The following is a 144,179-nucleotide window of genomic DNA, read 5'->3' as shown; positions in this document are numbered from 1 at the left end:
ACAGAGAACTGTAAATTAAATTTGGGTCGAGAATGTTTCGGATCTGCAGACATGAAGACATGAAAAGTTAGATGGAACACAGCAAACATACTAGTGAAACACTGTCTGCACATTTCTGCCCCTCTCATCACAAACCACTTCCACTTCTCCTGCAGTTTGAACCCACTTAAGCCAAAAGTCAACATTAGAAGCCTTCAAAGAGCCATAGTATGTTCTGTATATAGAGGACTTTCCTCCCAATCAGCGTGTGTGACAGCGTTGCTGCTGGCAGTAATTGGCACTGGAAGGCAAATGAAAAACAGAGGCACTGCCGGAGGGTTGATCAAAAGGTGGAGAAGCAAAGCTCAAAGTCTTAAGTGTTTTATTGCTACACTACATTTGTTATTGATATTGGCAGTGAATATAAGAGGCCACCCCCCTGAGATGGAGACAATAAATTGAATAATAATGGGGAGCCCGTGAAAAATAGGAGCAGAAGAGTGAATGTTAGGTCATGCGCCCGCACACACACACACACACACACACACACACACACACACACATATACACACATACACACATAAGGGAATTAGGAGAGAGGAAAAAGAGGAAATGGGATGTTGCTATTCACTGAAATGATTGACAGGTGAAATTTCCAAGGTGTGGGGTAGCTGGCCGGCAGTGTGAACATCTGGACCTAAAGACTGCATTGACCACCCACTGGGTTCGTGCATGTGTGTGTGTAGGTGGGTGCGTGTGCGAGTTCAAGCAGGCAAAGACAACGGCGGTGAAATGCATTGCTCTGGTTTCAGCATACATTGGCTCCATAAGGAGTTCGACTTCTACATAGTAGGTTGTTGGAGGAAGGGTGTGAACATCCGCAGACATACACACCCCTTTAAAATATCTGCCTGTGTGTCATTTTGATCTGTCTAGTTCAAGTTATGAGAACAGGTCTGCAACAGAACACTAAAACAACATATTGACGTTTTCTTAAGTTAAAAACACCAATGTACCAACTTATCCACACATTTGATTGAATTTCTTTCTTTAAATACCGTGAAGACAAAATGAGAATTTTCTTTACCTTGATCAACTTCATCAGCTGCAGCTGAAACATAAATCATACAGTATTTTTTCCAAACACAAGTGCAACCTAAAGAGCTTTACAGGGAGAAAGATGAAGTACAAATAGCAAAAGACAAGAGGCCGATATAACGTCAAGACCAGAGGACAGCTAACTGTGATGCTGGACGCGTTAAAACAGTCAAGATGAAAACTCAGCCAAATATGGAGGTGTGAATCAAATGTTGGACACCGTGGCCGTTAAAAACAATCCCTAAATCCAGCGTAATCCTGTTACCCAGAAAATGTTTGATTTTGTGAATTATGGTGGAAGGAAACTGCCACTGAGGCTCTTTTATTAATGATGGCAGACTTACAGTAAGTCAGGGCATATCACAAGGTTTGTAAATGGACTTTTCACAGACGTTTTTGTGAGCTGTGACGTGCAAATATCTATTTTAAGTGTTGTGTGTGTGTGTGTGTGTGTGTGTGTGTGTGTGTGTGTGTGTGTGTGTGTGTGTGTGTGTGTGTGTGTGTGTGTGTGTGTGTGTGTGTGTGTGTGTGTGTGTGTGTGTGTGTTTTGGACGACTGGAGCACCAACATAACTGCAGGCCAGTTTCAGGATGTTTTCCACCATCTCATGGTCGATTGCAGTGTTTTCAGGCAAAGTAGCAGCACAGAGAGTTTCTCTGTTATCACCACCGGAATCAGGAGATTAAATCCCATAAAATGTGGTTTACATCTTTTGGGTTGTCTGTGGCCTACCTACCAACCCACTTTGGGTGCCTTGCAGATAAGACACAGCAGATACTGCCCTTGTGTACATCTATTCAACCGATTAAAGTCTTGCTCACACTGAAAAACAAAAACACTTTTACTTCTGGATGAAAAAGAAGATACTGCTCTAGCCGCAATGTAGCAAGATCTTGGATTAGGTGGAGTTAGACGCCCTGGGGGTGACTAGTGCTGCCCTAGAGCTTGCTCTTCCAACTGAATGGCATATTTTCCAAAAACTTGTGTTACCCTAAAGTTTTGGAGTGACAGATCTCATTAGACGCCCAAAAATATTAAAACAAACACAGAAGTTATGGATTTTCACTTTCTTATAATACATCCTGTTAAAGTCCCCAAAGATTTCACATTTTTCTTGAAAATGTTGGTGCAACGCTTTGTTGCATGCTAAAATTCAAATGAAACTTGTGGAGGTCATGTGTTTCTGGTCTACACTGGACATCCACTTCCTCGCAGTTTGCAGCCAAACCAAGTTCTACCATTTCTTTTGTTCAAATGCCCCCCCTACAGGTGTGGAAGTTCAATTGCTTACAAACAGTTAGTACTGTACGTTTACATGCACTAACAGAAATTCGATTTGTTGCCTTAACCCGATCGATATCGGGTTAAGGCTTGTATACACCTTCCGGAAGTGACGAGCTGCGGGAATAATAACAGTCATGGCATCACAACAGCATCGTAACAGAAGAAGAAGGGGGAGACTTTAGACTTAGATGTGCATTAATCGCACTGACTGACTCTTGTTTGGTCCCACTCTTGTTTTCTCTTCCATCATTTCTTGAATCGCTTTTGCCATGATATCCACTGTAGCTCTGTGGGCTGGCCTCGGTTTCATTGTTGTTGTCATGTCTGGAAAGCCATATGCAGGTGTATTAACAGACGAGCAGGATATGCGTCCAAAGATATCTTGCCAGTAGTCTGGATCGGAGACTGCCAGAGCCAGATATCACTTGTGTTTCTCTAAGGTTTAAGAATGCAGTTTTTTTTGGAAAAACCTTTACAGCCACCCTGGATGTAAGCAGTAGCTAACATTCATGCTTGTAAAAACCAGCGATCAGTCACACCACTGCATTTGACTACAGAGCACACAGGTTCAGCCAAAAATGTTCCCAAAGGAATGCAACGGAAGTTGAAAAATAAAGACTGAATGGACCTTTGTGCATTTTCACCCATTTTCCCCTGAGCCACTTAAACATTCCTCATCAAATTAATTTTACAGGTTTCTATTTTAGTAATGGATATTTTTCAGTGCGGCATGTGCTGCTGGGCTGAGCTGGCATTTGTCCTTTGTGCAGTCTACAGGCTGAGAATCTACCCTCACTGAAAACCATGTAAGAAGTTATTAAATACAAGTCACAATGGCAAATCTTCAACGTAGAATATTTCATGCTTCTATTCTAACTCATTCAGGGTAAATTTGTATAACAAGGACTGACCGGGGTAAAAATGTTAATCACGAGATATAATTATGTTTTGCGTGAAAATCCTGATGCCCAAGTCCTGCGTAACAAGCCAAAATAATCACCGATGCTGGACAGTTAGAGGTGTTCAAGTTTGCTGATGATCAGTTAATCAAATGCATTTGACTGACATCAGGCTGCTACTTAGGCTCTTCATCCTTCCTTTAGAATGGTTTGAATGTATCTATTATACTGCGGAGAAAAAAACTAATTAAGCTTCAGAAATGGTACTTTGAAGTAAAAAGATTTCTAAATGAAAAATAAAGTAATTTCAAACAATTATCTAGTAGATTTAGTTATGAATGGGCTGACATTGTCAGCAGATAAGCAATACACAAATACCTGAAAGGAATGCGCTGAAAGTTGAATTAGCATTAGCATCCTAAAGAGTCCATATGGTTGTGAAACATGTTAAGGTGAAATGCTATTTGGATATTGAATATCTTTCCCGTTTGGAAGGATTGTTTTCTTAGAAACTGTTAACACAATCAGTATAGGATGTTCAAGTTTCCGAGGGACATTAACTGATGAAAGATCTCCCAGCAGAAAAACAGACAGGGAGGTTGGAATGCTGCAACCCACAACTCAGGATCACGAATGCATGATCCTTGTCCAGCAAGACTGAGTGGGTGGGCAGAGCCAGAAAACATGGAAATAATCAACCAGCTGCAGTTAACAGAGGCGTTAAGACACCGTTGAAAAGTTAGGTCTTTTGTATTGTATCTCTGTATCACTTTGGCTTCAGATATTTTAGTAGCCGTCAATGGTGCTAACAGACAAAGAATAGCTCTTGCTAAATTTATTTTGTAAAAATTAAAACTTCAGCACACAAAGTGAAGCTTCCTGTAACCTACAAAGTTTGACAGGAACAGACAAAGTTTAGTAAATGACATGGCATTTCGACGACAGTCTGGATGTTTTTAGCATCCTTTACCCATAGCATCTGTTAGGTGCCATGCTAATGGAAAAGAACAGCTAGTTGACCAAATTTGCTTCGTAAAACTTAAAACTACGCAAGACAAAGTGAAACTGACTTGGCATAGCCTGCATATGAATTGATGCTAAAAACACCAGTTCCAGTATGACACTAGTATTTGGTACATGTCACGCTAAAACATCAGAGCACATATAAGAGTGACTGTGATATTGCATCTTTGTGAGACTATGGCAAAACTGTGAAAAGAGCTGACATGTTTTGGCACATCAAACAATAAATCTAAGTAACAGTTCAGAGTTAGCCAGCTGCCGAAAATAAGACATGACTTAGTAGTCCAGAAGTAGTCTTCTTGCTCTTTCACATGTTTTTTTTTCTTCTCACTTCCTGTTATGGTCCTCTTTGGTATTTTTGGCACCTGTGGCATAAAAAACGTACAATACTGAGAATAGTAGTTAATATAAGTAAATGAAAGTAAATGAAACATCAGTAGGATTTTGAAGCAATAATTGTGAGGTGATTGCTTTAAGGTAACTTATCAATGGAGTACAATTCCAGTACTTATCAACAACAGGTGGTGTAGGACATGGCTATTGTGAAACATCAACTCTACAGCCCTGATATTTAACTGTTGGCTGTATGTTTTTGTCCATATTATCAGCAGAGGGAATTCATCACTGTTATTTTAACAGCAGTGTGCAACCGGCCACCAGCTGCTGCAGATGCCACCATCAGCTCAGTTGTAGCTAAGCTACTAACACAACCCCCATTGGATTTGGGGCAGTATCTGGGGATTTCAACCATGCCTCTCTCTCTCTCTCTCTCTCTCTCTCTCTCTCTCTCTCTGCACGCCCTGCTCTCTGGGAAGTGGATCATAATTTGGTTTCTTTCTGCTCCCTATGTGAAGCAATCTGTGTCCACAATAACTGTAAGAAACTGGGATGCACTTGGTGAGCCATGTGGAGATGCCATGACTGAGTTTGTTACTGATTATATAAACATCTTTTGGGACAACATAGTCCCAGGAAAAGTGAAGTGCTTCCCCAGTAACCAGCCCTGGATTACCAGTGACCTGAAAGAGGTTAGAAAAAAGGAAAAAGAAAAAAAATGTCTTCAAGGGGAACAGGAAATAATTCAGAACCTAGGGAGAGAAAGTTCCAGCATAAGAATGTATGGCATGAGTGGTCCATGATGAAGAAGATCACAGGCTTCAAGCAGAAGTAGGACGAGATGGATGGATGTCTGGACAGAGCCAGTGAACTGTACATGACTTTAATATGTAGATTCAGTTCAGAGAAAAATCCCAGCATCCTCCTCTCCTGCCCCCAGCCAAACAGACCTCCCATCCTCCCTTGACCCACAGCTTCCCTGTCACATTTCAGCTGTCTCATCTTCCATCTCAGGCATCTTAGAGCTGCTCCACCATGGTCTCCCACCACATCAAGAGACGTTGGTGCCCCCTCTGCCTCCCCCTCTCAACTGTCTCTAGCAGTCAGGAGAAGAAGCAGCTGGAGAGACTGAACAAGAACAACGTTGCAGGTCCAGATGGTCCAGAGTCCTGATATGTGCAGACCAGATACGTGGGGTTCCACAGCACTTCTTCAACATTAACCTGTCTCAGGAAAGAGAAGTTGCCAGGAACGTAGAAGACATTCCTGCCATGTTCCAGGACCAATGAAAAAGACAACTAAAGATATGTTGCTCTAACATAACACACCTTGCCCTGCTTGAGTAAGCAAACAGGATCCTCTCTAGGTCTACTGGAGTTTTCTTATTATCATCGGGCTTGAGTTGAACAACACATCCACTATCATCCGAACCAATCAGACAGTACAGTGAGGATCATGTTCTTCAAGTTATACTGTCCATATAACACCATCCAGCGGGTTTCACTGTGTATGAAACTCCAGATAACACAGGTGGACCTGGATTACTGACTACCTGAGAAACAGACCACAGTTTGTGAGAATGAATAGTTGTGTGTCTGATCGGGAGGCCAGTAGGAGCACCACAGGGGACTGTTCTCTCACCACTCCTCTTCACGCTGTAAACCTTAGACTGTCAGCACAAATCTGAGTTGTGTCTTCTGCAGGCTGCCCAGAAATGTGCTCCACAGTGCAGATGTATCAATTGTCGGTAAAGACAAATATTTCATGAACAAAAACTAAGCCATAAAGGAAAGTTTTTTTTCTTCCACAGGAAAATAAAAAAAAATAATAATTTTAAATGTATTTTTTGTACGAGGAATGACTAAAATACTCTTCTGTCACCTGAGGACACAGGTTTCTTTCTGCTCGACTCTAGCAGATTTAATGAAGAATAAATGCAGTCTAATATGTCAGGGCTACTTCCGTAATCGCTGCTACTTAACGGCACACAGGGACTTTACTCTTGTTTTTATAATATCTCTAAACGCCGGAGCACCAATTCATCTAGTGTCTCCAATTGCCTAGAAAATGTACATTACATACGATAAACTGTTTTCACAGTGACCTTCCCTCCTTTGCCTTAATTATGTTATGATATATTTTTTCAACCTTAGTCGAATCAGGACTTTTGTGTGTTTATTGTTTTAAGTCTTTGCTGCCGAGACGTCATCAGACTAGAAAAACCTTTAGGTGACTTCTTTAGTGTCAAGCCCCACACGGCTGGTCTTTTTCCCATGTGGCATCACACCCTCTAACAGGACAGTGAGGGAAATATGAGCTCTCAAATAGAGATTTTCTTCACAGCACCCCTGTTCCCATAAGTCTCTGACATAATGTTATTTTAGTCCTTGTTGAATCCCAGCCATAACCCGGGAACTCTAAATACAACTTCACTGGATTCTCTCACAGCTTGAGTGCCTCAGTTTTGGTCATAAAATTTTGTGTTTATCTTCTAAGTAACAGAAAATGACAACGGGGGTCTTTAGGGGTGACGGATCGCCACAAAAAAAATCATTAATTCTGCTTCAGTTCACATAGGGACGGTGTCATCAATCAGGGAGCTTGGCTAACAGACAATTGTGTGTGATTTATATTTGGGTCCAACTAGTTTGCACAGAAAACCTACCACAGTTGTAAAACATATCAGCAACATGTTTTCACAGGATGTTCCTTGACAACCTGCCTTACCTGAGGTACTTCTGGATAATTCAGGTTTCATATTTCAGTTTTTCAGGAAACAATAAGAAATCTTTGGAAAATCTTTGGAAAGTTAATCTGCAATATGGTTTTTGTGCTCTTGTTTTGCTATTGCATGAGGACATTTTCTGGTATAATCACTGACATTGTTTGTACTGGTAGTTATTGTGAGCTTAATACAATCATGATGGGGCATAACATCATTTATGAAGTCTTGATTAGCATTTGGGCTGAGATGTGACCAATGTATGGATAAAGAAAACTGGACAAACCCATCTATGAACTTATCCTCAAGTCCTTTAGAGGTAGTTTTGAATCCCTTTTTTGTTTATTTATTTATTTTTTAGCTTTGGTAGTCAACATGTAGGAAGAAACTGACCACTTAAACCTAAAATGGAAAAAGGGGAGGAAGAAACATCATTAGGTTGGTCTAGCTCGTCCTAACCCATGATACTAACCTTATATTAAATCCACTGTGATGAAATCCAGCACTTCCCCTGCAGGATGTCAGCTGGGGAGTCAGACAATTTTCTTATAGGTTAAAGGAAGGAAAAACAAAAATCATGGTCTTTGGAGTCAAAAAAGAAAAATTAAAAGTCAGAATTTAGCTTCAAGCAGGGAAGCTAAAAACCAAAAGCCAAGCCAGAAATCTGGGAGTGATTCTGGACCCAGACTGAACTGTAACAGCCACATTAAGACAGTAGTGAAGTCAGACTGTTATCGCCTAAAGATCATATCTAGGACTAAAGCACTGATGTCTCAGCAGGACTTAGAAAGACTTGTCCAGCTTCTATCTTCAGCAGACTGGACTACTGTAACGCTGTTCTCACTGGTCTGACTAAAACCTCCATCAACCAGCTGCAGTCAGTCCAGAACACTGCTGCCCGAGTCCTGACTGAGACCAAGAGACCTGAGTCCTCACTGAGACCAGGAGACCCGAGTCCTCACTAAGACCAAGAGACCAGAGTCCTCACTAAGACCAGGAGACCCGAGTCCTCACTAAGACCAGGAGACCCGAGTCCTCACTAAGACCAAGAGACCAGAGTCCTCACTAAGACCAGGAGAGTGGACGATATAACTCCAGGTTTTAGATCTCTACACCAGTGTCTGTCCCAGAACAGATGTTATATCCAGCTGATGGTTTATAAATCTCTGAATGATCTCTGACCAAAATACATCTCTGATCTGGTCAATGATGAACCAACCAGAACCCTCCCGTCTTCAGGGTCACGCCTACTTTCTGTACCCAGAGTTAGAATAAAACACAGTGAGGCAGCGTTCAGCTTTTATGCTCCTCACCTGTGGAACAAACTCCCAGAATGCACCAGGGCTGCTGAAACTCTCAGTTGCTTTAAGTCCAGGTTGAAAACCTTTTTATTTACTGCTGCATTTCAGTAATCTCCCACAATACACTGCAACCTTTATTTCTTGAAACTCATTCGTCTTATTCTTTTTAAATTATATCTGTCTGTCCTTAATTCTACTTTTAAACTCTTACTTTTTAATACATTTTTTAAAAATGTTTTTATGTGAAGTACTTTGAATTGTCATGTACATGAAACTTGCCTTGCCTCCTCTTGACAGCCTGCATTCACTTTTTGAAGGTATTGTGCCTTTTGAGTTATCACTCTGCAGGGTGCAAGGAGGCTGACATCACCTCCACCTTTAATACCAAACTTCAAACGTTTCTGTTTAGTAAAGCCTCTAGTTAGTTGTAGCAGGGCGAGTGCTACGGGGCCCGACCGACAGGATAGAGAGGACACGGAGTTTAGTGCAGAACCCTTTATTGGCAAAACTTCCAACACACCGCCACATGTGCACAAGCACCTTCTCCAACAGCTCCCTTGCTGCTGTCCAGCCCTGACTTATCAAGGCTGGCAGGGTGGAGAAGCTGACGGGACACACCTGTGTGCCATCAGCCTGAGTGGCTGCAGCCTGCCACCCTGCCACACACCCCCAACGCCAAACTCGCGCCGGGGTCCGTCCGGCCGAGCCTACTCCCCCCCCCGCCCCCTCGGAGCGGGAGAAGAAGCCCGGAACCGCTGACTGCGCCTCGGGCCTTCGTCGGGAGGCCGCCCTCGACGTCGGGCCGACCAGCGGGAACGGTCGGGCGGCTGCTCCGCCTCCAGGACCGCCTCCTCCACGGTGCAGCCCTGCTCTGGAGCTGGTGTGTCCAGGACCGGCTCGTCCGTCACGCCGCTCTGCTCTGGCCGCTGGTCCACCTCCGTCTCCGCGGATCCCGCCGTCGCTAGCGCCGCCGTCGCTAGCGCCGCCTCCACCTCCGCAGCCCCCTCCGACTCCGGCCCCAGCTCCGACTCCGCCTCTGCCTCTGCCTCGGGAGCCGTTGCCTGGCGACCTGCAGCCACTGCCTCCCGGCCGGTCGGCTGCAGCCCCGCCAGCGCTGCCGCGGCGAACCTCAGGCGTGGTGCCGGGGTGGGCCGCTCCGGGGGTCCCGCCGCCTCGGGAGCCGTCGCTTGGCGGCCCGCAGCTTCTGCCTCCCGGCCTCTCAGCTGCGGCGCCGCCAGCCCCTCCCACGCTGCTGTGGCGAACCTCCGGCGTGGCGCAGGGGTGGGTCGCTCCGCGGCCACGAGCGCTTCCAGCCTCACCAGCTGCTGCTCGCCCTGGTCACGGAGCAAGGCAGCCAGGTCCGCCATGGCATGGGCGAGCGCCTCCAGGGCCCGCTCCGTGCCTCCTTTCTCCATCCCGTCGGGCCCCACGTTGGGCGCCAATGTAGCACGGCGAGTGCTACGGGGCCCGACCGACAGGACAGAGAGGACACGGAGTTTAGTGCAGAACCCTTTATTAGCCATCACCCAAGACACGTGCTTCCAGCTCTTTCACAGCAGACAAGAACTTCTCCAGGAGCAGCTACTCCCTTATAAGGCTGGCAGGGTGGAGAGGCTGACGGGCCACAACTGTGTCCCGTCAGCCTGAGTGGCTGCAGCTCCTCCACCCTGCCACATTAGTGTTTATTAAACCTCTAGTTAGTGTTTAGTAAACTTCTAATAGTGTAAACTCTAGTGTGTTAGGGCCAGTAGTCATAGCTGCAGCTTTAGAACAAGACTATAATAGTTTGTCTCAAGCCAGCTTTGTGGTAGATATGCTGCTATAGGCCTAAACTAGAGGGGGACACCGACATGATCCACTGAGCGGTGCCCATCACCCCTCCTTCTCTTTCCTTTATCAGTTATTAATTATAAGTATCTCATAACCATCATTGTTCTCCATCCTCGTAGTTTGTTGTTTGTTGCTTCAGGAGCTGCGTGCTGACCTGCAGTCCCAGCCTCTGATCATCCCACTGCTTGCTTCCACCTGTCTGTGTGGATGTCTGCCCAGCTGGCCCCAGGTCCTACTCAAGGTTTCTTCCCTCATAAGGGATTGTCACTGTTTGGCTTAAGGTTATCTCCTACTAGGGGAGTTTTTACCTGCCATTGTTTATGTTATGTTTATGTAATAATTGCTCGGCGGTCATGTTTTGGGTCTCTGGAAAGCGCCCAGAGACAACTACTGTTGTAATAGATGTTATATAAATAAAATTGAATTGAAGTGAATTGAATTCCATGCCTTATTTCTAAGAAATATTTCACTTCAGAAACACTGAACCAGTCTATCAAAAAGTGTCCATATGCTTTTAATGATGAACTTGATAGGCCACAGCCTGCAGCCAGGACTGTTCTGCCAATGGGACCATAAGAGGGAATGGACATGAAAACTGGGCTTTAATCACAGGACTACCACTCTTCATTGGCCATATAAGGACCTGTTGGAGAAAATGCATGGGGCATTCTGATGCATCTCAAAGACGTTGCTGAGTTGACTGTTGCAACGAGACACACGGAGGAGTCCATACATTCCTCTCAGTGGAAAGTATTGGAATACAGGGAACTGTTTTAAGGGACATTCCCAGATTTCAGAATGTATCCCAAACACAACTTCATTGAGCATTATTTTTGTTCATAAAGACCTTCTTTCAAATGTCCGGGCAATAGGATTTGAAGGAAAGCACAGATTTTTCAAACATATAATTCTCACAACTTCAGAAATGTTGCTTACTGTTTGGATACAAGTTAATCTTTTTAAACCCTCAGCTAAGATGGACACGGTTACTACAGAATCAGTTGCATCTTTCCCTGAGAAACGTCCGGCTCATTTTTCTCCCAGGGAATTCCACAGCTTACTTCAGACCTTGTTCTCCTCTCTCCTCAGATGGCACTCAATACTGTTACTTCAAGATAATTGATTATAACTGCAGTCCATAATTCCAACTATGCACTATATGGCAGATCCCCCAACGAAACCAACATTCAGAGTTGTTCCCTTATTTGAGCTGGTACCTGTCTCCACTCATCCAGAAGTACAGCAGGTACAGAAATCCTCTTACGTTTATCTGAGGAACAACCGACACAGTGGCCAAAAGCCTTTCTCATCCCATATTGTTCCGCTGATTATGATTAATATACTGGGAATCCACGGTATCTTAGAGGCAAAACACTCCTTAAACCAACAAAAGACTTACAGTAAGAGATCCTTGAAAGATTGGCAGAAAGCGTGGAAACCACAGCATACCCAATTAACGCTCAAGTATGAAAGTGCTGCCAGAGCACTGGCGAGCACGAACTCGTACCTCCAGGAACACATCCTGTCAACAGAAATTTGTTTTTTCTAGTTCAAAGTCGGGGTGATGAGCCGAAATGTGAGTGCTCATGTTAGACAGAAAGTAAACAATGTTTGTAATGGACCAATGGTTCTCCAGGCAGATGCGGAACAGTGAGGAGATGATAGCTGTCAGGACAAGTCGTAGAAGACGCCCCTCCGAGGGACGACTTCGCCGGCATGTTGAAGCGCATGTTTTATGACGAGAATCATCCGTGATGAAAGGACAGCTTTTTTTTGTGCCGATATGGTGAAACCTCTTTGTGAGGAGGGCTTGAGATGAGAGTACAGCTCGTCTGAGTTGATGTGGTTTGTACTGTGATCGATAAGACATGTCTGTTTTTACTACAGCAGGGATTGCTGTCCTAATTTAATCACAATTAAATTCACCTGACCTTTTAACTGGACCATTTTTCAATTCACATGTATTTTTATCACCTATCAATATCATTTAGTGTTTGCAGTTTTGTCAGAATTATGTAATATCCCACCACTAAATGTAACCACAACACATAACACAAAAGGCCGCAACAAAATGGTCTTATTTTCCATGGAGAGTTTGTAGAGGTTAATCATCTTCACCCGGACAAATGCAACTACGTTCCACAAGTTGTGTTGTTAAATCTTTTCCCAGTAGTCATAACTTCCTGCATGTTTCTGACAATTTTCCTGAAATTGAAATTAATGAGGAAAAAGTCATAATTTTTCTCTGATGTCAGGATTCTGGCTCATTCCACCTACTTGACATTGGAATCCTCTTCGAAGGTGAAGGAGTCGTGCCCTCATCTCCCCTCCATTTCAGTCCAGCCTCTTTTTAGAGCATAGAGGGAGAACCTGTAACGGCCAATATGCAGAATTTGCCAAAAGCTCACACGTGAACTGCATCTAAGCTATCCTGAGTCCGTCAAGAAGACATTCCAAACCATACAAGTGCTTAAAATGTTGGGACACAATGAATTAAAACCAAGGTTACAAACACTGAAAAGCCAGCTTAAAGAAGTGCTAAGCACCGTCCGAGCCAGACAATCCCCACAGAGGTAGATGAAGATAAGTTTATTTATAAACTGTTGTCAGTGAATCTTATTGTTCCTTTAACTTCAGGAGTCTATTAAAACCTTTTGTATTAGGTTAAAAAACAAGGCTTTGTGCATCTTGGCAGATGCTTGGCAGATTCTTGTTGTCGTTCATGTGTAGGAACCATTGCTTTGCATTTGTCTAGCACTTGTTTTAGAGTTGTTTTAGATGTATATCGAAATTTTCAGACGATGGTTGATCTGCTATTCTGTTAAACTTAAAATAACTTTTCTATTTTTGCATATTAGACTCCAGAAAATAAACAGTATTTTCAGAAAGTCAAGAAGAGTGTAAAGGAAATCTAACAGTTAAAGGGATTGCATACTGGTGGTAAGAAAAAGGAATTGTCGGTGGATTTTGTTGCAGCTGCAGAGTGGAGGTGTGAAGACCTGAAAGACTGCAATGAAGCCAAATCGTCGTCCAAAAGGTGCAACATCATGAGAAAAGTCAGCAGGAAGAGGATAGAGCTCAATGGATGTTTGTTTATTTGACAAAGAATCTCCACCAAATGCCACAAACTGACATTCCTGATGTATATGCATATTTGGTGACTGTGATTCAGCTGACAACCTAAAAACATTACGAGACCAAGATTGTTTCTGTGTGTATGTGGTTCAATTCAGCTTTATTGCAGTCTTCAGGAATGTCAATTTGTGGCATTTGATGGAGATTTTTTCATCAAAAATCATCAATTGAGCACTATCCTCTTCCTACTGACTTTTCTCATGATGTTTATTGGTAAATTCTTCTCCTTCAGTTTTATTAGACGAGACCAGAAATGCCCCGTCCCACCACCTGTCATCATGATGTCTTCAGGGTCCTCAGGTTATCCATATTATTTTTGAGCGGAAATGATTAATGTATAATTGTTTTGGCAAACACATGTTTTGTTTTAGAACAATTGAAACATTTTGAGTTTAATCTACATGTAAAAACCTAAATTCTAGGGCAGGGGTAGGGAACCCTGGTCCTCGAGTGCCACTGTCCTGCATGTTTGAGATGCTGCCCTGCTTCAGCAAAACACGATACAAGTAGCTGTGTCATCAACACACTTGTCCAGAGCTTGATGACAAGCTAATGAGGATTGTTAATTATAATCAGGTGTGTTGAAGCTGGGAAACATCTAAAACATGCAGGACAGGGGCACCTGAGGACCAGGCTTGCCTGCCCCTGATCTAGGGTTATTGATTGGTTTGGTAGCACCATCTGAAAAAGGATGGATGAACAGTTTCAGTCAGAAAAAAATGTAAACCAACATCAGTTAAGCCTGAATTAGGGTTCTGCGTTACACCAACGCAGAGCCTACGCCGTTGCCGTGACGGCGTCGTGAATCCTTCGGACTTCTCCGTCACTCCATTTCGCCGCGGTGCAATACCACCCCAAGAGCACTAGTTGATACTTTGTTTAGCTTCCGGCTTTTCCGGTCACAGTGAATCAAAGTGATAAGGACAACTATTGTGCAAAAAAGAGTGAAGAAAAGAGCGCTGATAGTTCACTCCTGCTTCACGAACCGGAACCGAAAATGCGTCGCTACCAAGCAGACCAATCCCAGCCCTCTCGGTCTGTGTCGGGTCTGCGTCGCCCTCGACGCGTGTGCGTCGCCGCGTACCCTACGGCGTAGGCTCTGTGTTGATTTAACGCAGAACCATAATTCAGGCTTTAGCACCGTCAATTAGCATGGTCACTAAGCATGAGCTAATCTGAGCTAAAATGTTCTTATTTTCCATGGAATTTGTAGAGGTTAATCCTCTTCACCCGGACAAATGCAACTACGTTCCACAACAACTGCAGTTTGTCCATTTGGTTGGGCTATATTTCTTTCTCTGTATGTCAAGCTAATATCTCAAACCAGATGGATGGATTGCTCAAGGCCGGGGCCTTTATCAGAGGAGTTTGTACACTTTTACTGTGCCCGCATAGGTTTTCTCTGGGTATTTCAACTTCCTCCTACAGTCCAAAAACATGTACGTTAGGAAAATTGGGGATTAAAGATTATAGACTCGGATTCAGATTTAGGATGATGTTTAGCCAAAGCCTCTGTATACGACATAGAAACAAATCAACCACATACACATCCCGCCCCGAGGCAGATTGAGGTGATTGAGGTCAGAGGATTGTCCACAGAGTTCCATGCCAATAGTCGATCAAAATTATGCCACCACTTTCTCTTAACACGAAATGAATATCTCGTGGTCAAATGGCTAGACAGTGGATACCGAGGGCACGTTAAGCCTCTGGAAGAGCACTAGTTTTTGCCTGGAGGATCAAATATAAAAATACATCATATGTCACGACTCTTCGTGTAACAAGCTATAACTAAGTCACTCTGAACGTTATCAGGCATTCCAGTAGCATGATGCAGCTGCTCATGGTCATATCAGAGAAATAGACAAACTTAAGGGAGATATACTGGGAGGGATAAAAAACATTATTTTTTTTCCTTGGGAACATATATTTGCGTGTCAACGGTTTAAATGTATGTCTCTCACTCTCATTCAGCACGGCAGCAGCTGCTAAAACACTCCACCAACAAGATGAGGCACAGAATCCCACATGCTGGCAGTTTTACTGATTGTTCTGGTTTGTGCCAGCCAGGCTGATTGAACACATCAGGCTCTTGTCAGCAACACTCATGGGCCGGCCTCCATGACAGCGCTGACGCCAGCAACGGTCCCAGAGATGCAGTGATTGCGTGATCGGAATCAAAACAGAAAACATGTCCTGAAAATAAATCCAATTGGACCTTAGCAGAATAATACCCTGAAAAGTACTCTAAAGTAGCCCAGTGTTAGCCCAGTGTTAGCCCAGTGTTAGCCCTGGGCCCTGCGTGTTGGAATCGTGCACCTGTTTGGCGAGAAGTCCCACCCCACCCGGTGTCCGAACTACCAACCACCTCAAACACCTAGTCACTATGTTTGGGTTAAGGTAAGAAAACCTGACATTCACTGAATTGGTCAGATTCGGAGGGGGCTACACCAAGTTTCACATTTTGCTACTTTTTATGTACCTCTGAAAGGTAAAGCTCTGAATTAAAGAAAAGCATGTACCTGCAGAAGAGAGGTGCGGAGCCTAGGTGAGAGGGTGATTCCTCCTTTAAAAATAATAATAATAAAAATGCTTCTTTGAACCAAACTGTAATCAAATGTAGATATAAAACTACTGTACGTCTCAAATGTGTACTGTATTCCCCTATTTCATCAAGACCTCAATAAATTGTGTCAAATTATGAATAAAAGATCATGTTTCCTTTAAAATAAGACTGTAATTAGGTATGTCACAAGAGAGCACAATGAGTAAACACCTCGTAAATAATTTGACATCACTGTACACTGTTATCCATAAGATAATTAAAAAAACCTAAATCAAGTCTTTGATTCTCATCATTAAATTAATGTTATTGATTTGTACAAAATGTCTGTTGTAACAGATTCCTGCTGTATCCGTTGATACTGTTTTCAATGACAGATTGAAATAGTTTTGGATCCAGTTGGTTAGGCCTGCTGGTTATGATGGATGTGCTATGAGAGATTACAAACTCTATATTTAAACAGCAGGGAAACTGTCACCCCCGTCAGAATGCTGACCTTGGTGTGAGTTCTCATGGTCGCACCCGCTGATCTGTTTAACAGCAGTCTGATAAGATGAGTTAAGATGCAGCATATCTGAGGTCATATACATGTCACACCAGCAACTGAAATGGCTGTCACAAACACTATTAGCACTCAGCCGACATTGCAATTAATTATGACAAGCTGGAACGATGCAGTATGCAGCAGCACAGAGCTGTCTGTGAAGTCATCATGACTGTTGCAGCTTTGTGAAGAAGTCTTAATCTTTACCGTCGTGTTTAAAGTAGCGTGCGCCGTCACTAATGTTGCAATTTAACCCTTTAAAGACTCACATGAAATAATACACAGAAGGTCTGATGGTTTTTTATTATTATTTGCAGTGTTAGTTTTATTTATATATATATATATAGGCTATATATATATATATATATATATATATATATATATATATATATATATATATATATATATATATATATATATATATATATATATATAATATTTTGGTTTCAGAAATATTCTTGTTTTATTCTTCTTTTTACATCTGTATGAGCAACAGTGAAATTAAAATTGCTCAAATTTTGCATTTAAAAGTTTCTTCATATATCTTTTTATCATCATGAATACACAGGGTAATTTCATTCATGTGTTTATTGTTTTATGGTGTAAAACTTTCTAATTAGTGGTGGTGCAGAGCAGAAATTCATGTATCCAGCATTAAAGGGTTAAATTTTACCTGATTGATAAATATTTGCTTAGGTTTTTACGACAATTCTTGTTGTTGTTTAATGGAGAGCAGCTTCATACTAGTGAAAGTAGCACGAAGCTTGTCGTCAAAGCTGGCATGAAACCAAAACTACGAGCCAATTTAAACTAGTAGCTCGTCAGCTAAGTTGGTCAAGCTAGGCTAATTTGCCGACTGAGAACAGCAGAAAACAGCACACCTGACTGTGAAAACAAAAACGACAGGATGTCAATAAAAATGAAGATAAATAAAATAAAATAAAATAGATGCCCCACATACTAATCCTGGTCTGACTCCTCAGGCCTCTCAGCCTTTTATTAGAGGCAGAGTGGCACTTCTGTCACTGTTCTGTGGAAATGACTCTGGCGGAAGCTGCGTGCCATCACCGTCCACGAGTATAAGTCTGATCTGGGTCTTTCTGTTGAGACATTCAGTCCGCTGAGACTCATCTGGACGTATCACTAAAGTCTTAACTAGGAAGAAACAACCAGAACTAAGCGTTGAGCAACACGCTGAACCTGTGGAGGTGTATAGCCTGTAAAGGTGAGGAAACACTTCATCAACACCTACAGGTGAGTATCTTTTAAATCTTTTTCTACAGAAGTCTTGTTTTTTTATGCAGTTTTTAATATTTAAATCTTGTTTTGTCCGTAAATATTTGATGCATTTAATAATTGTGAGTATCCGTTCAGGAGCAGCAGGGCCATCGTTGGTTAAGATGAGTCATGTGAAGCGGTTTCAAAACATTCCCATGTCAAAGGTGCGTTATGTTCTACTGATATTAAAATAAAAGTAAATCTGATCGTACATAAAGACCACTCAGATAGTTCCTTTCTGTATTCATCAGTTGCATCTCAACCTGGGATGTACAGTTGCAACCAGAAGTTTCTATTCATTTTTTTCTAACCTTCATGTCCGGCAGTGTTTTTTGGCTCAGTTAAGACAAAAGGGAAGATTTATGGATGCAATGACGGATGATCCACACATCCTTGAAGACTTCCACTTGATGTTTAGGGAATAGAAGCATCTGATTGGCTGACTGACATCATTTAAGCAAATTAAAACCCACTTGTGAATGTGTTTTAACCCATTACATCATCTTGAGGCTGTTTTGCTCTTATGAAACTGTCAGTGACGGCATCATGAGAAAAGATAATATGGATAAGATGAAGCAGCATCTAAAGAAATGATCCCAAATCTTGGGTATGGATAGTTTTCCAAAAGGACAATGTTCCAAACCTTAATGACCCTATATCCTCACAATTAGTTGTGAAGTGGTTAAGAGACAACAAAGGGAAGATATTGGAGTGGTCGTCACAAAGCAAATTTGCAAAAACTAAAGAAAATTTGTGGGCAGCGCTGAAAAAGCATTTGCAAGCATGATGGCCCACTAACTGGACTTGTCCATTCATTCATTCATTCATTCATTATCTTACCCGCTTTATCCCTTGCGGGGTCACGGGGGTCTGCTGGAGCCTATCCCAGCTCATTTTAGGTGAGAGGCAGGGGTTACACCCTGTCCATCACAGGGCCACATATAGACAAACAAACCATGCTCACACCCACACTCACGCTCACACCTACGGGCAATTTAGAATCATCAATTAACCTAATATGCATGTTTTTGGACTGTGGGAGGAAGCCGGAGTACCCGGAGAAAACCCACGCAAGCACGGGGAGAACATGCAAACTCAACACAGAAAGGCCCCTGCCGGGCCTGGGAGTCGAACCGGGAACCTTCTTGCTGTGAGGCAACAGTGCTAACCACTAAGCCACCGTGCTGCCGTGTTGTTTTGTTTTGCTTGTCCATTCAATTCAGTTCAATTCAATTTTATTTATATAGCGTCTATTAGAACAGAAGTTGTCTCTAGGCGCTTTCCAGAGACCCAGAACATGACCCGAGCAATTATTACACAAACATAATATAAACAATGGCAAGTAAAAATGTAAAATGTGCAGTTAAGCTCTGCAGGCGACCCTGGTGAAGAGCGGCTCTCTCTGTCCCGCTTTCCTCGTCTCAGTGTGGATGAGGGGGCAGCATGGGCATTGCAGCTGGGCCTCCTTCAGCTCCAGGTCGGTCCGAAGGCGTTCACGTTGTCAGGGAATGCAAGGGTCCCTCGTTCGGCTCATCTGGGGCTCGGAACATTTGCGGGTCACTCGTTGCAGCGCTGCAGACTGTAGTTGCCATTTCCAGTCAACCAGAGGCTTCTCCAGGCATGATAATAGAGAAGCTAGTAGCTTTTCATGCTAAAATAGGAGCTGTGGCCTTCTTCATAGCTCACAGAGAACTCCATGGGACAGTGGACAGGGCTGAGGGAGAAGAAAGCTTGGGAGAAAGATGGAGAGAGAGGGGGGAGCCTGCTCTTTATAGCCAGGTCTGGGCTGTAATAAATCGTCAGCTGCCACTCCTGCGTTTTGGGGTCTATCCCCAATGAGGGTGCTATTCCTTATCACAGAGGGGCTGTAAATGCAGAGCTTGCTGGCTGTGAGTCATTATGGAGGTTCCTTTGTTTCAAACCATTCAGTCAATGTTAAGAAATCAAGGCTGGCCTCAGAGTTAGATCTCAGAGCTAGGCCTCAGAATTGGAATTAAGTCTTCTCATGTTCAACACAGGGCTGTGTGGCCCAACATTTATTACACTTTTTTCCCACGTGTTAATGCCCCACATGCGCTTCACGCTAACCCTTCCCATTTGTTGTGGTAATGACATAAAAGGATACATAAATAGCCTCAAATGTATATGAATGACAAAAACTGATAAAATATGAGGGGCTAATTATGACAGAATGAAGAGAGGATTTTAGCATACCAGTGACCAGTTGAAATAGCAGCTTTTTCAGCTTGTTGCAATGTTCTCATTTTCCACTCCCGGCCTATTGGTTGCCAGTTCCAGATTGCTCTTGGCCACATTAACAGCTGCCTTGAAGCGAGATTATGTAGAGCCAAAAATAATTCACGTTATTTTCCCAACCATCTTGGCACGGACCAATGTCTGTCCTGTGAATTCCAGTACCTATCTCTTCAAACTGGCTTTTGGTTTCATTTTACCCAAACGTGTATGTGCTCGCACAGGTTATGGGTACATAAACATGAAACGATAAAGGTCTCCCAAGGTAACATCTTGATGACATGGCTGTGATAGCTACTGATGAAGGACAGTTCTTCATGCGGTGCTGTCTGAAGTTTCCCTGAATCGATCAAAGATGTTGTTAAGTGCTCACAATATTTTTGAGGAGCATCTTTTTTAATATAAACAGTGGAGAGCGTTGAGGCATTCTCTATCTAGTCCAGAGGTTTAATCTACACCGAGTCCTCCTTGTAATGAGATATAACTGGGACATCTCTCCTGGGAGACATCCTGACCAGTTGCCTAACTATTTCAACTGGCTCCAGTCAATGTAGGGGACCAGGTCTGGGAGACTCAGCTCAAGTCTCCAAATGTAACCCAAGAAGAAGAAGCTTGCTTGTGCTGCTTGTATTCACAATCTCATTATTTTGGTCACTACCAGCACTTCATAACCACAACTGAAGGTTGGAACATTTGACAACTGTTTGCTTTCCAGCTTTGATATGTATTCACCTCCACAGAAGGGTACCACATGAGCATTGCTGTTGACCGCTGTCCAGTCTACATAGCACCAGAATCATATACCACCTCCTGGATGTGGTGGTTCCAAGAGGCAGTGGGTTCATCCATGGTGTACCTGCGCAGAGCCCGTGGATAGAGGCACAGCTCCGATGCTCTAGCCTGCAAACCTCTCCCCAAGCCTGGCTCCAAGCTGAAGCCCAAGTATTCCTAATCCGGGCAAAGTACCTTGGTGAAATACCCTGAATGGGCTTGATCAAGTGCCTTGATGATACCATCAGAAGGGATTTTAAATGTGTCATGAACGTAGCCTGTCTTGTGCAATGAAAAGAGCTTAGGAGAACACTAGCTTACTCAAATCCATCATCTAAAATAAGAAAGCAATTTGTGTCTGGGAAAAAACAAAACGAATGTGCCTGTAGCCTTGCTTTACTTCGTGTTAGTAGTAGTTATATCCGATTCTAGCTCCTCTTTGAAATTTAGTAAACAGCCAGGATCTGGGTATATCTGTCAAAGTGTAGTGTGTGGTTAAAAGAAAATAAAAATGCTGAGGAAATATGTGAATGAACTATTATGAAATCAGTTATACACCAAGAAATGTCTTTTTTGCTGCGCTTGTTTACAAACCAGCACCAATGCTTCTGTCTCCCAACATATTTGAGGAGACTTTACAGGTTATATCTACGATTGATACCAACAGAGGTTTCTTTTTCTTTTTTGGTTGTAGTCGATGCGGGGGTTGTGTAAAGAAGAAGACTATGCCTTTCTGGGAACGTCGAGGAGCACGACCCAAGACGCCACCGAAGGCCTGGTTGCTTCAGAGGACAATCCAAAAGACGAAAAGGAGGAGAGAGTAAGTGATACGGAAGTTTGGCAATTGGTGATGAAATAAAATTACACCCCATTTATAATGTCAAAATATGAATTTATGAGCGGCTATGCCTTCCAGGTGCGTCGGCAACTGGAATGGGAGAAGCAGGAAAAGGACAGGATCAGAGCAATAGAGGAGAGCAAGAAGGTGAGTAAACACACCTTGTACTTACTCTATAAACGTTTTCATCTGTTCTTCCAATTTTTTGGCACGACTTGAATGTCTACCATAAATTACACCACATCGGCTTCAACAGCTCATACTTGTTTGTCCTCATAACAAATGCTTGCCAACACATGCACACAGACACACACACTCGGGCTGCACTCAGCAGTGGAACAGTAGCAGTTGGATCCGACGGGTATACTGATGGGAAACCAAACCCTCAAGGGAAAAACGCACTAGAGTTTGGATAGAAGCCCTTAAAGGAGATATGTGGCATTATACCCTTTTTTTTCGAAAGTTGGGGCACAGAGACCTTAATGAGATGTCTGATATGCTTTAATCAAAATAGCACAAGGAGGGCTGCTCGGTGGCGCAGTGGGTTAAGCAGCAGCTCATATACTGAGGCTACAGTCCTCCTGCAGCGGTCGCAGGTTCAAATCCCAGCCTGCGCACCTTTGCTGCATGTCATCCCCGATCTCTCTCTGTACCCCTTTCATATCTGCAGCTTGAATAAAGGGCCACTAGAGCCCAAAGAAATCTTTAAAAAAAAAAATAGCACAAGGATACAGTATAAAAGTTCACTTTTCAAGGATGTTTTAGCACCTCTGTTCATAGAAGCTGGTTTTAGGGGGCGGGGTCAGCTCTGTGATGTAACAGTGCCCTACAATTAAGATTGCAACATTTAAAGGTATTTTCAGACATGGACTTCCTCAAATAAATGGATAGGATTATATTATATATTATATATTATATATTATATTATAGTGTTGGAGTTCAGAAACCTAAACACTGGCAATTAAGTGCAAAACATATTGTAATATTGTAAAACTATTCTTGAGAAGGTTCAAAACTTTTTGAAATATCAGTAAACACAAACTCAGCTTTTCCTTGTTCTTGTTTTCTGCAGTTACAACTCTTTTCCTGAAAACAAAGCTTGTTATTTGCCATTTAAGGAGGCCCGCTTCATGTTTCACGAGACCAGCATGTTATGACCAGTCTGGTGGAAAGAGCAGAACAATCAAGTAGACTGGCAGGAGACTGACGCTGGATCAATGACTGTTAATTTACCGTTGAGGTTCACTTCATGGCTGGAGGCTAAATCCGATTCATTTCCATGGAAATACAACTCTGGCCTGCTGTCAACACTGGCGGGGCTTATCAGTCACTCTGAACCTCACGTACACACTCACTCTCACAGACATGGTAGCAGCAGTAGTATATTTGGGTTTTCTAAAAAGAAAATAGTTGTACTTTGATTCTGTGGATTCATTCAAAATAATGCATGCACGCACGCCCCCACACACACTCACGCACACACAAACACACACTCAAAACAGATGGTCACCCTGATGGACATGGAATGTACAAATACACAAAACAGCTGTGGACACTTCGAGCAGACGCCCCATTTCTGATAAATGTTTGAGGTCAACATGGGAGATGGGCTGTTGTTGTCAATGTTTCCACAGTCCATCACAAAAAAAAACAAAAAAAAAACTAGAACAGTCACAAGCCGTCATCAAGTAGGGCCAGAGCAGATGCTTACCAATAGGAACCTACATAAATGGCTTCAACTACTGCTACTTACTTGATTTAAGTTTCTTGAAACGGGAACTTGCACAAAGACTAGCCACGGACCCGTCCGGGCCAGGCCTTTTAAAGTCACAGGCTCGTAGCTTTGAAACAGTTTACAGTTCTCTTGTTAACTTTTCTGCATCGAGATGACGCACCAGCACATGTCATGACACCTGGAGAACGCACCCCAGAGAAGTTGGTTTTACCACCTCTCTGATGTATAAGACGTATAAGGAATCAGGGAACGTAAGAAGACTCTTTCCCTCTCCTATAACTATAACGATAATCGCACATTAACCTTTTTCTCATATCATGCTCATGTCATATTTTGCCGGATATGGCTCTTCTTGTTGCCCAGTTTTTTCAGTCTTGGTACAGTACAGTCACCTGTCATGACAAACAGGTTGATGCATTTTATTTTCTAATATTATATTGGCCTCCAACATTTATTTTGATAGGTCAACCAACAGACACGTTCAGTATTCCTAACAACTGAAGCCGTGTATCCATAAACTACATTTAAGATCAGTTGGTTTATTACAATCAAGTTATTTCACATGTGAATTTTTAAGTGCCCCTTTTTTATTTATTAGTGTCAGTATTACATGACAAGATACATAAAACATAATCTGATCTTCACAACAACAGACGAATACAATGTGTAAATTTGACAACATGCAAACGATTATCGTTTCTTGTGTCTTTATTACACACATAATAATAATAACACATACAAACATTCACGATGCTGGAAGGAAAAGTACAGGCTGAGGAGCATTTTTCTGCCAAGCAATAAAGTATGACTAGCGTGCAAATCTGAAACAGAGACTGCAATGAAAACCTTTTTAACAACTTTTCATGAGCATGGACGGTTAAAGACCCTGAACCTTGTGAAAAATTACGGTTGACACATATCCAAAACAGCGCTTGTTAACAAACAGCTGATGAACACCAGCGACGTGGATCAGAACATAGCCACTTCTGTATGCTTGTAACACCAAATTTAGATTTGTCGCAGCTGTAGAAATGTTTCAACAACCTACCCAGAATTATTCTTGTCATGTCTGACAACAAGAGTACATCAAATCTATCTCCTCTTAAGTCTGCCACGGAAGGAAATCACAGTTTAAACCAGCTTATTTTATCTGGACTTTCTTAACATTACTGGAACCGTCATTGAAATAAAACTCCAAGCAGAAACAGCATTTTTGTGGAAACAGATCTGATCTGATCTGATTCTTTTGAGATATTCTTGAATCAACTGAATTTGTTTTAAAGGCCCTTCACAGCAAAATTTAGACATGAATGCATTTAATACTTTACCTTAATCTGGGCTCCATTCTCATCACTTCCCAAACATTAAACCAAATTCGCTAAAGATTCTTAACTTGAACCTTTAAAATCTGAAAACAGACAAAAACTCTATGGATCCTTTGACAAAGAGGGCGAATATGGATTATATACAGTCCTTGTTGTTGTTTATTTCCCCTGTTTACTGCATGAGGTGAAGCAAACTGCAACCGGGAGTAATCGGCACCAGTAATTGGCCTCAGGGAGTCACGCCTTTACAGACAACACACAGCGGGAAATGGCAGGAAAAGACATGCACCAGAGACAATAAATGGAAACTAGAAGCCAAAGGAGGGGTGATACTGCAATAAAAAAGTCTACAATTATGTTTATTGAACTACAACACTAAACTTCGCTGCTCAACAAAGGCTAAGTGTGGTACCGCCACAATAAGTCAAAACTGAGTTGAGAGAAATGTGTGTCACAACTACTCATACTAACAAGCTAACCAGCTAGAGCATGATCAATCAATCCATTTGATTTGTATTTATTGATTCGTTAAGACAGCAAAGCAAAGTTAGCAGAGGTTACTCCAGAAAAAGTTAAAGATAGCTTATGTCAACTCCACTAAACTTGTTATCTATAACAGTTAAAGTTACAGTTAGGCGATTCTACTAATGTAACATGAACAAGCTAAAGATGGCCGTCTCCACTACACTTGTGATCTAAAAAGAGTTAAAATGATCTATAATTATAAGAGTCCAGTAAACTTGTGGTCTAAAAGAGTTACTTAGCTGCTTCACCTAAACTTGAAGCATACACAAGTTAAAGCTAGTTAAAGTTACCTGCCTCCACTGACAATCTAAAATGTTCTGTAAATATGCATCAAGGTGGACAAATGTCATTACATGTGAAGAATGATTTGTTTAGTGTTTAGGTGGTGTTTGTACATGCTAAACACTGTCCATCTATTTTATTGTTGACCATTAAAAGCACTTTTATGCCACACATGCATCCATATAGTACACTCTCGGACTATAGAGATCTGTACAGGATATTGGATCTACATCATAAACAATCACACATCAGTGAACGCTTTGGTGTGTGGTTCAGCATCTCAACCATTATTAGAGCCCAAGCACTGACAGTGCGAAGGCCTTATTGTATCTGTAGGAATTTTCTTTCTCGTTATTTTTATTTTTCCGACGAAATGAGGGCCTTTTTGCCCCTAAACGTGCCCCAAAAGTCACCAAATTTTGCACACAAGCCAGGCCTGGCGAAAAATTCTATATTTAATGGTTTGCATTAATGGGCGTGGCCTAATGGCTCAACAGCGCCCCCTAGAAAACTTCGTGCCTCAAGCCCCACAATGCGGTTTGACGTATATGCACGAAAATCAGTACACACCTGTATCATGTCGCAACTTAAAAGTCTCTTGGCGCCATGGCGGAAACCGAACTGGAAGTCGGCCATTTTCAATTAATCGTGTTATTTTGCCGCAATTTATGGCATTTCTTCGGCCGTTTCTTCGCTCCGTAACGTGCACCCAGGTGTGTTATACATCAAAATGTGCATCTCGATCCTGCAACGATGGGCATTACTTTTCTCAGTCAAAAGCGTTACCGTGGCGACGATAGACACCAAAAAGCGCGCCCCCCCTTCTTCTGATTGGTCGATATTTGATAGATCTCTTCTGATTTTCTGCCATAACCTTTGAATCGTATGACATACAGAGTTGTGGGTGGTGTCATCGGACTCAGTTTTAACTCTTTCACCTTAATTGGTGCAAATTAGCCCCGCCTATTCTTATGATTGGTCGATATGTGATAGTTCATATTTTCTGCAATAACTTATGAATGGTTTGACATAAAGAGTAATGGGTGGTGTCATCTGACTTAGTTTTGAGTCCTTGACTTTTATTGGTGAAAATTGCACGTACGAGGGCTCGTAAAATTACATTACATTACTAGGCCTGGAGTCAAATCTACAACTTTTCAATTGGCAGATACGTGCTCTACCTCTGTCGGTGATTCATTCATTAGTTACTCTTCCAGCACAATGAGACTTAGATGATAAGAGTGACCCGACTGGTTGGTGGTGGGAGAACCTTTATTGTTGTTGATTGATAACAACTCTATGAGCAGTCCATTCAGGAACTGGATGTAAAGATTATTTTAGTCACTTGATCATTTTCTGACAATGATCTGCAAATAAAATGATCTGAGACACGAAGCTTCAGATTATTTTACTTTTGGTCATTTAAACAAATGTAGTTAGAATACATGTGGTTGTTTTTTACTTGTGAATTCTAACTTATAATGCTTAATCGACTTAAATAGATAAGCTACTGCTGCTTCAAGTGCTGCAAGTGTTTTACTGTAGGTATTAAACCATGGCCATCCTTGGTGATTTGGTGAAACACTTGTAAACATCAGTGCTTCTTATTTGGTGATTCAAAGCCATCGTGTTATTGTTTTTGCTATTATTTTCCCATTGTGGTACCGACCCCACTTATCCCTGTTGGGAGGGCATGGCGTTCTGGGTTAACCGCATCGCTCTCTGTTTCCATATTCCACCGACGTTTATTTTCCAAACACATTCGCAGGCAACTTTTCAGCTTTTTCACACAAACACAGTCTTTGTAAAATACATGTGTCAGACCTCTGCAGACCGTTTATGTTTATAAGCTGATGACTCTGATTGAACTGATTTACACACTGGTGGTTGACAACCACAGCTGGCCAGATGCTCCCATCATGTTGTGAAATAGATCAGACACACAAAACAATTCATCCAATTTATCGGTTTCTCCAAATCTGCTGGCCGTGTGCAACGCTGCAAATGTTCAAGTGCTCATTTTCAACTCCACGTCTTTTAGACAAGAACCAAGAACACAGTAAAGTTGTTATGGCACATAGGGGAAGAAAATGCTTTCATCCACAGATTTTAAGTGTTGCTTGAAGGTCAAAGTTTGGTTTTGGGGGTTACTATGGTTATAATTTGGGTAGATATTCAGTTATGGTTCACATAAGGGGGGGCATTAACGTGAGCTTGACACTCTTTGATGGTATAACATACTGCCATTTCAATGCAAAAGGAAGCCCCTAGGGCCATATTTCTGCACTGGTACTCAAGTATGCAAACTATGAAACCATACAGTACATTTCAGTGCATTATGCAATAAATGTGAAGACGCAGAGTGTTTTGAGGCGTCTTCCCAGGTACTGAGTTGATTTGTTACGCCATTAACAGCTACAGAAAGGTCCACTTCTACCTGTTTCTCCACAACACCGCTCACCTGCATTAGATATGCAGGAGAATCGAGCAGGAAGTCAAACTGATTGGCACCTGCTCCACCTGTAACAAGGAAACTATGTTGCTCAAGTCGTTGCGATGCCTGAACCCGACCAAACGTCAAAGGAAGGAGCATGAAACCAAGAGCACTTAAGGAATGGAAACAAAGAAAACGATAAAGTTAAGAGGCTATTTTAGTCACTTTTCTCCATTCCCGCCAGTCTTTTTTATCTATTGGAATTAGACAAAGGCTGTGCTCTGAACCGATGCAAAAGGAGACCGTGCGCCTAGGGCAGACTAAATAACAGTCAAGAAAGTGTGTGTTTAGTGTGGACCTAGGGAGGTAATGCCTTAACTGCTTTCACCTTCTCTCCATATGTCAGCAAGTCTGCTGTTTAAAACGACTGACATTAAACTTAATGTCTCCCCTGGTCACATTGACTTCCTCCACGCACCACAACTGTACACGGGGGTACGCCGCTTGACACAAATGTTAATCGATGGCAGACGCCGCTCATTTAGAGCAACTGGGCCCCGACGCAACCTGTAACCTGCGCTGAGTCTTTTATACGCCATCCCTGAAGATTTCCCTTCTCTTTCCCTCCATACATGTGAAAATATTCCTTGAAAACACACAAACACACAGCAGGAAACTGAATCCAACAGAGTCCAACTGGAGGTCAGGGATAGACTTAACAGTCCCAGCCCTTTCCATCTCTCTCACGCACACACACACACACACACACACACACACACACATATGAATCTATGTGCTCTCCTTAAACTTTGAAGACATCACTGATGGTCTGTTGTGAAACATTAGGATGTTTGCTGTGTCAGCTTATTTATTTTTGCTCCAAACCTCAGCTGCAAAAAGGAATTTTGATGTGTGACATTTGTTTCAACATGAAGTGTTTTGTAAATTATCATGTAAGGTATATTTATTACATACCTTGATGTTTAAAACCGTATCTATTACCATGTCTGTGGGTTGTTAGGTTCAAGCATCCATAGTTCACGTTACATGGAACGATCTTTAAGAGTGCACTTTGGCGTTTCAGGAGAAAGAGCTGCAGTGGCGGGCACATGTAGAAGAAGTGACCTCCAGCCAAGAGAAGGGTCTCCAAGACAGACTGGATCGACTCCGACGTTTCCGAGTGAGAATTACAAACACACACTTACACACACGGTGGTGCTGGATTTGTGTCCGAAAAGGACATTTACAGTGGGAAACATACAGGCTGAGGAGGTCTAAGCTCATCAATTCTTCAAATTTTCTTTTATAAGTCACGATCGTTCTCACATATTTCATCAATCAATTAATTATTTCATATTTGATCATTAATTAACTGGTCTGAATTCATTTATTTTTTCTTTATTTTGTAAGGAAATGATTTGAGCAAGGTGTAACCTTGACACTGAAGGTAAATAAGCACAATATGAAGTTTGCTTGTTTATTTCCAGTGTCACAGAACAAATACCTTGTTAAAGGTTGGCCTGCTTTATTCTTCACACACTCTGTCGCTGGACGAGAAGGATGGAAACAGGGACACAGTGATCTGTGTCTCAAAAGAATGTGGAGCGGAGGAGACGAGTGGGAGGGCCAAGGGCCCCTTTGCTCTTCTATTTCCTGAGTATTTCCTCCCATAATAAGAATGTTAACTACAGACCAGTGGTTGATGTCAACTCTGCGGTTGCTTGTCGCGCCTGTCGCGCTCCAGCTTTCTGTTAACGGTGTAGGACTGAATGGCACAGCGGGACATCTTCATGAGGCCGCCAAAGTTCCTGCAGCAACTGTATTTGTTTTTGTCTGCAACTTAAGGTCCAAATTACCCTGAGTATTCAGTGCCAACCAAGACATATTTAATTAACTGTTAAGTGCTTAACACTCCGCCATCTTCTTCCTGCAGGAGTTTCAGAAGAAGGTGTTAGAGGAGGAGGAGGGGATGGAAGACAAAGCTGCAGGCCAACTCCTCACGAGGGTGTAGCTTCACCACAGGACACCTGGAAACAGCCGTGGTCAGTCGTTCCTGTGGCCACAACTACAACTAATGTTAGATTTTTTGCAAGAAAGGTAACTGGTTGTAGTCCCTTGAGGTCTGCATTAGCATACAGCTTTGCTTGCTTCAGTCATTCTGTTGCACATGTCTTGTTTTTTAAATATTTGTGGAAAAGCATAACAGTCAAAGTGTCTGGTTCTCACTTCTGAAATAATTTGCTATAAATGTGTAAATAAATGTGTGAGCTTATCTCTAAACATAATGATGTTAAGCTTGTATCGAACAAAGAAATGATGATTTCTGGTTGTTTTTCTGAACACATTGTACCAATTAAACATTCACAATCGTGGAGGAAAATGTAGGTGAACACATGGGGTCTAAATAATGAACTTAGTTGTGCAATGATACAAGAAACTCCAAGAGTTTGCTAAAGTGACGATGTGAACCATGCCTCATGAAAACAAAAGAAACAGCATCTCTGAAGACGTACGAGGAAGAGCAGCTGACCTGAATGAGACAGAGAAGGAACACTAAATCATCTTAGGTGTTGAGGCAACGAGGTGAAGAGAAGCTTACCTAAGTAACATCTTGAAAACCTCCCCAGACCTGGCAAACATCGGGGTTCACGAGTTCATGAGTTCATGAGTGAACAGACAAGGTGTCCATGGAAGAAGACCACAGGAGAAAGCGCTGCTGCGTGTCTGAAGTTTGCCAAAGAGCACCACTGCCAATCCACGGAGCTACTGGAAGATATTCAGAGATGATCAAAAAGGGTTTGAGTTCCCGAGATCAAACATCATCCCATCGGTGAAGTGCAGAAGAGGAGACATCACGAAATACCATCACTGAGGAGAATACAAACTCTCGCATGTACTTTGGGCTGTTGCAATTTTATCTTTTGCATCTTTAAGAGGGAAATAAACGGGCTTTCCAACAGTATAAGATTTATTGCCAAGAAGCATTGTTACAACAAATAAATAATCTACCAAACACAAGTTGCTAACTTTATTATAAAGAATATATATACAGGTTTACATTATACAGCTTCATATGAGATTTTTTTTTATTTGCTGAAATCAAATCTTCAAGTTGATAAAGAATGATTTTTTGTGACTTATTTAAATTGCTGAACTACAGTAAAGTTAGGTTATTCTATAAAAAAAAAAAAAAAAATGAAATAAATTGATGATCTTTGCTCCATAACTTTTCCAGGTCAATCGCAGCGGTCTCTTCATGAAATTTTATCTTCTAGATACAGTAAGACTATTTCTACTTTGTGAGATTTTACTTTGCAGTTCAGAAAACAAGTTGACTGAAAGTGCTAAGTCACTAAAGTGAAGCTAACTGGCCGTTTCACATCTCAGACTGCAGTGCAGATGTTCCAAGGGCATACATTTGTTGTTACTGTAATAATCATTTCAGCTGAAGAGATACATAAGTATTCCGATACCGAATTCATGGATGTGACCCACACTTTTATTTTTTATTTAGTACAAAGCTGTAAAGATGTTTATTTCTGCTGTTAAAGGAGCTTGAGGCCGGATTGTGGCAGGATTTATGAAAAAAATCCGTATACATTTTAAGTTTTCTAGTAATAATGTCAGATGAAGCGTTCCAAACCCAAAAGAATGAGCCCTCTAGTGTATCTCTCCTTTGCCTTGAACAGGCTGTGTTCTGCAAAATGTGCTGCAATTCGGTCCCGAATTTCCCGCGCTGGGCTGCGGATGTGACGTCACATGACGCTGCATGCACGTTCTCCCCGTTCTCCAGTGCCGGCTTCACTGTTGGCTGCAGTACACCCGACGGCCGTCGTGGTGAAGGGTGGCGCTAGAGAGTCTCATTTCTTAAAAGGAGCCTCAAGCTCCTTTTAAATTGGAAATCTGAACATGGCGGTGGATGAAAATGAATGAATGCTGCCTCTGGCTCCTGGTGGTCATTTGACAAACTGCACATTTTAACACTTCTTTAATTATTATTATTCATTTTAATTGTTGTCCCTGGCGTAAACAACAAAGCTTATCTAATTGATCTGCGGATTTATCATAAGTGGTCTGAGACAGCTTATTCTTCCTCTGAGTCAGAACAAACTTGGAATATATAAACTACGAGTTTAACCGGATGCTCCACAAAGAGACAGGATGGAGATTAACTTGTAGATTGTTTGAATATAAATGTAAAAAGGAAAAAATGCCAAGTGAAAGTCAGCAATGAAAGTACTCCCACAATGTTTCATCGTGTTCTCCTCTGTCATGTTGGAGAAGAAAACATTTTTCTGCCATAAAACCTTTCTGCCATAACAATGCTTCCACTGGAATTCACTTTAGTGCTTTGTGCATTGGGAGCCAATAGTGATCCTGGTCCAGGTATTGAGTGATTTATGTCACCCATAGATACCCTGAATCCTCAGAGGTGTGCAGATGTCTACGGTGGATGTGCGTGTTTCTGTGATAGCAGTTTATGAGCTTATGTCTGCATTTGTGCAACTGTATTTCTTGAGTGTGTTCATATGGCAGAAGGGTCTGTCTGTTTAATCTTTTAAACTTTAGACTCGGGCGGAAGGTTGGGAATAACAGATTCACATGTCAGAGATGGTCCGGAGGTAAATACACCTGCTTTTGTTCCTGTTCTTGTATCCAGGACATGTCTCATTCAGGTCAGTTTGAGTGGTTTGAGTGTACAAAAACACACAACTTTGACTATGGGGACTTAGGCTTGGTTGCCCGGTCCCGTCTGCAATCATCCAAAGCTGTCAATATTCCTTCAAAACATGGAACAGCACCTGCTTCAAAAACCTCTCTTCTTTGTTCCACAACCACCCTGTTTGTCCTGCATTTAATACTATAGTGTGAATGATGCCTTAATCACATCCATTTGTCCTTCAGAGAGCTTTGTCCACTATCCAGCTGGAGCAGCAACCTGACCAAAGTAGACAAACAGAATGGGCTTAAGCTGATATTATACAATTAGGATTTACCATGTCTTTAATGAACAGACCTTTTCAACATTCACAGGGAAAAAGAAAAGAGAGCCCTAATACCCTAATTACGTCAGCAAATGCTAATTCAAGTCACATTGAGTCCATTTGATGAAGCAAGTTCTAAAGCTACTTTCACTGATAAAAGACACTTAGCATCTGCTGATACGAACCATGCATCCCATAAAAGGAGATCTTTAAAGACATATGATCAAGATTTGGTCTGCATGAGGATGGCAAAGGGTACAAACTCAAAGAGACGCTTTATAAATGGAGACATTTCAATACTGTTTTTACTTTACTTAGAAATAGGAATCGGGCCAAGATGACTTCAGAGGCCTGACAGAGTCCTTAATGAGGTAAAAAAGTACCAGCTAAAGGCTTGAAGGCATTACTGGGTCTGAAAAATATCTCTTAAAGTTCTTTAACAGGCAGGCAGCCCATGACAGAACATCGCAGAGGAATCGATTGTCTTCTAAGGACAAAAAAAACCTTGCTGTGTTGCTGAAGGTTGCCAAAGAGGACCTCGGTCAAATCATCCTTCTGGTGGTGAAACAAAGTGGAGGGCATCTTGATTAGAGCTGGCTTTTCCTGTCCGAGGCCAAGCGTCAACATTCCAGCTTCCAGGTGGAAGCAAGAAACGTTGCAGTTCCTCAACTTACCACTAGGGGCTGGCTCCAAAAGCATGTAAATCTCCATGGACTCCATTGGACGCCATTGGCACAGCCACTGCTTAGCATAGTATTGAACTCTAAGCATAGGTCCTGGCTGGTAGATAAAGAGTTTGTAGACCATAATCATTCATACTATGAAGAGAACACATTTTAACATGCTGTGACTGCTGTGGGTCCAGTGGGCGGCCTGGAAGGGTCCGAGTAGGAAGCTTAGCTAAGGAGCAAGCAGCTTGTGCAAACCAAGCCACCTAAATGGCCACACATTTCAAATGCGGTAGCAACACTTGAAATGAGGACATTTGGACAGATTAGATGAGAATGCACGTAATGAAAAAGTAATTAGCAGCATAGATAAACATAAACTGAGCCAGACAGGCTAAAATAGCTAACTGTTACTGAGACAAGGTGTGTGTTGTGTATGTGTGTTCCAGCATCGGCCTGCTCCTTCTGCCTATTTGCAACATGACGCAACACAGTAAGAGGAAAAAGAGGGACCAAAAGTACCCTGAGGAAAACTATGGATGATGTCACACAGGGCTTGTCCAGTTCTTATTATACATTCTGTGCTTGATTTACTTGATCTAAGATTATCAAACAGTTAGGAGAGTGTGAGGGTGCCTGCTCACCAGCTGGAGGCTAGTAGGAGTTGGATGATGCAGCAGGACAATGACTCTCAGTATTAAAGTTAATCCACCACGGATCGGTTTCGGAAAAAGAACATCTGCTTTTCGGTGTGGCCCCGTCAGAGGCAAGATATTAACCCCACAGAGATGCTGAGCATGACCCAAGAGAGCCATTAATACCAGGCATACTACCAATGTGTCTGAACCGCAGTAGCGCTGGAGAGAGGAATGGTCAAACATTCCTCCCGATCGTTGAGCAGGTCTGATCCAGAGATACCCACTGTGCTGCAGGAGCTTGCTGGGAATAGTTAAGGGTGTGTGGAACAAATACATAACTAGTGTTTATTCATGTGATATCACATGGAATATTTCAACATCTGTGAGTAGATAAGTGTCATCTTTATTAACATACTGCATAAAAGCCAGATTTAACATGTCTGGTCATGAATGCCGATCAATAACAAGCTGGCAGCATGCTGAGAGTGACTTGCAACATTTATGTACACTCCTTATTTACACAAACTATGCGTGGTAGAGGCAGGTGTAGGATTTATTCACACCTGGTAAAACTCAGAACTTCCTCCATGTTACACTTATTATTCAGTTTCTATTTTACTGTATTTTTTTTCATACTTATAATTTATCTTTATCATTTATTTAGTCTGAGTTCATGTTACCCTGAACATGTATCTGACTTTGAGCTGCTGTAACACCTACATTTCCCGTCTGGGGATCAATGAAGGACTATTTTATCTTATTTGATCTTATGTTCATGAATGCTGAAATATGTGTATAATTCGTCTGTTGAATAGCTCAAATTCATTCTGCTCATGTTTCATGAGTGAGGCCCACCGTGTTTGTCTTGTATTGTGGCTCAGATGAATATCAGATAACCCTTTTGACAAGTTAAAGCAGGAAAGCAAGTCATTGTAACGGGTTTCCATACGTTGTCTTGCCACTACACTAACCGGTTTAGAAATGAAACATAATTTAAGTCGGTCCTTTTCTTCCTCTGCGTTATAATAACAAAAAAGCAAAAGTGCTTTTAAAGACTTGAGAAACCTGATTTGGATAAACATTTCTTTCTTAGCCATTTAAAGACAACTTCCCTTCCCTTTTTTGTGAGAAAAAGAAAGAAAAGAAGGAGAAGAGAAATGCTGGGAAACTTTGGAGACACTCGGAGAAACACACACACACCCTCAACTCACTGTTCAAAGTTAATGTATTGACACAGATGGATGAACAATGGGGTGTGTCCCGCTGTGATCTCTACCTGTGTGCGTTTAAAAGAGTGTTTGTTCCTGTTTTGTGTGAATATTATTTCATCAAAGTGTGCAAATGTGCAGATACAATCTTTTGCATGTGTACAATTAGGCATTCTTAGATTTATAGCTGTGCGGAGACATCTTATGACTATGTGTGTGTGTGTGTGTGTGTATTCAAGGTGTGGGGTGGAGCATGTGTCAGACCCATAGATGAAAGGGATCAAATCGGTCCCTTAGAAGTCTTTCATCAGTATGTTTAAAAGGAGGAAAAGATGCTAAGGGAGCCGGATGGTGAGAGGGTGTGATGCGGAGGAAGAGAAGTTCCCAGGGTGAGGAGAAAAAAAGGATGTGCAAAGTTGAAAGATGCCCGAGGACTCAGACATCCAGGAACATGAACTCGTTCCCTCCTGGCTGCTGTTTCTGTCCAATATACAATATGAGCTTTGACGGTTTTCCTAGAGCCTCACTCTGTGATAAGGATCACCTCCCCTGGACGTGCTAAGGGAGTTGCTTTCCACGTGCCTATTTAGATGTTTCTTTTTTATTTTAGGTTTTATTACTACAAACAAGGAGCTCTTTTTTATTAAGAATAAAATCCCTGTCTGAGCTGAGTTATGCAAGATCTGTAAACTCAAAGTGAAACATATTACATAGGTATTTTGATCTTCATCTGAATAGAAATCTGGGGATTTTCGGCCAACAGCTACAATATAGGTCTTTAAAGAGACAATGTGTTATATCATCTTATATAATAATTGTCAGGTAAATCAACCGTTGAACTTGTTTTGTCATTGTAAAACTGTCACATGCTTGGTCAACAGAAGCCACATCAGCCACTTCCTGATCTACTCAGGTTTTGGACTGTCCTGGTGACAGGTGACCACTGTAATGTCAGGACTCAATCATACGTTGTCACTTCCACCCATTGTCCACTACCCATTGTCTAATGTCTACTGTTTACTATGCATTGTCCTTATATGATCATTTCCTGTCAAAGTTTCTTAATAAAAGCATCTTCTGGGAGGAGAATCTTTGGGGAAGGCTCAGGAGTTCTCAATGAGGGCTACGTTGCTCTGCACTCCTGTTGCTCTTCCCCCTCCTGCAGGAGTGCGCTAAAAACCCATTCCAAGGTATTCTTTGTGTCTTCTTTTGGCTACAAACTTGTTTAATGCTGTTTTAAACCTAACATAATCATCTTAGATATGACAAGAGGATAAAAAAAGAAGAAAACATACAGTATTTTGTAGCATTCCTATCCACAAAGTTCTGGGTTTTAAGGGGGCTGATAATGCTACTTTCTGGAGAGTTTTTTCTACCATCAGCTCTCTATGATGTCACAGAGGGCAAAATATCCAAATGGCCATATTCTCCAGGCAAGAGCTCCAGCAGTGGGGGTGGGGGGTGTATCTATCTTTGCTTTTGTTTCCAAGCTGTCTCTAAAGAAACATGGTTTTGGTAGTATTAGTTTTGGGTTTACACAAAAATCAAATAATAACCAATCAATTAATAATGTATGTATGTGTAGGTTTGTATGTGTGCATGTCTGTGTACAGCAGCGTGTCCCAACAGTGGCTCAGGTGGTTGAGTGGGTCATCCAGTGGTTGAAGGATTGGCGGTTCAAACCCCACTGCCCTTGGGCAAGGCACTTCACCCTTCTGGCCTCCAGTGAGGGCATCGCTGGTGGGTGAATGTTGTATGGTGGTGGTCGGAGAGGCCGTTGGTGTGGATTGGCTGTCATGTTTCCGTCAGTCTGCCCCAGGGCAGCTTTGACTACATTCTGTATCTAGTTTACGTAAAGTATAAAATAGTAGTGAATGAAAAAGTGAAATACTCTTGAGTGTCCAAGAAAATCATGATAAAAATCTAATCCATTTATGTGTGCATGGATCCATCCAATCAATGGTTCAGGCTGGCTTCAGGCTTTTCTCCCACTAGGGGAGTTTTTACCTGCCATTGTTTATGTAATAACTGCTCGGGGGTTTATGTTCATGTTCTGGATCTCTGGAAAGCGTCTAGAGACAACATCTGTTGTATTAGACACTATATAAATAAAATTGAAATTGAAAATTGAAATAGTAGTGGTGTAAAGGTGTGGGGGATATTTTCCTGGCACATTTTGGATCCATTAGTTCCAACTGAGCATCATGTCGACACCACAGCCTACCTGAGTATTGTTGCTGACCATGTCCATCCCTTTATGACCACAGTGAACCGTCTTCTGATGCTAATTCCAGCAGGATAACATGTCATAAAGAATCATCTCAGACTAGTTTCTTGAACATGACAATGAGTTCACTGTAGTCAAATATCCTCCACAGTCACCACATCTCAGTCCAATAGAGCACTTTTGGGATGTGGTGGAACGGGAGATTCCCATCATGGAAGTGCAGCCGACAAATCTGCAGCAACTGCGAGATGCTGTCATGTCAATATGGACCAAACTCTCTGAGGAATGTTTCCAGTTCCTTGTTGAATATTTGCCTGGAAGGATTAAGCAGTTCTGAAAGCAAAAGGGGTCCACCCCGGTACTAGCAAGGTGTACCTATGAAAGTGGCCGTCGAGTGTATCTGGTACAGCTTGATATATGTGTATGTCCTTTATTTATTTATTTTTACTTTCTTTATTTTCATTATTAGTAGTAGTTGTAGTTGTAGTAGAAGTATACATCTACCTATCTATATCATACCCTTCTGTATGTATGTTTCGCTGTGTGTACTCCTTACGTATATGTACTCCCATCTGTATGTGCACACCTATATGTATCTCTATTTGTATTATTGATGCGTTTGTAAATGTTACATCTGTCAATATTGTTCAGTTATGACATCATATCAGAGATTTTAGTCCTCTCTGACGGAATCAGGCTTTCATCTGTTAATAAAAGAAGTTAAATCAGACAAAGAGAACTGATGAAGCACATGTTAGCGATGTGGCCACGTTAAACTTTCCTGATTGTGTTTCCAGTGGATCTCAGTTTTATTGGCTGAAATGTCTTTGGACTTATATCATGTGAAACAAGGTAAATGCCAAATTACCTAATGAAAATTCTAACCGTTATAACCATTGTTACTATCAAATCATGTCACTGTTTCAGTGATGACATTACGGCTTCCACTGTTGAGTAAGCCAGTTTTACCTTTTATAGTTTCAATCTCTTTATTTGACTTACTTATGACTTACTTGTGTGTGTTTATCTAATAGTGTTTGAACTGATGGTTCGGAGCTCTTCGGGCGCTCGTCTTCCTCACACAGCATTAGTTCAAGCAGGTGTTCTTGCTTAAGCCCGCCAGGCCTCCTCTAGGTTTGTGTAAAGATTTTTTTTTCTCACACCTGTTAGGATGGCAAAAGTTTTATTGCACACATCTTTTCGATAGCAGATGTTTTAGCCTGCTTCAACATGTAAATCTAATTGCAGACATTCAAAATTAAGGAATTCCAGTTTGGTGAACTAGATGGATGTGCATAGCTGGGACACTTGATGGAGCATTTTAAATGAACTATCTTGATCCTGTGCATTTCCTGTTGAAACAAGACTAGATATCTGCTGCGTAGAACATCTATGGACAGCAGATGTCTAATTAGCAAAGTGAGTCTGAGACACCCAGCTTTGTGTGTGGCCTTCACCTTTGCTCTTGAGACACCAGTGGTCACATCCATGCATGGCCAGTAAAACATTACTTATCAAAGTCCTCCATGAATGCAAGTGAATGTTCTCAACCTTGTAAGTGTGTCCATACAATGTTTTCAATCCGTCCCAAGTGGTATTATGAGCAAAATCAGCCATCAATATTATAGTATGTCCCAACATTTTTTCCTGAAACCTGCCAAATACCACTGAAAGTGTCACAAAAGCAAAGTCAGACAGCACATATGTTTCACGGAAAAGATTGGGGAAAAAACCCATCATTAAGGTGTTTAACAGCTTATTTGCATTCCACATAAACAACAGAGCTAATGAGAAGAGAGGCTAAACAACCCCGGGAGTTATTTCAGGCAGGCAACCTCTGCAGTGTGCTGGCTTACATTTACCCCTCCGAATGGTTCGCTCCAATTACCCCATTTGTTCTTTGACCCATATAAGGGAAGAGAAGTATTTGTTCTTCGATCTCTTTGGATGCCTCACCTACCAAACTCGCTGTTACTCTTACTGTAAATCCACCCAGGCCTCCACCTGTGGGCTCCCATTCAAAGGGGGGTTGGTCCTACACTCCTGTATTTATGTGCAAGCCTGATAAACAATGTCTGAACGGAGCCTAAACACCAAATCTAAGTATGTTTTGCAGTTAAAGTGTTTCAAAACTTGAAAAAAGTTGTCTGACTAAAACACGAATGAGCAGAAAAAGGGAGGAGAAACTACTTGGTGTGTTTCTCTTTTGTTGAAAAGATGGCACTTGACCTGGGGTGTTTATCAGCCAATTATGGTTTTTACAAGTGTTCTTGTGCACTTATGAATATCATCATCAGGCCCAAAATTCCAATGCAATGTCTGGTCAAGTATAATCAAAATCCTTGTGCTCTTGGGATGACAGACCGTGAACAGGATTTTGACTATTCAGCCTTTATAGTTAGCTCTTTGTCCTTTTGAGGATCACTCTCTAGTGCAAACATTCATGGCAATTAGAACATGTCATTGCATAGCAGAGTGGAGTAAAGAAAAAAAAGACAAAGAGGTTGATGTGGTTGATGTGAGTCCCAATAGCATATTCACAGATCCTCATTCACCTTTTTCTTTCTTGGCAAAAAGTCCACACTTACATTTTCCACTTTAAATAAACCCAACAAAAGCTGGACTAAAAAAGACTAGAAACCCTGATTACTGGACTTCATGGAATCCATATTAAATCCTGTTTTGTATCTTTGGGGAACTTAAACCTTTACTCTCAAGGAATTGGCAGTTAATGTAGAGTTGAGACAAATCAGGGCAAGACAAGAATTAGCCAGAAGCAGGCAAGACAAACACACAAAGAAATGGAAACAATAGAAATGCACCACATGGCATCTTGTGGCGCTTTTCTATTTGTGTCTAAGCAGGGAGTTTAAATCCTTGTTTTATGTTTAAAAAGATACATCTCTGTAGAGTGAATCATTTGGATTAGAAAAGGCTCAGATTCATTGTTTTGTACAGTTCTGAGACTGAATTCAACTTTTCACTTTTTCTGTTTGTCTGAACATCGTGAGCTTTTCTAAACTCTAGCTATTTTGTTTTGTTTATGCCCTCACTGAATAAAAATTGCAAATGTGAGTCCAGGGCAACTTAAAATAGACATACGGCTTCTAAATATGGTTTATAAAATACAGAGTCAGATTGGAGCCAAACTTGTTTCTGTTCGATGCCAGTGTTTCCTGGAAGATGCCAACATTTCTTGGATGGTGCCAACATCAGCAGCAACGTCTGCTTTGGTTTCTCCCCGAGACTTATTTTTTTTAATTTATTTATTTGAGACTTGTTTCCAGAGACATTCCTACGTCCGACTTGAGGTGTCTTCACAATAAATGTTTGCTATTTTTAAACCTGCTTTTCATGGTAAACTACAATTTCTCCAGACAAAAACTGAATTTCCTTCTGTTGGCGAGGAACAAATGTGGTTGCGGCATGAAGGCTTGCAAAATATGAGTAAATGCTGTCACAAAAATAAAATCAACACATCAGGCTAAACATCACCATCAGTTAGCATGTGATTAACTTGGCTGTGTTCTTACTACCTAACCCACTAAACTGTGCTTTTTTTGGAAGTAGTTTACCTTGCATGTCCTGAAATACTTGAACCGTAGAGCTTTTGGTAAGAACTCGCTTTGCGAACTTGCAGTGAAAAAGCAAACGGCTGGGAGGTTATCCCTGGAAACGAACTTCCTTCAGAAACCGCAAGTGTACACTAACGTACAGTAGTCTCTTTTAAACCTGTCGTTCAAGGCATCCATAAGAAACACCACGGGGAGGCTATATAAGGTGTTAGTGGGAGTATGTTTGACGAAATTCTGGTGTAGAGTGGGATACACGTGTGTTAAACAAGGGTAAACTTGATCCCTAATGGTTGATTTGACAACTAGTTAAGGACACAGCCACTGATGTCTAGTTGAGCTTCAGCTGCAGGTTAAAGCAGAGGCAGGTAATGACTTTCTTCTGTCATCTAGGGTTTGACCCCCTCGCTCAGGGCTGGTCTCCAACAAAGCAAAACAAACCAAACTGTTTTTTTTTCCCCACTAGCAAGTGTTAACTTCCCATGATAGCTTGCTACACTGCAAAAACTCAAAATCTTACCAGGAATATTTGTCTTATTTCTAGTTAAAATGTCTCATTTTTAGTCAAAACATCTCATTACACTTAAAACAAGAGTCATTACCAGAAAAATAACTTGTTATTTCACAATTTTCACCTGTTTCAAGTAAATTTTCACTTGAAATAAGTAGAAAAATCTGCCAGTGGGACAAGATTTATCTTCTCATTACAAGAAAAAAAATGTGTTCCACTGGCAGATTTTTCTACTTATTTTAAGTGAAAATCTACTTGAAACAGGTGAAAATTGTTGTTTTTTCCAGTAATGACTCTTGTTTTAAGTGTAATGAGATTTTTCTTTACTAAAAATGAGACATTTTAATTAGAAATAAGACAAATATTCTTGTTAAGATTTTGAGTTTTTGCAGTGTAGTTCACGGGTTCTTTAATGTGGGGGGGTTACATTGCTCATACACGCTGTCGTATAACTCTTATGCCGAAACCGTAGATGGTTATCTTGCAACAAAGCAGAACTCCTCAACCAAAGCATTAACAGCAGATTTGCTTGTCTTATGTCTTGTAACACTTGGCATGTTAACGAGCAAAAGTAAAACAAAAAAATGGATCTTTATCAAAAGGGAAATTTCAAACTTGTTACGTAATGGTAAGGAAATGCAGAGTTACGGTGCAAGACACTGGCTCCATCAGATATTTGGAGGTTGATCCAGAAACATGCAACAGTCGTCTAAGCGGTGTATTTGTGTGCGTAATATTGCATAAGAAATTCACACAAATATTTTCATGAGATTAAATAGTGCTAAACCAGTCTCCACTCCATCTTCTTGTACTCATTGCCCTTAAAAAATGTTATGGCCCCCAGTTCTCCTTTTATCCTCCCTCTAATCGAAACCTTTTTCCCAGAGTTTGGAAGATTTTGCACATTTATCGGCTTATGGTCCGAATATGTCTCATACTAAAGTTAAGCCTCTAGAAATCCAAATATTTATCTGCGTCCAGTCCCTGAGAGCAGGGGTTTCAAGTGGGCCTACCACAGGCTTTAATATACATCGACTGTCAAACACTGAGCCCACGTAATCCTCTTAGAACGTCAGACTCATTCAGTGGGTTCATACAGACAAACAGCCGTCTGAATTTTATGAGGGAATTACAGTAGTTCTTGATTGATGAAATCTGTCATTAGTGTGCAACAGCTTTCCTCCAAGACGGCAATAAATGTCAATCCCAGCATGCCACATTCAGGATGTTGGTTTGTGCAACTAGGGTCACCGTTATTTCAGTTAAAACAGAATGTGAGTCGCCATCGTAGTCACTGAATTTCATGCGTTAATTTTCAGCTGTAAGTTCATACACTGACGTACTCATTTATGTTGCAGGTTCTGCTGCTATATTATATTATGCAACTGGGACATAATTTAATAAAAAAGCAAAAGACAGCTGAGATACCGGGCATATTTGGGCCTGGTGTCTGGGGTACTTTTAGGATTTATGGGAAATGTTATGACTTACACGTGTGTCTCAAAGGTGGTGTACTCTGCTAAACTTGAGTTAAAGCATGTGTTGTGCTGCACGGATGTAGCCAGATGTCATCAGCTGGAAGTTAAAGCGCAGATTTGAAGCATGTCTGGTGTATATACGGTAGAGTGGCATTTATGCCTCCAATATCAGTCTTATTTATGGTGATAATAGAAAAGTAAATATGGGAGAGCCGAGTTTTGATTTGATTTTTATTTTGTACATGTAAAAGACAACAATTAAAAGAGAAGATAAGAAAACAAAACAAAACAAAAAAGAATTTCATCCTTTAACACTTTTTTATTTAACACTTAATATCTTGATTTACATGTGCAAAAGTTTGACTTCTGTCTGTATCAGATTTTTTTTGCTTGCTTTAAAACATCGTTTTAGTTTATCTCAATCTTTTGTTGATGTTTTCAGTCTGTCTGTTGTGTGTCTTGGATTTTTTTGATGATGTGGTAACAGCACAAGCTGTATTGATCAGTCGGTTTAGGTGATGAGTGCCTGCAGTTAGTACTTTTCTCTAGATTTGACTGCGGTTTGAGGTCGTGACACGGGTCACACCCAGTTTTGTACTGCTCAGGGCGAAAGCAGGTAGCAATTAGCTTAGTAATATCAGCTGAGTCGACTTCTGGTATTTCACCACACTCGGTACGCTGAAGCGTCAGCGTTGTTATTGCCCACTTGTATGGGCTCAAATTAATGCCATAAGTATTTTGTATCTGTAAATAAACTTTGTACTTGTAGAAATATTTTGTGCGTGTGCAAAAAATATTTGTACTTGTAAAAATATTTTGTGCGTGTGAAAAAAATATTTGTACTTGTAGAAATATTTTGTGCATGTGCAAAAAGTATTTGTACTTGCAAAACATATTTGTACTTCTAGATACAAAGCTACAAACTTTTTACAAAGCTACAAACTTTTTTTTACAAAGCTACAAACTTTTTTTACGAAAGCTACAAACTTTTTTTCAAAAGCTACAAACTTTTTTTACAAAGCTACAAACTTTTTTTACAACTACGAGTTTTTTGGCACTGTTTTGACGTGCCAAAACTAACAGCCAATCAGCGATCTTTAGCACCGGTTTCAAAGGGTTTCTGGAGAGCCAATCAGATCATTGCATCGCCTACTGACGTCGCCGCCATATTGGATGTGGCAAGACTGGGCTGCAAACTAAATGGACTTATTTTCATAAAGCATCTTTCTACGAATAAATTTACGTTTTACGTCTCATTTGTTCATTCACACGCGCACTAGTATACTTGGGAAACAGTTAGGCACCAAATATAATATATTTAATTTTCTCAGATGGCAAAAATAAGAACTTTATTGATCCCACATAGGAGTAATTCATGTTATATCAGCTATAGAGAACAAGGTAGTGCCGAAAAACAATATATATCCCCCCTCACAAAAATAGAGACATAATTTTTTATCAACAAAACGAATAAAAAAAATTAAAATAACAAAATAACATATTTGAACCATTTTTCAGACAATAAAATAACAATAAGATAAAATGTAATGTAATGTCTAAAGAATGTAAAATATGCTTTGTTAATGAGAGAATATGTTTCTGTATTTTTCTTATTTTTGTGAGGGGGGATATATATTATTTTTCGGCACTACCTTGTTCTCTATAGCTGATATAACATGAATTACTCCTATGTGGGATCAATAAAGTTCTTAATTTTTGCCATCTGAGAAAATTAAATATATTATATTTGGTGCCTAACTGTTTCCCAAGTATATTAGTGCGTGTGTGAATGAATAAATGAGACGTAAAACGTAAATTTCTTTGTAGAAAGGTGCTTTATGAAAATAAGTCCATTTACTTGTATTAGTTTGCATATTAGTTATTATTAGTCTTGCCACATCCAATATGGCGGCGACGTCAGTAGGCGATGCAATGATCTGATTGGCTCTCCAGAAACCCTTTGAAACCGGTGCTAAAGATCGCTGATTGGCTCTTAGTTTTGGCACGTCAAAACACTGCCAAAACTCGTAGTTGTAAAAAAAGTTTGTAGCTTTGTAAAAAAAAGTTTGTAGCTTTGTAAAAAAAGTTTGTAGCTTTGTAAAAAAAAGTTTGTAACTTTGTAAAGTTTGTAGCTTTTGTAAAAAAAAGTTTGTAGCTTTGTAAAACGTTTGTAGCTTTTGTAAAAAAGGTTTGTAGCTTTGTATCTACAAGTACAAATTTTTTTTGCAAGTGCAAATATTTTTTGCAGGTACAAATACTTTTTGCACATGCACAAAATATTTCTACAAGTACAAATATTTTTTGCACACGCACAAAATATTTCTACAAGTACAAAGTTTATTTACAGATACAAAATACTTATGGCATTAATTTGAGCCCATACACTTGGGGTTAAAGACACATAGGGTAAAGAGCTGCGAGTCTGCCTGCGCAAGTCCACAGAATTACGAGCGTTCAACCCCGTACAACCAAATTTGCGCACAAGAACAATCTCGGCATCAAAACCATCCCAGTCACATATGGATTTCGTAGGCAGCGTAATCCGCAAAATCTGTGTTTTTTTTAATCTAATGTTTATCCCTGATTTTTTCCCTTTTTTTATCCCCCAGTGCTCCTACCTAAGTCAATCCTGGGCATTGCTCTCCCTCTACCAACCCCGGGAGGACCAGACTGAGCTCAAGTCTGCTCCTTTACTTGAGGAGTGAGCAGACTGCTTCTTTTCACCAGTAAGGGTGAAAAAAACACCTTGTTTTGCTGGACGAGGAGGTGGTAAAGGCATTCTAATGTCCAAAAAGTGGATTTTCACATCCAATTGTCCCATTACTAACTGCTCATCATTTGAATATCATGCAGTAAAGATCTCTTAGCCCTTCACTGCTTACGTTCTGGTCATAGGAGGCTGAATAGGCAGAATTAACATAACAAGCTGGCGAATCCAACAAGCAAGTTATACCGGTAAGCAAGTTTCTCAGTTGTATTTAACCATTTATAGGGCGAGTTACCATATACGGTAATTTCAGTGGACATGAAAAACTACTTTCCCCACACTTCTCAGTGAGGTGTTGAAGTCATGTGAGTTAATCCTGCCAATCAGCACAGATCATGCTTTGTCACAGACAGTGTCATCATGGCGTCTGACCAATCAGCAGTGCCCTGGAGAAGCGGGAACTTCATTGATTTTCCCGAAGGGGAAAATTCACATTTTTGCTCCTACCTTCTTCCACACAAAGGTTCATAAAGCTGAAACTAACCATGCTAAGTTGATGACACTCACACAGTATGTGTTTGAATGATGGTGCTAACTGATGAGATAAGTGTTGTTTGTGCAGAATTAGTGAAATCAATGAAATAGTTAGCATGAATAATGGTGATCCCATATATATGATCATACGCCCCTGTGTGGTAAAACTAGTGCAAGTGACTAAGGAACCTTTTATAGACATATGCCAGATACTCCAGTAAGCCATACTTTGTGTATTTTTTTTACAAATACACCCCCTTATGGTCAAAACTAGTTCAAGTGACAGTGTCTTTTTGTAGACATACTGTATGCCCGGTGCATCTAGTAAGTCATACTTCGGTTGTTTTTGTTTTACAAATAGCGCATTATAAGGTAAGAAAATATTGGATGTTGCATTGGATGTTGCCACAGATTTGTATAGCATAATATCAGTAGCACCATTAATTCAGGGTCAGGAGGTGATTGGACTGATTGGACGAAATATATGGATGGAGAAAAAGAGAAGCCCTATAAGTCAAATTGTACCATTTATGGAGAAAAGTTCTAATATCTCTATGAAGAGAGTATCATAAATATTATGTTGTATGTGTTTTTTGTATTTTTATACATATCCAATGTATGGGTACAATTTCACCCACAATGGGCAAGTAACCATACATGGTAACTTCAGTGTTAGATACAATGTTACTCGCGATGGGCAAGGAACCATATATGGTAACTTCTTTGACCTTGATTTGCATCAAGAATAAAAAAAAAAGAAAAATACTCTGGTAGTAGCCCCCAATAACACTCTAGGGTTGAAATTGTACATTTCCAAGTATTTCAATGAGTGCCCTATAAAGGGTTAAGTTAATGTTTAAATTACCTAATCATTTTCAGTGGTACAGGAGTAGCACATACCGGAGGTTGTCACAAGGCTAGAGCGCCCTCTCATGGATTTAGTTAATTTTTACTCATGTCTTTCAGTGTGTACAAACATTTGAGAACATGTGAAATGACTGAGTATAAGTCGCAGGACCAGCCCAACTATGAAAAAAGTGTGACTTATAGTCCAAAAAGTACGGTAAATATCGTCCGACAGCTCACATGCTGACATGCCCACGTAGCAGCCAAACGTTTACTGCGGAACGTGTGACTCTCAGCCGATACTGGGTTACTACAAATTATTGGTGGCTTACCCTACCAAGGTAGCGTGGCGATGATGGGTGAGAAAGTTATTACAGTTAACCATTGGCTTAGTTGACTATTAATCAGTCATATTAGAAATAAATTCATTATTTTTAATACATTTTCATGGCGTGGTACAAAAAAAATCCACCCCTCACAGAGTCGTGTGAAATCAAACGGTTGAGACCCAAATGGTTTTATGTAAATAGCGAGTCTGTAAATTCGCTAGTTGGACGTTTTAACACGGGAGTCAGTGGAGATGGACTCGCCTTGGCAGCCGGCCCCCAGTGGTCAGTGCAGGAACTGCAGGGAATCTTGGGAAGTTGGATGGCTGGCATGTAGTCTAGACTTGAGACGGCAAAGTATCCCAGAATGCATTTCTACCAATAAGCATTTACTGTACAAAAGAGAGAGCATTTTTAAAAACCAAGTCATTTCGCCCGGGGAGCAATTAGCAATGTAAGAAGGGAATTCTTAACTAGCAGAGGATGGTTTCCATCCATGGACTTCTGGGTTATGGGCCCAGCACACTTCCACTGCGTCACTATGCTATAAATGTAGATTTAATATGTTTTCATCTGAGAATAAAGTTGTCATAACTGAACATTTGTGGTTAAGTTATAAAGATAGAGCCAATTTTAAAATGTTCTCAGATATGTTTTGGAGAGGGTTATTTCCTTTTTTTTTCCACAGGAGGATAACCCATTAAAAACACATCGCATACATGGTTATGTACAGCGTAGCCAGAGGAGTCCACGGTCTATTCTCAGTTGGATTCATGTTTGGAGTCGTTATTTAATGCTTGCAGATGTTTTGAACACGTGTTAGCCTGCTAGCTGAGCTGTGATGTCATCTCAGGAACAAGCACTCTGCTGCTTCAGTTACAGAAACTCTGACATGCATCTTCCCGTCCTCCAAAGTACATCCGTATTCGCCAAGTATGAAATATACGCCAAGTTCAGAGTTGGCGCTCTTGGAGCTGAGAAACAACTTGTGTTTTAAATCCACCGTCACCGGGGTGACGAGCCAGTGGCCAGCAGCTGATGCTTAAAGGGGACCTATTATGGCATCTAATACCTATTTTAAACAGGCCTTGAATGTCTTAAAAACAAGCTTTTGATTGTTTTTGATAAATAAATTAGAAATTCAGCCTCTGAACCATGTCTTTATCTTCCCATTCTCTAACCTCATTATCTATGCAGGATTCTGAGTGGACGGGGCTATGACAATGAGGCTCTGTGCTGATTGGCTGCCTGAATGACGCAATACACCGCTACGAAAAAATGGCGGAAGCTCTGGCCGGCGGAGTTCCACTGTGTTATAATTGTATGCGATGCGAGCGAGCGTCAGCGACAAAATCAATTCCATTGCTTTATTTTCTATTGGACTCTCCTAACTAGCCGCAGCGACGCGGCGCATCGTTTTGAGCTGAACATTTGTCGGACGCCCTGCTTCTAGTGTCTTCCTATTTGCTCGCGTTGAAAGCCGGTTGAAAGCGCTGTAGGAAACGGTCATGGATGAGGAACGACTGATCCAGTTAGTTGAAATGAGAAGTTATCTCTATGATTCCTCTTCATTTCACTACAAAAACCTCAATAAAGTGGCAGCTGCTGGAGGGAGATGGACAGTGAGCGTCTGATGTCACGCAGTGCGACGCGATAGTCGGACGCTCGTATGCAGTTACACGGCTTTATAGTTGTGGGCGTGGTTTGCATTTTGGTTACGTAACAAAAATGGGCAAATCTGAATGGCTCGTAGAAGTCACATGACACTGGATGGCTCATCCGGGCGGCTGTACAGACACTGCAGAATTTGGTTTCTTTCCTCCTTCTCTGAGTTGGCAGGCTGAGGGGAGACCACTTTATACATGTTAAAGCAAGAGAAAACCTGTTTTTCATAATAGGTCCCCTTTAACTTTGCCATCAGATGATGATGAACGGATAGACATGATAGACTTCACTGACATCTCCAACTCTATGATACCACGTTACCTACTGTAGCAACGGTGCCTAGACAAAACCCAGGTCCTGCGATCGTTTTGCCTCATTTTACATAGTTATTTCCACTGATGATGTGTGTATCAGTCACAAATTGTAAATAAGAACATTTTAGCTTTATTTTAAGTTTATTTTACCACTTAAGATCAGTGTAAGAATGCACCTCCAGCTACAATGCTAAGTTGGCAGGTCTTTGTCAGACTGTGAGAAGAGGCGGCGTATCAAACTTGGGGGTTGACAGCAAAATGTCGGCGTATCTAGTTAACGCATTTACCTTAGAGACGTAGATCTTAACAAAGGGGTTTAAACTTCATGGATAAATCAAAAGCTTTAAAGTTGCACAAAGTATTTTAGGGACACTTGATGGGAACAATTTGTTTAAACTAAATAAAAAGAGTTATTTGAAACAAACTCAGTCAAACTTATGGGTCAATAATGTGTTCCAATCTCATGTCAGAGCTGAATATCCAGTGATAACGAGTGTCGGCATGTAGGGAAACCTAGAAAAAGAAATCAGTTTCTCAGATAAAGACACATTTTTAATAAAAAAAAAAAAAGCATCTCGTGTCGGTACATGTCGGATTATCCGAATACATTGCTCTCAAAGCGACTGCAAAGCCAAAGTCTCGTAGCTTCATACGTTTACCTTCTGAGTATTTCTAGTCCTGATCAAAAACAATCAAAATCTTCACTTAAATAAAAACAGATAATACAATAATGGGACAAGCGATACACAAAAGAAAGAGTGAGATCCATCTAACAACTCTGGACTTGGGAATTTGTACAGCAGCTCAAGTTAAGGACGGACCACAGAAGCTGTCTAACGAGTCTACCTTTGTCACGATTTCCTAAAGTCCGTAGTAAAACACTTAAAGTTTAACAGTCTGCGACTGAGTTCTAGATGAGCACAGTTTCAGTGTTGAAATACAAAGTTACAAGGCATCAGAAACACCACAGAAGGGTCACCTCATATTCACGTTGACATGTTTTTCGACAATATGTTTCAAATAACTGGACATGTGACATGTAACACGGTAACTGGTGCAGTTTTCCAGCGGTGCACACCAGGATGTGATCGTCTTTATGTAAGTCTCTTCTTCATGAGGCAACACAGCTGCTGGAACTACTGCAACTGAGTTAAAACAACAGCTGTCATACGCATCATTACAACATGAATCATCAACCCTGATGAAAACTTGTGACTGGAAAAGAGTGTTGAATGCTTGTGAGGACAAGTCGCTTAAATATTTGTTAAAAGAGCCGGACTTAGAGGATGTTTCAAAGTAAAAGCAAAAGTGAACTCAAGGACTGACAACTGATCGAAATGAAATAAAAACAAGTTGGTTTATTAGGGAAAGTAGAGATATGACTCTGGAGTCGGAGGAAAGGATCACACAGTGTGATGAGTCCAGATTTGCTCCCTTTCAGGGTGAAGGATGACGTGGCGAATGAGGGTTAAGAGAGCAGCAGAGGATGTGATGATGTGGAGGTAGTATCATGATATGGACTGGTTGAGATTCCGGTCTCAGTTCAGAAACGCGTCGTGCCCAAAGGTGAAGCCGTTTATAGACGTTTTATTCCCCTAATGGCACAGATGTAAATAAACAACGCCGGGATTGATCCAGCACGTTTGATTACGTAGTTCAGGGAGCACGTGACGTGACGTTCCCTCACGGATTTGACCTCACGTAGGAATGTGCTGGAGCGGTCTGACTCCCATCATCTATGTAAGATCTTGGTGGGAAAAAAGCAACTGCAGGAAAATCGTTGTGTTACTGCATAAGCTTACAGAAATGATGTCACAGCCGGCGTAGGCCACGATCGGAGCTGAAGGTATTAGAGTGTAGAGTTTGGTCTAATAGGAGACGTCTGGGAGCGCAATGAGCTGAAATACGATGATCAACAAAGGCATTTGTGTTTTTGTAAAACGTGCGTTGAACATGACAGATCTGTGCAGATGTTTTATCTTGGTAATTCATTGTGACCAAACTAAAATGGTATATAAACTAGAGAACTAGTCATTAGCTGGTTCTACTTGATATTTGTAAAAAAAAACGATATATGAAACATTTTTACGTTTGTATCATTTATGGTATTTGTTCCTAGTTTAATGTATCCTATCAAACAGAAAAACATTACTTGGTTTAATCTGTACAGCATCACATTTTAATTAAATTCACGTCGGCTTCATTCTGGGATTTTGAACAGAAAAGGTTGTTGTCATTTTAGCGAACCAACTTTAACTTCATAGGTCCATTCTGCTGCTCCTCGGTTTGTTTCTTTCTTTCTTACTTTATTACGTAATTCAGAGATTTAATTCTCTAACTGCACATACACACACATGCATGCACATACCCCATCCCATCCCAACCCACACACACACACACACACACACACACACACACTTCCCCGGACTTCCTGAATCTCATGAAAAATATCATGTAACTGATTCCGTGAAGGAGTTTGGCACAAAGTGGGAGACCACGACTGATCTGGTGGATCCCTCTCTTACACGCCGCCGTGACGCTCGCCAATCCACCTGCCGGTGGTGGAAACATCCAGAACTACCGCCCGTATAATCTGTAAATCTGTATTCCCTCGGCTCGCTCTCTCAAACTTTCCTGGAGTCTGTTGATGGGATGAAATCCCAGAAATTAGTTTCCCTTTCACTGTGTATGAAGCAGTTTTGCAGAAATCGTTCCTTTTGTGTCTACTGTCTCGGGGAAACTCCAAAAATCATTTTAAAAAAGCGTTTGTTTTTCTTTGTGACCAGGAATAAAAGTCCAGTTTGACTCTAGCATGCACAGGCTGCCTTAATGTTTTGAGTTATTTTACTGCATTTTCATCAGACTGACCTACATTCAGTAACACGTTGCAAAGTTATATAAAAAAGTAAAACTCTGAAGTTGTTTTATGCACGATAAATGTCTTCAGGTGTGGTGATTCATTGTTTTGTTCACAATAACCACGGTGAGATCATCTCCAGCTCGCTGCCATTCCCTTTGCAGTTACTGGTTCGGAAATGTCGGATCACCTTATTCTGCAGTCATGGTAAAGGTCTGCATGGGTCCAGGTCGTCTTTGCAGACCTTTAGATCCCACAACCCCGGCTTGGGCAGCTGTGGCTGAAACAACGTATTTTACGTACGTAGGATCAGGGATGGATGGATTATGACCGGCAGCCGGGGCGTCAGTTACGGTACGCCCGTCGTAAGGTCTGCAATCTGTTCAGAGTGACTCCTGAATTATACCGAGGAGGGGAAAAAAGTACAGAAAAGTGTTGTAAACGCTACAAAACCTGTAAACAAAAACAGGAAGAGCGAATGCACATGAAGCAGGAAACACTTAGCAGACAGTCCTAACGGTAAGCCACAATGTTCACTAGTCCCTTCATGAGTGCTTAATATTTAACCTGTTAGTAAATACAGAAGTTCTTCAAGGTTCCTGTGATATTCAGTTATTTAGCCTAATATAGTAATTATTGCTTCTCTACGCTATGAAGCCTTTTGTGCCTCACTAAATAATGAATTTTTACCAAAAAGTAAAAATAACAAGACTTTATCAGGTGAACAGTCGTGCGAGCAGGAGCGAGGCGGAGCCACTCGCTCTGTGCGGACGTCGCAGGCCCTGCACAAATTCTGACGCTGAGTTGAGCCGTGATGAGCGCCTCGCCGCCTCGCCGCCCTCCTCTTGTCACTCACACCGGGACACGTAAGACTCGGGTAACGACGTACACAGACTGAGTCCCTCGCGTTGCAGCCCGGAGGCCCCGGACGAAACACCCCCGACGATGGAAGCGGCGCTCGTCACACCGCCGTGTGCTTTGAGTTCTCGTTCTGGTTCTTGGGCGATGAGGAGGCGTTGCCGCTGAACTGGCTGAAGCTGGCGGCCCGGCACCTCACCCGGGGGCCCTCTCCGGCCGCGGTGCCCGAGGGGAGAGTACTGTAGCGGCCCGGGACGGGGAGGCCCCGGCCCGGGTCGGCCGCTCGCCCGCCGGGCTGCAGGGACGCGTCCTTCACGAACAGGCTCTGGATGAGCTGGAACTTTTCCTTCTCCTCCTGTAGGAACAGGTTGACCAGGAGCTTCTTCTCTCGTTTCTGCTGCTCCAAGATGGTTTTGGGAACGTCCGGGATCACCCAGGCCACCATCAGGCCCAGGAACATCACCAGGTTCTGGAGAAAGGAGAAATAGAGAGAAGGAAATATACGTGGACATGGATGCACATGGAAAAAGACAGGCAGACGGGGTTCTGTTGGGGAGCCACATAACTGGAGCAGGTTTTTATTGGGTTCATTAGAGAAAAAAGGTATTTTTAGAATTTATAAACACAGAGCTTAAATCAAACATTAGACACATTAGAGGGCTGCATTGGGATTGGTTCCCGCCGGACCCAATGCAAATCTGGCAGGAGCGGGCGGTTTGAATTTTGCTGCGGGGTGGCTGAAAAAAACACTCCGGGATCAGGATGTAGTCTAGCGACAAGATGGAAATCAATGACGTGGAAAATAAACCTCAAACAAGGTCTTTACAAAACAAAGACAAAGCAAGGCCAGTCAGATATTTGGAGAAACATCGTTTAGTGTCTGTGGAGCATCTTGGAAGAGAGACGAGGGATTGGAACCTCAGCCCGTCAGCAACATTCTCTTCCTCCACAGCAATATAATGGCTAAGTGATTCATTTGTTAAATTAATTTGTTTCATTCATTAACTTTGTTTATTTCACGTTATTTATTAGTGTTATTTGAACCACTCAAGCCTATTACACATGAATCTCTTCACACACACGTAATTGATGTGTGCGCGAAAGGCGAAATAGCTTGTGCGATGATGACAATGATGGATTTGCATCTAACTTTGGGTCAGGTGCCTATGAACTGTCAATTGTCCGTCAAGCTCCACAATTATCATGTTAACATTAAATCAGATAGATTTGTCTAGGACAATATTTCTCTTAGAGCTGGTCCAGTGTTCCACGACCGGGACGAAAACCGCATTGTTCCTCCTGAATCCGAGGTTCAACTATACCCTCCGCAGGGTGCTCGAGGGTTCATGGGAATTTGCCCAACCAGTCTACAGTACATGTGTTTTGTGGATCTGGAGAAGGAATTTGACCGTGTCCCTCGTGCCATTCTGTGGGGGCTCAGTGAGTATGGAGTCCGGGGCCCTCTATTAAGGGCTGTCCGGTCTCTGTATGATCGAAGCAGGAGTCTGGTTCGCATTGCCGGCAGTAAGTCAGACTTGTTCCCGGTGCATGTTGGACTTCGGCAGGGCTGCCCTTTGTCACCGGTCCTCTTCATAATTTTTATGGACAGGATTTCTAGGCGCAGCCAGGGGCCGGAGGGGATCCGGTTTGGGAACCTCAGGATTTCATCTCTGCTTTTCGCAGATGATGTTGTCCTGTTGGCTTCATCAGACCGGGACCTCCAGCATGTGCTGGGGCAGTTTGCGGCTGAGTGGGACGCGGCAGGGATGAGAATCAGCACCTCCAAAACCGAGGCCATGGTTCTCCATCGGAAAAGGGCGGCGTGCCTTCTCCGGGTGGGTGGAAAAGTCCTGCCTCAGGTGGAGGAGTTCAAGTATCTCGGGATCTTGTTCACAAGTGAGGGAACGATGGAGCATGAGATTGACAGACGGATCGGTGCAGTGTCCGCAGTTATGCGGTCGATGTACCGGACCGTCGTGGTGAAGAAGGAGCTGTTGGTGCCATTTTCTGTTCAGTAATTATGATCATATGTAGTTATTATTTTTGGATATATTTAGTATTTCTTTATTATAGAATATCTATGATTGCATTATAATTGCATTATTATTTCCTTTTAGTTTAATCTGCATTCAGTTTAATGCTTGGAATTTGTTAAAATGAATAGCCAATAGGAACCAAGGCTGAGCAATGAAAAGCTGCTGTGTGTTTGTCTAATTGAGAGATCTTTATTAAAAGACGGGGCGAACACACTGTTTTCTACCGTCGTTAAAACTTTAACACGTGTAGACTCGTTTATTCCGTCTGACTGAGTGGTTATTTGCATGGATCTCAAGGAAGAAAGGTTAAAGAATCAAAATACGACATTTAGCCACTACATTAAGTAGAAAACAGTCGCCGAGGGCGAGAAAAAAGACCGAGAAGCCGCTGCGGGAGAAAGGAAAAAAAGTCCGCTGCGCAACGGAGGAAAAAAGGCTTGGCGCACATGGTCGGACCTCCAGACGACTTCAAACGATGATGGATGAGTACAAAAATCTCATATTATGAATGAACAATTAAGCAATGCTTCGGAATTGCAAGTAATGAAGAAAATGGATGATTGTTCGCTGTAATTGCCGACGCCAAGTAACGTGGCTGAGTCTTGAAAAAAAAAAAAAAGAAAAAAAAAGTTTCAAGCGTGCTGCGCAGCCACGAGAAAAAGCCATACAAGACGGTTTATGAAACGTGCTATTTTTAGCAAGTCATATCAGCTCAGAAGAAGCTCAAGTTTGCCTTTGGAAATAAAGCCTTGAATCTTACTTTGGAAAACTACATGTTTTAAGATTAAAGGACAGCTAAGTAGGATTTCTGAAGCGTGCTAGAGTTTGCTGAGACTTGTCTAATATAAATAGCCATTCAAAATGTCTAAGGATGGAAACAAGATGGATGGCAATGTCGCGCTAGACACTAAAAGAAGGATCAAGTTAACTTCAAAGGCGTTGGAAGAGAAGCTTGATAAGCAAATGACTGTAAGAAAACGTGTTTTAGCACGCCTTGTCTCCAAAGCAGAGGAAATTGAAAGGCTTATGACAAATGATTCCAATGCATTTGTAGTCGAAAAGGATTATCTTCGAGAATACTCAAAATTATTGAATGAGTTTATTGAAGTGAACGAAACAGTAAGTGAACTGTTGTCAGAAGAGGAAAGAAAAGCTGACCAGCAGTACTGGAGTGAGCCTAATCTCACCAAGTATGAGAACTTTTTGACCACGTTGGAGCAGTGGATAATAGATGCAAAGCAGCAATTCAAAGACACTCATGAACAGGCTGCAACTGAATCTGAGGCTTCAGAGGATGGTGTAACAACACAGCAGAGTGAGCCTGCTGCCAAAGAGCCTGCTGCTGAAGAAGTGCATCCAGATGACAGTATGTCCATGGTGCAACAGAAGCATGCTTCAATCCCAGCGCGAAGTGTATGCAGTAGACGCTCAAGGGTATCCAATGTGTCATCGCATGCTTCAAGGGTATCCAATGTGTCATCTCATGCTTCATCTTTGCGTAAGAAAGAGGAAGCTCACCGAGCAGCTTTACTGGCGCGTGCAGCCGCACTTGACAAAAAAGAAGCACTGCAGTTGCAAGAGGCTCAAATGGAAGCACAGCTAGCTGCACAGCTGAAGTTTCAGAAAATTCAGATGAAGACTCAAATGGAGAAACTAGATTTCGAGACTGCTCTCGCAGAGTCCACAGCAAAGCTACAGGTTCTGGAAGAATATGAGAACATGGAAGATGGGATGAATTCATACCTGAACAAAAACACGCATGTAGCTACAACCATCCCGCGTCACGGTCCAGATGTCAGACCAAAATCGACTAGCTATCCACGAGCTATCCCAGATAACAGTGCATCTCATGTTCCAGCTAGGCAAACGCCTCATGTGCAAGTGAAAAAAGAAAATGACTATGTTGCAGGCACACGTCCTGGTGCTAGGCAAGTTGAACTCGATGAAGTGATATTGAAACAGAAGGATATCACTGAAATGTTAGTCACACAACAAAGACTAGCCAACTTACCTCAACGAAAAGTCCCTGAATTCGGTGGTGATCCTCTTGAGTTCCTGCCATTCCTGAGGGCTTTTGAGCACATCATTCACAGTCGGACAGACAACGATGCAGATCGTTTGTACTATTTAGAGCAATTCACCACAGGCGAGCCAAGAGAATTGGTGAGAAGTTGCCAATACATGAGTGCACAACAAGGTTACACGGAGGCAAGAAAGCTCTTGACTTATCACTATGGCAATGAACAGAGAATAGCTGTGGCTTACGTTGATAAGGCTGTCAAATGGCCTCCAATCAAAGCAGAAGATTCTAAGTCCCTTCACAGCTTCTCCATCTTTCTTACTGGGTGCAACAATGTTATAAATGACTTGGAGTACCTAGAGGAAATGAACAGCCCGAGCAACCTTCGAACCATTGTCAACAAGTTGCCCTTCAGGCTTCGTGAAAGATGGAGAGTCATAGCTTTCGACATCCAAGAGAAAGAAAGAAGAAGAGCAGGCTTCGCTGATCTTGTACGGTACATCAACAGACAAGCTAAGATAGCTTCTGACCCACTTTTCGGTGATGTCAAAGACCCTGCTGATGCCAAAGAAAGGAGTAAGTTCAGCGCTAAACCTGCAATGGGTCGACTGAAAAGAACCACCGGCCTGGCAACAAGCGTAACGCCAGCAAATGATTCCTCTGAATCAAGAAAGTTTATGCAGACTAGCAACGCATTTCAAGAGCCATGTCTGTACTGCAACAAGGGACATGCTCTGAGCGCATGCAACAAAATCAGAGCTCTGCCAAATAAAGAAAGAATCGACTTCCTTAAAGGGAAAGGTCTTTGTTTCGGGTGTCTGACTCAAGGGCACATGGGAAAAGATTGCAAAAAGAAAGCAACATGTGAGATTTGCAGCAAGAAACACCCTACTCTGCTCCACATGAAAAGAGAGGAAGATGACTTTGGCAACCATGCAACTGCCAAGTCTGAGAAGTCAAGCGGAGGCTCCACCAGTGAACGCTCAACTCCACGAGAGCAAGTGGCATCGAAGAGTGAACTCTCAGCAGTCACCGGGGCCGGAGGCAGCGACTGTATCCTGTCCATTGTGCCAGTGCGCATCAAATCCAAGAAGAGCAATAACACCATAGAAACGTATGCGTTCATGGACTCAGGAAGTTCAGCAACGTTTTGCTCCGAACGATTGATGAGACGACTTGGTGTTAATGGAAAGAGGACTCAAGTGCTACTACGCACCATGGGCCAGGAGAAGCCTGTGTCCTGCTTCGTCCTCTCTGACCTAGAGGTGTGCGGTCTGACAGAGAGCAAGTACATCAGCCTGCCAGATGTTTACACCCACACTGACATACCTGTAACAAAGGAGAATGTTCCGGTCGAGAAAGACCTGGAAAGATGGCCGTATCTGCGGAAAGAAGTGCGGCTACCACAGATTGATGCAGATGTGGAGATGCTCATCGGTATGAATGCTTACTCTGCAATGGAGCCGTGGAAGATAATCCACAGTCAAAATGACGGGCCTTATGCCATAAAGACAACCCTTGGCTGGGTAGTAAATGGCCCTCTGAAGAAAGACAATGACCACAAGCCAAGTCACTTCAGTCCTGGTGCTTCAGTCAACAGAGTGTCAGTCAGCAGTGTGGACAGCATGCTGTTGTGGCAGTACAATCACGACTTTCCAGAGCAAGCTTGCGAAGAGAAGTCAGAAATGTCACGAGAAGACATCCAATTCATGCAGCGTGTGGCTGAAACAACCAAGAAAATTGATGGACACTACTGCGTTGGATTGCCTCTGAGAAACAAAGATGTTGTGATGCCGAACAACAAGTGTGTTGCTGAACAACGAGCATCAAGCCTGAAAAGGAAACTCGCTAAGAACTCCAGCTTCCATGACGACTACACAGCCTTCATGTCAGACCTGCTCAGCAAAGGCTATGCAGTGGAAGTCCCTGCTAACGAGAGCAACCATAACGATGGCCGAGTATGGTATATTCCCCATCATGGTGTGATCCATCCGCAGAAGATGAAGTTGCGGGTTGTTTTTGATTGCGCCTCTTCGTTCCAAGGGAAGTCGCTGAACGAGGAATTGTTACAGGGGCCAGATCTCACAAATAGTCTGGTTGGAGTCCTGACAAGATTTCGCCATGACTACATCGCACTCATCTCAGACATTGAGGCAATGTACCACCAGGTGAGAGTTCCTGATGAAGATTCCGATTTTTTACGATTCCTCTGGTGGCCAGAGGGAGATCTGAACCAGCCTCTGCGTGAGTACAAGATGGTCGTGCACCTGTTTGGGGCCAAGTCCAGCCCGAGCTGTGCCAACTATGTGTTGCGGCGGACTGCAGAGGATGGGAAAGATAGGTCTTCACCTGAGGCAGTAACCACGGTTCTTGAGCACTTCTATGTAGACGACTGTCTTGTCTCAGCGTCTGACGAGAAGAGGGCTACTTCCTTGACGAAAGACCTTATTGCACTCTGTGCGAGTGGAGGATTTCATTTGGCTAAATGGTCTAGCAATAGCCGTGAAGTACTGTCATCGCTTCCCGAACATGAGCGTGCGAAGGAGATCAAGAATCTAGATCTGGACATGGATGAGTTACCCATGGAGAGGGCACTCGGAGTGGACTGGTGCATAGAATCGGATTCCTTCAAGTTCCGCATCCTTGTGAAGAACATGCCTGTCACCAGAAGGGGTATCCTATCAGTCGTAAGCTCAATTTACGACCCCCTTGGCTTCCTGTCGCCGTTCATTCTTCTCGCCAAGACCATTGTGCAAAATCTCTGTCAAATAAAACTTGCGTGGGACGATGAGATTCCTGAAGACATTGCAAACAGATGGTTTGCCTGGCTGTCTGACTTGAGCAGGTTTGCCAGCTTTTCTGTAAAGAGGTGCATCAAACCTGATGGATTTGGTCCAGTAGCGTCAGCACAGCTGCACCATTTCTCTGACGCCAGCGAGAAGGGCTACGGTGTTGTCAGCTACATACGCATCGAGAACAGCCACGGTCAAGTCCATTGCTCGTTTCTTCATGGAAAATCGAGAGTGACACCGCTCAAGCCAGTCACTGTGCCACGTCTCGAGTTGACAGCGGCTACCTTAGCGGTGAAAATGGACAAGCTCATGAAGCGAGAACTTCGGATGGACCTCAAAGAGTCTGTGCTATGGACAGATAGCACCACTGTCCTCCGATACATAGACAATGACGGCGCTCGCTTTAAAACTTTTGTAGCAAATAGAGTGTCGACTATCAGAGAGAACACAAGGCCAGCACAGTGGAGATATGTCAGCACGTCTTTAAATCCAGCTGACCACGCATCACGAGGAATGAAGGCAGAGCACTTCATGAAGTGTCAGAGTTGGATTGAAGGGCCTGACTTCCTTGCCAAGGATGGGTCTCACTGGCCGGTTCTCTCAGAGTTCTCAAGAGAGATAAGTGATGAGGATGCTGAGGTGAAGCGCAAGATCACCGTGAACATCATCAATGCTGTCAACTCAAGCACAGATCCTCTATTGAAGCTGATGCATCATTACTCCAACTGGCACAGTCTGAGGAAGGCCATCGCCTGGATGTTGAGGCTGAAGGAGCTGCTTAGAAATCTATGCGAAAGAAGGAAGATCTTTGAGTCTCAAACACAGTCTCTACACAGTCAAAATGTGAAACCCAAGATCGTTGAAGACCACATGCAGAAGTGGAAATCTGGCATGAAAGGAACCGATCTTACAGTCAAGGATATCAGGAGAGCAGAAACTGCTATCATTCAGTTCGGCCAAAGGCAAACCTTCCATGAGGAGCTTTGTGTGCTGCAGAAGGGTGACAAGATCAGGAGAAGCAGTTTCATTGTGAGATTGGATCCTTTCCTCCAAGATAATGTCCTTCGGGTTGGTGGAAGACTGCACCAGGCAGCCTTGCCAGAACACACAAAGCATCCTGCTATTCTAGCCAAGAACCACCATGTCACAACTCTCATCATAAGGAATGCACATGAGGAGACCGGACATGGAGGGAGGAACCACACCCTCGCTCGACTGAGAGAAAGAGTCTGGATATGCAAAGGGAATGCAGCGGTGAGAAGTGTGCTTTCAAAGTGTGTGAAATGCCGAAGGCGTCAAGCTGCTGTTGGTGAACAGAAGATGGCAAATCTACCACCAGATCGTCTTCAGCCAGACCACCCACCGTTCACCAATGTCGGCGTTGACTATTTCGGGCCTTTTGAAGCCAAGCGTGGACGAGCGCGAGTCAAACGCTATGGAGTCTTGTTTACTTGCCTTACAGTCAGAGCCGTCCACATTGAAGTTGCGCACTCACTGGACACAGACTCTTGTGTAAACGCATTGAGACGTTTCATTGCAAGACGAGGACAAGTGAAAGTTATGAGATCCGACAATGGTACGAACCTGGTAGCTGCAGAACACGAGCTCCGCAAGGCATTGAAGGAATGGAATCAGTCCCAGATCTCTGAAGCTCTGCTGCAAAGAGGAGTTACTTGGATCTTCAACCCGCCTGCTGGGTCGCACCATGGCGGGATCTGGGAGCGCCAAATAAGAACAGTGCGCAAAGTACTCTCCAGTGTTCTGAAGCTCCAGTCCCTCGACGACGAATGTCTACACACTGTGATGTGTGAAGTGGAAGCAGTGATCAACAGCAGACCGCTTACCAAGTCATCGGATGATGTTGACGACCTCGAGCCACTGACGCCAAATCATCTTCTTCTGCTCAAGGGGAAGCCAGCGCTCCCTCCGGGCACGTTTCAGAAAGAAGATCTGTACTGCAAACGAAGATGGAGGCAGGTGCAGTATATCTCCGACATCTTTTGGAAACGCTGGTCAAAAGAATACTTGCCCCTCCTACAAGAACGGCAGAAGTGGCTGGAAAAGAAGAGGAACGTGAAAGAGGGGGACGTCGTACTCATCGTGGATGAAAGGGCTCCAAGAGGATCCTGGTTGATGGGAAAAGTGGAGAAGACCATTCCCGACGCCCAAGGATTTGTTCGTCGGGTCCGCGTGAAAACGAAGACCAACACCATTGAGAGACCCATTGACAAGTTGTGTCTCTTGCTGGAGATGGAAGAATCTCATGGACAATGAAAGACATTTTTATTCAGTTACTGAATACTCAGTTTGCTAACTAGTGTGATTTAAGTTAGTGTTATGTTAATTTAGACCTTAGTACACTATGTAATGGGGATTTTAGTATAGAAAATGACTCTTCAGGTTATTTAGTTTAGTGTAATTGTCATCCCCATGATGAGCAATTAGGGGCCGGAAATGTTGGTGCCATTTTCTGTTCAGTAATTATGATCATATGTAGTTATTATTTTTGGATATATTTAGTATTTCTTTATTATAGAATATCTATGATTGCATTATAATTGCATTATTATTTCCTTTTAGTTTAATCTGCATTCAGTTTAATGCTTGGAATTTGTTAAAATGAATAGCCAATAGGAACCGAGGCTGAGCAATGAAAAGCTGCTGTGTGTTTGTCTAATTGAGAGATCTTTATTAAAAGACGGGGCGAACACACTGTTTTCTACCGTCGTTAAAACTTTAACACGTGTAGACTCGTTTATTCCGTCTGACTGAGTGGTTATTTGCATGGATCTCAAGGAAGAAAGGTTAAAGAATCAAAATACGACATTTAGCCACTACAGGAGCTGAGTCGAAAGACGAAGCTCTGGATTTACCGGTCAATCTACGCACCTACCCTCACCTATGGTCATGAACTTTGGGTAGTGACCGAAAGGACAAGATCGCAGATACAAGCGGCCGAGATGAGTTTCCTCCGCAGGGTGGCTGGACGCTCCCTTAGAGATAGGGTGAGGAGTTCGGTCACCCGGGAGGAGCTCGGAGTCGAGCCGCTGCTCCTTCACATTGAGAGGAGTCAGCTGAGGTGGCTTGGGCATCTGTACCGGATGCCTCCTGGACGCCTCCCTAGGGAGGTGTTCCAGGCATGTCCCTCCGGGAGGAGACCCCGGGGAAGACCCAGGACACGCTGGAGAGACTATGTCTCTCGGCTGGCCTGGGAACGCCTCGGACTCCCCTCGGAAGAGCTGGAGGAAGAGCTGGAGGAAGAGCTGGAGGAAGTGTCTGGGGTGAGGGAAGTCTGGGCATCCCTGCTGAGGCTGCTGCCCCCGCGACCCGGGAACGGATAAAGCGGGAGAAGATGAGATGAGATGAGATGAAAAATAAAGGATCCCCATAACTTTGATTGGGTGGGCAGGACGCCCGTTTGGGTGGGCACAGCCCACCCCTGCCCCCCCCTAAAACCGGCCTCGCTTACAGCTGAATGAGACATGGGGTAGTTTTGTTGAAAATGTGCTGTCCAAAATGTCCTCGAAAACTCGACTCCTGCAAATGCACGTTCCCCAAAGTTTGTGGGGACGTGGCTTTGGACGGAGCGCTGACGGGAGGGGGAGGAGGGGGCGGGGCTTAGAGGATGGGCCACTTTCAAATCTTGTTAGCTCTCCAAAATCAAGGATTATACCTTTAACTTTGTTTATTTTGTTATTTATTAGTGTTATTTGAGCCACTCACAGCCTACTCTTGTTGCTATAACCTCAATCACATAATTGATGCGCAAAAGGTGAAATAGCTTGTGCGATGATGACAATGATGGATTTGCATCTAACTTTCTGTCAGGTGCCTATGAACTGTCAATTATCCATCAAGCTCCACAATGATGATGTTAACATTGAATCAGATAGATTTGTCTAGGACAATATTTCTCTTGCGGGACGGGAGAAGACAGTAAATCAATGCATCTCTATTATTGTGCGGGCATGAATTCTCAGAGTTTTGCAGGAGCGGGCGGGAGTGGAACACACACGTTGCGGGCCGTAATGGTCAGAAATGCAGCGGGATGAAGAAAACATTCCCGTGCAGGGCTCTAATACAGATTGCATTAAAGCGCCTGAAATGTTAAAAAGAACTGATAATACACAAGAATCTATTGCCCCAAAAAGGGCGGGGCCACTGACGGCTGTGACGGACTGTAACAGGTGGGGCGTCACCTGATCTCCCTCATAAACCCCAGTGCCCAGGTTAAACTGAAAATTATAAAAGAAAGGATCTTGGTGAAAATATATTAAACCGAAGATGAGGTTAGACTAAATTAGGGAAATAATTAGTAAAATATGATAAAACAATCTTCTGCATGATGCTTTGATCAAGACTGTCAGAAATGAACAACTTGAGATGAGCTTGCATCGTGTGTACGGCTTCAGGGAGCAGAACTAAAAGAAGCTGCACGTGTTAATGACTCATTATTCGTTGGCAGCATCGACGACGGAAACTTCTCCAGGAGTTAAACACCGGACCGACATTTGTTTGGCACGTTTCAGCGAGGCGTGCAGGGGAAACGACAACAGAGCTGACCGAAGCATCTGGTAATATTCAGAAGAAGACATCCTCATCCCACGGACAGACGCACAGACGCACAGACACCGCTGTCTCTCAGGCAAAAATGCAAATCAGTTCATACCTGGAACAGGATGACAAAGGCCAGCCGTGCAGCCAGGACCGACCAGTAGTGCTTGGAGAGTTGGTACGCGTCTGCAGACCAGGGGGGTTCCCTGTAGTCCTTATACCTGAAAACACAGAGACATGTGCATAACAGGTGGAAGACTGTCAGATTTTCTTTGGTTTACGGTTTCAGAAGGGATAAACATCTTCCTGAGTCTTGTTTGGAATCAAGCAGAGGTCCGTCCTGACTGTCCACATGGCAGCTAATCCCTCCGAGTTGGAGATCTGGAATCGACCTCATCCTCTGACCGATCTCCTTCAAATCCACCCGGGTGAGGCCGAGGCTCGCTGAAATAAACTAGCCCTCCGTTCAACTTCATCCCTCACTCAAAGTGCAATAAACTTTATTTGAATTCTTTCCTTTGTAGTAAACACGTTTTTATTGTGTTGGCAAGAGCACCGCTGAGGACCTGGAACACATGCTGAACAAACAGCAAACATCCCCAAATGAAACACGAAAGGAACAACAAACAATGCAGAGGAGGAGAGAAAGAGACACAATGTGTGTTTTTAATAGATGGCAGGCGAGATGAAAGACAACCACAAACATGTATTTGTTTGTACAAACAGAGTATTTGATTAATTCTGTTACACATGCACTTATCTTCATCAGAAAGCTTAAGAGATTTGAAAAGTGTTTCCAAGAGCAGTTAAAAAAAAAGTTAAAAAAACTGGCTCTGATGAGGACCAGCCCCAGGAAGAAAGACCACGACTCCCCTCTGCTGCAGGGAATACGTTTATTAGTTATCCTGAACTCTCTTTTAAAGAGAACCTCAGACTAAATCTGCATCACTATTTATACGGTTCAGGTGGCAGATACAACATCAGCTGTTCCAAGAGCGTGTGGACCCGGCCTTGGTGGCCAAATCCCTCTGGAGAAGCTGCAAACGAAGACCGAGGACATGAAGAGAGTCGCACAGACCAGGAAACACAAGGAATGGACACCAGATCGAGTGGAATTGTGCACATTGTTCTAACAAATCTAAAACTCAAGTTGTAAACTGATCTCCAGAGCCGAACTTTGTGATGACCTGTGACGTCTGTTCTCTACGAAGGTTCTGTTGATGCTCAACATTTCCGAGCATTCCAGCCTCTAGTATCCATGTTTGCAGTATCGTATCACAGGCTGTTGAAATCAGTCCAGGTGGTGCATTTATTTATCTGTCTCATATTATGGCACTTTTCCACTAGTATGTATTCAGCCCAGGCTCGGCTCCACTCGATTGGGCACCTTTCCACCAAGGGTCTAACGTGCAGAGTAGATACTTTTCTGTATCTATTCTGCCGAGGTTCTAAGCTGCTGAGTCGGCTGTATCTGACATCATCACACTACAGGCCAGCGATTGGTCGGGGGGTTGGAGTCAGATGTCTGAGTCAGGATGTGGAAATCAGCGAAAGAGCCACTCTGACGGCTTCTTTTTCATTTTCATTTTATTCAACCAGCAATGGCAGCGCAAAAGTCTGTTTCATGATCCAACTCTGAGGTGCAAATGTTCATAAACCTGGTGGTTGAGGAGAGAATTAGAAAGGCATCTAGACGGGTGATAAGGAACGACCAGATCTACCAGGAGCTCTGTCTCTTCATAGCTGCTCACAGCTCCAACGGACTTTTCAGCAGCGCAGAGACGAACTAAAATTAAAAAGCGTCGCCTCTTGAAGCTTCTCTCACTCTAATTTTTGAACTTGATATGGAACACAAGCCACAGACCCAGCAGCACATTTATCATCACACAATCAAATACGTCACAGCAGCTTCCTCCAACCTCCTACTTCTGCTCCAGGAATTGTTGAATTGTTATGGAAAAGAAACCAGGCCAAGTTGAGTCGAGCCGAGCTGAGATGAGTAGAGCAAACTATACTATCTTGTTAATAAGAATGATTATGCACTATGTATCTAATGTGAAAACAGCTAGCCCTTAGCATCACACCCCCAATACAGCTGTCACTCAACAATCCACAGCTTTAATTGTGCATCAATTGTGGCTTTACATGATTTTATCAGATGGTACGTAACAATTCATCCCCTGTAAAGTTGTCATGGATGTTTCAGCTTTAGAGACCAAAACTGAGTTGTGGTCATTCAAGGAACTACACATTTGGGAAATATGGCGTCTTTGCCGGACCATGACCACGTATACTGGTTTGTTCTCCGTTCCATCTATTCGTGTAAAGTCTGAAACGAGTCTGAACAGAAAATCCAAGTTTGTAAAGTACATGAGCAAATAAAATATACTTTTGGGAAATAATATTTTCTAATTCATTTATGAAATTGGTTAAATACATAACGTTAAATACAAAACAAATGTGTCTTTGGTAGGTCTTTATTTGTTAAATCTGCTATAAAAGCATCATACTTTTGCTGCTCTGTACATGAATATTCAGATAATTTAAAATAATTTAGCCTTTTCGAGATTTAAATTAGGAAAAGTTCAATACTTTGTGTTCAGTAATGTCCACTACAAAGCAAAGTAGCAAAGTAGAGGGAAAGGTCCGACCGAGCTGTTTCCTGTCAGAAGGAGTTAATCCTTTGGATCATAAAGAAGTTCATGTTCTACTTTAAGTTGATTTATGACAGAGCAGCTTGAGTGCAGTCAATCAGTCCTATATGGGCAGATAAACAACTCACAGAAGGATTCTGTCAAACGGAAAGAGTTAGCCATTTATTTATAGAGGCTTAACGGGGACCTATTATGGCATCTAATACCTATTTTAAACAGGCCTTGAATGTCTTAAAAACAAGCTTTTGATTTTTTTTGCTAAATAAATTAGAAATTCAGCCTCTGAGCCATGTCTTTATTTTCCCATTCTCTAACTGTCATGGTTTGGTTTTTCTGGACCCAAGTGCAGGAGACAGAGGTAGGCTGGAGACAGGAGTTCTCAAAACAAAAAGGATTTAATCCACAAAAAGGCAAAACAAGGCGCTGCAGAGCAGGATGAACAAAAAACCAGGATCATAAAAAGGGTACGAGGAGACATGGAGGAAGAAACAGTACGGACCGACAGAGCACAAAGGAATGACAAGACAAGATATACTGAGGGGATAACGAGACATGACGAGACACAGGTGCAGACACAATCAGGGCAGATGGGACACAGGCGGGGCAAGACAGAAACTGAAGGCAAACTGGAGGCTGGGGGAATGTCAACCTTGACACTAACCTCATTATGTATGCAGGATTCTGAGTGGGCGGGGCTATGATAATGAGACACTGTGCTGATTGGCTGCCTGAATGACGCGATACATTGCTACGAAAAAATGGCGGAAGCTCTGGCCGGCAGAGTTAGTTGTGAGTGTGGTTTCACGCATCGGAGGCCAACCTATGCAAATCGCATTTTCGTTAACTAACGACAGGAGCAGAATCTTATTGGCTCGTAGAAGCCACATCACACTGGACGGCTCATCCAGGCGGCTGTACAGACACTGCAGAATTTGGTTGCTTTCCTCCTTCTCTGAGTTGGCAGGCTGAGGGGAGACCACTTTATATATGTTAAAGCAAGAAAAAACATGTTTTTCATAATAGGTCCTCTTTAAGTTAAAATGCTGAATCAGTGCGTAAGAAACTAAGTACATCCGTACTGCATTCATAAAAAATGTGTTGATTTTGACCATTCTGACATGTTTAAGTAAAGGCAAAAAAAACCCTTTGTATTTAACGTAACGGTAAAACTGCAAAAGTTAAAGCTCATGCAAATAATCAGCTCCACGGTAACGATCTGACCCTCCAGCAGCCATCTGTGGACATGGAGGCGATGACTGCTGGATGGAAGTCTGCAGACCCTCAGCCTCACGCTGCACCCCGTCTGGACTGTTTTAACAGGTATTAAACAGGCTGCTGCCTTTCCCTGTTGGATCTAATGTTCAATACCCAGAATTCCTTTCAAGGCAATTACTGGCAGACAATCACTGTCATTGTTAATCTTAAGAGGGTCTTTAGGCAGAAAATGCATCCTCCCCACGTACTGAATGTACAGAAGAGACTCATTAGGAAACAAAGGCCTGCATTATGTTCTGCTTAGCTATCCAAGCTCTTATCCAGTCAGTATTAGGTCACATCAACGCATTTAGGATATGAACAGAGTTCACAACAGAAGGTTGAAATCAGGTGAAATAATCTGAGTTAATGTATTTTGAATGTATTTGCTGTACTCAATTATTTCGTGGATGATGTCACACTCTGTGGGTTTCGTTTTTGTAAAGTTTTGGTTTCTTTGACACAGTATTGTCCTCAGACGTGTGGCCGTACGTCCTCCAGAGGTATAGAGGCTGTTTCTCAACACGCACGTTCTTCTGTTCTTGTGAAACAGCTGGAGTTCTGTTCAAGAACGCATCGAACCAAGAACCAAAGTAATACCAGGATGTGTTCTCTGCCCATTTTATCAAGGATGCATTCAGTGTAGAATTGAGACAGCAAAGTATCCCAGAATGCATTTCATACAAAATTGCAGCGGTAATTCCCAAGAACGAAAGTCCAGACATTTTCAGGAACTGAGAGCCGGAAATAGTCTTGTCTCTACCACTTCCTTTACCAAAATTGTGAATTAATTTAATTGAAATAAACTGAATTGAATTGAATTGAATCTGTTTGCATTCCCAGTTCTTCCCAGTTTTGGTTTCTGTTGTCGAATTTCCTTTAGAGCCCCACCTCAATTGTGTGAAATAAGTTAATACCACAATATGTCTATTGTTTTTAACTCAGCTAGCAAAAATAACTGCTGATTGTGGATTCCAAGAGGACCAGAAATGAGCTGAAAACCCAATATTTGGAAAACAAACTGGACTGTGGATTAAGCACCAGAGATTTTATTATCCTCCTTATAACTCTGACCTTTTCCAGTGACTCGTTTGTAATTTAATACTGACATACTGCAGAAATACTGCAATAAAAATGACATACTGCAAAAAATACAGGAGTAAAAGACTTGGAAGACTGCGATGAAGCCGAGTCAGAGCGCAGACATACTGTTACAATCATGGTCTCTGAATATTTTGAGCTTGTTAGCCGACCACTGCTAGTTTCCAAATGGGTAAATGAATCAGGAATGTCAGTTCGTGGAGTTTGACTGAGATTTTTTTGTCAAACACACATCCAGTCCAGTGAGATCCATCCTCTTCCTGGAGAGCTGCGTCTTCAGATCTGGCTTCATTGCGGTCTTCATACCTCTATTCTGCAGCTGCAACAAAATCCACCAACTCTTGTCTTTTCTTTTTGCTAAGTATATAATCCCTTCTGAAAGCCATGTAAATGTATTAGTAAAGATGTCTTCAGCTTTTCCTCTATTCTTTAATTGTAAAGGGGAGATCAGAAATGCAGAGGTCTGCAAAGCCCCTCATGTGATGTTCTGTGGTTCTAGGGTTCCTGTATTGAATTGAATTGAGGTGAGAGTCTGATTCAATGGTCACACCTCAGATCCAGGTGCAACATTCTCCACTGGCTCTGGACAGCAGGACCAGGACCTCACTACAGTCCTAAGAGGATATGAGAGTTTCACCTATCAGTCCACATGTGTTTAGTAGACCTGGAGAATGAATTTGAGCTGAGGGGTATTCAGTGGGGAGTGCTCTGGGGTACCGGGCCTGTTGCTACGGGTCATCCAGTCTCCAGACAAGTGCAGGACTCTGATGTGCTCTACTGGCACTAAGTCCGGTTCACTCCGGGTGGGAGGCTCCCCTTCATCACTAATTCTGTTCTTAACTAAGGTTTTCCTTTTTCAAGGCATGCCTTGAAAAGGCCTATGATTTGTAAAGCGACCTTGGGTTCTTTGAAAGGCGCTATATAAATGCAAGTTATTATTATTATTATTATTATTAACTTTCATGGACATCATTTCTCGTTTCAGCTAAAGCGCGGACGAGGGTCCAGTTTGGTGGCCTTGGGATCCCAAGAATGGAGCGGTGGCTAAGTGCAGTGTCTACAGACGTGCAGACCGCTCTGTTGGGGTGAATGGAGATGAGCATGAGTTTCCATTTACAATCAGCTACAAATGTGCATTTTTGTTGCATAGAAAGCGGCCCCGTTCCCCACATCGGCCACAAGAACAAGATCTGTGACCAGCAGCTTTAACAAGGGTTCGTTTTTAGGATCATTATTTTTATTTTAAAGGGGACATATTATGAAAAACTGTTTTTTTCTTGCTTTAACATATATAAAGTGGTCTCCTCTCAGCCTGGTTACTCAGAGAAGGAGGAAAGCAACCAAATTCTGCAGTGTCTGTACAGCCGCCTGAATGATCCATCCAGTGTGATGTGGATCTACGAGCTGTTCAGATTCTGCTCCCGTCGTTACGTAACCAAAATGCAATTTACATCGGTTGGCCTCCGATACGTGAAACCACACCCACAACTAACTCCGCCGGCCGGAGCTTCCGTCATTTTTCCGTAGCGGTGCATCGCGTCATTCAGGCAGCCAATCAGCACAGTGCCTCATTATCATAGCCCCGCCCACTCAGAATCCCACATAGATAATGAGGTTAGAGAATGGGAAGATAAAGACATGGCTCAGAGGCTGAATTTCTAATTTATTTAGCAAAAACAATCAAAAGCTTGTTTTTAAGACGTCCAAGGCCTGTTTAAAATAGGTATTAGATGCTATAATAGGTCCCCTTTAAGACCACTTGTATCCATGATCTTCTTCTTGCAGTCACTACCACCAGTTCATAACCACACTGATGTGGACAAAATTGTTGGCACCCTTCCATTAAAAAAAGAAAAACTGAAATATCTTGAATTTGAGGAAAGTTAACATCAACTCAAAATCATGGCTGCAAAAGGGAAACGGATGACGTGTATTTGGTTATTCTCGCTTATCCAATCCCTCCGCAAATAATAAACATTATAAAAAAGCAGCAAAGAAGAACAAGAGAAAGAAATATAAACCTTAAACAGCGTAATAGAATCCTTGCTTCGTGGCGTCCCCCTAGAGGCTTGGAGGATAACATTGTTTTTATGACACTGTCCGATTATCTACTCCTGTTCGGTCTGCATCCGTATTTTCTTGGGTCCCTTGAGTAGCCACTGCAATAATTTAATTGATTAAATAAGAGCTGATTTAATCTTATAGCGATTGTTAAGCATAAAACTTAAATGTTTGAGATAATGTCTGAAAGTGATGTGCACTTATCCCGAGAAAAGACAGGGAAGGGAGTCAAAACTTACTTTGGGTGCTTGTTGTTGATAAAGGACACTTAGGACCTTAAGAGCATCCTGAAACTGATCGTTTAGCATCAAAACTCTCCTTGATGTTCAATAAGCATAATAAAGTAAGTTCTTGGTGAGTATTTGCATGCTTTGCAGTGACACTAAGTTGCAGAGGAGGGACGCAGGAAACACCAGTCACACTTAGTCATCACAGCGACTGAACACGTCCCATTTATGTGTCAGCCACGATCCCAGTTTCACTGACAAGACATAACGAGTCACGAACGCATTCTGCACGCACTCCGTCACGAAAACATCCCTCTGCAGCCCAAAGAAGTTAAACAAGGTGAAAAAATAAGCTGTCACTAAGATGTGCACCAACGTTATAGAAATAACAGACAACGGAGGAAATCTGTGTGAGGATCGTGTGTGTGTGTGCGTGTGTGTGTGTGTGTGTGTGTGTGTGTGTGTGTGTGTGTCAGCAGGGTCTTATGATGGCTGATTCCTTCTCCTTATACAGTCATGAGTGAGGAATGCTGCTTGTGAGCGTGAGCTCTTCTCCCCTCCGTTTTTTCTTTGATCTATTCATCTCTCACTTGACAATATTTTCGCAGCACATTGTAGGAGGTCAACTTCAAATGTGAATCAAAGTGTAAGACAAGACCTCCTTTCCTGTCCTACTCCTGTCAATTTAACGTAAAAAAAATAGAATAATAATCTCCTTGTGTTGCTGCTGTGTGTATTATGGAGACGCTCCATGTTTGGTTATAATAGCGGCGCTGCGCAGCAACTGGAGCATCTAACTCAATATTCTTTCATGAGACTCTTCAATGAGATTATGGTTTTATGTTTAGTTTGCGAGGCTCGTGTGTGTGTGCGGATGCGTCCGTGTATGTATTCAGGAGTTATTGCTGCCAAAACGTTGCCTCCAGGGACCCAGAAATAAATTTACAGGCGAGCAAAGGTCAAACGATTCCCATCCGTACGAAAACATACGCTGAGTCAACCCTGGTCTCCGAACGCGCCCGCTGTCAGGTGCCACTCTCCTCGTCCGTTTTTAACGGATGAACATGTATATTTCATCTGTCACAGGCAGAATCCGGTGATGACAGGTTCGGCCTCTCCCGTCCACTCCCTTCCCCATCATTTATTAATGTCCAACAGCTCTGAGGGAAGCAGGAGGAGAGGAGGAGCAGCGCCCAGAAATAAGAAGCTTATCACATATACGAGTGCGCACCTTGCTTTCTTTCACATGGTTTAGTAGGGCTGGGGATCCATTCAGATGTCAAGAATCGATTCCATTCCAATTCTTAAGATTCAGAATCGATTACCAGGATTTGATTCGATCCAATTTGATTCTATCAATATTGATTTGGGTTAGTGTTATCAAAACTGTTTTTTGAGCTGTTGCATGAATTATATGACTGTTTAGTTATGCAACATATTAATACCAGTATTATATTGAGATTCAACAGCAAGTATTGCAGCTAATGATGCTGTAAGGACCAATCAGCTCCCAGAATGCTGATAGAACTGCTTTCAGAAACATCGTGGGTCAGAATTACCAAACAGATCCAGGGAGGAAACAGTATGAAATCCATTTAAATTTTTTCCCACATTCCGTTTTAATTTTTCCCTTTTTCAGTGTATTTTGTTTTTTCATTTTTGATAATTTATTTTTTAGCATTTTGTGCAAATGTAACCCCAAGACAGTATATAAATTAATGAAATATAGAGAATTTATGCAATTATACAGGTAACTGAAAACTTAAATGTTTTCATACCTTTAAACATATTTAAAGGCAAAAACATGGCACCAGTTATGCTCGTGTCCAACAAAACATTCCTTTTTTGGGCATAAAGAAAAAAAATATCAAAAGTTGTAATGTAATGATGAAAAAAATCAATCTTTATACATACCAATCGAGTTTTAGAAATTAATATGAGAATTGATTTAGAATCGGAAAATCGTTTTTTTCAACACAGGCCTATGGTCTAATATTTCTAAGACCCTAATTTACTTTTTATTTCCTTTATTATAAAGGAACCGTGTAAATATTCAGATCAGACCAAGATAAGGATGCTCTTCAATGATATGTGGTGTCTTATTTAGTAAAAAACCAGAGAGCTCAGATGAGCATGAACACGTCCTACCAACCACCAAGCACAGGGGTGGAAGGATTATTAGATCAAACTCAGGCCTTTTTGGGCATGAACCACTCTGCATATCAATATATCCCAGCATTAAATGTGTGGGTGTTTCCCCAACAGTGAACGCTTAGGCAGAAAGCGGGGTAAACCTCAGTGCACTGAAGCACCGTTAGGAAGAGTAAACCAGTGTGAAACAGACTAAAACCTGCAGGAGATGATTCCTTTATTTCATCGCTGCTAACAGTGGTTCTGTAAACTGTGAACTGTGGGCTGCACTTAGCTCTAGCTTTTAGCTTTTCACACCCTGAATCTACATTTTGGCAGCAAATAATGAGGAGATGCTGTGGTACTGATCATCTCAGGTTAGATTTAACCATTTTTTTAAGATTAGTGAATGACCAGATGTTTTTCTGTTACATCTAAAACCTCTAGCTAAGCTGAAATATCCCTGGAAAGTCCTGCCCACACCGTCACTTCACTGGCACGTTGATTTCAAATGAAACAAAGTACATAAAGCTGTAAAAGCTGCTACTACTGCATATACACTTGGTTTCATTTCATGCTTATTTTGTTCTGTTGTTCTTCCCAATTGAACGTGTTCATACAGTGCACGACTGTAAAGGAGGACTGGGACTTTTGAACATTCTGTAAAGTGCAAATTCCTATTTCTGGCTGACCTTAATGGGAATATTTTATGGGATTTTTATAACAGGCTGTAACAGTTTTATGGGGCATTAGTGGAATTCATGTGGTTTTGGTTGAAATACCAGGAAGATACAGAGCAAGCGCTCCCTATTCAAGCTTGTCTTTATACTTCCATTCACAGCCGACAGAGTCAGCCCTCACTGCTTTGTATGTGGTACCACTTTGTACTTCCACCTTCCTCATCCATCCATCCATCCATCCATCCATCCATCCATCCATCCATCCATCCATCCATCCATCCATCCATCCATCCATCCATCCATCCATCCATCCATCCATCCATCCAGACCTGTCTCCAGTTTGGGAAAAATGTGTTCCATCCCATGTTTTTACCTTTTTCTCAGACCTACAGCCATCTGTACCACCAGTGATCATCATCATGTCATCAAGGTGTACTCAAGTCTGTTAATGACCCATTTAGAGCTGGGTATCGATTCAGATTTCCAAAATCAATTCGAGGGCCTGATTCGATTTAATTCGCAATAATATTTGATTCGATTTGATTTTCGATTCGGGTAAGGATATTTCAGAGACCGTGCCAATTTTACTTGAATATGGAAGAGATTCTCGGAGAACTAATGCTGTAAAATGTAGAAACTAACTCTAACTTAGTACTTTATCAAAAATATTAATGTTTACATTAACAATTGAGCCCAAAGCAGTTGGGGTCAGGGTTAGGGTAAGGGTTGTCCAGTTCATTGCTGGCTTTGTGTTTTTTGGATCCAAAAGGCCTCCAAACATCTGCTTTCAACTGTGTTGGTGGTGCCTTCAGTGCTCCCACCATGATGTACCTATTCACGAGATCTCATGATTTTCGCTGGTCACGCGATACTACCTTGCTTTAAACAGCAGGCTGCATTACACACGGTAGAAAAAGACATTAAATGATTGATTTGGGGTTTTTATGAATTGATATCGGATCATTCAAAGAAAAATCGATTTGTTTCTCTTTGTGTTTCCACTAAAGCCCAGCAATTAGCCTAGCTGCTAACTTGTTGAACTGTTTGGACCAGCTGCACTAAGGGAGGGGACAATTTTGTTTCTATCGCTACTTCAGACCCACTGAACACAGTGAATAACAAAACAAAAAAAATACTTTCATTATGGAAACTTAGAGGATTTGAACACTTAACTGATGATAATAAACAATATATCTCCACTGGACTGCCAGGACAGTCACTTGGCCTCAGCTAAAAACAGCAAGGAGTATAAGTGCATTTAAAAGTGCTTTAATTTGGGGGGGGGGATACAAAAACATTTGGTTAATCTATGAGCTTCTTTTTCTCTATGATGTGAAAAATTGCAGGTATTTATAATTTCAAGTTCATCTGCACCAGCAGGACACGACAGTGTCATAGACCACCACATGACACGTAACGGCAAGACATTTTTAGTAGTTAAAATAACAATAAAAAAATATAAAATTAAAAGTTACTTCGTCTCAAATGTGTCATACTCAAACTTTCCTGTTTTATCTGCTAAAATCTGACTGTTGTAGCTAGCGGGCCCGGTTTGTACCACATTTATGCTCATCCCTTCAACGCTGAGGACGGGGGAGCACGGAAAACATGACTGGAGACATGAACAACGGTGTTTACTGATGCAGAAACGATTCTCTAGTTCCTCAAACGGCTGTTTTTAAATGTAATTAAAGATTTAAAACCTTCGTGGCTGGTTTCTGTCAAACGGATGAGCTATTCAACCCCCCATCCACCCGCAGACTCCACCCGGCCGTCTTTGCAGTGCCATGCCGGTGCCTTTCCCTCCACGTGTTGTAAAAGCTGCGTCAGTCATTCGTGTTCTTACACTTTGACTCCTTCCTCATCACTCTATCCATCCTTTCTTCTCACCTGTCGCATCTGTTCAGCCAGAAAACCCACATAGGACACAGAATAGGAGACATTCAGGAGGATGGAGAGCTTCACATGCAGAGCTCGGACGACGAGCCTCAAGCTAAAATTCAGCGGCGGTTGAAGCCCGATGCAGCAGACACACTAACCATTCTTGGGATATCTCCCACCCAATTTCACGCCTAGTAAGTGTTAGAGGCGTACAGCATCTCGTCATCACCCTGATGCGACGCGTCGCCGTGCTCGGACACAAAGGCCGCATTCTTGCATTGTAATTCCCTGCTGACTTATGTAACGGCAGGTCGGCCGCAGCTGTCTGTGGGTGCCAGCGTCCCTGACCTTCTCTTTCACAACGCTTTATATTGACATTATGAAAGAGATTCTTGCCATTGGCACCAGTAGAAATGCACAGACGACACAATGGTGCGTTGTCTCGTGGCGCCGCAAGAATGTCTGAACGGGGATCCACGATGACATCGGTCTTTACTCTGAGGTGTGCTTTTCAATTTTAACATCAATTAAAGCTGCAAGCAGCGATGAACGGGCCCTCACACCCTTGTGCACGTTCAGGCTGCAGTGGAAGCGCTTGTATTACTTGCATGTAGATTCTTCAGGCCTGGACATTTATCAGATGACACCAGCCACAACTCTATATCAAACCATTCAAAAGTTATGGCAGAAAGTAGGAACTACCAGATATCGACCAATCAGATGAAGGGGCGGGGCTGATTTGCATCAATTATGGCCAAGGACTCAAAACTGAGTCCGATGACACCACCCACGACTCTTTATGTCAAACCATTCAAAAGTTATGGCAGAAAGTAGGAACTATCAAATATGGACCAATCAGATGAAGGGGGGGCGCGCTTTTTGGCGTCTATCATCGCCACAGTAAAGCTTTTGACTGAGAAAAGTAATGCGCATCGTCGCAGGATCTAGACGCACATTTTGATGTATAACACACCTGGGTGCACGTTAGGGTTCGGGCGAAGAAGCGGCCGAGGAAATGGCATAAATTGCGCCAAAATTACACGATTAATTCAAAATGGCTGACTTCCTACTGTTTCGGCCATGGTGCCAAGAGACTTTTCTTTAAGTTGCGACATGATACAGGTGTGTACCGATTTTCGTGCATGTACGTCAAAGCGTATTGTGGGGCTTGAGGCAAGAAGTTTTCAAGGGGGCGCTGTTGAGCCATTAGGCCACGCCCATTAATGCAAACTATTCAAACCATCAAATTTTTCGCCAGGCCTGGCTTGCGTTCAAAATTTGGTGACTTTTGGCGCACGTTTAGGGGGGCAAAAAAGCCCTCATTCGTCAGAAGAAGGAAAAAAAAAACTCCTACGGATACAATAGGGCCTTCACACTGTCAGTGCTCGGGCCCTAATTAACTCAGAAACCGTCATGTTGCTGCTTGTTTTTCACATTCCCTGATTGCAGCGTCCTGAGACGGAGCGTGTGTTTTACCGGCAGACGGAGATGTCCCCGTGGGTGGAGTGGTGCGGCGCCGAGCCGGCCTTGAAGTTGGTCACGTTGAAGTAGGACAGCGTGTGGTCGATGAAGCCGTGCATGGTGCCGGTCTGGCTGTACATGTACTGGTAGACGAGCCGGGGGATGAAGTCCGACGTGAAGGCGATCACGAAGGCCTGCAGACCAAAGAGACAGCGTGAGATTCTCACCACACTGTGGATCTGTGAGTTAGCGACACAACAAATCAGGAACCAAGTGGCAAAAAAAGAAGAAAACAAAAGAGGTGAGGTGAAAAGCAGTTTCTCAGATGGGTTTCTGAGGCCTGCAAAAGAAAATCTGTAAAACGTTGCAGCTTGTAGATGGTCGTTGTCCATGTTATCAACAAATGTTTCCCAGAAAGTTTACCGTCAGGAAGCGCCTGGTTGTGTTAAATCACATGACAGCGATCATTTCCTTGGCTCCTCCCTCAGACCTGCTCGTTAGGACTCATTCTTTGTAAATTTGTGAGTAGATATGCACATAAATCACCTAAAAAAAAAATTAAAAAAATGGACAAAAACTCTGAATTCATGAAAACTGCATAAAACTCAGGTTTTATTGGATGAACACGAGCATCTGGATAAATCCACATCCCGACTTATGTGTGCACATTTGTAACCGTGTAACGGTGCATCCTCAACCTGCATGCCTGCCTGTGCACATGGTGCACATTCAAAAAGAGACAGAACTTTCTGATAGAGGGAACTTTTAACTAAAGTGGAGTAAAAGTAAGCCTCTGTTGTAGGCCACGGCGGTGACTGGGACCGGTCTGCAGAGAGGTGACCAGCAAGGGCTGGTGCCGTGCACTCTGTCCAAAGGAACATCCAAGCACGAAGCACAGATGAAGACAAACCTCAAAAACTCAAAATCTTAACAAGAATATTTCTAGTTAAAATGTCTCACCTGTTTCAAGTAGATTTTCACTTAAAATAAGTCGAAAAATCTGCCAGTGGAACAAGATTTTTTTGCTTGTAATGAGAAGATACATTTTGTCCCACTGGCAGATTTTTCTACTTATTTAAAGGAGCTGTATGTAAGAGCAATAATAAAACGAATCATAAAATGACCCCGATATGTCAACAGACATTTAAAAATCATGTTCATTTCAAATACTTATGTCACTGACAACAGCACTCAAGCCAGGATATTCCAGTATAAAAAGAGGAGTTGCAGCCCTCAACTGATGTTTATGTTGTCATTTTTTGTTTTGGCCTGAAGCTCCACCCTCCACCTATCTCCCAATCACCAAGTCAGTATTGTTTCTGAAGCTCCACCCTCCACCTATCTCCCAATCACCAAGTCAGTATTGTTTCTGAAGCTCCACCCTCCACCTATCTCCCAATCACCAAGTCAGTATTGTTTCTGAAGCTCCACCCTCCACCTATCTCCCAATCACCAAGTCAGTATTGTTTCTGAAGCTCCACCCTCCACCTATCTCCCAATCACCAAGTCAGTATTGTTTCTTAAGCTCCACCCTCCACCTATCTCCCAATCACCAAGTCAGTATTGTTTCTGAAGCTCCACCCTCCACCTATCTCCCAATCACCAAGTCAGTATTGTTTCTGAAGCTCCACCCTCCACCTATCTCCCAATCACCAAGTCAGTATTGTTTCGGCATCCGGGTTGCCAGCTCGTCTCTAATTATCGCAGCCATGGCAGCCTACGTTCCTGCTGCATTCTGCAGCCTACCTGGCAACCTCTGGTCGGGGGGAGGAGGGGGAGGGTACACGCCGCTCAACAATATTTACCACAGTACCAGTTTTGGCCATTTCTTACAGACGGCTCCTTTTAAAGTGAAAATGTACTCAAATAACAAGTTATTTTTCTGGTAATGACTCTTGTTTTAAGTGTAATGAGATTTTTTGACTAAAAATGAGACATTTTAACTAAAAATAAGACAAATATTCCTGGTAAAACTTTGAGTTTTTGCAGTGCTCTAAATGAGGAATCCCACCTGATGGAGATAAGGCCTTCTTGTTCACTCCAAACACGCTTCACCCTTTCAGTCTTTGTTAAATTATACTCTCATGAATTTGAACATTCAACATGCTAACTGCAGCTTGTAAACATGTAGCACTTGTTTTATTAATGTTTTAATTAGATTAGATCAGGTCTGCTCCCTGAGGGCTGGGATGTTCAATCGGAGGAGTCACATCACAGAGGAAGTTTGGAAATGACCTTAAACACTTCCCACACTGACGGGCAGCAACAGATGCTTCTTTAAGATCCTTGCTGATGTCCTTCTTCCTTGGCATTGTGCTAGCACACACAGCAAAGTGACAACGTTTCTGCTTTTGTAGAGGTGTCCACACATTAAATCAGTTCCTCAATTTGCATCCAAATGTCGAGAATAGGAGCTTAAGGAGCTTATCATTTAGTAAATTATATCCTGAATGAACATACCCTTTCCCTCCCAGATGACTGGACAGCGTGTGCATGGGAGTTCAATCTGCCCGAAGTCCAGAGTAAATAAAGTCCCGTTCCTTGTTTTTGAATCCTCCACAAATCTCTTTAGTATTAAAAGTAAACTGAGGAGGATTTGGTGGCCGACGGAGGATAGAACCCCCCCAGAGCCTTCCCCGACCCCAACACGCTCCGTCATCTCCCGAGAGGTCTTCTGGTTGGACTGGGCCTCCGGGCGTTTGTATTTAGTTAGTGTCTGTTTTTATTTTCATGTGCCGTATTCTAGTCAGCTTTATTTTGGTAATCTGTTTTTCTTAGACACCTTGGTCGACTTCACTTCCTGTTTCATTTTCTGGTTCTTGCTTCCCGTGTTTATTCCAGCCACTTTTGCTTAATGCTCTTTAATCAGCGCAGGTTTTAGCCGCCGGCCGCGTCTCATCTGTTTTCTATCACCTCCTTCTGTAAACACACTTCCTTCCCTGTCACATCATTGTCTCTCACCCGTCTGTGAGCTGCTTTTGATTCCTGCTCTGGGACTGAAGTTTATATATACCAGTATACTCCTATTTAGGGTCGCGGGGGTCTGCCGGAGCCCATCCCAGCCTTGTTTGTGCCACAGGCAGGTGTGGATCCTGGACAGGTGGCCAATCCATCGCTGGGCCACACATAGACAAACAAACACACTCCTATGGGCAATATAAACACACCAATTAACCCGACAGATGTTTCATGTGGACTGTGGGAGGAAGCTGGAGTACCTGGACAAAACCCACCCAAGCACAGGGAGAACCCTCACCAGGAGTCCAACCAGGAACCTTCTTAATGCTTTCTCATGTAGCGCTCGCTTTTATGCAAGTGACTTAAACACTCGAACTACGGTGTAAAGGGAGTATTGCCGTAGGTGCAACGTACCGAGTTAATAGAAGGGATTTGTAGGAGATAAAGCAAAACTGCTTAAAGAGAACGATGGACCAAGAAGTGCAGTAAATTAATATGCAACAGAACAAAGGGATGGACAGAAATGTCAGTCCGTTAGGAGAGAAAACCAGGTGATGAAAAGAGACCAAAGGGGAGCACAGGGTGCGTTTCCGTTAGCTGGCGGCCAGATCGTTGCTGGTGTCTCCATTACCAGGAATGGCTCTCCAAAATCAGCCTTGAGGAACCTTTACGGGGCGGAAAACGTTCCTCTAGTGGGAGAGGTGCTCGGACCAGCTCAGAGGGACTACCTGGCAGGGGTCTCGGCTGATTGGGATTTCTAGATTATGCTCAGCACGTTCACGTGATCATAAACCACATGAACATAACTCAGCAGAAACATTTGGAAAAGAAACATTTAAAACGTTTCTGAACGTTTCTGGAAATCCTGGACGCCTCCCTAGGGAGGTGTTCCAGGCATGTCCCTCCTCCCTAGGGAGGTGTTCCAGGCATGTCCCACCGGGAGGAGACCCCGGGGAAGACCCAGGACACGCTGGAGAGACTATGTCTCTCGGCTGGCCTGGGAACGCCTCGGACTCCCCCCGGAGGAGCTGGAGGAAGTGTCTGGGGTGAAGGAAGTCTGGGCATCACTGCTGAAGCTGCTGCCCCCGCGACCCGGGAACGGGAGCGGCGGACGATGGATGGATGGATGGACATTTAAAACGTTAGTGATTACAAGAAGAAGTCCAGCGGGGGGTTGTCTTTTAATCTCAATCCCATAACTGCCACCTCGTGGTCAGCTGGTATCTGTTAACGGTTCTTCTTTGTTGCTACAGTGTAACGGAGACGGTCGGTCCGGTCTGGTGTTTTATCTGGACCCCTGCTATCGAAAACCCACCTGAAGGGAAGTTCTGGGGGGGAAAACTGTAAAGTGGAGGTAGTGGCGGAGTGATCAACAGAGACATTTCCAGAAATGTTTAAGTACTTTTTATAAGACCTAAATACTTACAAATGAATAAAAAATAACATTATTACTTACATTTATAATGACGGACAATTTCCCCATCCCACTGAGTATGTTGTACCATATACCTACATGGGGGGGACAAGAAGAGGCATATGAGCATTAAACATCGTGAAAACCTTCATCTAAAACTCTCCATAAAACAGATTCATCTGGAGTTTTCTCCTGCTGACTAAATCATTGAATCAATAAAGAATTGGTTCACCGGTTGAACTTATTTCAACTTCACAAATGAGACGTGGCATTACATCATAACGTGCTGACTTCTGGGTAATAAGATCTGTGTGTTGCATCTTGTTCAAAGCTGGACAATGACAAGACCAACAGTCCATCGACCGTGCTGCTAGCGTGAAGAGATGTACCTAGAGGAGATATAGCGTCAAGGTCGTGCTCAGGTTTGGTTTGCAGTGAAGAGCGCTCTTTGCATCAAGCTGCGATGGGAGTAAAGAAGTGTCTGTAAAGAGCTGTTGTGAGGTGTCATTTTGTAAGCTCAGCCGTGAAACCCATCTCCCCGCCTGCAGCGACCAGCTCCAGAGCAGTTTAACCCGTCTGGTGTCCTGTGATGGCGTCGCCATCTCCAATAAGGAAAACTATGACAAGTTGCAGAACTGATGGACATCTGAACACTTTAGGATGACGTTGTAACACTTTCCAGCTTCAGGCCGGAGCAACTACTCCCAATCACTCCTGCACGTACGCCTTCAAAGATCACCTTTATGATCAAGTTTTTATGGTTTTTATATGCGTGTCCAACCAGCTTACCGATGTCTTTAGCGCGTGCGGCGATCGGCCTGCGCAGCTCTGTGCAAAACTTCTTGGCGTCCAATCTGATCTCGATGACGTTGTTCAGAAGGGCGAAGAGAGGAGCCAGCGGGAAAGACGCCACGAACAGAGAGACGAAACCAAACTGGATGACTGGAGAGAAAATGAAAAAAAAAACTAAGCACTGCTGCCGTTGCTTCTTCTGAGTAAAACCTAGGACACTAAAGGAGGAATAAACCAACAATAAAGTGAAGGATATACACATTTGCACTGATTTATGCCTGAAAAGAAAGGTCATTATCATCCAATTCAAACAATCTATTGTATTATGTCTCAAAGACTAGAAACATATTCCAGAAAACAAATTCAAGATGAGCATTTCTAGGTTAAGACAGACTTTTATTAGTTTGCCTCAAACCAAATCGGATGCTTGTGAAGTTAAAGCATCCATTGATGTCAGTTGCCAGACTGTGGCATGTGGTGAAGACAGACGGTCTGAAAATGCTGGATCCCTCTCACAATGACACAAGCTCCTTTTTAGTTACCTCTTATTGGTGAGCAGCAGATATGAGTCACTTCCTCTCACTCAGAATGCAAGAGGTTTGTATACCAGAAGAGACCAAACCCCTAACATCACCAGAAAATTTGACACAAGCCGCCATGACGCAGCAAGATTGACGTTCATTAATGTCTGTCTGGTCAGCGCCGGGACTGTTTGTCCAGCTCTTTGTGATTTCAGCGTTTCCTTTTAAGGGGAAACGACGGCAGCTGAACGGAGAGCTTTTAATACTGAATGCTGCGTGCATCTGGACTGGGTGCGTGTTAAGAAAAACATGCGCGGCCAGCCTAGCAACACAACATCCTCGACTAATAATCAAATACGTCTTATCTGGATGGGAAGCTTAACTTTGCATATCTTCAGTGATTGATTTGAAAACTTTTTTCAGGCTTAAAGGCTTGGAAAGCCACAATTTTCCATGACTGCTCGCAAACAGATCACTCAAACTTGGCCGCTCGTTTTGGACGCTGGCAGCTGCATTTAACAAAGCTGTAAAAGAGGGGAGATGACAGGTTTGGAGGAAAATAACATGTTTTTAGTTTCATTGATTTATCTATGATATTATTATGATGGATTACCATTTTAAGCATGACCACAGGCTATAAAGACATGCTAATACTGTGTGGTAGTATTCCTTCAAAACCGTTTTCAAGATGCCAAAAACGCTCCCTCCGAAGAGCTTTTTCTCTAGCGTTGGCTCTCTGTGACATCACAGAGGGCAGCATTCTCTTGCAGGGTCATATTCTCCAGGCAGTGAAAGCCTCAGGAAAAACCTCTTCCTGTGATTCCTTATGTGTGGGTCTTCAGAAATGAGACTATCCTGCAGTCTTTGCTCTTCCGCTCGGCCGTTCTGTCCACTTCCATGTTCTGAATCCGATTCTGGGCCAAACAAGAGTGGGAGGATTTAAGGATTTGAGGTGTGTGTTTGTAAGCTGCTGCTTGGATGAACATGGTGATTCTTCAGGCTTGTTCTTCTGAAATATTTAGCAGTCATACTTGGTGCAAAACTATTGTAGATTGTTAATTTAAGCCAATTTTTAACCCGTACATGACAGAGGAAGCTGCTGCTCTTCAGATCAGAACAAAACATTGCTCTGCAGCTGAAGTTTACCGAGGAAAATGTTCCTGGAAAAGATGTTTTGTGGACTGATGGCACAAACGGTTCAGTAGGAATACTCGCCATGATGTAGGGCCAACACCAAAGCATGTGGCTTGGGTTCACGTTTGCTGTCTCACACACTCGACCACTTCGTATCTTCAAAGGGAAAATCCTCCCTCAGAAGGTGTGGAGTGACCTCAACAGATCTGTTCATACCGGACATGCCACGAGATGGAGGTCTGGGATGGAGGAGAACCTCCAGCACTTCCAAGAGAGGGTTCAAGCTTCCTTTTTGCTGCCAGCAGTGTGCATGCAATCAAGAGAAATTCATTGTTTTTGTTATCAGCTCAAGAATGAAGATCAGACCACACGAATGCAGAAAACCAGTTTAATCCAAAAAAGTTCCGATGCTTTTCTTCGTGTTGACTGAACAAACTGAAGTCAGGCTGGACAGAAAGGTTGTGCAGGTTCGTTGATTAATGATCGATTCACCTGCTTCCCCACAGTGTGAAAAGGAAACCTGAGAAAGACGGTGTTCCTGACTTGCGGCTGGCGCGCAGCTCGGATCAGAGCCGGGGAACTCTAGCAGTGTGGGAACGGGGATTTCCAGCGAGCCCGAGACTGACGGCTTCGGCTCGGGAACCCACGGCGAGACAATGACGGACCGGGAAGAAAATACGACAAAAAAGGGGGGCAGCGAACGCTACAGGGCAAGCTTAGAATAACCTTGCAATCCATCTGAGCCGAGGCGGCCGGGGCGGCCGGGTTCGAGCGGGTGCAGCCTGCAGTCTGGGAGCTGACAGCTCTTCTGTTTGTCCGTGCGGTTCATCAAGTCTGCCACTGACTAGCACAATCAAGTCAGAATAATAAACAAGGATAACCCGTGGCGTCTGTACATATTGACACTTGTTTTGACTCAAATTCCTCCAGTTTCACATAGTTCTGTCTTTTTTTTGTCTTTTCTCTGGATCGAAATTGTATGCTTGCTGAGCTGCAATTTGATCCTATCAGCCCTGAGTAAACGATCACAACCGTATCTGTTATCTGCTCCCCCTGATTCTTGTTTCCTTGAATTTTTCTGTCTGAACAGGTAGGTTGCATGCCTATTTCTGTTGTTGAGGTGCCATCAGTGTACTTAGGATCATGTTACAGCTGTGTTTCTGACACTGTTGGTGCTAAAGAAGAACAAAATGAAACCTGGTCACCACCCGGATTCATCCGAACAGGAAAAGTCTCCGGCTGGAGAGAAGAGCATCCGTTTGTTACGGAGCATGTAACAAGAGCGATGTGGACTGAGGAGTCCACGTTTACTCCTGCTCCTGAGTGATGGGGGGCATCAGAAAGCCATTTCCAGCCATTTGTATCTGATCTACTTCCACATGATTAGTTATTTAAAATCTTGGATTATTACCAAAGCAATGCAGCTAAAGCTGAGGAAATGTTTGCCTCATCCCCACAACCAAAAACCACGATGGAAACAAAACCAAGACAGCAAAAACACCAAAACGTTCACTTTTAGAATAAATGTGGTGTCCTTAAAGGATAACTCGAGATAAATAAACTCCACGGTCTATTGTTAGATGGTAACAGGTGTAAACTTTTGTGAGAACTGAATAAACACTTAAACCTAACTGGATTTAACATTAGCCAAGTAGCCAATGTTAGAATAAATCGCTATTTCAACTAGGGCTGGGCTATATATCGAGATTTTAATATATATCGATATATTTTTAAACGCGATATGGTATGAAACAATATCGTTTATATCGATTTTTTTTTTTATGATTTTGATATAGCTTATTTTGTGACAAATTGACTTGAATGTTTTATTTGAGATTTGCACAAATGTTTTGTTATTTGCACAACTGTCAACCTCAGTGGAAAAGTCTGCCTGTTACTGTCTACATTGTATTAATTGCACAGTGTATTTTAATGTAATTGTTATGCAGGAAAGGGATATTTGTTTTATTTTATTCAAGAAGCATTTTTATTCTATATATGCAGGCAGTTTATTTTTATTTCATTTGTTTTATACATTTTGATATTGTGCAGACCTCTGTTAATAAAGGTACCTCAGAAAAAAATGAAGCTAACAGAGATGCTATGCTATAATGCTTTGGGGGAAACCCCAATTATGGCACAGAAAAAATATGGATATATATCGAGTATCGCCATTCAGCTAGAAAATATCGAGATATGACTTTTGGTCCATATCGCCCAGCCCTAATTTCAACCCTCTTAGTAGACTCAAAAACTCCACTAAAGTTAAAGCAACGTTAAATTTGTGATTATAAGAAAATGTCCTTTCGTCTGCTACTGCTTCGTCTGTAGAAGACGACTACTGGCTGAACCGGATATATACGGCTGTTACTAGACACAAGTTTAAGATTTTATGGCTATGTCTTCGTTGAAACTGGATCAGTATGACTTCTCAAGGAGCAGAAACCCTCCTTCTAATTTTGAATCTATATTAACACTGGATGTAGAGAAGCTACACACCTAGTTTAGCTCCCAGAGACCCGTCCTTGAACGCATTTACTCGCTCTCGTCACCAACCCAACATCTCGATGAGAAAGCTAAATGGCGTGTTGACTCATGATCCCGTTACTGTTGCTGTGTTTGTAAAAGCAACTAATGAATTACAGTCTTAAAACCAGAATAGACCGGTAGACACTGAGACGCTGAGGTTTTCCTGTTACGTACAGTAGTTGATCCGGTTGTTTTAACCATAAACATGTACAAGTCCTGGGAAAGACGGACTCTCTCAGAATCAAGGTACCCAAATAAGTGAATTTACAGCCTCCATTTGCTCCTGAACATGTTTTCCTAAAGTCCACGTCCCTTGAATGTTTGACCTCCGTGATGCTGAAGGCGGATTTACTTCACTGACTGTTTTAATGTTTATTCGGATAAGAAATACGTTTCTTGGTCCTCACCTTGAGCCTCAGTTTGAGGTCACTCTTGGTCTGCTTAATAACTTATGAGAGTGTGACAGTTGAAGCCCCGATGGAGATATACTTACAAAATTATAAAGTAATATATTTATTCTGTGGTTGTGGGAGATTTTGATGGGGCTGTTCACGACTGAGGTGGGAGATGGTACCATGTAGATGGAACCCTGGAGATGTTACCGTGGTGATGGTACCATGGAGATGATAGCAGGGAGAGGAGGATGCTCGGCTTCCTGCTGAGTTGAGCCCTGCTGGTAAACGTGTGGACTCGATTGGCACTGGTCTGAAACCAGTAATCTTGCTCATCTTTAAGCACGTCTTCTACTCCAGCCTTTTCTGACTCTGTTAACCCGACTTTAAGCTGCTTCTGCTCCATCTCCCCTGCCTGATGGGTCTCCTCCCGTCTCTGGTGGTCCAAGGTTATCCTTCATATTCAAGACTGAAGCTTCACCGTAACTTCTTCATCTCTGAATCTTCACCTTGACGGCATTTGGTTATACAGTAACTACACAGAGAAACCTTTCCCCTTGTTGCATGACCGTTCTTGCTTTAAATCACTTAACCTTTAAAGGTTACTGATCATAATCGTTTGCAGACTAACACACGGCACAAAAAAGGGAAAAGCCTTTTATTATTTATATATTTTTGTTTTTACAGGAACCACATTTTCTTCATTAAAAACCATAACTGATAGATTGTTATTCTTCGGTTTTGACTTCCCATCTGGAATTTTCCCCTCACATCTCACGCTTGCTTTAGTTTAGTCGATTAAAAGAGCTCCTGGGTATGGTTTCATTAGCAATAACAGGAACGAGGACAGACTGACGTCCGCTGACAACCGTCCCCGCTGGCCTGAGCTTCACCACGAAGGCAGAAGCAGCCGGCGCGTTTCAGGTCAGACCACTAAAAACCTAAAAGTTCACACTGTGGTCATATCTGATGCCAAAAGAAACTTTCAGGTAATACTTTAGGGATACTGGAGTTTACATTTACCGTGTAACAGATTCACAGCTTTTCTTACTGTTAGCTTTCTAGCATGGTGGTCTACTTCTTCAACTATTCTCCAAACTGGTTGAAATATGGTGCCATTTGCTGTCAAACAGAGTAGATTAAGGGTTATTAAAGCATCACTTTGTGATTTGTAGGGGTCAATTACAAATTACTGTCCCTTCGGTATAAATATCAGAAATGTGTTTATTTGAACATACAGCTGTGGCCTATTATCCTGAAGGAAGAAAAGCTTTCATCTACGGCTGTGTTTCCGTGTTTACGCGTTGTGGCTTCTGACTGACATCGACGTGTAACGGATAAACAACACGTACGCACCAGCGTGACTGTCGGAGCGCAGCAGGATGGGAACAGTGTTCACCATCCCGATCTCTCTCCTCACAGTCTCCCGTTTACAATTTTATATGAATTATAAGAAACGCTGCAGCCAGTTATTAATCTGGTTGCGCTGGTGTACTGGCGGCGGGGGCGGTTGCTGCCTAAGGCCACGTTTACACATAGGGCCCGATTTACTAAATGTTTGCGTGTGTAAAAACGTGTGCAAACTTGACAGCACCCGCAAACCAAAGTGCCAGCTGATCTACTAACAGCGTGCAAAGAGGACTGCGCCTCTCAAATGCGCAAAATAGCACACGCAATTCATTTAGTACTTTTGCCCTGATGAATAATCAATATGGGGCGTACCCGCCAGAAATCGCTAAATACTGGGAGGGGAAGATGCAAATTGGTCCATTTACCACGCGCAATGAGATTTACCAAGCCTGAAAGTAATTGCGCGTATTGTGATTGCGTCTGTATTTAATACGTTCGAAAGGAAGGTGCTAATCTCCACATGCAAAAGGAGAAATATTTTATTTGAATGTTAAATCGAGTATTATTCAGCAAAAGGTTGCCACAGGAGGCACATTCATTTTTTCATTTGTGATAATAAATAAATCACGTGTTTTCATGGAGAAAAAAGTGTTTCTTATTGTGCGCCTATACTTGTGCAGTTGTCATACCCCGGTGTTGTGCCGTATTCAGCACCCCTGCCGTGAAAAGCACCCCCTCGTCTGACAAAAATGATATTCTCATTCCGTGTCACGTTCTGTTTAGCGTCCAGTTTTGTGTTAATGATTCATGTTTAAATGCGCTCATGGATTCCACAATAGTCATACTTTCCCACAATCACAGTCACAGATAACAAAAATCGGGTAAATGGTTATTGATGTCATTAATTAATAGCCTGCTTACTGTGTTGTCTTCCATAATATTTGTCAATATATATAATATAAACTCCTAAGTATGTGTTTGTGTGAGTGTGTATATATAAATATATTGAAGTGTCAGTGTGTTGTTTTTTTTCTTGGTCTACTTATCATTGAATATACGAGAGGGTGCTTTTCACGGCAGGGGTGCTGAATACGGCACAACAATTTGCCTCTTCCACTAATATCTCTATAACTCCAACTCGTCAAATTTCATTTTGCGCTTGCGACTATATCCTGCTTTCCATCCACTCTCCATGGCGCAAAGTTTGCGCCGCAAACCGTAAGACGCACAACACCTCATTTAAATACTGCTGTTTGCACCTGTTATCAATTGCGCACGCAATCTTAGTTGATCACCCGCAAAACACACAACAACAGCACGCGCAAACTTTTTCAGTGCACACGCAATTTAGTACTCTTTATTTAGGATCTTAGTAAATCGGGCCCATAGACGGGTATTTACAAAAAACAGATATTTCTCCCTCTACGTTTTGAAAAATACCCTCGTTTACACGAACCCGCATAAATACACTGTTAAGGTGCTATGAGCAGCCAAACCTACAGGGGGCAGTGTAACGAGAAGCATAAAGTCATGCTAGCCAATCAGAATCCTGGAAAAAAACATCAACAAATGACACGAGTAACTTCCAGTTACTTCCAAGATGAACGAGAGTCTTTCGTTTGGAGTGACAGAGAAGTGGAGTTACTTTTAAGTGTGACGTTAGAATATAAAACAAGTAAAATACAAGAAAATATTGACGGTGGCCAAACCAATCGTAAACTCAGGTCGCACTCATGACGCTGATGTTTCTCTTGCATAATGTGACGTTCTGAAGCCTAAATGTCAGTTTCCCTCTGTTTACAAGCAAACGTGAAGACGGAGTTTTTGTAAATCTCCACTTTGGCCTGAGTTTTCAGAAATGATCGTTTTTGGTGACTTTGAGCTTTGTTTTCATGTAAAGAACGGCCAAAACGCATGAAAACAAGTGTCTGTCTTCAGCCGCGTCCCCGGGCGTTTGCCTGCACACTCACTCATTTCCATGTACTCTGGCGTGAGGCCCTCAAACGGAGCCAAGGCGTAGTCCAGGTCCCACTGCTGCGGCGGTCGCTCCTCGTGACGCTCCTTCGTCGTGGACTTTTTCTCCTTGATCGCACGAATCAGCTTCTTCAACTTCCTGTCAAGGTTGAACAGAGACATGATTTTTGAGTTTCACTGTGATAATGAAGCAGTTTCGACGATGGGTGCATTCCAGTTACCTAGGAAGTCTGAAGTCGTTACAAACAATGACGTTACAAAGCAGGTTGAGGGCAATTAAAAAATAAACCTTTCCAAATATTATGCTAACTAACCGTAACAGCGTTGTTTTAACCCTTAAATGCACCTTTTGTTGTGAATGAAACAAGACATATATATATATATATATATATATATATATATATATATATATATATATATATATACATACATACATACATATCAAATTATATTATATTGTAATTCATACTTTATTAAGGGAAATTAAATAATGAATTATATTATGACTGGTCTTTGAACCTGTTTGCTTTTTCTCTAAAGTGCCATGACATGTTTTTTTCTTCTTTTTTTTGTGAATTGGTGCTTTAAAATAAACCCAAAGAAACTGAAACCACAGAGGTTTAATTTCCTTTACTGTCGGTGTCCTGCAGCTCAGAGCTGGTGGAGTAACGCAGGAGTGTGGGACTCCTGCAGTACGACACAATACTGCAACAAAGGTGTTAATGTCTGCAGGTCTGAGCTGCAGCGACTGCTGGCATTCTCCCCTCAGCTTAATGTCGTTATTATTAAAAAAAAAAAAAAAAAAGGCTAAGAAAAGACTGCAGGCCTGCTCACAGATGAGACTCTTACACCCACGCTGGTCCGCGGGACTTTCCTCCCTCCTTCTGCCAGACTGATCTGCAGCCGGCTCTGACGGGCTCAGTGATTGCACGGATTCGATTACACAAGGCCTTTCAGAAAAATCTCACCTGATGTAACCGGACAGCTAACACACCCCATTATGCAAACATATTGCATTATTTTATCCAATTTGAATCAAAATCAGTTTTATACTTTGATAGGCATGTGAAAGCAGACGTATCCGTGTCCAGCGAGAGGCCTTCAAACGTGGCTCAGCTCCACACGAATGGGATAATAATATCAGGTCCAAGTAGGCAGCTCTCAGCCAGGTATTTAAATAGACTTTAATGGCTTTGTGTTTACCAGCTTGTTTTAGAGCCTCTCAGCCCCTCGCTGGATTACTGTAGATGATTTAATGCGACCCCTTTTTTTTTCTCTTATGCTTATCTAAGCAACGCGGCTCCCGCTGTCTTGTACGGTCCAGCAGAGCTCGGCTGTCGCACGCCGGACATTCGCTTTGGGCTCCAAGTGTGGGATCTCAGAAGGATGGTGCTGTGAACTTTCCACAGACATGAATCCTCCCTGGGAGGATGTGCAGGCCCGGCCCACCAGCCTACGGAGAGTACACCACCCTAAGTTTGTGCCTGATGGAGCGCACGGCTCCTGGGAACCTGCAGTCCCTGGGAACAGTCCAACCCAGAAAAAAAACTACTCAATTTCACAAAAATGTGGATGTCTTTATGTTACAGCTGCAGCTTACTTGTGCAACTTATTGTGACAGCTCCATTTCAAAAAAGTTGGGACACTAAGTTAAGAATCTGAATAAAAACAGGATCCAATGATTTCCAAATCTCATAAATCTAGACATTTGATTCGCAATAGAACACAGAAAACTAATTAAATGCTGAAAGTGAGACATTTTACCATTGTATGAAAATGTGATACGTCTCAAAAGACAAGTGATACTAAAAAGAAGCACCTGGAGGAACAGATAGGACCTGGTAACAGGTCCTAACAGAGTCCCTCGAAAGTAAAAATTTGGGAAAATTCTGTGAAAAACTGACAAAAAACTTTAAAACAACTTCAGAGAAACATTTGTCAGTATAAGTTTATCACATCATCTACAGTACACTATGTAATATTGTCAAAAGAGTCTAAGAATCTGAAGAAATCTCTGTGTGCAAGGAAAAGGCTGAAACACTCAGGTAGCACAATATTCAAAAGGCTTCATTTCTGAAAAGAAAATGACATTATGGCCTCGAAAACACTTCCAGAAACTACTGTCTTCATCATGCCAACCAGAAATGCAGGTTAAAGCTCTGTCATGCAAAGGAAAATGCATATATGAACATGATCCATATATGCCGCTTTCTTCTCTGGAACAAAGCTTATTAAAAATGAACTGAGGAAAAGTGTAACATTGATCTGTGCTCAGATGAATACAAATTTGAAATCCACAGATGCCGGGCCCTGCAGTCGTCTAACGTGATATTAACTCTCAGTTGCAGGTGTATTAATGTCTGTGGAATGGGCAGCTTTCACATCTGGAAAGGCAACATCAATGCTCAAAGGTGTATATCGGTGTTCAGAGCAGCATATCGTCCCATCTTTTTCAGGGAAGGCATTGCATCTTTCAGCAAGACAAAACTAAAAACTTAAAATGTTTACTGCAACCACCGCCAAATAAAATGTTGAAAAGGTTGAAAATGTTGAGAAAAAAGTCAAAATGTTGAGGAAAAAAGTCAAAATGTTGAGAAAAAAGCTCTGTCTCTCCGGGCAGGCTGGCCCCCTGCCGGGTGGGGGTCGTTGGCCTGAAGGGTGAGGGCCTCCTGGCCACGTGTCCGGCCCGGACCGGGTGGCCGGGGATTGCCTGGGTCGCGGTCCGCCGCCGCGGGATCCCTGGCTGCTTCTTTCCGCGCCGTGGGGGCCCCGCCCGCGGGCCCCCTCGGCCGCCGCCGGGGGGGGGGGGGGGCTCGCAGGCGGTGGGTTGTCTCTCTCCTACTTCTCCCCTCTGTGGGGTTGCCGGTGGCCTGGGTTCTGGGTTCTTCCGTGTCGGCCTCTGGTCTCGCCGGTGGCGGGGTTGCTCCCCCCCCTCCCCCACTATAGATACACTTCAGGTAGAGCTTTGTTTGGTTTATTACACACACACACACACACACACACACACACACACACACACACACATAGCCACTCAGTCACATACTGTACATATACACAAACATACACAGCCACACAAACATATACATACACACACACACACACACACAGCCACAAAGACATGTACACACACACACACAGCCACAAAGACATGTACACACACACGTACGAACACACATACACACACACACACACACACACACACACACACACATATACACACACACACACACACACGCATGATCATATACAAAATGTTGAGAAAAAAGTCAAAATGTTGAGAAAATAGTCGAAATGTCGAGAAAAAAGGGCAGCACTAAAATCCAAAATAACCTTAAAATAACTCAAATAACATTTCCTTTAAGATGGTACACTTCCTCAGTTAAAACATTTGATCTTGCATACTGTAGTTTTTCACCTTTATTTCACACCCAAGTTTGTTTGGAAACAGGGTTATAAATAACAAAGTAGCGTATCAAGTCTTTTTTCATTAGAACTAAAATAAATTGGACTCCAAACTAACTCAAAGCAGCAGGTGAGTAACTGTGGTCTAATTTGCTCCCTTCAGTTTATGTGTTTCTTCATGCTGACGTGTGCACACGTCCATCTGTTTCAGATGATCATAAATCAGCACACGGGGCGGCAGGAAAGAGTCGGGGTTTGTTCTGGACCCCACTCAGGTGTGAAATCCTCTCGTCTGAGAGTGTAGGTGTTGATGTCGGCCTCAGGGCCGGCTGATCCGCTCAGCCGGCAGGTCAGGGGGGTCAACCGTGCTTATAGCAACAGAACCGGTGCTGCCTGAGGCCGGGGGTCGGGTGACAGTGAAGGCCGACCTCTGACCTTTGGGGTCTGAACGTTAAAAATCGAGCTGCTGTCGGTTTGTTGAGACACGGAAGGAATGTTATTACTGGGAATCTTGTGCGAGCTTGTCTGTGAGTGTTTGTTTATGTAGGTCCTACTTATCGGGTTTAAGGGAAAGAGGCGGGTCACGAACGGCCGAGGCAGACGATGTGGATAGTTTTTATTCTGGCAGGCTCTTCTTAGGCTTGCTAGACTCTTGGATTCAAGCTCGAAACAAAGTCATCACACAAAGCGCCCACCGACTCTTAGAGGTCTCATATCCACTCTATACAGCAGGCTTTCTCAGGTGCAGTGCTCCTCCTATCTCTTCTTAAGGAGACTGGGAATCTGACATTGGTGATATTATTCCAGAGGAGCTCTGGTAGTCCATTACAGAGAGTCCATACGTCATCTATCTGCACCAGGCATGGCTTAATGCAGTGCAAAATCATACATCGGACCCACTGGACTAGACAAACGATGTCAAAATTCTTTCCTGACGTGAGTTCAACTTGCAATCGCTGCAAGTTAATGCCTGCCACTCATGCGCAAATGTTATGGTCATGTGTTGAACTTGAAGAATTTTGGTCTCTTATTTTTGGAACAATTTCTGATTGCCTTAATAAATGAATTTCTCCGTGCCCATCTATAGCCATCTTCGACGTTCCCTCAGATACAACGGTACTTTCAAAGTTAGAGGCTGACTGCGTCGCTTTCGCCACTCTGCTCGCCAGGCGATTCATTTTATTCAAATGGAAGGAGCCACACCCCCCCACCTTTACTCACTGGATAAGGGATTTACTCTATTTTTTGAAACTAGAGAAAATAAATCATTCCATGAGAGGCTCTGCTAAAACCTTTTCTAAATTCTGGAATCCTTTCTTGAAACACATTAAAGATAATATTAAATATATTAAAGAACACCTGTACCATGTCGCAACTTAAAGAAAAGTCTCTTGGCGTCATGGCCGAAACCGAACAGGAAGTCGGCCATTTTGAATTAATTGTGTAATTTTGGCGCAATTTATGCCATTTCTTCGGCCGTTTCTTCGCCCGAACCGTAACATGCACCCAGGTGTGTTATACATCAAAATGTGTGTCTAGATCCTGCAACGATGCGCATTACTTTTCTCAGTCAAAAGCGTTACCGTGGCGACGATAGACGCCAAAAAGCGTGCCCCCCCCCCCCCCTTCATCTGATTGGTCCATATTTGATAGTTCCTATTCTCTGCCATAACTTTTGAATGGTTTGACATAAAGAGTCGTGGGTGGTGTCATCGGACTCGGTTTTGAGTCCTTGACTTTTATTGGTGAAAATTGCTTGCGCGAGGGCCTGTTCATTGTTGTTGTTATCATACTCTGTGCTCTGACTTTACATTTTGCTGAGGGTATCACTTCCTTTATTGTACATACCATGTTTTATATTGTAGTTGTACCTAGATGATGACCATAATCTTGTTTTTTGTCTTTGTTTTTTGTACCTGTCTTTATGAAAAATTGAAAATCTTAATGAACAAAGTTTAAAAAAAAAAAGTCATCACACAAAGAAAAGAGGGAACTTACGGGATGCCGATCTCAAAGATGTTATTCTGGATCAGCTGCTTCCCGAGCATGATGATGCTGAGCTGGATGCACAACTCGATGAGGCAGCCTCCCGGAGCACACTGAGAGAGATATCTGATGTCAGCTGTGTTCCTAAACACCTCTCAGGTAGGAGCAAAGCATTTTAAAGATGAGGAAAACACAAACCTCCTCCATCCGATAGTCGTTGAAGACGTACACGTAATTCCCAGGTCGACCCACGAACCTGCAGTGATGTGTGCAGCGTTAGTTGTTGGCTGCATCAAATGAAATCATGTGCAGAGCAAACTGGAAGGAGGCTTGGGAAGATTGTTCACACAGAATTAACAATCTGCACCAGAGAAGGATGCTTACACAGCTTCAGTGAGGTTTATGAGAGTACCACAGACGAGGACGCGGCTCTTACCGGCCTTTGAAGAACGCCACGTAAAAGATGGGCGCGTACGCGTTCATGAACTTCAGCAGGAAGGCTTTCAGGATGAGACGCTCCTCAAAGTTGGTTTCTGTCTTGGGAATCTCTGAAAAATAGTTGATATGAACGTGTGAGTATGTTTCTTTCAGAAGCTTACATGGCTTCATGGGGGCTGCGGAGAAAAGGGGAGTTAATGTTTGTCCTTTATACGTTATAAACAACATATTTTCAGGTTTTGCACCCTCGTCTTTCATCTTGCGTCTCTGTTCTGATCAAATAAACGCTGCTCAGAGAGACGTTTTAACATGATCAGTGTGCTGGAAGTAGGTTAGGATGCTGGTGCTTACACACACACACACACACACACACACACACACACACCGCAGCCGCCGCCTCCTCCTCCTCCTCCTCCTCCTCTTCCTCCACCTCCTCCCTTAAATGTTTCTTCTTTTCTGAGCTTGTGAAAACGAACGTGAATGTGGGTGAAACCCCATGAGATGAGTGATGGCGCGGCCGGTGCATGAAGACATCAAAGTTTCATCAGCGCTTCCACCTCGAAGCAGAAAAACTCTCTCTCTCACACACATTTACTCACAAATACACGCTTAGATTAAATTAAAATAAGACAAACGTGAGAAGCTTGCTTACTTGACAAGACACGCGGGGATTTCTTTCTCTTAACATTTCTTAAACATGCAAACCAGGGACCAAAGACAGGTTTGCTTAGTCATTCTTAACTCCTCAACTATTGATGACTCATGTAAAGTGTTGGATGAGAGAGTTTGAGATTCGCTGGTTTAAACAGATTGCAATAATGAATAAATTATAAATGTTTTATTTAATGAATAAATAAAACACAAACGAAATAATGTTGGCTGTTTCGCTGTTTTTTTTTTTGTAAACTCTACCTAAATAAGAAAAAGCCTAAATGGCCACTGAAATAATTTGAAATGAACAAAAGTGATAGGAAATAATAGTTTGTTGAAAGTTGGCTGATGAAACTGAGACACTGCTTTTGAGCTGTAGATTAACAGAATAATTAAAAAGAAGAAAAAAAAGGAAAAATTTGTCTGGCAGAATATGATGGGACCCTTCAATTAATATTTTCTCACAAGATTATTTCTTGAGGAAATGTTCTTGGTGAGAAATCTGGACCTGCAGACAGGACTTGTTGTCCTCAGATGTCCTGCTCTTCTCCAAACTGCAGGTTACAGATGTTTCCACAGATGGGTGTTTTGTTCTTAGTCATTCTTAATTGTGTTTTGGGTCATTATCGAGTTGGAAGACCCTTGACATGCGATTGTGACCAAGCTTTCTGACTCTGGGGGCCACATTTGTCTCAAAAAGTCTTGATAGTCTTCAGATTTCATTGTTCCTGCACAGATTCAAGACACCCTATACCAGATGCAGCAAAGCAGCTCCAGAAGATAACCAAACCTCCTCCATGTTCCAAAGTCATTGAACGCTTAATTTTTGCGGAACCAAGATTTCCGAGAGAAAATCTCCCAGAAGCTTTGCGGCCTGTCTAGAAGCATTTCGACAAATTCCAGTCGGGCACTTTAAGATTTCCTCCACGTTCGGCTACTTTGGCTCTAACAGTCATGGATGGTGTGATCTGACACTAATGGACCTCGACCTTGGAGTCCCCCGTGAATCTGGTCTCTGTGGTTACCGTTCATATCATCATTTGGTCCAGGCCAGTTTCTTCCTTTTTTTTTTTAACCAATATCTGATTTTTATCAGCTATTTAGTGGTAAATTCTCATTTCACTTTGCTTAAATTATATAAGTGACCAGTGAGGGGTTTTGACTCTATTTCATGGAATGGTACCAACAGATTTGTACATGGGAGAAATGAGAAAACTATCGTTTTCCTTTCAGGTAAACAGTAAACTACAACCGGAACCCAGTTAGCTTAGCATAAACACCAGAAGAAATGCACTTAATTTAACATAAATGTGTGAAGAAAACTGCCTTTCAGTATATTTATAATTAACTAAGTGAAACATTTGATCTATTTTATAACTTCCATAGAAATCATCTGGGAAATATGAGATAGAAATGATACGAAATATTATTTCTAATGAATGTACATCGCTAGGCTAGCTGTTAGCTGATCCACGGATAAATCCTCCAAAGGTCTTTGTTTTACTTTACTTAACTGTAGTAAATTACTAATGTACATATATTAACTAACAGAAGCCAACGTAGCTAAGATAAACCAGCAATAACCAACATATTACATGTTCATTACACATTAAGGAATGTTTTTAAATTGTTTATATGTTCATTGTTTCTGTTTGTTCAGCTTTTTCCACTGAATTGACCCTTTGTGGAGACCCGCCCCCGTTGCTAGGTCGGACTAAATAGTCATCTCTCCCGTCCACTTCCATTGTTTTACATCACTTTATTTCTCATTATTGGACCAAAGAAAATCAACAGCAACTAGATATAAATAAAAAGGAACAATTCGGGCACTGTCGTTAGTTTAAAAAACTGAGGTTTTCGGTGAAGACAAGATCTTTTGATTAGTTTAGCTGATAGCACCGTAGAAGGGTTTATGTATCCAAAGCAGACATTCTTCGTAATTTACCGTTGGTTTTGGGATGAAAAGTATTCCTTTGATTCTCTCTGGGTAGCGGGTGTCACCTTTACAACGGCTAAACCATTTTAAGTTAAATAAATAAACACGTTCACGGTTGTAGCTGCTGCCGGCCAGACTTTGTTTTAGAAGTACGGATTGGATTTCTGCCAGTGTGGGGATAAAAGTACGCTGCACCCTCACTACACTTTGTGCAGTGTGTTCCCAAGTGTTCCTTTTATAAATACAAAGTTTAAAAAAATAATCCAGTGATTAAAATTTTTATACAAGGCAAGTAAAAACTACACTTTTTCCGTTGATGGGAACGAGAGAGACGGCTGTTTTGTCCAACCGGATATTCTGACCCGGATGTAGCAACGGAGAATTATTTTTCTGATTGGTCAGTCAGGGACCAAAGGGTCAATTGACACCGTGGTTGGTTGGAGCGACCTTGCATGGATTTGTGTACCTAGCTCAGTTAGCCACTGCGCCACAGCCCCGTAGATTTCGTCCAGGATCAGGATGACCACGAGGTTGATGATGACCGCAGTGGCCGTCACCGTCACCCGAACGTTGGACTTGGTCTCCGGGTCGGGGCTCATCGCCATGAGAGCCGACACAGTAATCCGGTAGATGATCACGCCGAACACCGCCGAAAACGTCAGCCCGAACTGGGAGCAGAGACGGAACACACAGGGACGATAGACAGCTATTACCAAGCAGATAGAGATAAATATTTCAAAGATGACGCTGAATTAGGTCAGCCGCTTAATGATTCATGCACATGAGTTGTTTAGTTCCCACTTCGTGTTCCCAGACTTGGCTGCTGTGAAAATGTGACGCAGGAACCTGAGTTTGTCAGTGCTCACCATGAAAAGGATGGAGGAAACGTTGATGAAGTATCCAGGAAGACGGTCTTTCCAAGTCAACTTGTCAGCTTCGGTCTAATGAACGGACAGATGGGGGTACAGAGGGGAAAAAGGGAAGTCCGAGTTACTCAAACAGGGATGGGTTTTGTTTAACTTTGCAGGGAAATGTGTCGTGCAAGAAAACAGTCTCCCAACAGGAAAATCCTGAGGGAACGAGAGAGAAAATACAGTTTTTATGCTTCCAGAATGACTGAAAAAGTGGATCTCAAAGATCTGATGTGGATCCGATCCTGACACAAGCTTTTCCACTTCTCATGGTCAGTATAAATCATAATTCAGATATAAATAAAGCGACAGCTCTTGAGTTTCCCAACCTCCACACATCCACAGGAAATATTACTACGAAGAAACAAACTGACTGGTCTTTTTTTTCTATTTTTATGTCATCCAGTCTCCAATAGTCAGACCAATGACCCACATGCGGAGTCATAATGACTTTTCCAGTCAATACGGGGACTTTGTCTAAATAATTGCTGAACTGACAGAAGTGTCAATACCACCTACAGCTAAACTACCAGAAACGGATCAGTGATGTTATTTTTGGTAAAACTGAGAATAGTAATCAATCATTTCCCTTTTTTCTTTTCTTTTCCTCTTTTTGCATGAACACTGTTTAAAATGTAAAAAAAATCCTGAATGCTGTTCCTTAAAAAGTTGAGATTAAAAAGTATTTTGACACTTTGGGGAATGTAAAAAAAAAAAAAACACATCAGGACGACAGATATGACTTTCATATTTTACACTAAAGTACTATTAATGTGAAGACTTAACCGGTAGACGGGTAGATTTATGCAGAAATTATCATTTGGTGGGGGGTTCACATAATTTGTTTCTTGATAAAAAATGTTCACATTTAACTAACGCAGTACATGGTCTTCCTAACTGTAATAAAAATGACTGTATTAGTCATCACAGACATTTTAAAACTGTATTTTGATTCTTAATAGCAAAGATAAAGGAACAAATGAATAAAAATTAGACAATTTCACACAGAAGTCAACTAAAAGAAAAAATGTGTTATAAAAGATTAAGAAGAAGAAGAAACATCCCTCAGATTCTTGTTTTCTGAAGAAAAAGAGAAAAGCTGATACACTTGCATCAAGTCACAGCGAAAGCTCAGTAAAAAGAGATCTGGCTTCCTTTACTCCACTGATCACACACATCGATCACACACACTGATCACACACATTCATTCGTGAACAAGTTCAGCCTGAGACAGAAAACAATGTGAGGATAGTTGTGTGTTGACCGGTGCAGCAGCGCCATCTAGTGGATATGTTTGCAGGGTACAGCCTCCAATAAGAGCTGCGCAGGTTCCACACAGACATGAATACCTCATCACACCATCACATCTTCTAATCAATGCAGAATTTGGCTTCGATACCCACAGAAGGGGATGAGAGGAAAGTAAATATTTTCATGCTGACATGATGTCTCCGATGGCTTTGAAAATAAACAAACAGCACTTTTGCAATGTTTATTTAAATCATGATGTACTCTATCTTTGTTCATCACATTCCCCCTAAAATCGAATGAATTGAAAAGGTTTCAAGACTCCTGCCCTTCTGTAAAATAAATGTCTCTCAAAATATAAGAAAAAAACAGCATATCTCAGTCGAAACACAAACACAGCTGCTTCATGGCCACATTTCCCCACCAGGGTCTCGTGGCTCCACAAGTGTTTGCTCAGATCCAACTCTGCAAAGCTGCGCTGCCGTTTCCTTTTCAGGAAAGGAGCTTTCGTCTGGCAAATCTAGCTAATGCACCACACTCTTGGCAACCACACTCTCATAATCATGCAAAGTTTGATGCTTGTTGTGCTAACAAAACCTTGTAGCGCCTTAGTTTTGTGTCTCGCGTCGGAGCAAACGCTCCTTGAATGTTTTCCACGTCTGCAAAGTTATTTTTAAATGGTCTTAAAACCATGTCCAGGTTAATGTGACGCAGTGATTGCTTCTCTTCTGCTGATGTCTTTCCTACTTGGCCTTGTGTTAACACACACTTGAGTGCTCCAGACCAGCACGCTTTTATAGAAATGCTCTTATTTGTCAAGATCATTTGATCAGCGACGCCGAGCTTCGACTGTCCATCTCAGCAGCCGTGGAAGCAGGTTGGAGTCTGCAGGCTGCAGGCTGCACCTGTTTCTCATCACTTTGGCATTTTGACTCAGTTTTAGTCCAATAAATAACAGCATGATGTAATATCTTGTGTGTTTTTCATCTGAGACTGCATTTAGCTAATTTTGAAACCTGGTAAGGACTCAACAATTTTCTCGGATGCCTTAAAATCGTTAACGTGCCAGAAGGTTTGTTTTCCTGTTCACAAGGTTGCATATTGTAATGCTTTGTTGTTCAGACCTAATAGTGTGAAGCTGCACACGCTCGGCACGACTGTAGCAAATGCTAGAAAGAGTCTTTATTCCCTTGTTTCCAAGTGAATGAAGCATCACGACTCTTCTGTGTGCTCTTCTCTTGAATTTGCATTTCTAAAGGGGCTCTTTGCGAGACGCGCTCCCGCGTTCACAAACACAGGCTGACAAACGGACGGACGTAGCAGACCCTCGGAGTGACAGTCTGGGTGTTGCTGGCCGGGGCAGCCATCAGCGGGGGCGGCAGGAAGTGGGTCAGGTGTTATATTTGGCTTCTAGAATCCACCGAGGAAAGCCCAGCAAGGAGACCCACTCACCATTTTTATTTCCCCCCAGTACCAATCATTCCCTCCCTGAGCTGATCCCAAACACTCTATCAGCAGGAAACTAATGAGGAATTGTCCTAATTGCTGCATTGATTACTTGAAATGAATAAAGATGGCTGGCTCATCACTGGACAAGTTATTTGTCTGTTGTCTCCAACAGAGATGTTCATCTGCAGTCTCCATCACTCTCTCCGTAGGAAAAAAAAAACAAAAAACAATCCCTTGCAAACCTGGAGATTGGTTTTAAAGCCAGATTATGTAGCAGTGCTACTTCCTGCCACAGGGGGGCGTACAGATCTGAGTGGGGACGGTTCTGCACGTTTCACTAGAGGGAAACTTTTGGCACTTTTCCACTAGTATCTACTCAGCTTCGACTCGACTCCACTCGGTTTGGTTCTTTTCCACTAGGGGTCTAAACGTGCCGAGTAAATACTTTTTCTGTAACTATTCTGCTGAGGTTCTAAGCGGCTGAGTCGGCCGTATCTGACATCATCACACTACAGGCCACCGATTGGTCGGGGGGTTGGAGTCAGACGTCTGAGTCAGGAGGAGGAAATCAGTGAAAGAGACTCTGACGGCGGCTTCTTGTTCATTTTATTCTACCAGCAATGGCAGCAAAAGTCTGTTTCATGATCCAACTCTGAGGTGCAGATGTTCATAAACCTGGTGGTTGAGGAGAGAATTAAAAAGGGATCTAGACGGGCGATTAGGAACAACCAGATCTACCAGGAGCTCTGTCTCTTCATAGCTGCTCGCGGCTCAAGCTGACTTTTCAGCAGCGCCGAGATGAACTAAATAAATTAAAAAGCGTCGCCGCTTGAAGCTTCTCTCACTCTCATTTTTTAACTTGATATGGAACACAAACCACAGACCCAGCAGCACATCTATCATCTCCTCCTGGTTCTACATCTTTAGTGTTGTTGTCTTCTTCGTTTAGATACACAATCAAATACGTCACAGCAGCTTCACTCCAACCTCCTACTTCTGCTCCAGGTGCTGAATTGTTATGGAAAAGAAACCAGGCCGAGTTGAGATTGTAGAGCTGAGTAGGTGCTTGTGGAAAAGTGCCATTTGTTCCGACCGGGTCTGAGCGCTCTCGTGTGCTGCTGCCCCCATGTGGTCACAACAGGTACTTCTATGCAGAGCGACCTATTATGAAAAACAGGTTTTCTCTTGCTTTAACATATATAAAGTGGTCTCCCCTCAGCCTGCCAACTCAGAGAAGGAGGAAAGCAACAAAATTCTGCAGTGTCTGTACAGCCGCCCGGATGAGCCGACCAGTGTGATGTGGATCTACGAGCCGTTCAGATTCTGCTCCCGTCGTTAAATAACGAAAATGCGATTTACATAGTTTCGCCTCATATGTGTGAAACCACGCCCACAACTAACTCCACCGGCCGGAGCTTCCGTCATTTTTCCGTAGCGGTGTATCGCGTCATTCAGGCAGCCAATCAGCACAGAGCCTCATTATCATAGCCCCACCCACTCAGAATCCTGCATAGATAATGAGGTTAGAGAATGGGAAGATAAAGACATGGCTCAGAGGCTGAATTTCTAATTTATTTAGCAAAAACAATCAAAAGCTTGTTTTTAAGACATTCAAGGCCTGTTGAAAATAGGTATTAGATGCCATAATAGGTCCCCTTTAAATGAGCCTCTTAAATCACCTTTTTTGGGGCTGACTATCGACCGGGAGATTTGCAAATCCAGTTTTAAAAACACGGACGTACATTCTCACCGACTGAAAGCACATACGCGTGACGCCTGACACTTGCAGCGACAAATCCACAGTGGCAGAAGCTAATGTGCTGTGACCCGATATCAGAACATGTGAACTGTTCTTCACGCTCACAGCCTCCCCACACCTGAGGATCGGTCAGACAAATAATGACTGGCTTATAAATAACTCATAATAGCAGGTCTTTCTGAGCTTTCCCCACGTCAGCTGTTGGAAAAGAAATAATAAACACTTGTTGCACGGCGTGCCTCATGCTGTTAGTGCAGACGTGCCCCGCTTGGGCGGATGAGTTAACAGGTTCTGACAGCACCTTGTCTGTCACTGCAGATAAAATATGGCCTCGGCTAATAAAGCTGTGGACGCCAGATCGTGCGGTTCGCCCGCCGACCTCCGGCTTCCTCGCCGACCTCCGGCTCGCTGCCCTTCCACCGTTTCCGTGCGCTGACTCCAGGATTCTCTAGATCTGAACTTCCGGCACGTTTCAGGTAACAACCTCGGCGGTTCAAGTGGGTGAGGGGGAGTTCTGTGTCGCCATAGTGACGGTCACTAAACTTACCCCTGGCTTCCTGCCCAGCATGCATCTCTCCCACTCATCCGCCCTCCCTCTGGCTTCCACCATGCCTCCACGTTTCCGAGCTTCTCTGTAGGTTTGTGTTCGTGCGTCTTTGAGTTATTGTGCTCGTGTTTCCAGGCATCGCTCTTCATAAAATCTCTCTAAATTTTTACCCATGACGGACAATTTTCATGAATCCTGCCAGAGCGGTGGGCGGAGAAAAGCAGGCGTTTTGATACAAACCGAACAGGAAATTCACATTATTTCCTCAAAACAAGAATCGAGACGGTTGTAATTGATTAAATTAACTGGTAACAACTCTGACATCCGTCTGAAATTCTTCTAATGAGTCGAGTGTAAACCTTTGGTAGAGACGGCGGCGCCGAAGCCTCCACGCCTGCACGCCTCTGCACTGATCCGGTTTGGTTGGTCGGGACTATTTCCAGCGGTGGATTAACACATCCCTGGCTCTTAAACGGTCATAAGGACAGCTGGATTGGGCACAGGATGCTGAGTTCATTCAAAATACTCCACATTAGCGGGTTCATGCTGAAAGGACACATAACTTTAGCTGTATCCAGTATTTCTGTGTGACTGTGCACAGAGGATGTGCATGTTCTATGTTCCCTCACCTCTAAACACTATCCAGGAGAAGGGGCCCACAGGGGCCGATACATCTAATTACCATCAGCTGTCTGTTATGTCGGGGTTTTATCAACAAGAAAGCGCTGGAAGTCTCCACTGAGACAGCTGACTAACGGAAACAGAAATCCACTGCAGACGTTAAAGAAGCTCTGGACTTTCATCGCCTTTACTTCTCGAAAGACTCCGAATACAAGGCTGTCACGAGACATGATTCGAAGTGTCAAAAAAAAGGGCTTTCTAGCTGCAGGCGTGGAGTTTAATCCACGTTTTAAGATATCAAACAACCGTGATGGAAGGACGGTCTGTGGCGTGTGGACGGGGGTTTGCTGCAGCCGCCTGAGCGAGGTTAGACGCACCGACACCTGAAGAGCTGGAGGTGGAGCAGCCGGAGGACGGGACGGGAAGAGGAGAACAGATAGACGACAGCCTGCAGGAGACGAAAGGAGGGAGGAGGAGGAGGAGGAGGAGAAAATGGGGAAGAAGGGAAGAGGAAAAGGAAGTGAAAAGGGAGAGGAAGAGGAGATGTGAAGGAGAGGAGGGATGGGGTTACCGGCATGCCTGCAGCCATGGCAGACAGTAGTGTCTGTCTCCATCTGTCCTTCCCTGTCACCGGCCCGTCCTCCTGCTTCTCTGGCTGCAGGACAGAGGGACATGTTACACACACACACACACACACACACACACACACACACACACACACACACACACACACACACACACACACACACACACACAGACAGAAAACACACACACACACACACACACATGGACTTGTACAGCCACCCTCATGAGGACTTTGCATGGAGTTCCCTCCATCGTGTTCAGTGCACCCCGACAGGCCAGCTGACAGTCTTGCCGGGGCCCCGGACAAAATAATCTAAGATTGCCCCCCCTGCGCCCGGATCTCTCCTTCTCCCTCTCCCTCTCCTCTCCCTCTGTTCTTCAGGTTTTTATACAAGCTAATGGACGTTAACATTAGAGCTAGCCAGTTAGGTTAAGTTACAAGGTTGGTAAACGTTGGCTGCTGTTTCTTACCTTGCTCTACGCTGACTTTATTAATTCCAGCTTCACCGTCACCACCTTTTTAAAATATTTGTGTAGAGAATCTATGAGGCCTCTATTTTCTTCTTCTCTTTTCTCTTCTTTTCTGAGCACCGGACTTGTGCTGACCGGACATTTTGACCATTCTAATGGTTGAATTAAATGATAGTATCCATTAGGAAGAAAACAAATAACAAGCTTTTATGTAACTCAAATACTACATATTTTTTCCACAAATAGGCATATTTTGAAACATTTTGAAAAACGATTCCATAATTTAATGAGAACTAAAAAAAAAAAATAAATTAAAAAAAAAATTTGAATGAGGGCCCAGTTCTGGGCCCCCCCCTACCCTGGGCCCGGGACAACAGACCCGTTTGTCCCCCCCTATCGGCGGGCGTGCACCCCGAGGCCAATCAGGAGCCCAGAAAGGCCGTCCTGCCTCGTTACTACGCCCCCCTCCCCCGCAGGACCGTGTTCTCTCCCAGAAGATGAGGAGAACCAACAAACACCAGAGTAAACCCCTGGGGGTTACTGCATGTAAACAAGCTCCAGAGCGACGAGGAACTCGGTTCGGCTCCGGCAGCAAGTCCCAGACGGCCCGTGTCCCAGTTTGGTTTGTGTAAACGTGTCCCTGTGTAGACATAAGGAGGACATGCTGTCCCCGACCAGCTTCTCCGTCGCCTCATGTGTCCACGCGTTCAAGTTCAATGTAATCGCAGTCTTTTGATGTCGAACATCGTGCATCGTAAATCGTGCATCAGAACTGCTAAACTTCTGCCGTGCTGCACCGCGATGCTCAATCCTGTTTCAGACCCAACACGTGTAGACAGGAAGCAGCCGAGGAGGACGGGCAGATGTCTGTAACCGGGGGAGACGCCTCAACAAGTTGGCGACTAATGGCACTTTTCCACCAGCACCTACTAGGCTCTACTCAGCTCAACTTGGTCTGGTTTCATTTCCATAACAATTCAGCACCTGGATCAGAAGTAGGAGGTTGGAGTGAAGCTGCTGTGACGTATTTGATTGTGTGATCTAAACGATGAAGACAACAACACTAAAGATGTAGAACCTGGAGGAGATGATAGATGTGCTGCTGGGTCTGTGGCTTGTGTTCCATATCAAGTTAAAAAATGAGATTGAGAGAAGATTCAAGCGGCGACGCTTATTAATTTCTTTAGTTCATCTCGGCGCTGCTTCTCTCTTCAGCCACCAGGTTTATGAACATCTGCACCTCAGAGTTGGACCAGAACAGACTTTTGTGCTGCCATTGCTGGTCGCTCTTTCGCTGATGTCACATCCTGACTCAGACGTCTGACTCCAAACCCCGACCAATCGGTGGCCTGTAGTGTGATGACGTCAGATACAGCCGACTCAGCCGCTTAGAACCTCAGCAGAATAGATACAGAAAAAGTATCTACTCGGCACGTTAGACCCCTAGTGGGAAAGAACCAAACCGATTGGAGGCGAGCCGAGCCGAGCCGAGCTGAGTAGGTACTAGTGAAAAAGTGGCAGGGACTTCAAACACCTAAAGGCTGTCGTGTCTCCTCCCTCACGCCGTCAGCAGGGGACCAGAAACAAGGCACTGATATCACCCATGACCCAGCTGAAACATGTGCCCACACGGGACATACCAGATGTTTAAACACGGTTCAGTATTGGTTAGTACGGCAAACCCACGCGGTGTAAAACACATCACGTAGATCGTCCTGTGCATTTAAGCACGTCGATGTTCATGCGTTGAGTTCAGTCCAATCAGAGACAGACCGGACAACTATTCATCACCTCAAGGTTAGATTACTGTGACTCCTTGTCAGGCTGTACCAGCAAGACGCTAAAGTCTCTCCAGCTGGTTCAGGATGCCGCCGCTCGTGTGCTAACAAGAACTAGGAAAAGAGACCATATCCCCCCAATATTAGCCTCCTTACACTGACTCCCTGTAAAAGCCAGAATAGAGTTTAAAGTCCTCCTCCTCACCTATAAAGTCCTGACTGGTCAGGCCCCATCTTCCCTCAAAGAACTCATAGTTCCCTACTATCATGCTAGATCTCTGCGCTCAAAGAATGCAAGATTACTTCTGATTCCTACAGTCTCCAAAAGCAGAATGGGAGGCAGAGCTTCAAATTTAGGCCCTTAACCTCTGGAATAATCTTCCAGTCTTGGTCCGAGAGGCGGAAACACTCTCTGCCTTTAAGAGTCGGCTTAAGACCTTCCTCTATGAAAACTCCTCTGCTTAGAGTCAGCTAGCCTGATGTTACTGTGTTTTTGGGATGTTTTGCTCTTCTTCCGTTTCTCCGATGCTGATGTTTTCTGATGCTTGTGTTTTTATACATTATTTTATGATGTGTGATATCTGATCACTTTTTGACTGGTTATGATTTGATGTTATACAAATAAATGGAATTGAATTGAATCATGTAAAATAGAAATGAAGATCCCAGGCTGTTCCAACGGAGCCAGACGTTCACCTGCCCCCCCGTCAGCCCACCGGCCGGCTGAGCGGAGAGGATGGAGGGAACGCTTCTCTGAGACGAATGGCACGCGTGTAAGACAAGAGGAGAAAAGCATCTGTGGGACGAGGCTGGCGGGATCTGCCAGTACGTGGGCTGACCCAGTGTGACTGACCCAGTTTACACTCCGAATCTGCATCGCTCTCCTCATGCTAATATCTGCGACAGCAGCGGGAGAAAGAACCGGTCCCGGGTGGAGGGAAACACGATCAGTGAGCAGAACTTCCTGCTGGATGTCGACAGCCCCGACCAACATACGACCGCCAGAAAGTTTCATCCTCCTACCTCGTTCTTTTTCTTCTTTTTCGTATTCTTCTGCTTCTTCTGTTTTTTCTGGAGGAGGATGGTCTCATACCTCGGTCGGGGGTGCTCCTGAGGGGAGAGAGAGTATTAGTGTGTATCTGCACATATATTTACATGCATAATATAAAAGATGATATCAATCACCATAACAAACTGAGCGTGAGGGGGGGGGGTGCGTGTGCACACGTGTGAGCTGTTTTTGTACCTCGTCCTCCTCGATGCCGGTCAGGTCCCAGCTGAAGCTTAGACTGATCTGGCGGCGCTTCCAGTGCTCCAGGAACAGCACGGCTGCACAGAGGCAACAACAAGCAGGACCAGAGATCAGCATCTTCATCACACACACACGGGCATCAACACACTGGTGCCGGAGGGGGAGCAGAGCCCGTCCCTGGAGGTAATGGCCGGTCAGACGCCCCGTGGCAGCAGCCTGACCTTCTAAAACCCACAACTGCAGCTGACCTGATTATATTTAGTCCACAATGAAAAAAACTGCCAAGCACCTGAACCCCCACATGAATTAGTGACCGCTAAGAAGTCCTTCAGAAAACACCCTCCTACGATGCTCACGTGTTCATTACAAGCAGTAGAAATGGTGGACTAGGTCACAGTGGGCCCTCCGGCCCTCCGGCCCTCTGGCGCTTTACTGCAGGAAGCAGAACAATACGTGTTCTGGTTCCTTTCTGCTGACGGCAGCAACAGGGGCGTCAGCAGTCTGGGCTCCAACGGCTCCTCTGTGAGTTCGGACCGCTCGGCCCGGTCTTCACTCCTCACATGCATCATGTCTCCCGTTGGCTGAATAAAGCGTCCCAGAGTGCTCTCGGTTGCTGAAAACACGCAACAAGACCTGCTGTGTTGCAGAGGTTCCAATGCTCGGCCGTTTCTCCACCTCCCTGCCCTCCCCTGGTTCTATCGTTTTACAGGTTCAGATGTTATACATCACAGCGTTTCCTTGTCAAAGAACCGGAGTCACTCCAGCAGACGGAGAGACTGTGACACCCAGCAGAGAACCAACCTGCAGTTTCTGTGGATATGGAGGTGAAAAAGACCTCTAAGTGTTATTGATCTCCCTCCCTGTGCATGTCTGCACACACGTGTGTCTGTTGGGAACAGTGGCGGACGGAGAAGTTCCACATGCATGTGACCTTCTACTAAAGTTTAGTTTATTTCTATAACACATTTACAACAGCCTGTGTTGACTAAAGTGCTTTTCAGGCTAAAGCCAATTAAAAAAACCCAAATCACCTATTAAATAAGTAAATATTGATTTGATTTTAATGAATAAAACATCCTTTAACAAAAAAAGGAGGTTTAAAACTAGAACTTCTCTTGCTTAAAAAGAGTCATACAAATATGTTGTTTTTTTTTTTAAATTGCACATGACCCAAATTAATTTTTTTTTTTTTTTTTTTTTTTTTTTTTTTTTTTTTTTTTGTTCAGTTCATCCAAAAAATATCCGCCACTGAAAAAGAAAAGTATTGGAAAGTATTGGGATTGTATGAGTTTTTATCAAATGGGCTACAAAATTGTTGAAATCGAAATATTCCAGAAGTTTTCAGTGTTTGGGGCTGGACCCAAACACCAAATATCATACAGCCTCCTCTCAATCACCTGAAATCACCTGGATTCTGGAGGTGCTGAATTGCTAAGTGCTAAATTCAGAGGTTTTATTCTCCAAAATGCAGCAAAAGCAGAACTTTTTGGGTATTCTGTCCCTCTGCTGTCCTAAAAACACATCAACTGGGTCTGTCAGCAAGAACAGAAGCTCCAGATATTCATTGTGATCATCAGTCAAACCTCCGGAGCCCGTCAAAACAGATGTGGGCCAGTCCTTTCATTTTTCAGCGGCGCCCGCTCGCACCCATGTTCCCTGGAAGCTTCAGGAGAAATAACGTGACCTTGCAGCAGAGCACATGGGAAACAACGCGTGACCTCACCCCAGAGGGACATGAAGATGGCGAAGAAGACGGTGGCGGGGTTATCGAAGAGGTGCGAGGCCCTGGCGGTGCCGCAGGCCGTGCTCAGGTGCCAGAAGTCGCAGGCGCCGTCACACAGGGGACACATGGTGAAGTTGAGGTGCTCGTTGCACATCTCCAAGCTGCCGTGGGAGAGAAGTCAGACATACATATGTATATATTTTTTTTTTCTTTTTTTTTTTTTCAGTTCAACATCATACAGTAAATAATAGCGTGTAATAATAGTAAATAATAGTATTAATAATAATTAATTATATATTATATATATATATATATATATATATATATATATATATATATATATATATATATATATATATATATATATTTTAATATATATATATGTATATATTATAATAAAAAAATATAATATGTGTTTGGGGCTGGACCCAAACAGCAAATACAGCCTCCGGTGTTCCTCCCACACGGCCGTGACTACAGCCCGCTGCAGCAGGTACCGGGCAATCCCCGTCTAGTGTGTGTGTGGGTGGGTGTGGGTGTAAGAATGTGAGTGGATGGAGATGTTCTGCATCCTGGCAACCATGCTTTCCTGCTCACTTTCTACCGACTGAAATGAGAGATTTGTGGACGGATTTCTTCCAACGTTAGTCTGCAACGGGGTGCGCCTGATGCGTCCGACGCGGCGCCCCGCAGGCACGCACCTGGGTAGGTTGGTGTCCACGGTGGCCACCCCATAGCCGAACACGATGATCCCCACGATGGAGGCCGGGATGAGCAGCTGGGTGTAAACGCCGAGCCAGGCGAAGTACAGGCCGATTTTCTCCCCAAAGTACTTCCTGCGGGTCAAAGGTTAGACATGGGAAAGTGAGAGGCAGCAAACTCAGCGTTTTCACCATGTTCCTGTCCCTGCTCTGGTTTTTATCTCCTCTATGCACCCTACCGGTTTTCATTGCCACTCTAAATGAGCGGGTCACCACCCGAAACACCGGAAGCTCCGGTGTTTTATGCTCCGGAAACACTGGAGCATGAAACACCAGCGTCTCTCACGCCTATGGGTCACAAGCGGGTATCTATTCTCTGTGCACGTACGAAAGCTGGGTGGAGAAGGTCCGACTGAACTCTGACGTGGTCAGAACAACCTGGACTGAAGAAGAGCTTTTCAGCTTCGGAAACCAAACTAATGGTCAAAGTTTTACAGACTCTTCAGGTTACTGAGAAAGGAGCCAAGACAACAAGATCATCGGAGAAAACTAATGATTTCAGTTGGTCGAACAGGTTTACCGCATGTGGCAGGGTGGAGGTGCAGCCACTCAGGTGATTGGGCACAGGTGTGCCCCATCAACCTCTCCACCCTGCCTGCCTTCATAAGAAGTGGCTGCACACCAGCCAGAGGTCTCTGCTGAAGGTGCTGGTGGATGTGTGTCTGCAGTGAAGGAGTGAATAAACGAGTTCCTACACGAAAACCTGTGTCCTCTGTCCTGTCGGTTGACCCCCGTAGCACTAGCCCTGCTACACCGCATTTTAAACAACTAATGTAAACAGTTTCAGTACAATAATACAATTTTTCTAGCATCATGCAACCACACTGAACTTTCTCTCTCTATGACCTTCGTGATCCAGGTAAAACCTGTAGGTCAGAGACGTCCAGTTCCAGTCCTCGAGGGACGCTGTCCCGCAGGTTTCAGCTGTTTCTTTGCTTCAGCACTACTGATTCAGAGGAATATGTCTTCAACGGACTCCTGCAAAACTGCATGACACAAGTCTGATCCATCCATCTGACTCGGATGTGCTGAAGCAGAGAGACAGAGGCCCTCAAGGACCAGAACTGGACATCGATGGACATCCATGGACATCCTTGGACATCCTTGGACATCCCTGAACATCCATGGACATCCTTGGACATCCCTGAACATCCATAGACATCCTTGGACATCCTTGGACATTCCTGGACATCCCTGGACATCCTTGGACATCCCTGAACATCCATGGACATCCTTGGACATCCTTGGGCATCCATGAACTAGCTTCTTGTTGGCCCAGAGAGATTTGGGTGTAAATCTTAGCTAATGAACAATAAAAAGCACAGTTTGAACCCGGTTGAAGGCTGCTCGTCTGGGCTAAACGAAGGTCTCCAGGTCGACTGTATCCAGCTCACCGGCTTCTAACCGAGCAACCGAGTCTTCTACTGCGGGCCATTTAAGGACCCTTCGAAGTTGAAGTTGGCTACCCAATGCTCAGCTTGACCAGCATGGGTCAGAACGACCGAAGTCACATGCCATTCGAGTCTGGCCTACCAACCGGGCCACGCACTGGTTTCAGTCTATGTCACGACTAAAATATGCTGCAGAGGCTTGTTGGCGGTTACTAGAGGAAAGCGTGCACCTCATGAGGCAATAAAGACTGAAAGACGTCTAGCGAGACGCCCGCTGGGGGCTCGGAGGGCATTGCTCAGCGCGGTCACATTACCTAACCAGATCAATGGGCTGGTACTTGTAGAAGGCCGAGTATCGGGCCCACTCTTCGTGCAGGAGCTGCAAGCACACAGAGAGAAGCAGATTCAGAGCCGGTGTGGGAGGATGTTGTCATGTTGTAAGTCCAGAGCCGTTCTCAGAGGCCCAGCTGATCTGGAGGCAGGAACGCTGTGATTGGCTGAAGTAAACCTCAGCGGATGAAGCTGCGGAGCTGCTGCAAGTAGCTTCATCCTGAAGACTTGTGCACCACACTCGGAGAGGAGGAAGACGATGTGTTCTGGGTTAGCTAGTCGGGTCTGCCCTTCAGCACCGCCTGAAACGTTAGTGGGACATTATTCTGCAGCTCTATATTCTCGTCTCTGTCCCCCAGAACAGCTCCCCCGGTGCACAATATTTCGTCCAATCTGTTCACGTGTCAGACAGATGGGAAGATGGAAGAGAGAAGTGCAAATCTGCTTTCTCTCCCATGTTTTTGAGGTTCAAACATTGGCTACGGTCGTTCTTCAGGTGAGGAGCAAATCCCACCTCCCCGTCTGCCCCAGATCAGCCCAGACCACTGTCACTTGCTTGTGGACTTTACGGGGAAGACAGATGGAAGAGATGGAGGTGGAGGTGGAGGAGGAGGAGGAGGAGGAGGAGGAGGAGGAGGAGGAGGAGGAGGAGGAGGAGGAGGAGGAGGAGGAGGAGGAGGAGGAGGAGGAGGATTAGTCCAAAGACAGAGGAAGGTAGGTGAGGAAGTGCACCTGTCTGTCGTTCCGCTCCTCCAGGTGTCCCAGGACCTTGAAGTCGCCCTGGAGACGAGACAAGACCAGAGCGTGAAACACAAGAGCGCAGGGCCACGCACATGAAAGGGAGTCACTGAAATACTAATACTAAAACTTCTGATCCAGCAAAAGGAGGTTGTAACTCAGACTCACGTCGTGAAGAGGGAAGGCAGCGTCGTACACTCCCTTAGCGATCAACGTGCTGATGCCTGGAAGAGACGGGGACAGAGCAGCTGAACATTACACTTTTAAAGCAGTTGAGCAAATAATGGGTTTGAAAGTGCTGCAGAGGGCAAAAGAGCTGTTTTTTCAACATTCAGGTAAGTTCATGAACTTTTCCAACCACCAGAAGGTGGGACCACGTGGTGTCCTACTGTACCAGATGGTAGGGGGGGGCTGTCCACTCAATATCAGGATGGTCAGTGATGCATCAGATGACATAAACAACTCAATCTATTAATTATCAGCACCTCAAAAGGGGGTCTTTGCAGTGATTAGCTGTGCTAACACGCACACACACATATACACACATATATACACACACACACACATATACACACACACACGAATATGTCCGAGATGCATGAACATTCGCTCAATCAGCCAGAACCAACCGGGACTCCCAGAGGTGCCCCGCCTCAGTCTCAGTCTGACCCAGGACGTGTGACCCACTTGTGGAGGAGATGGAACAACGCAACGGTGTGCGTGTGCATGAGTGAGTCTGTGTGAGTGTGTGTTTCAATGTTTCTGTTCCTCTGTATTGAGAGTGAAGGGGGAAGAGGAAGGAGAGGTTGCAGGGACAGAACTTTCTCTTCTGTCCCGGCCCCCCCCTGCAGCTCCGTCAGTACCCGCTGGCTGGGACCGTCTGCTGCGGCGTCCCGGCCAACCAGACATATGGTGGACACTGGACACGAACTGGGCCCCTATGGGCCGCATGACATCAGCGGCACGCTGTATCTGTATCTGCAGCTCGTTTAATTGTACAAATATGCACTTCAGTCGGTGAACGGGGGTCGAACGGGAACGATACAACTACTCTCACACCAACAGTGGTGGATCTCTGCTGACACAGACGACATTTCCTTGAAAGATATTGTGCAGTTTTGCTCACAAGCATCAAAGACAGCCGGCGCTGCTGCTGACGTGACCAAGAGGACACGGGAGGTTGAAGGAGCTGTTTTTCTGGGAACAAACAGGACTTAAGTGTTGCCACGACTGTCACAGAATCCCCCCCCCCCTCGTGTGGGCAATGTCTGAACTAGCTGCAGTGGTGATGTCACCACACAGTCCCCCGGAGACAAAAACACCAAGTTCAGAGTTCAGATGACAGACTACAGAAGCGAAGCGAGGCAATGCTGTCAGAGGGACGAGGGAGGGGGCAGAGGTTGACAAGAGGCTCGTTTCTGCCTCTTCAGTTAAGCTTTACACAAGTTCTGATCCGATTCTGTTCAAGTCATGAATGTGATAGAAGAGTCATGTGACATGTGACGTACCAGCCATGACCATCTCAAATCTGAACCATATCATTTCTGTCCTCAGGGGCCAGCATCCTGCATGTTTTACATGGTTACTTGCTTTAACACACCTGATTCAAATGGATGGAGAGTGTGTTTGAGACATGGGGGGCAGTGACCTTCCAGGGCCTGGTCCTAGGATGAAGTCTAAACTGAAGGAGGACCGTCTACCCTTGTTTTGGGCTTCCTAACGAGCGCCGTCCAGGCAACCAGAAGTCTCTCTAATACCCCTTTTCCACCAAACCGGTTCCAGAGCTGGTTCTGGGCCAGTGCTGGTGCTGGTTCACAACTCGTTCAACTTGCGAACCAGCTGAGAACCGGTTTGTTTTTCCATAGCTCGGGTGCTGAGGGGGGGCACGTCATTACATTGCTGCATTTGCGCGAAAGTTGAAGCAACAACGTATTTGCTCTAATACAGACTTGGTCCACGTAGCACCCTCCGTGGACCATATTGCTAAAAGACAGGTTGTCTCCTCCTCAGACCACTGCTGCTTTGCTGCATCCAGATTAATTGGTCGCTTATTTGAAAATGTCGCCGTCTCGTAGTCTTGCTTTTGCCGATGGTCTCCGCCCCAACTCCGGACTCCGCCCCCTCCGCTTACATAAGCGGTTCTTTCCTCTTTCCCACTTTTTCTGGCGTGGAGCTAGTTCTTTATCCGTGGAAACAGAAAGCCCAGTTCCAAACTCAGCACTGGCCCAGAACCAGCCAGTTTGGAACTGGTTTGGTGGAAAAGGGGTGTAAGAAGTAAAAGCAGCCCCGGGCCCGGTTGGACGTGTTTGGCTGCGTGCTCCAGTTGTACAGCCCCTACCTTCGAACCACTCGAGAGCATAGCAGAAGGATCTGGGTCGCAGTGGCGGTGGAACCGCTGCTGCCGGCGTTTCCACCTGAACCACAATACTGGTGCTCCACCTTGTACGTCCTTTTACCACCTGTTTACTTGGTACTGTTGCATGTTGTTGCTGCTGCTGCAGTTTATGCCGGACGTAACAAAAACAATCGATTGTTTCAGACGTGTTTCAGACGTGTTTCAAACACGCAGCAGAGCGAGGCCGCGGCTCAGGGGCGCCTCCTGCTGGTCGTGTCTGCATCCTCACCTATAGTCTGACATGTTCGCACGCACACCGTCCGTCTCAGGATCTCGTACACCTGTGGGGGAATTCAGATCATTCAGACTGAAAATATCAAAACTGATATGAAGAAGGAAGAGATAAAGGTGGTAAAAAAATACTTACTATTCTGCCCCTCGTGGCGTTGTCAAAGAATGTGTCTTTAGACGTGATGTTGTATCTGAAAGAAACACAACCAGCCAATGATGCTAATGATGGGAAATGGGGGGTCTTATATACCATCCATCCATCCATACAACCATCCAACCATCCATCCATTCATCCATCCACCCATCCATCCACCCATCCATCCATCCATCCATCCATCCATCCATCCATCCCTCCTCCAATCCATCCATCCATGCATCCATCCATCCATCCATCCATCCACGCATCCATCCATCCACCCATCCATCCATCCATCCATCCATCCATCCATCCACCCATCCACCCATCCATCCATCCAACCATCTATCCATCCATCCATCCACCCATCCATCCATCCATCCATCCATCCATCCATCCCTCCTCCAATCCATCCATCCATGCATCCATCCATCCATCCATCCATCCATCCATCCATCCACGCATCCATCCATCCACCCATCCATCCATCCATCCATCCATCCATCCATCCATCCATCCATGCATGCATCCATGCATCCATCCATCCATCCATCCATCCTCCCATCCATTCATCCATTCATCCATCCATCCATCCATCCATGCATACATCCATCCATCCATCCATCCATCCATCCATCCATCCATCCATCCATCCATCCATCCATCCATCCATCCATCCATCCATCCATCCATCCATCCATCCATCCATCCATCAATCCATCCATCCTAACCAGCTGCACAGACCACCTCAGTGAACCCCTTTCAGTGTGGAGCAGCAGATCTACTACTACTACAACTACCTAGTTGAAGGTAGGAACAAAGATTGACCAGTAAAAAGAGAATGCTCAACTCTCTCTTCAGCACAAGAGGCTGGTGAGGAGTCGGTACCACTGCAGTGGCCACACCCACCCACCCTAGCATCTCCCAGTCCATTCTTCCCTCAGTCTTGAGACGGTAGCTCACTCCCAACACGAATTCAGGAGTCAACGGCATATTAACATCCAAGAAGCAAGAAGAAGGAATCCCTGTTCCGAGAAGAAGCCGTGCTTTCGTATTGCCAACCCTGCATTTAACCTTTTACGTACAGCACGGGTTTATACGGCTCTCATTTAATGGACAGAGCAACAAATCTCTATGAAAAAGCATGCAGGGCGCAATATGACCAAAAACTATTCAAAATATACGTCAACGTTTGAAAATACAGACATTCTTTTTGATATTTCAAAACTAAGAATCAAAGGTCCAGAAGTGACTCGGAAAATCTGCAACGTACAGATGGTGACTTCTTGGGTGTAAAAACAAAAGAGGGGGTATTGTTCCCCAAGAAACTTCAACCTGAATTCCAAAAGTACAAAGAATTATGTACATCGAGTTTATTCGATGACCTCTAAGTAAGTGAAAGTGTTTGTTTTTTTGTCATATGTAACAAGAGGTCCTTTCAACAGCATCATGGATGGATAGATGGATGGATGGATGGACAGAAAGGGTGGATGGATGTGCGTCTTACAGGTGGAGCTTGTCCCTGGAGAAGCAGTGAGAGAGGAACTTGGTGCTTCCCTGGTCCTGATGGGATACTTTGGGCTGGAAGGGCTGCTTCACTTTCCTCCACACTGTGCTCATCCTGGACCCGAACCCGCTTTCTTCTCTCAGTTCATAACTCTGCAACGGCAGTTCGGACAAACAAGGTGATCTCCCCACAGGTTAAATGTCATATCGTAGCGTCAACGTTACACACTCACCACCCGTTTTATTGGGTTTACCGGGTGTACCTAACAGAGCGGCCAGTTTCAAAATCATCTGATTCCTGAATTTAGATGTTTGTACCCTTTGATTTTCTCCAATCAAAGTATCTTCTTATTGCCATGTACCCCCTCGTTTAATCTTGTTTTTGTACATAAACATCCTAACAATCATTTGATTGTAGTGAGTCTGAATATCAACAACAAACTTTTTTCTGCCACTATATGTTTTTAATAAAAATGTGAGTAATACTAAGTATCCCCATGATTTAGCACCTTTAGCAGCGACAACTTGAACCAGTCATTTCCTGCATAACTACATGAGTCTAACATTGTTGCGGAGGAATTCTGGACCTTTCGTCTGTCTCAGTTTCTGAACTCTTCTCAGCATTTAAGACGTCTTTGGACTTTAATTGGGCCATTTCAAAACAGTCAGTACATTTACATGCACTAACAGAAGGTGGAATTGTTGCCTTAATTCGACCAATATCTAATTTTTAACAGCCACGTATACACCTAAGCCGAGCTGTAGTCGATCAGAACGGAAGCTCTTGAGATCGAGCTGTTAGTGCCAGATAATGCGTCCTAATCCGAGTTATTCCGGCATGTCTACCAACCCACGCTTAGCCGAGCTACTGACCACCCCGGGACTACCCCTTCAGGAAGTGACGACACTGTGAAAACCAAAATATCAACACAGAAAAGAAGGAAAAGGAGAAGAAAAAGATGAACAACAAAGAAGGAACTGGAAAAACGCCAACGCAAAAGTGCGTGTGACGCCACCTAGCATCGCGGAGTCATACGCACCTCACTCAATAATCGATTGTCTTCTCGCGCATGTTTACTTGGATTTCTGGGAAATTCCAGTTTAATCTTTAGCTGGATTCTTGCTAATAGCTTTTTTTAGATGTGCATGGAACCGCACTGACTGGTTTTCTTACTGTTCAGGTATTCTGATGTGGAGGACCTGCTGTGCTACAGATCACTGCCCTGCTGCAAGACTCAGCTTTGCCCAAACTACTGGAGGGAAGGTCTCACGTTTGCCTTTAAAATACTTTGTTTTTAAGAGAAGCTTGAGATCGACTCAATGACAGCCGGCTGCCCAAGTCCCGAAACAACCTTTAACCGTGGCTATTCCACCACCATGCTTGGCTTGCTTTGTCTTTCACCGCAGGGACAACAAAAATAAACCAACAAACATCTCCTTAGTCTCTGTACACTGCTTGTTAATACAATACCAACTGCTGCGGGTATTAAGATCTTACCGCCTTGGTGGGGACTTTTATCTTGAGAAACTCCGCCTCTCTGCACAGGACGGGCCACGGTGCATGGATCCGTGTGAATGTGGGTCCATGGGTCTTAAACTGCAAACCAAAGACAAAGTCACGTCAATATATGATATCATTTATATATCCTAGATCTTAGAAGAGGAAAAACAGCCATCCCTCAAAGCCGCAGGAACAGGGTTGCTTCCTCAAAATAATTGTGCAGAATTTTCCTTTTATGTTTTATGAAATATATTACCAGATCAGTTGGCTGGAACCGTGTGCTGTTTAAAAATGGCTCACCAGACCATCTGTCCATGCTGCTCGGCAATCCAAAACAGCAGACTTTGTTTTATGGGCACAGACCGTGAAACGTGCTGTTTGAGCCTGCAGACTCCCCAATCGGCCTCCAGAGGTGCAAACCAACTGCTCTGGTGACCCTGCACTCTGTTCAAACTGTGAGTCAGGTGCGAGCCGCCCTTGTCACTTTTCTGAGCCACTCAAACACTTTTTCAAACCAGTTTGGCCCACAATGTTCTGGTGTTTATGAAAGATAGATGCTGCCTCGGCTCCCAAAGCAAAGCCCGGAGCTGTTCGTGTCGCTGCTTTGTTGTTGCCGCCTCATCCTGACACATTTTTGTTTTGTTGCTGGTGAGAAATGACGCAGCGGGCTTCAGATGAAATCCCCATCTCGCTTGTTCTGCTAGTGGATGAGGGATGTGTCCGAAACGTGCGTTTCAGCAGAAAAAGTTCTGCTAAAATCTAAGCAGCAGCCCTCTCGGAGTTGGTTTGTGGCGTGAGTGAAAATGTGAGCAGAAATGAAAGACAGCAGAGACAGCGGGGGATGACAGGCGGGTAACCTTAGCCTCCTCAGACCCCCATCAGCGTCTGTAAGAGGGGGGTGGAGTGAGAAGAGAAAGGTGGCATGGCCAACGGTAGAAACCTGAAACGGTGCCCTTTCTCCTCCCTCGACTCCTACTCTCCTGAGATCTCTGCCTCCCTGTCGGCGCCCTCCCCCCTCGCATATATTACTGTATCTTCTGCCGCTGCCGAACGCAGCTTCAGTCACTGGCTGGGAGACTCACCGACTGTCACTATCACTCCTCTCATAATACAGCAGCATCTCCCCCTCACATCCACAGACTTTTATCCCACACAATAAATCCAGCGCACTTCAAGCAGCTTTGAATAAAATATGTGTTATAAAACAGTCTTACACATAAATACAGTAGAAAGTCATAAATTAGTTTTAATGTCTTTATGTGCATTAGTTAACATCAGTCATGTAAGGACGGGGTTTGTATCAGGACACTCAGACTAAACTGTTCTTTTCCATCATCTTTGCAAAGGTGAGTTAAGTAGGAGGTATGTTGTCTGGTTTTATGTTGAGAGTATTATGGATATGCATTGGCAAGTATCTCACGATACGATACGTATCCCGATACATGTGTCACGATACGATACCTATTGTAACATTGTGATATATCAAAGTGTTTTACTTTGTTAACTTATTCAAAAACATGGGTTGGTATCTATCGGAGTGGAGGAGCAGAAGTAATTTTATTCGCAACCTGAGAAAAACGTGGAATATGTTTTTCCTAATAAGTCAATAAAAGAAGCTGTTGGGTGGTTAAAGCAAGCGGGCCATGTACTGAGGCTAGAGTCCTCCTGCAGCAGTCGCAGGTTCAAATCCCATCCCCTCTCTCTCTCTACACTCTGAATAAAGGCCACTAGAGCCACAAAATCTTTAAAAAAAAAAATCAATATAAGGATATGACAAAACAATGTTTGAATAGGTTGGCAAAGTATTGCAATATATTGCCATATTGATATTTTTTCACACCCCTACTAGAGAGCACAGCCAAAGAAAATCCATTACAGCTGTTTCAATGTGAAGTATAGTCATTAAACTCACAAGATGGAGTACTGGTTTTTGGCAGAAGACGCGCTCTGGTCCCCGGTTCAGATTACAGGGGTCAACAGCGGTGACATCCACTGACTCTGAATGGGGTGACGCAGAACTTATTTGATCTTAATTGTGGGTCCAACTGCAGCCAATAGCGGGCACAATGAAGGAAAGACGGATTGTTGCCATGTGTTATCAGTTCATCTTGTATGATCAGACTCTGCGGTCGTATTATGGCCTGAACCTCAGAAGAAACCTGGAGAGAAGCGGTAGAAAGAGTGACCATGTGGCTGATGAGGTCATTCTGACTCTTTACTTGAACAGTTCACCGTCCAGCCCAACTGCTGCATTTCTGATGAATGAAGTGCACCTAGAGGTGACAGGTCGACTGGTGCCTGTGCAAAGAAGTGGTAGCCACAACTGTCATTGCAAAATTTAATCCACACTTGCAGAACTGTGTCAAACCTGCATCAATCATCTTTCTTGTGTACCTAGCATGAACAAATCTGATTCATCAATCTCATGGGTGCATTAGGCACTTTTAGACGTCCTTCACTGTTCCTATAACTACGGGAGAGTGTAGCTTCTCTTTTTGTGTCCTAATCCTAGGAAGTGCAGCTTATCATTTTTCATAGAACTGTTTTTATATTTTAGGTACCTTCCCAGGAGGAGGGGGACTACGATGATGTCACTCAACACTGACTGCTGCTGACAATTTAAGAGTGTCATGATTAACAACAAAAATGCAGCGTCTGTATTGATCACTGCAAGAAAAACTGCAGTACCATCCCTGTACCACGTCATCCATATGAGAGCAAGTATTTAACATCACATAAAGAGTGATTGAGCAAGAGTCTGAACAAGTATAAGTGTCGGACAGTGCACTAAAAAGAAAGCAGTAACCTCCACGACTATTGGGGGGTCTTCGGAGCTGAAAATCATTAAATCATTAAAATTGAAACAGAATAAACAGAAATTGAAGCTCAGGGTCTCTTGAGCCGATATGCAACAGTGGAACAGTGTGAGTTTGTCTCGTCTACCAACTGCAGGTGTCTGTTACATTACTTCAGCTTTTCCTTCTGCTGTGCAAAACTGACATTGGAGGTACAGGTATGTTGTTTTTCGGGAAGCAGTTCCAGTTACGCTCAGCGAGCCTTTAGAACTGTTTGCTTGGAAAGAGCCTCTCGTAGTTGTCTTTGTGCCAACAGTTTTGCCCGGTTTGCTCAGCTGAGTGTGCCACTAAAACAAGATCAAAGCCGACGTGTGTGAGCAGCACAGATGAGTGGAAACACAGATGTCTAGACGGCGGGACAGCAGAAGTGGGAATACTCTTAAAATCTGCCCTGATTTTTTGCAGCAGCTTGTCCAGCAAAGGTTAAACACTGGGTTATACACTGTGAGACACATAAAACTACTCTACAAATACAGGTGATGATTGATTGTTCTGCTGTTTGACATCAAGCAATAAAACATCTTTATTAAATGACTGCCTAAACACAATAAAACATATACAGGTGACTAGCCTGGGTCTTCTAGTCACAATGCTAAGAGTAATAAACTATAGAGAGGATTTAGAAGTGGGAACATTCGAATGAAAAATGAACAGGTATACTTTGTAAAACCTGTACTACTAATACAAATATATAAGCATGCATCCATGCATGTTCAATCATTTCAACTCGTTTTGCTATTGGAACCAATGCTTACGTGATTCCAAGTTATCCAAGCGGGTCAGAAAGAACTTTACAGGAGGAAAAGAGGAAAAGCCAAGTAACATCTGCTAATAATCCTGCAAAACACCAGCAAGATGCTTGAGTTCATAAGGTGATCTAACTTAGTAGTTGCACTTTAAGGCTAAACAATTGTGTTAGCATTGTTGTTTTCGTTAGTTTTTCTGCAAGTTTATTGTTGTTTATTGTATTGTGTTTTTCTGACTCAGATAAATTACATGCAAAGAAGATAAGGTGCCTCCTTATCTGACTGACCTAGATTCTTGTTTGTTATGGTCTTTCTCTTAGCTTCTGGAAAAGAGGGAACTCGTTATTTGGAGCAAATGAGCTGCAGGTTGATTCTACTGTATGAAGTAAATGCAAAGTCAGAGAGCAGAAAACTGACATCAGAAAGTCTTGCAAGCCAGAAATGGACTGGCTTGCTCATGGCCCCTCCTTCATCAGACACAAATTTAAGGAATTAGAAATGAATTATTAATGCTTTCTGACTTGGTTCACGTCCCCATTTTTGGGCCTATTTTCTACCATCATCCTCTATCACCTGCTTCCTCAACATTTATCTCATTCACCCCTCCTCAACTCCCCTCCTCAACCTCTCTTCCCTTTTTTCTCGTTGCTCCACCAAAAAGCGACGGATATAAATACCTTTTAGCCTGGAGAAGGTTAATTAGTAGCAGGATTTCCAATTAGCTCTCTATCTCTGTAGGGGGGGTTAACTAGGTCGCAGCCAGGGGTATCTTTGGTTGGGGGGGTGTGGAGTCTGACACAATGATCAGTTAGGTGTTGGCGTGGCTTTACAGAAAAGTATAGCAAAAACATGAGAGGACACAGAAACAGACGTCTTTTACCACGTCATCTTCAGTCATTTGGAGAAGAAAAAAACTTCCTCTCTTACAATCCTACGGTTATACTTTACCAGGATCGTTCAGGGACCATAATAAATATAAACCAGCCTCAAATACCATATCAGCTGAAAAATAAATACATGTGCATGTAACGAAGAACCCAAAACAAGGCCATAATGCAGATGTGCATAAAAAATTAATTACACCCATTGATTCAGAAGCTCACACAAAACACCTGTAGCAGCAATAGTTTCAGATCAGAATGTTCTATTATGTTATAAATTATATAATATTATCATATTAGCAGTCTCCCCAACAGTCTCTGGGGGGGAACTCAGGCGCCCATTTTCTTCACACTGTTCATTGAGTTCTCTGTTTGTGGGTATTGTGTTGCAGCTTTGCTATTTCATTCCCTTGATGCCACACAAAAGTTCAGCCCAGTTTTGCCTGTTGGAACATTGGTCTTGCATTTCACTCAAGAATTAAAGTAGAAAGCAATATTTGTGGTCCATTCAATGACGAGTAGGTGCTCAAGGTCATTATGTTATGTTTACAGTATGTAATAATTGCTCGGGCTCATGATCTGGGTCTCTGGAAAGCGCCTAGAGACAACTTCTGTTGTAATAGACGCTATATAAATAAAATTGAATTGAATGCGGCGGCAAAACCAGTCCAGAACACCGCCCGTCCACCTGCTTGACACTTAGTTTCAGGTGTTTGTGTTTCACCAAATGTGTGCATTGTGGACAAAAGTCCTCATTTTCGTCTTTTCTGTCCAAATGGTATCGTTACATAAGTCTTGGGTTTTATTCCGATGCAACTTTACAGATCAAAGTACTCCATGTTTATCTTAGAAGGTTTCTGTTAGTGTACTCTCAAGAACTTTGATACGCTAATCGATAGACTATCTATCTATAGACATCAGAGGTTTTGCTTTTTTCTGACCATCAGGCGTTCTGACCGAGCAGTGTTACTTACTGGGACATCAACCTTCACATTTTCCACAAGTAAATTATCTTTGTCACTGTAGAACAATGGACTCCAAATTGTGTGGAAATGGCCTTGTGACCCTTCCAGATTTACTGCAGCAAGTTCATTGTGGATGTCTTTCCTCTCGGGCGCTGTGTTAACGGACATAAATGTTGCAGATCTATTTTATTGGAGGTACTCACACTTCTGTTCCTGATGGGTTGACCAGAAACACTTGACTAGCAGCACCTGGCCGGTGCTTATTTAGTTAGCAGAGGAGGTACTTACTGCCAGTAGTTTTTAACACTGCTTCTACATTTTGTCAATTCTGTGCGATAAATAACCCAAACTAATCTTATTTTCTCTGGCGATTAAATAAGAGGAGTACTTCCTTTTTCACACAAATCTTTGCAGGACAGAAACCTATGTAATAATAAGCTGATTATTTGTGCTTACAAGTTGTTCTTTAAACAAACAGGAAAACACAAAAGTATTCAACTAACTATCTGTACACAAACTGGGATGTGGGATCAATATTGTACCTGAACATGCCAATGTAAAACCAAAGCTGCTGCAGCTGTTGCTCTGCTAGCAACGTAGCCAACGTGGGTAACGTAGCATTAGCATTTTAGCTTTGGTTCTCCATCTAAATCTAGATAAATCTAGATAAATCTAGATAAATGAACAAAGGTTAGTCGCCTGACTTTTGGAGACACAAAGTGCTCAACAATCACAGTAGTTTTATGGATAAAATGGAAGAAAAAACAGTTCGTAGCTGAAACGGAATTATTTTCCAGCCAACATAGAAAATGTGTTTGATCGATTCCAAAATGGGACATACTGATATTTTCTTTTCCATATATCCCCCCCCCCCCCCCCCCCACCCCCATAGAAACAATAGTATTTCACACAGAACACATCTTTCTAAAGGATAATTCAAGTATATAAATAAGACTTATAAAAACAAGAATGTAAGGGATGCTATGTTGAATTGTGTTCAAACACTTTCCCTGACCTTTAACTCAATTAGTGCTCGAATGTGATTCGCTACAGCAAACCAGCTGATTCAAAACCATATCTTTCTTTGATTTTCTGGTTAGGGCTACCCAACCAAGATGAGTAAACATCCAAACTGCCATTTAGAAGCCCAAAGTTTGGCCTTTGGCCGTTGTGGAGCCAGAAGTGACCTGTTGGGTTATATTATATTGGGTTATAGGTGGAAATGGAGGGAGATTCTTGGAAGCTTAGTGGAAGAAACCGTTCGGTCGGTTTATTCATTAGTGGAGGTCAGGGGTCGTCTTTTGGGGCTTCAAACGTTAGCATGCCTCCCTGCTACAAAGATTTTAGGTAAACTCCAGGTTGCCCCCCCACACCCCTGCGTTGTGTTAGATACTTCAGCGCTAGTGGGGAAGTGTGAACCTGATGCCAACTGAACATGTTGGAGGCTGGAGATGATGTTCTTCAGCCTTCCTGGTGTTCCCTTCGGTTTGGCACTACTCATGGTCACCATGGCAGTGTAGATAAATGTATGCAAAAATGCTGCAACCTTCTCAGCTCCTTCAAACATCATCTCTTCGTTCTGGTCTGATTTTCTTCCATTTTATCCTTTTCTTGGTCATTTTCTTCTAATTTGACTTCATTGATGTTTGGCAAATCCATAAAGTAGTACGTAGTCACGCTCAAGTGGTAAAATGGTATATCAGTGGGTCGTACCGGGTCTGACACTGTTCAGAGATACAACGGCTGACAGGAAATGAGAATCTATGAAAGAATAGCAAAAAGGACTGTTTTAATAATTCTGTTTTACTTATCCACAACATCAAACCATGGCGTTCAATGTGAAGAACAAACTGGTGAGATCTATACAGCTTTGTGCATAGTGGTGTATGATTAACTGATGCACTGATGTGCACGGCTTAAAACACACATCAGAACTGTAGCTGAGAGAAAGTAAGAGAGTTCACATCCACTTTTACAGAGATTAGATGACAACGAACAATGAAAGAAGTAAGTATTAAACCAGGTTAAAAGCTAAGCTCAGAGATGATGGTGATGGACGATAATGCCGAAATGCTGGAAAAATGTAACTTCATCTGACACAGTTGTGTTATTTTTGTTGTTGTTTCCAATAGACGAACCCAGATGTACTAAAAAAGAGGTAATTTCACATAATTAAGAAGTGTATAAAAATAACAGAAAATCGTCTGAATGTAGCAGCCACAGTTAATTCAATTCTGTTTTTTGAGTGCTGAAGTGAAAGAGAGTGGGATGCTGGAGGAGGTGAGAGTGAAGGAGCTGGATGAACTGTCAGGGGGAAGCAAAGAGAGGGTGAGACGGATGAGAGACAGGAGAGCCCACATCTCAGGACACAGAACACATTACTGTCGGTTTTCGCAGCTTCAACTTCATGGATAAAATGCTCATCAATGATGCTGTATGTGGAAACATTTTTTGTTTTCATATAGATGAATATCGCCAGCTGAAATCTTTACAGAGTTGATTAAAAATAACGATATCCATAACTCTGCAGAATCAAAAGAATGGTACATTTAAAATCCCTTTTACAAAGCTTGATCCATTACCAGAAACAGTGGCCATCACTTTATTACGACATCCATACATCAACCACATCACAAGTGTTTCCTTTGACGTGTTTGCGGTCCACAGGAGTTTTCTAGCAGAACAACCTTTGACCCATTAATCCAATGAACTGAAACAAAAGTTCAGATTCAGAAGTTGTCCAGACATCACCCTGGTAAGAGTTTTGGTACTTACACACAATTCACATCCAACAACGACAATCCTTTCATCTTTCTTCACATATTCCAACCCATGAAAGTGAGTCCATCTCATCATTCAATCTGTCCGATGAATCATTTTAGAAACTTCACAGGCAACTTAACCTCTAGAAGTTACTTCATTTTGTTGCTACGGTCATATCATTGTTCAATTGTGCTGTTGATTGGTTACGCAACTTGTTGAGTTACTGGAAAAGGCAGCATTGCAGCATGGCTGCACTAAACTGGTGGTTTTGCATTTGAAGGGTCTTCAGCAAAGTCTCCAACTACATCAGCAGATGACTTCATCAGCTATTCTGTTGCTTTGGATCATGTCAACTCTTTAGATTTTGTACATCAGTGTGGTTGTGGCAGCTACTGTTTGACGTAGAAACACTCAAACTCTCCATACAGGCTCGCCCCCCTCTTGAAGGAGTCCATTAAGAACCTAATTCGGTCATTAGATCAAGGAGGGACCCTGAACTGAGCAGGAACATGCTTTTCCTGTCGGTGCTTTCAGCCACTTATAACATGATCAGAACAAGTTGCCATGGAAACCGGGCCCTGTTGAATGGCTAGGCCCCCTCACTGACACTTGGCACTAATTTATTCATTTTGTTTGGGTTTATTGTCACCATTATTAGGATTTCCCTAAAACTTAGCAGGAAAAACATGAAATAAAAAGGTGTCGTGAGCAGAATGCTGTCCTCCTCGTCCTGTGAAGCATATTCGTGGACGGTTGTTCGCTACAAAACACCTGATCCTGCCCCCTCACACACCTCTCTCTTGAAAATGCCCAGCTCCACTGCTTGAATGAACATGTCGCTCTGATTTAATTAAAAGTGTTGTGTAAGAGGATGTTCCTAAGAGATCGTAGGTCAGCTGAATAATCCTCAGACGCAGTCAACAAGTTGGGCCACCTCGCCGTTTCCTTCGTGCAATTAATCTAAAGTGAAACAGGTTGAGCACCAGCAGGGGCCGGAAAATTTAGCTCACTTCTTTAATTAAAAAGAAAAGATATAGCTGACTTGGTCTCCATTTCCATGAACTCAGCCATTTCCAGCAGCACACCAGCCATTTGGAGCAGCCACGGCGGGGAGCGAGCGGATCGCTTAGAGCCTGTGTTCAAAACACCAAAGATGGCTGCTAAAAACACCTTAGATCAACAGGTTTTACTCCAAAACCAACATTCATCGGCATTCCTAGTCCACTGCACACCATTTTGGGCGCCTTTTAGAAATATTGGTCTCCTGGAAACCAAACTAATTCCTTATATCAAATAGGGTCAAAACTAAGATTGATGGTCAGAGAAGAATGCATTATACAAATAAAGTAAAACTAGGAAATAAATTGACATTTTTTTAAAATAATCCATGCTTCTGGCATCCCCACGTTTCATTTGTGAGGTATGGTTTTTTAAAACTTGCAGAAAGATGGAGGCCAAACAAAAATATCCTCTGTGCAAAAAGTAATATATTACAGTTTTATGATCCCTGCTAAACTTCCTGCGGGCCAGACGAGCTGCTAAATGGGCTAAATATTTCAACATCCTAACAGATTTAATGTGAGATTTGAAATCCATTATTCAATAGCAAAATTGCATTAACCAAGCTCTAAGATTAACCTTAATCTCTCAAAAAGTGCAACCGTTAAACCCTTTTGGCTCACACTTAATCCCGGCGTACACAAACAGGTCCGCAGCGAATGCCCTGTCCCCATGATGTCAGCTCATTTGTTACAAATTAGAGAATCAGCCTCAATAAGCATCTTCCCATTCTGCTCGCCATGCAATAATAGTGATAGATTAATGCCAAACGAGGTTCTACCTAATGCAATAGCTTCCATGTGGAGCACCGCGGCTAAATGATATCTGATTGTCTGTTTGAGTGAATATCGAGCAGCAAACCTGCAGGTATGGTCAACGTCCGTGCTCTTTGCCTGCAACTCCTGCACACACATTCACAGAAAGAGTACGATTATGTCTGTTGCCAAGTTTGGAAGAATACATTAAACTGTATTGTGATGCAAGTATTCCTTTGCTCTTAACGGCAGATTTGATTCAGCCCTCATAGCAGAGATAAGAGATAAGATAAGGAGCTATCCGTCAGTCAGCTGAGCTCATCCTGGCTTAGGCTCCATAGCCACCATGTCAACAATCTGATTAATACTAGCCTGCAGACTTCACACTCTGCCAAGCTGGCTGCCAGCCAGCAAACACACACTCATGCGCCCATATTTATTTAGGAAGGGAGATTTCATTTGTATGCTAAATGCTAATGCTGCGCTATTTAGACACAGCACTGTTTAAGTTTCATCATTTCTCCCTAAATGTGGCTTCCAATCTGGTGCCTTGAAGAGCTGAAAGTGCTGCAGGAGTTGAAATGATATGCATTTCTGCAACTGTGGCATTCAGCAGCCGTTCATGGAAGCATGGAAGTGTTCTGTCAGGGGCCCACGACGCACACATCAACACACAGATGCGAACGAGCCAAAAGTGGGACGGAGCCACACACCCGGTGCCACTTAACATGCAATCACAGCAAAAAGCGATTTGGTCCAAATTAAATGACCCGTTTCTGGCTGAATTGGTAAAAACTGATACGAAGGTCAGAACTGCAGCTGTGTTGGCTCCAGCGACTACAAATCAAATCTGCCCCCTCAGATGAGACCCTCAGGCTCCTCCAAACACACACACACACACACACAAACACGAACACACAAACCAATAGAAGCTGATTATAAACATTAAAGCAGATAATTAGGTTTTTCTTGGAAAGTTACAGATTTGTTTCAAAGCTGCAGTTCCTGGCAGAGGTACTTGAAATAGTAAAGACTGAACAAACTGTTGCGTTTTTAAGCAAAAACAGATAATTTCAGACCCTTCAGTCTGGTTTTAGAGCCAACGACTGCACAGAGACAGCGCTGCTTAAGGTTCTGATTGTATCTGACTCTGGGGTGCCTCTGGGCAAAACCTTGATTTGAGTATTTTTAGATTTATGTTCCGTCTTAGACCATTCAATTTTAGGCTGGTTCTTTGCAATTTCAGAGTTGTCATTGGCAATTTACGATCCTGGATCCCATGTTCACTTCTGGGGTACCTCAGGGGTCAATTTTGAGGACGCTTATTTTTGATCTACATGCTCCCCTCCTCTGATCATTTGCAGGCAGTGTCAATTTTGACTTTTAGTCTGATGACACACTTTTTTACTGATGATTGAGATGACATATTAACTCCCAAGAACAACGTAACTGTCCCTTTAAATCATTTTTCCTGCAGCTTATTATTTCCTGGGCCTATTATGAAAAACAGGTTTTTTCTGGCTTTAACATATATAAAGTGGTCTCCCCTCAGCCTGCCAAATCAGGGAAGGAGGAAAGCAACCAAATTCTGCAGTGTCTGTACAGCCGCCCAGATGATCCATCCAGTGTGATGTGGATCTACGAGCCGTTCAGATTCTGCGCCCGTCGTTACGTAACGATGGGCACGATTTACATAGGTTGGCCTCCGATGCGTGAAACCACGCCCACAACTAACTCCCCCGACCGGAGCTTCCACCATTTTTTCGTAGTGGTGTATCGCATCATTCAGGCAGCCAATCAGCACAGTGCCTCATTATCATAGCCCCGCCCACTCAGAATCCCGCATAGATAATGAGATTAGAGAATGGGAAGATAAAGACATGGCTCAGAGGCTGAATTTCTAATTTATTTAGCAAAAAAAATCAAAAGCTTGTTTTTAAGACATTCAAGGCCTGTTTAAAATAGGTATTAGTTGCCTTTAACTGAAACAAGAACAACAACTGTCTCGGTCCAGACTCTGTGAGCACCCACATCCCCTAACATTTGGATTCCTTGCACACGGTGTATCAGACAGCCTTTTTTTCAATAGTTGTATTGCAGCCACATTAAAAAGAAATGAATTTAAATTATTTGTGTCTAAATTATGTTTTGAAAACAACAAAGTTGAAGCACATTCAGGAGAGGAGAATATTTTTGAAGCCAACAACAGGAAAAGAGGCAGAAATGATGAAGACTTGAGAGAGAAAAAACAGAAATTCATATATTGGAGAATTATTTCCTAAAACCTGGCTCACGGAAGCACCAATCACATATTTGATTTGTACTACTTTAAGTTTGGAACATGCACACTGACACTCTTAATGAGATTCCTTCCTGGCCCTGAAAAGATGACGAAACCATGTCAACCCGATCCATCCACACCGGGAGTAAATATTGTCAGTTAAAGGTCTGCTTTCTGCGGGCGGTTTTAGATGAAGGAACGAGGCTGAGTGACTCATCAGGCCTAACATTTTCTTTTTTCTTTTTTACTCCATCGCTCAGTCGCAGGATTGGCTCAGTATGCACCAAGTTGTGCATTTATGTGTGTTGCCCTTGGATACAAGCTGTATCAGTCACTCTCTAAATACCACTTTTTCAAGCAAAGAGGCTTTTAATAGAATAATTACAACAGAAGCTCAGAAGGGCCAAATCATACAAATGCTCTAAATCATGTTTCCGGCATGTCCCAGTTTTTCACGTGTGCCTAGAAGTGGTATATTCAGGTGGTTGCAACCTGCCACTGTGTTCATTATTTTAATGAGCTCTTTGTGCAGGAAGGGAAGTATGAAGAGTAAGGGGGCATCTTGAAATAAGTGGGCAGTACGAAGTACCAGCCGTTGCCTCTGCCACATTCGCCTCTGGAATATAGAGGAGTTCATGGTTGACTTGATGATAGCAAGGTGCCCAGTTGCCATGGCTGGAAAACAGGCCCAAATCATTAACCCTCCACCACTGTGCCTGACAGTGAGATTGTGTCGTGCTGAGATTTTGTGTCTTGTTATGTTTCGTCTTGAAGTCTTGTTTGTTCAAATGCAGGTTTGCAAACCTCAGTCATGCTTTAATGTTCTTATCATGATAGAAAGCCTTTATCTGGGAAACCCATTCATCCATACATCCATCTACTATCTATACTTATTCCTATATCTATACGTATTAGGCCTGTGTTGAAAAAATCAATTTTCCGATTCTAAATCGATTCTCATTTTAATTCCTAAAAATTGATTCATATGTCTAAAGATCGATTTTTTTCATTATTACCTTTTCACCCGGTGAACTTTAATCCCAGTAGTCACGTCATTTAATTCACACGTGCTGTTGAGGTGTTGCAATTTCTTTCTTTTTTCGCACTTTAAATGGATATTGAAAGGCCTATTTGAGTTATTTATTTCTTAGTTATTTATTTCATACAAATAACTTTTGCATTTTTTTTGTTTATGCCCAAAAAAGGAATGTTTTGTTGGACATTAGAATAACTACTGCCATGTTTTTGCCTTTAAATATGTTTAAAGGTATGAAAAAATTAAAGTTTTCAGTTATAATTGCATAAATTGCCTATAATTCATTACTTTATATACTGTCTTGGGGTTACATTTGCATAAAATGCTAAAAACCAAATTCTCAAAAATTAAAAACCGAAATAGACCGAAAATGGAACAAATAAAAACGGAATGTGGAAAAAAATAAAACCGATTTCATCCGTCTCTGTTTGCTGCCCTGGGTCTGTTTGGTAATTCTGCCCCACACAATGTTTCTGAAAGCAGTTCTATCAGCATTCTGGGAGCTGATTGGTCCTTACAGCATCATTAGCTGCAATACTTGCTGTTGAATCTCAATATAATACTAGTATTAACATATTGCATAACTACCCAGTCATATAATTCATGCAACAGCTCAAAAAACATTTTTAATTACACTAACTCAAATAAATATCTGATCGAATTGAATCAAATCGTGATAATCGATTCTGAATCTTAAGAATCTGAATCGAAATGATTCTTGACATTTGAATCGATACCCAGCCCTAATACTTATATACCTTATTCCTTTCAGAATCTCAGCTCCTTGCAGCTTTTCCCAGGTCTCTACAGGTAAAAGGCAGGGATACTTCCTGGACAGGCGTCCACTCCTGGAAAGACTGACCGCTGCGCTGATATTCTTATCAGACTGCAGAACGTTCAAAATGTTTGGAAATACCTTTATACCCCTATTCAGATCCATGTGCAGCAACAATTGCTTCTCTAAGATCACTGCTAATATGTTTGCTTCTTGGCATTGTTTCAACACACACCTGAATACCTCAGACATGGACACTGACAAAACAAACATGAAAACTTTGGATTTATAGAGATCTGCACACCAACTGGCGGACCGATGATTAGCAGCACCTATTTAAAACGTATCCTCTTAAATCCTATGAAAGGAGGAAGGGGGTACTTAGTATTGCCCATTTTTTTGTTTAAGTTTTGTTAAGTAAATATTGGGTTGGTGAAAAAATATTACATACAAAAACATAGGATCTAAAGAGGGGGTAGTAACTCTTCCATGGCTTAAAGTATGCATCAGCATCAAAAAAGGAAACACTTTCAAATTCTGAAAATCAGTACGCAAATTGGTGCAGAGTAGTTGCATAAAGATGCATGGACAGCACTGGCAGACTGTTTCATCTGTGCTCCAGTTTCACGCATGCAGAATGTCTCTGCACTGCATGATGATTCAGGACCCTGCATCTCCTTGTTGATCTCATTGTTGAGAGGGAATGAGAGGGAATGCGTCGGCTGGGTCTGCCGCTTTACAACTCATCCGTCAGCCGTTTCCCCGGCTGTGCCAGGGCTGCTCCAAAGACTCCTTTCTTTTTCCAGAGTTACACACACAACACACCTATGAGTGCAACGAGAGCATCTGATGTGTTTCGTCCTCACACGTGACTCTTGATAACACAGTAAATGCCTTAATGTGATTTGGTACATGTGCAATATCTCATGTTGACAACCTCTGTGCAGTTAAACCTTGCAGATCTTTCTCTTTTCTCCGTCTGTGGTGGTCAGGGAAAAACACAGGTATTGCATGGAAGGACAGTTCACCGAGACCAGCAAGAGCTCGGACAGAAGTCTGGACAGAAAATATTCCAGTTAAGACGGTGAGGAACCCACAAACAATGAAAAATGTGCATCGACATCAAAACCCATTGTTTGTATTCACTGCAATGACTTAATACGACTAAATCCTATCCAGACTCTTGGCTGTGCTCTCTTTGTCCTTTTTGTGCAAGTCCTTTCATGCACTATCAAAGTTTAAAGCTCCCGTTACAGAGGGGAGTGGGTGATGCCTCGAAGATTAGCGAGAATAAAATGTATTTTGAAAGCAAACAAACCAAACTGCTCGATTTCTTCCTTCAATCCTCCATCAGAAATCACGCCTCCAGAAAACTAAAAGCAATCTACCGTAGGCTACCAGTGTGATCAGATCTGACCTAAGTTAGTGTGCAACTGCCAAAAGGGGTTTTCCTCATGTTTCATCCAAGTGGCAACGCATCAAATCAGCTGAACCGGACTAACATGTGAAAATGTAAAAAGGACCATTTCCTGTCCGGCAACAATGCTTCTGCTACATGTGGGCACTTGCCTTAAATAGCTTAAGACGGTAGTGTGTTGGAGCCGTGTTAAGGTGCAACACCCACCTCCCTCTCTCTCTCTATCTCCAGGCCGGCCTCCAGCAGGTTGGCCTCGAACTCCTGCCTGATGAGGTGCATCTCGTGGTCAGCCGGCTCCATCGGCTCACTCCCCTTCGCACCCTGGAGTTCCACGAACACCTCGCCGGCACTCGCTGCCTCCACTCTCACAACGCCGCCTCCTCCTCCTCCTCCTCCTCCTCCTCCTTCTGCCGCCACCGCCTCGGAGCCCACCGTCTGAGGGAAGTTGCCATTGGAGACGACGGACACCTGATCCCGTGAAACGGAGCCACCAGCGGGAGTTCGTATCGAGCCGTGCCGGCGGTGGTGAAAAACCAGAACGTAGTCGACCTTTCGTCGCCCGTCACAGAAGTGGAGGCCTTCACAGCTGGCTTGAGGGCTCGACGTTGGCCCCATGACCTGTGAGCGAACCCAGAGGAGAGTTGGAAATGTGCATTACAATCACCTGGCAACCGTAGTAGTGGCCGTGTCCACCATCACAGAAACGTTATCGTCCTTTTCCAAACAAACCAGGGGCCCTAATCAGATACAAATTGCTTAAAGACAGCGCACGCAGCACCTTCAAGCAGCAGGGGAGTTATGTAATAACTGTTTGAATGAACTTAAACATCTCCTGCAGTGTCAGCACAAGCAAACACAAGTGGCTTTTGGCAGATTCTCAAAAACAATGAAGTGAGAACCTTCAGCAGCAGAGTGGGCAGTCAGCTCACCTTTGACTGTTTTAGTCTTTATTTAGACAGAAGGAGAGTATAGCGGGAGACTGAACGTGGAGGGGGAGCTCTGCATACACTTGGACGGTTTGTCAAATATGCAGCTGAAGTCAGACCTCTTAATGATTATATTGCCACCAACGTCTGCTCCAAGTCTGGTCCGATAGTCCCGTCTGTCGGGAGCAGGGGTACCTCGTGATTGACAGGCCGCTGCATAATGCACGGCCACCGCTTTCAGCTCCCAGTCCGATCAATCAACTGAGCCAATGACGTCATTGTCAAGGGACGCTGGTCAAAATGCAATTGGACGAATGTTGCAGTGACGTGTCACGATGGTAACTGGTGCCACTCTGTCGTTAAGCCATCCATGAAGCGAGAGAAGTGGGGACATGAGGTTATAACAAACCGACCTTTGGTAAAAGAAAATTTCTCACGTCCTCTTTTCCAAGCTGGAGCCACTGCCTTATCCTTCTAGTTGGGTAGTTGTACCTCGATGAGTTTGACTCATGTGTTGTTTGTAGTCCAGGTGACAGAGGTCTGACGGAGCCTATCACAGCTCTCATCACACAAAAGGAGGGAATACCCCCTGGACAGGTCTCAAACCCATCACAGGGCCACATTTACACAAACAAAGACGCTCCTATAGTCCTATAGATCCTATAGTCCGGGACCACCAGTTAGTTTGATATGCATGTTCTGCTTCTGACTGTGGAAAGAAACCAGGGAACCCGAAGGAACCCCATCAATCGTGGGGGGAACATCCAAACTCAAACTAGATTCGAACCGGGACACTTCTCTGTACCAAGCTGTACCCCCAGAGATAGGTTATCTAATGATTTATCTAAGTATTTTCAGAAGGTGAACAAGCACAACGATCAGAAGAGGTGAATCGCGCTAATGGTGCCACGATGGGAACTGGGAAACGTACTCATTTTATATTTTACGAGAGACATTGATGCTGGTTGGCTGGAGCTCTGTAGGAGCCAAGCATCCATCTGTCCAATACCACAGCGGATATGTCCATATTTTAGATATAGTCAGGAATAACCAGTAAAGGTCCAATTCAAAGCCACTGGGAGGTCCAACTTCAGTACTTTCATGACCCAATTTCAACATCAAACAAATGACTACTTTTAAACACTTTGTTCAGGTGTAAGGTAAACACTGCTGCTGTTATCATTTTACCCCCCCTGTGTCAGGTATGTCCTACTACACAGTAACTACTGCCTTCAATCTCCTGCAGGTCTCCCTCAGGGGGGATGTTGGTCTGATAGCAGACTGCTGGGAAGATCCCCAGAAGATCCAGTCAATGCAACCCCAGGAAAACTCTAAAGTCATATATCTAGAGATGTTGAAATGCTTCTCTCACGAAACCCAAATGGTTTAAAGGTTTAAAGGTTTAAAAACTGCTTTACACAGCCTCAGTTGGTTAGTAGTAGTGACGGTGGTTTGTATGTTGCTGTAAAAGGGAAAACTTTTACGAATGCTTGTAAAAATGACAAGGAGGTGAAGACAGGGAGGTGAGAGCCAGCAGATACACCGATACAAATATTGTGCTTGATCTATTTAAAAAAAATAAGTGACTTTTTGCATGAGATTATTATGTAGATCAAGAAAGACTAGTCTTTGTATAAACTACTTAATTTTTTGTATGTAAATAATACATTTTGCAAGTACAGTCAACTTAATTGTGTTAAGTTTACTTTATTTATCAAAATTCAGTTGACTTTACTTGCAAATAAATTTTGTACATACTAAAAATTAAGTAGTTTATACAAAGACTAGTCTTTCTTTATCTACATAAAAATCTCATGTGAAAAAGTTGCCTTAATTGTTTTAAAGTTGATCAAGCAAGATATTTTTTACTGTGGTTACTTAAACAAATAAAGCATGTTTCATCTAAACGTTGGTCAATCTGCCCAATAGATTAAAATTGTTAAAGGAAAAGTAAATACAAAAAGATCATTGCTTGTTTGTGTGTAAATGAAAAGATTGCCTGGGATTACATAAATACTGCTTGCTAAGGAAAAAATGCACAATGTCTTGTTTTTTGAACAAATGCAGATTAACAAACTTCATTTTCTTACAGATTTAAATATGTTATATTACATGCGTTTAGATTTATTTTTTCAGTGCTTACCTGGGTCTTGTCTTCTGCAGGAGGGATGTCCATGCTGTTGCGCTTTAGAGACAGAGACAGGACGGGAAAGACAGGGTGAGAGGCTGGAAAAGTTGTCTGCTTTGGCAGGTAAAGGCAGCAGGATTCATCTCGACCACCGAGGTCTCCATCAGCATCCTCGCAGAGCACCTGAGCGCGCCCCCGCCTGGTACCTGAGAGCGCCCCCGCTCAGTCCGCGGAGCGGAGCATCGCTGTCAGACACAGAGAGCAGCAGCCTGGCCGCTGCGGGAGCTGCTGCTCATCCAACTGTGGGCTGCTGGAGACACTGCAAAAACAAAGCGGCTCGCTCTCGGAGTTAAAGCATGAATTATGGTTCCGCGTTAAATCGACGCAGCGCCTACGGCGTAGGGTACGCGGGTACGTGCAACATACGGTGCGCATCTCCGCGTACCCTACGCCGTAGGCTCTGCGTTGGTGTAACGCGGAACCATAAATCAGCCTTTACGCTCCACGCTGTTTCCCTGCCTCTTTAACCAATTCGATCAGCCCAATATCAGTGGGCGTGGCTTGCGTTAGGAGGACACTCCTGCAGGTGATGCCCACACTGAAAACAAGAAATCTAAACGCATGTGAATATAACATATTTAAATCTGTGATATTAACAATTAAAAATGAAGTTTGTTGCTTTACATGAATACATCTAGTTTTTAAATGAATCTGTATTTGTTCAAAAAACAAGACATTGTGCATTTTTTCCTTAACAAGCAGTATTTATGCATACAGTAATAATCTCATGCAAAAAGTTGACTTATTTATTAAGTAGATCAAGCACAATATTTGGGGATTTTTCCTCTCTTACATGTGTTACATGAATGCATTTTAATATACATTTATATTTAACTATAATTCAAAAAGATGTTAGATTTAACCACCATTTTTCCAACTCTGATTAGGTAATTAGGTAATAATTAGGTTTTATAAGGGTATAGACCTGAAACCTTTAACAGTTATCTGCAGCCAGGCCTGCTCCTGGCTTTTGGGAGGAGTCATGTGTAAGATGCCCCCTAGTTTGGAAAACTGCAGTACAATAGAGTAGTTAACCCCATTTTTTCAATTCAATTTTATTTATATAGCGTCTATTACAACAGAAGTTGTCTCTAGGATCTTTCCAGAGACCAGAACATAAACCCTCGAGCAATTATTACATAAACAATGGCAGGTAAAAAACTCCCCTAGTGGGAGAAAAACCTTAAGCCAAACAGTGGCAAGAAAAACTCGTCTTTAGGAGGAAGAAACCTGGACCAGGACCTGGATCATAAGGGGGGACCCTCCTGCTGAAGACCAGGTGGGCGTTTTTAAGGGTAGTCATTAGTCTGTTAGCCTATACTTTAAAACGAAAACAGGATAAATATATGGATCTCAAATTGACATCAAAAATCTGAACTTGAACTAGTAAATAAAACAAAGCTGTGCCTCAAATCATCCTCTACTACCCTTGAACTCCAAAGGATTGATTTCAGAATATCCACACATCTTTTATTTGATTTGATTTCTGTCACTCTTGCGTTGTTTTCTGTTGATAAGAGTCGGGGGGTCAGCTGGAGCACATCCTGGGGGAAAGGCTGGGTACACTCTCCACAGATCACCTGCCACAACCATCCCCTGAATATTTAGTGATATTTAGCTGCCTTAGCCATGCAGCAGTGATCTATTGTGGGGTTTTTTTTGTTCAACGATACAATACAAATAACAATGTCCAAAAGTTGATTCTGCTGATGAGTTTTCTGCCCAGGTAAAACTCCCAATACGGTATAGTGACAAAGGAGTCGGGTCAGTCTTTCAATTACACCTTGTAATAGATGTTGCTTATTGTGCAACGGCCTAATGGGGATTTTAATTTATTACCCTTCAAACACACGCTGCAGCTTCTCTATCAAAGCAGTGCGGTTTTGTTTATATGCATCATTTCATTCTTAAGCATTTCATTGCTTCAGTGGTGAAGCACTTTGGATTGAATTAGAATATAATTTAAATGGATTGTATTTAATAGGACTGCATTGAACTTGTATAATTTCTGTGAAAAGTGCCTTGAGATAAATGAAGATCTGAAATTTAAATTCGGCTTAAATGTAGTTTGTCAGCACTGATGTCCGTGGCCTTGGGAGGCTTTCAAGGAACGACATCGAGCTTGCTAAGGTGCTTTGATCGCAGCGGCATGAAATATGGCAGTTCCTCAACCGAACACTAGGGGCGGTCTCCAAAAAGCAGGTGAATCTCCATCGACCCAAATGTTAAAATGTCATATTTACAGCAGAAATAAACATATTTACAGCCTGGTGCAAAATCACCTCTCTGGTCTCCATAGCTAGATTTCACATCCAACTGTGCAAGAGTGAATATTTATGCTCCTGATGGGGTAAAATGACCTAAAGCCATAAATACGTACACAATTAAAGATGATTCCCAGGACATTTCTTAAAGGGTAACCTCTACATGACATTGAGGGAATGCTGCTTGAAGTTTCCTGTTTTCTCAGGAGAATGGGCCGTGTCCTCGATTACTGTTTTTACATGTGTTTCACCAAAATATCTCAAGCCCTCATGTGTATTTTAAATGCAATTTTTGCAGCGTGCAAAGAGCGAGCCTCCTGGACCGCTGTCTGATGTGACTCACAGAGACACTTGTCTTCCAGCGTAATCGCTGAGACAGCCAGATCTCAGTTTTGACTTTTGTTTGTGTCCCTGGTTGGTTTCGTCTCCAGAATTTCCAGTGCATCAAACCAAGTGATTTCTGCACGTTACATACAAAGATTTGGACGAAGCATTTAACATTTTGTATTGAAAGACCACAAGTATAAATTACATCCATTAGTAAAAGTCACCCTGTCACTGTGGGAGTGCAACAACTGAGACAATGTCCTTATTTATAAGGTGATGCAACCTGAAGAAACGCACTGGAACTGTTACATTTGTTTCTGCATGAGCCATCACCGAATGACAGGCAAAACTAAAGATCTGTACGTCAAGCTGCTTCCCAAGAAGATCCCCAAAACACTGAAGGAGTGTGCACCTGCAGCAGACTCTGAACCTCCTCATCCTCGGGCTCTTCCTTGAAGACTTGGGGCTCCAGGAGGCTGTAGGGCGTGGAGCGGGGTCCCCCCCCCGCCCCGGAGAAGTCCCGGCTCAGCTGGTACAGGCCGTCGCTCTGGATGGAGGACGACTCGCTGAGAGCTGTAGCCACCGGTGTGAACCCGGGTCCGAATGACCACGGCTCTGGAAGACAGTCATTTAAAAAGATGTCATTGACAATCCAGCTCAAGCCCAACGGCCAACAAAGCTCTGGAGTGAAAACACACTTTGTTCCAGCATGCATAAGAATCTAGGCTGGTTATCTATAAGATAAAGGTCTACTTGTACTTTATTAAATTTTCTGAGGAATATACCGGGGACACGATCTCCGAAACTACTCTATGACAGATTATACTATCATTTTGCTCACCATGGTTACAGTACAAGAATTACATCAGAAAGAAGATTCATACTGCTGAGGGTGAGAACAGGTTTGATACAGAGAACTTGTTTTTACAGAGCCATGGTTGGCTGGAACTCTATACCGGTTCATATTTCTCATGTAGGGAGCAAAGATTGGTTTAAGATTCAGTTGAAACAATATCTTTTAAAATGTAATGAATTATGATTTGACATTTGGAAAGAAATAGAATGGAGTTTGAATAGAATTACAGGTAGTGTAAACCCTATCACAATAAAGGTGAAAAGTGGTCAAGAATTTTAAGTTAAAGGAGCTTGAGGCAAGAATAAGAAATGAGACTCATTAGCGCTACGACGACCGTCGGGGGTACTGCAGCCAACAGCAAAGCCGGCACGGGAGAACGGGGAGAACGTGCATGCAGCGTCATTTGACGTCACATCCGCAGGACAGTGCGGGAAATTCCGGTCCGGAATTGCAGCACATTTTGCAGCACACAGCCTGTTCAAGGCAAAGGACAGATACACTAGAGGGCTCATTCTTTTGGGTTTGGAACGCTTCATCTGACATTATTACTAGAAAACTTAAAACGTATACGCATTTTTTTTCATAAATCCTGCCTCAATCCTGCCTCATGCTCCTTTAAGGTCATTTCAGGCAGGTATTGTTTATGAAGGTGTTTTATTTGATTTCATTTCTATGTATTTATGTCTGAGAATGATGATTTAGTTCTCCTCCATGTTGTTTGTGACTAAGGGAGTTGTGTCTATTATTGTTTTGTCTGTCATGTATAATGTATGTCTGTTAAGTGTTAATTTGTGTGTTGTGTGTATGTTGGACCCCAGGAAGAATAGCTAATGCTGTTGCTAATGGGGATCCTAAATAAAACAAACAAACAAACT

At 43.1% G+C, this 144,179-nt stretch overlaps 1 protein-coding gene and 1 long non-coding RNA gene across 3 annotated transcripts; one reads left to right on the top strand and one right to left on the bottom strand.

Moving 5' to 3' along the window:
* Positions 1-17,826: 17,826 nt before the first annotated feature.
* On the top strand, positions 17,827-22,013 carry LOC133424411 (uncharacterized). Its single transcript, XR_009770876.1, has 4 exons — positions 17,827-17,968; positions 18,089-18,156; positions 21,711-21,836; positions 21,933-22,013. It is a non-coding gene; the product is annotated as an uncharacterized LOC133424411 (long non-coding RNA).
* A 30,984-nt stretch (positions 22,014-52,997) lies between these two features.
* ano2b (anoctamin 2b) lies at positions 52,998-143,028 on the bottom strand. Of its 2 annotated transcripts, XM_061714535.1 has the most exons (25): positions 142,861-143,028; positions 139,813-139,854; positions 136,951-137,361; positions 121,208-121,306; positions 119,711-119,862; positions 118,204-118,258; positions 118,066-118,117; positions 115,610-115,665; positions 115,436-115,483; positions 114,688-114,752; positions 112,923-113,057; positions 112,222-112,382; positions 110,493-110,575; positions 110,270-110,356; positions 100,744-100,818; positions 100,344-100,545; positions 97,289-97,400; positions 97,051-97,108; positions 96,865-96,965; positions 91,461-91,603; positions 83,562-83,714; positions 82,815-82,867; positions 78,416-78,594; positions 65,067-65,172; positions 52,998-54,018 (listed from the first exon to the last, which is right to left on the bottom strand). In XM_061714535.1, exons 2-25 carry the CDS (start codon positions 139,843-139,845, stop codon positions 53,653-53,655), a joined length of 2,985 nt encoding a protein of 994 aa, XP_061570519.1. In that variant the 5' UTR covers positions 139,846-139,854; positions 142,861-143,028; the 3' UTR covers positions 52,998-53,652. The 2 variants fall into 2 exon arrangements, with proteins under 2 accessions (XP_061570519.1, XP_061570518.1); XM_061714534.1 differs by lacking the exon at positions 139,813-139,854 and having other exon boundaries at positions 142,861-142,919.
* Between the last annotated feature and the right edge of the window lie 1,151 nt (positions 143,029-144,179).

This window comes from Cololabis saira, chromosome 23 (genome assembly GCF_033807715.1).
Source record: "Cololabis saira isolate AMF1-May2022 chromosome 23, fColSai1.1, whole genome shotgun sequence".
Classification (NCBI taxonomy): Eukaryota; Metazoa; Chordata; class Actinopteri; order Beloniformes; family Belonidae; genus Cololabis; species Cololabis saira.
Note: the sequence above shows the minus strand (reverse complement) of the source record. Positions and strands in the feature narration are given on the sequence as shown.

Bases quoted from the DNA above. Each gene is read 5' to 3' on its own strand.
- ano2b (XM_061714535.1), bottom strand. From the start codon at position 139,845: ATGGACATCCCTCCTGCAGAAGACAAGACCCAG. The intron at 119,863-121,207 runs GTAAGATCTTAA...CTGCCGTTGCAG, and splicing joins TAAAAGTCCCCACCAAGGCG to AGTTATGAACTGAGAGAAGA. The intron at 100,819-110,269 runs GTAGGAGGATGA...TCCGTTCATTAG, and splicing joins AAAAGAAGAAAAAGAACGAG to ACCGAAGCTGACAAGTTGAC.